The sequence below is a fragment of the Panthera tigris genome, chromosome B2, assembly GCF_018350195.1.
Source record: "Panthera tigris isolate Pti1 chromosome B2, P.tigris_Pti1_mat1.1, whole genome shotgun sequence".
Lineage (NCBI taxonomy): Eukaryota > Metazoa > Chordata > Mammalia > Carnivora > Felidae > Panthera > Panthera tigris.
The window spans coordinates 114,020,506-114,136,770 of NC_056664.1; the positions used below are offsets into that span (position 1 = coordinate 114,020,506).

Consider the following 116,265-nt stretch of genomic DNA (forward strand, 5'->3'; position numbering starts at 1 on the left):
TGCCTCTGTGATCAAACCTGAATATTCTAAATCCCTGGGTTGTTAACATACTCTAAATGACCCAGATTTTAAAGAGAGATTTACCTTTTTAAAGCTATATTTACTGAATCTGCTATTTTTACTTGAATTAGCAAGATAATAATTCATATCAGTACTATGCTTACAGATATAGAATCTATCTGACAGACAATAAATCACAATCACGTTTCAATTCTAAGGGTATTTCTTCGAACTTTTAAGTCCTTGATTTCACAAGTTGCTCATTGACTCTTGTAAAACCTGAAATACAGGTTTTTTAATATGAAATTTATCATCAATTTGGTTTCCATGCAAAACCCAGTGCTCCTCCCAACAGGTGCCCTCCTCAATGCCCATCACCCATGAAATACAGTTTTATGGGAGGTGGTTTGGATGTGGTTCCTTTCCTCCTGTGACTTTAGAAAGCAATTCTTTTTTTTTAATATAATTTATTGTCAAATGGTTTCCATACAACACCCAGTGGTCCTCCCAACAGGTGCCTTCCTCAGTGCCCATCACCCACTTTCCCCTCTCCCCCCCCAACCCCCATTAACCCTCAGTTTGTTATCAATATTTAAGAGTCTTTTATGGTTTGCCTCCCTCCCTCTCTGTAACTTTTCCGCCCCTCCCCCTCCCCCTTGGTCTTCTGTTAAGTTAGAAAGCAATTCTTTCCAGGATCTCAAATTTCTGTGAGGAAGAAAGTGTTTCTGGGTAAGGTTTTCTGGGGCTCGGTCATGCCATGTTCAGGTGCTGTGGCCTCTTCCTGTTCACAGAGCCAATGTTGATTCAGATTCCTCCCCACCTCCCATTTACACAGTCTAAAAATCAAGCTCATGGTAACTGAGAGGGAGAAATCATGGCACAGCAAGCAAAAGGTGGACTTTGACTCACCTAACCCTCCTGATCATCAGCCAGGATCGTCTTGACCTCTAGGCTCATTCTTCTTATGTCTGTTCAAGAAAAAGTTTGAAGGAGCAATGATCCCTAAGAATGTTCTATTATCTGTCCTGCTGCAGAAATAAAATGAAAAGCGGTTGTCCCATATTAGCTTTAGACTAGCTAGTACCCAGGTTTATCTGAAACCTGTGAAAGTAAATGGGAGCTATATATATTTTTTAAATTTCAGTACTGTTTTACTTAATCCAATATATATTATAATATCAATAAGTAATCAGTGCCAACATGATTAATGAGATATTTAACATTCTTTTTTTGGTAACAAATCTTCAAATTCTGGGTGTATTCTGTGTGCACATTAGTGGTTTTGTCAAAATGAAGGCAAGAAAAGTACGTGTAATGGAATCTATGATAATTTATTAATTGTGTTTGTCTGTATTTGTAATTATTTTTATTTTTAATTTCTTAAAGTTTATATATCTATTTTTGAGAGACAGGGAGCAAGCAAGAGAGAGTGTGAGTGGGGGAGGGGCAGAGAGAGAGAGAGAGAGCCAGAGAGTCCCAAAGGCTCCCTGCACTTGGGGCCTGATCTCTTGCCCCCAAGCCCCATAAATGTTAGGGTTAGGTTTGATTACTCTCACCCTATGACCAGAATCCATGAGTATCATAGACTCCTTCTGTGATAGCACTTCCCACTGCGCTTCTCATTGCTAACTACCTTCCCACATTCCCCCTTTTCTCCCTAACCTTTCCCTTGCAATGAAAGAAGTACTTACTATGTAAATTGATGTGGTGTTTTTATATCTGCAATCTATAAGGACTTTCACATGCATCATCTAGGTGATACATAACATACTCTGGGAGGTAGGTAATAGCAGATAAAGAAATGGGCTGAGTAAGTTTAAGTGACATGACCAAAGTTTAGCAACGTTTTGATTTTTCTACTTCATTCTGTTGCTTCATTTTGAATATCTTTAAGGAAACAGGAGAAAGGGGAATTCTGGAAGCATTTTAGGCAGAGCAAACAGCATAAGCAAACAACAGCTGCTCAGTTTGGCTAAAGTTCACTGTCCATGTTCAGGAAAAATAGAAAATGTGGTAAAGAACAGTGCTGTGTGGATGAAGCATTAGATGTCAGGTTTGGGAGTTTGCATTTTACTCTGATGAGGATGTGCTGTATATTTTTGTAAAGTACATTCTACACCCAATGTGGGGCTTGAACTTATAACCCCAAGATCAAGAGTCACTTAGTATGTGCTATATTTTTTAAAGAAAGTAATTGAAGTAAAGAAGTCTTACTTTTTATTAATAAATTCACTGTTTATTTGCTGTTGAGAGCAAATTGACTTTCATCTTAGCAGGAGCAGGAGGAGAAATAAGAAATGCAATTTGCATGTGCCAGTAATAAGTTCCTGAGGCCCACATCTTCCTTTCATTCCCCAGTGTGGGCAGGAAGCACATAATCTGCCAGCTGGCTCCTTGGTGTGCACAACCGGTCACAAGGGTGGCAAAGTTAGAGAGGGTGGATGGACCAGTTCCAACTTCACCACCATTTTTTAGCCATATACTTAAATGAGGATGAATCAGCCACATCTTTGTACAAAAGACACGACATTTTCCTTTTCAATTCATGTATAATACTTTTATGGATTCTCTATTTCCAAGGCAAAGGAGAATTACATGTTTAGACTTGTAATTCTCAGCACAGCAGTGAGAGAAACCCCTTTAAAACATGTGTAATATCATGTTGTTCTTTTGCTTAAAACTCTATAATAGCTCTCTGTTCTACTTGGAGTGAAAGCATAATTTTTTTAAAACATCTCAGAGGGTTTACACAACCCTTATTCATTACCCTCCTAGTCTCTTCTCTCTCCCTCTCTCTCTCTCTCACACACACACACACTCTCACTCTTCTCTAGACACATTGGACTTTTTCCTGTGCCTCCAACACACTAGACACACTGCTGTCTCAGGACATTTGCACGTGCTGTTCCCTTTGCCTAGACAATTCTTCCAAATGCCTATAAGCTCACCTCCAAACCTCCTTATGATCTTTGCTCAAGTATCTTCTTCTCAAAGAGGCCTCAATGGTCACTCTATTCTAATAGAATCGCCTTTCCTCTTCCCGTTTCATTTTTCAATATACTACTCATCACCACATAGCATCTTATGTCTTTTATGTATATGTTTCTTTTTGGTCTCTCTTCAGCCACTAGACTGTTAGTACCAAGGGAAGAGACTTCATCACTTGTGCTTATGGTTATATTTTACAGGACCTATAACAGTGCCTGATACATACATGTGCCCAACAAATATTTGTTGAGTGAAAAAAATGAAGTCTTTTATTCTCCGGTGATTGAGCATAGAATTTCTTTGGATGTTTTCATTTGTTAAAGAAATTATAATCTTCTGATTAATCTCTATAAATCTCGATAAATTTCTTCATTCCCTTGAGCATTTTGGGTTGCAATACTAGAGCTTCACTTATTTATTTATTTTTTTCCTTTTCAGGACTGGCAATATCAACAGGGTTTTAGTCTGACTAAATAAAAATGACTTATTACTTCTAGGTCATAGAATGGGCTTGTCAAAGCCTAAGGCTTTGAAAATAATTTCCATCTGCTGAATGAGACATAGATACTGTCTGCAGTCAGAAATATTATTCCCCAATCTGTCTAGTTTGTTATTTCTGCTCTGATTCTATTTTATGTGTGTGTATTGAATTTGTGCTATTGAATATTGAATATTGTTTTATGCTCACTGACTGCTAACTTTGGAAATGCTTCAAAGCATGTATGTTTTTGTTTATAACTAAGTTTTAATATTTGAGGATCAAAGATCAGGTTTCTATGATGTCTAAAATGGTGGTGTGCATAGAGGTTCAGTAAATATAGGTTGACTTGGTACAGTAATGATAGTCTTTTAACTACGAGAGTCAAATAACACCATAGAAATTATAACCATCATCCATGAGTATCAATTATAGCAAGCTTTTCAAGATCTGTATAACAAATACATCCTGTATGTCCTTAAAGTATCATGATATGTGACATCAGAGAATGGAAAGAAAGGAATAAACAAAAAGATAACTTTCTATTTTATTGCTTCAATGTTTATCTTCAATTTATTAATTATCTTCAATAATTTATCTTCAATTATTTAAACATTGAGAGCATTTTGAAAATGCTCACTAATTTTATTCATCCTGGTATGTCATGCTTCCATATATTGTTATAAAATTGATTGGTATAATGCTCATAAGAACAATTTTAGTGAATCCTCCAAACCCATAGATTCCATGCTTCACCAACAAAGAATTTTGTAAGAAGGGCAAAGTTCTATTAGAGAAAGTACCAGTGGTGAAGGCCTTTATTCTGTTGCCTCAGCAAAATGTAAGCTAACTGTTCAGCTCTGATCTGGAAGGGAAAGACATAGAAGCAATGTTCCCTACTCTAAATCTGAATCTACCCTTAGGTTTTAAAACCTCACTGCATGGACTCCACACCAGTGTCACTGTGATGTCATTCACTCCCTTTCTGCCATGCCTTTCCTGTTTCTAGAAAATCTCAAGTCTTTTAAGAAACAACATTGTGCCTGAAAAAATGTTCTAAGTCCTTGAATCAAAGGCTATTTATTAGAGATGATAATGGCCCCAGTTTTCTCTTCAAAAAAATGATACTTAGAATATCTGGGCATTGTTACAAAGAAACAGTTGGCCTACATGGGCATCTTTTAGCTAGTATCAAACAGAGTGAAAGTATCTGTGAAGGGATTTTGACAGCCCAATGATATCTGTACAATTTTTGCCAAGATTAAGTGGTCTGAAAATTTATTCTGTCATAGTATGGCAGTCCTGAGTTCCTAGAAATAATTCAATTAAAAAAAAGGAAAAACCTTTAAACTCATGTACCTTATTGATGCCTATTGTCATTTTCTTCAAAGATAAAAGTCAATACCTTATTCTAAAATTTTCATTTTCATTAGTTACCCATTGGTATACCTAATAAAGCATAGCCTTTATTTATAATAAAGTTTATAATAACTTTAGCCTTACCACTCCAGCCTCACCTGAAGCATCCCTCCAGCCAAGCTGTTTTACTCACTTTTCTCCAAATTCCAATGTACGCCTCTAGAATTCCCATTGCCAGACCTTTGCAACAAACTTGTTTTGGACTTAACACGACCTATGTGCTTAGGTCCAGCCAAATCCAGCATCCATCATAAATGTTCCCCTGATAGGGCCATGCTCCAGTTTTGATCTTGTAGATATATAATTGCCTTCAGAATCATGAATTATCTTTTATTGAAGTGGAATGATGGGCATGTCTCCCTAAATCCCATTTCTTCATCTGTTGAATGGCATAATAATACCAAACACACAGAGTTGTTGTGAAGGTTAAAGTTTCTAAACCCTACGAAGTTATAAAAATATTAGGTCTACCATAATTTCTGTTCAGTATCATATATCATTTTTAGTTATCATTCTATGTGTAATTATCTTATTTATCCATCTAAAGCCTAAAATCTTTGAGAGTGCTGTATAGTTCTCATACTTTGTGTCCCTAACATGTCTGGCCAGGTATCCTTTTTGCTCTACATGAACATAAACATTTGTCAACTGGTGGCCTGGATTTGATACGGTGATGAAATGCTGCCAGAGTAGCTCACATGTGGTATCTTATTCATTATATAGGGCTTAATTCATTTTTGTAATTGTTAATTACAGTGGATTTGGGATAATTTAAAACAATCATTGTGACAAAGAAAAGCTATGTTGTATACATTAGTAAAAATATTACATTCCCCTCCTTTTCATTTCTACTAGAAAACCAGGGCTGAATTTTATCAAATGTCACCTGTTGTTCACTGTTTTAGTTTTTTTTTTTTTAATGTTTTTATTTATTTTTGAGACAGGGAGAGACAGAGCATGAATAGGGGAGGGTCAGAGAGAGGGAGACACAGAATCCGAAACAGGCTCCAGGCTCCGAGCTGTCAGCACAGAGCCCGACGCGGGGCTCGAACTCATGGACCACTAGATCATGACCTGAGCCGAAGTCAGCCGCCTAACCGACTGAGCCACCCAGGCGCCCCAACTGTTTTAGTTTTTAAAAGCCAGGACCCAGCCTTGAGTGTCTGTAGAATGACTTGTAATTCAGTCTTTTAGGGGCTGGCTATGTATAAAAACACAATGGCTTTAATTAGAGCTTTTAAGCAGCTGATAAAAGTAGAAAAGCTTGGGGTGCCTGGGTGGCTCAGTTGGTTAAGTGTCTGACTTGCTTTTGGTTCAGGTCATGATCTCATGGTTCATGGGTTAGTGTGGAGGAGCCTGTTTGGGATTTTTTTTTTCTCTCTCTCTCCCTCTCTCCCCCTCCCTCCCTCTCTGCCCCTCCCCCACTCTCTCACTCAAAGTAAATAAATAAACATTAAAAAAAAAGTGGAAAAGCTTGAGATGGGGTAGAGAAAAAGAGAAAAGATACTTTGTTTTAGGGATCTATTTTTCTTTTAATTTTTTTAAATGTTTATTTTTGAGAGAAAGAGAGACTGAGTGCTATCAAGCAGGGAAGGGGTAGAGAAAGAGAGGGAGACACAGAATCTGAAGCAGGCTCGAGGCTCCAAGCTGTCAGCACAGAAGCCTACTCCGGGTTCAGGGTTCAAAGTTACAAACAGCAAGATCATGACCTGAGACAAAGTCAGATGCTTATGATATGCCCCGATTCAAGAGACCCCCCGAAAACAAACCACCAGAGTCCAGAGTCAAAGCCAAGCGGCAAGGGTCGTTTATTGCAGGTTTGAACCCGGTCCTCCGAGCACTCGTTGCCGGTAACGCTAAGAGGCCCCGAGCAAGGATCTTACAGCTTCTTTTATAGACAGGCATAAACAAGTTAGGGATTTTTTTAGAGGTTACAGAGCTGTTATAGGTTGACATTTAAATTTGAATGCTCAGCGGAACTTGATTGGTTCCCACCTTTATTTCAAACCATTCAGCAGAACTTGATTGGTTCCCGCCTTTATGTCAGACTATGACCGGGCTCGCCCTGGCTGGTTTCAGAAAGGCGGTGGGGGGGGGGGGGGGGGTAAGGGAAAGATCATTTCTTTGCAGTTGTGAGTACACCTGGTAATTTTTCTCTTAGCCTCTCACTTAACTGATTGAGCCACCCAGGCGCCCCCGTATTTTTTTTTTTTTAATCCATTGCTTACAGGATATCAGTGGCTGCTTCAGAGACTCAGGTTAGTGGAGTTGCCAGGATTTAATTTAGCAGGTCTCTAGGGGAAATGTGACAGTCTGGAGCAGAGCAAGAAAAATATGTAACACAGCCAATATATTACTTAAGAGGCTACCTTTTGGTTATTAATACAAAGTTGAACAATCTGTTTCTCTATACATTATCACAGGTGTCCATTAAGGCTTTAAATTTGAAGGCAGCCACAGATTCACCAAGTATTCCTTCTCCTCTTATGTTTGATGGCTTCTATTGGGTCATTGGTGATGGCTCACTGTGCTTCCAATGATGGCAAAGAGGGTTGGGCTCTCCCTAAAAGGAGGGGAAAAATAACAGGGACATTCTTATCCATGACTCCCAATGATTTTGAATGTTTCAGACTATTTAATCGAACAAGAAGAAGGAATTTTAAAAAATTACTTAAAAAAAATCATAGGAACCTACAATTGCTTGAGGAACAAGGAGAAGACAAACTATTGAATGAGACCATTTTGTGCTACTTAGAAAACTAACTTTTAGCAATTCAGCAACATCAAAACTTTTAAAATATGTATTTGTATTTACTTAGAAATCCAATTCTTCATAATCTTTCCAAAGGAAATAATAAGAATTAGAGGTTTATTCACCAAGATATTACCTAACATAAATGAACTATAATGTGGCTCTTATAATACTGACATTAAATGTGATATTTATAATAACATGTGATAATGTTAAGAGGAAAAGAAGACATAAAATTATGTTTATATTGTATGATTAAAGCTCTAAAATATAAACAAAATGATATATACAATATCATAAGAAAATATACCAAAATGCTGATTGGGTTATATCTAGGTATAGACAGTATCAAGTTAGCTCCTTAACTTTCCTGTGTATCATATCAGGACAAATACAATTTTAAAACGAGAGGCCTAATTATTCCTGTTGAAATTAAGGGAAGAAATTTCCCTCCCCTCCTTTTTCTCAGAACATTTCCTTTAGAAAATTTGTAATTGTAAATACTTTGTCTTCTCTTTGAAAGGCCTTTTGTCAGCTCTGTGACCCTGGAACATCTCTCTCAGGGATCTGAGAACCATCACTTTGAAATGTAAACATCAAACATTCCTACCAAGTGAGGACACAGTGGGGATGAACCTGGTTGTCTATGAACATGCAAGTGGGTTGTCAACAGACTGGGAATCTGCCAGGCGACTTGATTTTGGACTTCCCAATCTCTATACTCTTGAACTGTGAGAAATACATGATTGTTTTTAAACCACACCTCCCTTCCCCCTTCACCCACCCCCATCCGTGCAGGCAGGCGAAAGAAAATGTAAACATCAAAGAAGATAGCACCCCAGTGGGAAGGCAGGAAACTCACTTTTAGTGGGCACCTTGTTCCAAGTTGCAAGAATACCTTCTGTTATAAAAATATAAGAGGTTTGCTTTTGCTCTGGATAAGGCTGGTTAACTAGTACATATGGCCACTCCATTACCAGGTGAATTTAGGACAAAATAACGTGTGACAAATGGTGCTATCCAGTTCTCTTACTAAGGACTAGTTATTGTCACCTTGATAACTACTGTTGTTTTACATAACTTCTATGAAATGACTTGAATCAGCTTTGCTATAGAAGGGAGTGAGATTCCTTTCTGTTTCTGCAGTCTCTTAGCAGATTACCTCTGATGTGCATTGCATTCTGGTTTAAGACCTATTCAGTAATAAAAGTGCTTTCTTTCTCTGTTAGTGTTTTGGGTTGGGAAAACATCGTGTTTTAAATTATATTTCTTCAACAATATCAATTTTTTTTTTTTTTTTTGTAGGCTTCACACCTAGCTCGGAGCCCAATCTGGGGCTTGAACTCGTGACCCTGAGATCAAGATCTGAGCTGAGATTAAGAGCCAGATACTTAACCTGAGCTACCCAGGTGTCCCAACAATGTCAAATTTTATGTAATGAGCTTTATTATGCTTGCAATGGAAAAATATTTTATTTTATTTTATAATTAGCTTTCATTTTCCTAAAGGATGATTTCTTTATCTTTTTGTTCTTAGTTTGTAACTACTTTGATGATTTACCCTACTCTAAGCTATAAGCTCCTCTCTGCTCAAAATCTTTTGACTTGGACACTGTTCCATTTTTTCTGAGCTGCAGATTGTAGAATTTTTAGCCTGCAAAATATATATCAGTACCATCTTGCTACAAGTAGGAGCTCCATTAGTCTCCCATGGAGATCAACTTTTCAAACTATCCAATGTCCACTCTTATCATTCCCATTCACTATTATACTGGATGATTTCCAAGTCAATTAGTGAAGAAAAGGAAAGAAAAGACACCCAGATAAGAAAAGAAAGTAGAACTATGTCTATTTGCAGATGCTATGATCTTGTATGTAGAAAATCCTACCTCCCCCCACATACAAACACTAGCACTAACAAATGGATTCAGCAAGATTACAGAATAAAAGAAAAATATACACAAATAAATTACATTTCTGTGCATTAATAATGAAAAATTTGAAGATGAAAACAATCCCATGCACAACAGCATCAAAAAGAATAAAATACTTAGAACTGGTTTTAACATAAGAAGTACAAGACTTATACACTGAAAACTATAAAAAATTATTGAAAGAAATTAAATAAATTGAAAGACATCACATGTTTATGGATTAGAAGATGTAATATTGTTAAGATGGCAATAATCTCCAAATTGATTTAGTACAGATTTAGTACAATCCTTACCAAAAACCCAGCTGCATTCTTCTGCAGAAATTGCTAAGGTGATCTTAAAATTAATCTGGAAATGTAAGGGACTCAAAAGCTTACTATATAAAGCTACAGTAATCAAGGGAGTGTGGTACTGACACAAAGAAATACAGATCAGTGGAATAAAATTGATAATCCAGAAATTAATTAATGTTTACCAGGGATACTGGGGAAATTGTGTATTCTCATGCAAAATCATGTACTTCTTCACCCCATCTCACATCATATGCAAAAATTAACTAAAAATCAATAATCAACCTAAATGTAAGAGCTAAAACAACATGTGTATAAGGAAATATAGAATTAAATCTTTATGACCTTGCATTAGGCAATCATTTTTTAGATATGACACCAGGCACAAGTGTTAAAAGACAATAATCTCTTAATGGACATTTGCATCAAAATTAAGAACTTTTGTGTTTCAAAGTGAAGAGGGAGCATAAGGCAAGCTGACACCCCGAAAACCACTGCCCCTCGATGGGATACCTATGACATTCCTCAGGCACTCCTGGCTGCAGAAGAACAAAGGAAAGGGAAAAACCTGTGGTTAACTGATAGAGATCACAGTCACACAGGACTTGAGTCTCCGTCAGTTTAATACTGTAAATTACAAGAAAAAGTCACTCTTATCAATAGCCTAGCCTCCAGAAACCCATAGATTCAGTTTCCTGGGGCCCTGGAAACTGTGGCCTGGGGGCCACTCCATGGTGATGTGGGAAACAAAGGCAAGAAGGCAATGGTAGATAGAATTAAATTTCTTATAACCTGCAGTCCATTGACAGATACCTAAGATGGAGGAGTATAACTCCCTACTGTCTTAACGGTAATGCTTTGCTAGACAGAAAAACCACCTTAGCTTGACAATAGCTAGGCCTCTATCTTTTGAGTCTGCTTTAGCATATGAAAGTCCTTTTGAAAAGTTCCCTTTTGCCTTTATCTCCCCCAACTCCATAGCATATAATCAGCCATTCCTCACAACACCAGTGCAGCTCTTTCAGCCCACTATCCTGTCCCCGTGCTTTAGTAAAATCACCTTTTGCACCAAAGATGTCTCAAGAATTCTTGGCCGTCAGCTCCGGGCTTCCACCACCACTCCAAAACCACATCAAAAGGACACCATTAAGAAAATAAAAAGGCAACACACAGAATAAGAGAAAATATTTGCAAATCATATATCTAATGAGGCACTTATATCCAGCCTATTTAAAGAATTCTTAGACGTCAACAATAAAAGACAGCACAATTATAAACTGGGAGAAATTTGAATAGACAGGTCTCCAAAGAAGACATACCAATAGCCAATAAGCATATGAAAAATGCTCAAATTTTTTGGTCATTAGAAACATAAAAATCAAAACCACAATGAGATACCACTTCACATCCAGTCATGTGAATTCAAAAACGAATTGCTAAAATAAAAAAGCCTGATAATCTCTAGTGTTTGCCAAAGATGTGAAGAAATTTTAGCCTTTGCACATTGTTGGAGGGATCGTTTTACAATGATGAAGCCACTTTGGAAAAATATCGGGCAGCTCCACAGAATGTTAAACAGATTTACCTATGACCCAGAAACTCCACTCCTAGGTATCTATTCAAGAGACATGAAGCACATATTTTCATGAAATCTTGTTTCTGAATGATCTTAGCAACATTCTTCATAATAACCCTCAAATAGAAACAACCCAAAAGTCTATCAACTAATAAATGGAAAAAAGATATATCCATATAATGAAATATTATTTGGCAGTAAAAGAAGTGAAGTACTGATGTGTGCTACAATGTGAATGAACTTTGAAAACATTATGCAAAGTAAAAAAAAAAAAAAGCCAGTTACAAAAAGCCACATAGCATATAACTCCATGTCTATGGAACCTCCAGAATAGCCAAATCTATGAAGACAGAAAGTAGATTAGAGTTGCTGAGGCATGTATGTTTGTGTGTGTTGGGGGTGAGGTGTAGACTAACTGCTATTAGCCTATGATTTCTTTTGGGGATGATGAAAATGTTCTAAAACTAGATAGTAGTTATGGTGGTACGACTCTGTTAATAAACTAAAAACCATTGAACTTTACATTTTACAATAATGAATTGTCTGGCATATGAATTACATCTCAATAAAGCTATTATAAAAAAGAAATCATTTGGGGAAGACTGCTTGTTCTGGCCAAGATGAAATAGCCCAATTCTTTCCAGGTCTTTCTTCTTTAAAAACCCTGGACATAATACTATAAACAAATATCTGAAGTCTCTGAAAACTGGGATGAAGACAGAAAAGTGACCGGTTACTGGGACTTGAGACACAATACAGGGTTGAGTTCCCTGGATTTTCTTTCTGCCTTCCATACATCCCAGACAGGGCACTGGGGAAGCCTGCAACCTGAACCATCAATCGGCATGAACCAAAATAACTGCAAGGAAAGACTATTTACCCTGGTCAAAGAACCAGGAAAAAAACCCAACAGAACAGAAAACCTTTTCGACAATACCTACTGCACTCAAGCAAAAAATCAACATTCAATACTCTGTCCACCTCACCCACAGCACACACTCCATGGTTTTGGCAGCGATGAGTGGGGAGCCAATTCTACCTCCTACTCAATGGATACAGGTGGCAATGATCTGCTAGTCCTGCCACAGTAGTGTTATTGGGGTCCAGCTGACAGGAGGCCTCCATCCTAACCTGGCATCAGTGAAGTAGAATGAGGAAGAGCCAGCTGGGCTGGTCTTTACTCTGTATTTCCACTCACCCTGTGGTCATCAGGACCCAGTGGGAGCCGAGCCTCCACCCTCACCTGACATCAAGGTAGGCCAAGGTGGTATAAGGTGGGCTGGATGCCACTCTGGTTTCCTCAATTCTGGTGCAGCAAGGAAATGCAAACTAGAACCACAATAAGATATCGTTGCATACCTATTAGACCACCTAAAGTAAAAAACATTAATAATAAATATTGGTGAGAATGTGGAGAAACTGGAATTCTCATACATTGCTGTTGGGAATATAAAATGGCACAGCCACTCTGGAAAATAGTCTTCCAGATTTTACAAAACTAAATATGCACTTACCATACGACCCCACCAATTGTACTCTTTTGGGGCATTTACCCCAGAGAAAACCTATGTTCACACAAAAACTTGTACATGAATGGGCAGGGTGGTTTATATAGTAAAATACTGGCAACTATTGAAATGTCTTTAAGTGGCTGTATGTCTTTAAGTGGCGGTGTGTATCCACACAATGGAATACCATTCAGCAATAACAAGTAATGAAATAATGATATATGCAACAAACTGGGTGGGTCTCAAAGACATGGTGTTTAGTGAAAAAAGTTAATTTCACAATGTTACATATCGATGATTCCATTCATATAACATACTGGAAATGACACAACTACAGAGATGAACAGTTTAGCAGTTGCTAGCACACAGGGACAGGTGTAGTGTGGGAGGTAGATACAAATACAAAGAGGTAACACAGGGAGTTCTTTGGTGATAATAGAAAAAAAAATCTGTATTTTGACTGTGATGACAATTACACAAATTTATACATGGAAAATGCATGCAGTTATACACACAAACACACACAAATGAATGCAGATTTTAAGGCAGTAATATATCAATGTCAATGACTATGCTACAGCTTTATTATATAAGATGTCATCATCGAGGGCACTGGATAAAGCACGCGTGGGACTCATTCTATTTTCTCAACTTCCCATAAGTCTATTATTATTTCAAAATAAAAAATATAAAAAAACTGTGTTTTCTACTTGCCAAAAAAATGAAAATAAGAAAATCTACACTTTTTTTTTTTGTTGGTGAATATTTCGTCAATTGTATGTAAGCCCAGAAAGCATAACATTTTTATGCACAATTATTGACTGAAAAATGTGATACCTCTGTGCTTGGGGAAAAAAAGTAATGTCAATATTGCAGCTCCAATAAACTGGTCCGGACCCGCTACTTGAACAGAACGTGCTAAGGTTGCTCATGGCACTAGCTGCTAGATTGAAAAAGCTGAAAAGTGTGATTTCCCCATATGTCCTCAGAGACCTGCACAGGCAATTGCAGGAATCAGTGTTTGGTTTTTAAACTTTAGATTATACCACCACACCCCACAACCCCAGCCCGGAAAGTCACTCATTCCAAAATGTAGTTTAAGGATTTGTAACCATTACTCTCATTATATATTTTGTTTTACAAGTGCTTGATTTCTTTTAGTTCTTCTTCCTGCCAATAGCAAATAAGTACCCCAAAGGTCTGTACTATGTGTGTGATGTTACCATTTTTTTCACTGATACATTTAAAGTGTAATGATTTTAAAATTAGATTTCCAACAAGAAATATATGATTTAATACAGGAAGTTTGGACCACAAGCTGGATATTGGGTAAAATAGGAAAGGTTATTTAAAATTTTTAGTACAGCCAGAAGTCAGCAGTCAGCCTTACCAGTGACATTGATGGTAAAAAAGATCATAGACCACTAGTGAATGGGTAGTAGGTAGCTGTCAACTAAAAATAGTAGGATACATTTAGAATCATATTTAAAATATGAGCTGTGATATTGTAGCACTGCCAAAGAGTCTAATCCTTTATATCTTTCAGTGGATACAATCCTGAGAATAATTGCAATAAGCCATCATTGCTCTTTTAGGTAACATTAAAAATGAACTATTCAAACAACCAGAAAATGTTGCACCAATAAAGGAAACAACAATATTGGCTAGGTATGGAAAGCACAACTAAAAAGACAAAAGTGCTTGATGATCAATTTAGAGTCTATTTAAAGAAAAAAGAAAAAACTTGCTAAAACTCCATGTTATAGTTATGGTCAAATCTGTTGGGAGCTTAAAAAGAGATGGAAAAGATGCCCTTACTGGCTGTTGCTCAATAGGTTTGTTTTGTTTTTGTTTTTGTTTTTAAAGGTTTTATTTTTTAAGTAATCTCTACCCAACGTGGGGCTCAAACCCACAACCCCAAGATGAAGAGTCCAGACTCCACTGACTGAGCCAGGGCAGGTGCCCCAAAGTCTATTTAAGTAAAAAAAAAAAAAAAATCTTCATTAGACTCCATGCCATAGTTATGGTCAAATCTATTGGGAGCTTAAAAAGAGGTGAAAATGATACCCTTATTGACTGGTGCTCAATAGTTCTAACACTTCAGAAGGATATGTTAGAATGTACTGGTTGAGAGATGAATGCTAACTTTGCTCTTTATCTTAAGTTGGAAAGATGGACACTAATAATTTAGCAATTTGATCAGCTATTGACTTTTTCCCCTAATTTTAAAAGGATACTTTATAGTATAATAGCCAGTACAAATAATTTTTAAAAGATATAGGATATTTACTTTTAATGAAGGTAAAAACACATATTGATCGATGCATGCAGAGAAAAAAAAACCTATGATGCCGACATTGGTGGAGAAGTCACCATTTTGTATTTTGCATGAGTCATCAGCCCTGGACCAGCCCATCAATAATATCTCCTTTCAAAGAGTTTGTTTCTTGATTTTCCTTGTGTATTAATGGGTTGCCCCCCCCCCAAAATGCTGGTTTTTGTTGTAAATTTGCAGAAATAATTATTTAGATGCTTATATTTTTAGATAAATTTGTAAAGAAATGGGAAGTGAGTTTGAAAACTTGCTCTTTGACATATATATGTGCTGATTTAGACAGAGAAAAATGCTGATTGAATTTTCAATTTAGTGAAATTATACTTTTCTTAGTGGAGAATTAAAAACGTTGTAACAGGGGTTAAAACATGGGTTAAAAGGACTAATTACATTTTTGCCTAATTATAAACAATTCTCAGAGTTGGCTTGCTCAGCAAAAACACTTCAAAGGTAAATTGTTTGTAGATGGGAAATCACGTTGTCACTGGGTGTGACAAGACACAGCAGAATTAAAGTGTGAGAGCGATAATGAGTTGATTTTATTGACAATGAAATTTTGGAAACTTAATTCAATTACATTGATAAAAGTTATTTTGTTTTTCCTTTGAAAAGGGCCTTCAGGATGTGTGGGTGACATCCATTACCCCATGGATCACCAGGGTTTGTTTGGCTCATCTGGCTGGTTAGGCAGCTGTCCCCTTCCACCCTCAGCACTCCTGGGTGTCCCTCCCAAGGCAGCATGCTGGGTCAAAGAGGAGGAACTTCCATGATAGAGGAGGATGGGTCTTCCATAAATGGGATAGAAGTAGTTGTGCTCCCCTGTTGAAACCTTCCAGCAAGCTCTCAAGGTCCATTTGTAGGAGAATGTAGGGTAGTCAAGCTTCCAAGACTCCAGACACATGCAAATGAGGCACGGCATGAAGCAGTCGGCTTTTCCCAGAAAAAATAAAAAGAAATAAAGAAAAAAAGAAAAGAAAAAAGAGGCCTTTCAACTATTCTTCCTTTAAGACAAGAAAAGAGACATCCTTACAATATTTTCTATGACATGAGTCGCTTGACTTTTCAGTTAAAAGATACTTAAATTATTCATCAGTAATCATGTCAAATATTCCAGTGTACTATCACTTTAATAGTGTTCTGGTCATCATACTTATTATGCTTATAAAGTTTGCAAAACAGCGAAAAGAATTATTCTTTTTTTTTTTTTTTTTTTTTTTTTTTTTTTTGAGAGAGTGTGCACTCATGCGCATGTGTGAGGTTAGGGGCAGAGCGAAAGGAAAGAGAATCCACCACCAGCACAGAACCCCCCCAGGGGGCTTGATCCCACCACCATGAGATCATGACTTAAGCCTAAAACCAGAGTTGGATCCTTAACCGAGTAACCCAGGTGCCCTAAACTATTTTGATTTGTGTGTACATTTTTTAAACGCGTTCATGGTCTCAAAAGACAATGACACTATGACAGGAAAAGAAGTTACTATACAATGTAAATTCAGATTGGCTCAATTTTATAAAATAAGTATATTACCAGCTGTGATTAAATAGGGAGCAGAGAGGAAAACCTTTTTTTTTTTTCCTGATAGCAAACTATATAGTGTTTAAAATTTGTATTAATGTAGTCAACAAATATTTACGAGCCTACTATTTGCTGACACTTTTCTAAGTGTTTGGCACAGTCAATGGAAAAAGCAGAAAAAAGTCCCTGTTTAAGAGCTAAAAAATGTGGGGGATAGGAACCAAATGTGGACAAGTAGGGCGATCCAAAGTTCCCTTGGACAGGGGAACAGAAAAAACAGAGAAAGACCAATTTTTAACTTGCAAACGATCCAGGGTTGTGGGACTTTGTCTGGACTGGGGCAGGCCATCCTGCATGTGTGCCTGGTGGGGAGGAGGGATAGCCCAAGCCTCCAGAGCGAGCTGAGAGGCACAGTTGGAGAAAGTAATCCCCTCCCTTGAGTGCTGTGGGAAGAAGGTATATAGGCCCCTCCAAAGACTAAAGACCCTGCAGGTGCCTTCCAGCCAGAGGTGCTTTGTCAGCTGGCTAGGCAGAGTGGCACTATGCCAGAACCAGGGGGAACAGAGCAGGATCCTTTAAGACATCAGGGCTTGAATTCCAGCCAAGCACCTGGGAGGCACAGGAGGTAGTGGAGCAGAACAGAACCAGCCTGCTTGTGCTTGCATTGCACTGTGAGGATGGCCTGAACAGAGTGGTCTGGGACACCCGGTCCAGGGAGGAGAGACTGCAGTGTCGCCATGTTTCTTCCCATTGGCAACAAGGTGGGGCCTCAGGGAACAGGATAGGGGGCCCACAGTGGAGGTGGACTCACCTACACCAAACCCCACCTCTCCAAGTTTGGAAACTGCGTCTCTACCAGAATGAGACTGACACTGACTGAACCAGACAGCACCTCCTCCAAACCACCGCAGTCACAGTTCCAAGGCACCATCAAATATCTGTCCAGTTGTTTTGCATTTTCTGATTTGATTCTTGGTCAATTCCTATTTTATGTAGACATATATATTTTTTTTCATTTTTCTTCCTCTTCTTTCTCTTATTTCTTCCCTTCTCTATTCTGGTTGTTGGTTTGTTTAAGCAGACATTTTATATCTATTCTTATTACATCTCTTCTGTAGCTCCTTCTTTATTTTCCTCTCTCTCTCTCTGGACTAAGCTGTATAGTTTCTCTGATTCTCTGCCTAATCAATTTTTTTTTCTTTTCTTTTTCCCACACCTGTCATTTCTCTTTTTGTATGAGATAAGGCTTCTTCCACCACCGTCCTCTTTCTAAATTTTTTCCAGGGTTACTTCAATGAACAAATTAAAGCACACTTGGTGGAAGATCCAAACCACCACTATGAGTAGGGAAATTAAAGAAACCAGAGTCAAAACAACAGAAAGCACACAACATACTCCAAAAATACCTTCTGAAGGGACAGGCCTGGACAGAGTATATCCCCTTTCTTTTTAATATAGTAGCACTCACAGATGCAAGACACATAACAAGCTATTAAAATACGTAAAGGACAGAGAACTACCCAAAATGATGAAACAGAAAAATTCTCCTCAAAAGTAATTCCAGGGAGAAATGACAGAGAATTGCTCAAAACAGATATAAACAATATACCTGATCAAGAATTTAGAATAATAGTCATAAGATTAATCACTGGGCTTGAAAAAAAGCATAGAAGACAGTAGAGAATCTATTGCTGCAGAGATCAAGGAACTAAGAAATAATCATGACAAATTAAGAAATGTTGTAAGTGAGATGCAAAATAAAATAGGTGCAGTGACAGCAAGAATGGAGGAAGCAGAGGGGAGAATAAGTGAAAGAGAAGATAAAATTATGGGAAAAGATGAAGCCAAGAAAAAGATAAGAAAATACTAGACCACGAGCGGAGAATTAGAGAAGTGATTCAATGAAATGTAATAATATCCAAATCATAGGAGTTCCAGAAGAGGAAGAAGAGAGAGAAAGGGACAGAGGTTTATTTAAACAAATGATAACTGAGAACTTCCCTAATCTGGGAAAGGAAGTAGATATCCAAATTCAGGAGGTACAGAGAACGACCTTCAGATTCAACAAGAATAGGTCTTCACCATGGCATACCACAGGGAAACTGGCAAAATATAAAGATAAAGAGAGAGTTCTGAAAGCAGCTAGGGACAAACGGATCTTAACCTACGAGGGTAGACACATAAGGGTAATAACAGACCTGTGAACTGAAATTTGGCAGTTCAGAAGGGAGTGACAGGAAATATTCAATGTGCTGAATAGGAATCCTTTATCCAACAAGGCTGCCATTCAGAATATAAGGAGAGATAAAAGCTTTCCCAGACAAAAACTGAAGGAGTTCATGACCATGAAACGAGCCCTGCAAGAGATTCTAAGGAGCACTTTGTGAGTGGAACACTGCAAAGACTACAAAGGACCAGAGACATCACCACAAGCATGAAACTTACAGATAACACAATGATACTAAATCCATATCTTTCAATCATAACTCTGAATGTAAATGGACTAAAAGCCCCAATCAAAAGACACAGGATATCAGAATGGATAAAAAACCAAGATCCATCTATATGCTGTCTACAAGAGACTCATTTTAGACCTGAGGACACCTTCAGATTGGAAGTGAGGGGATGGAGAACCATCTATCATGCTACTGGAAGTCAAAAGGAAGCTGGAGTAGTCATACTTATATCAGACAAACTAGATTTTAAACTAACAACTGTAATAAGAGATGAAAAAGGGCATTATATCATAATTACAGGGTCTATCCATCAAGAAGAGCTAACAATTATAAATGTTTATACCTCCAACTTGAAAGCACCCAAATATATAAATCAATTAATCACAAACATAAGCAATCTTATTGATAAGAATATGGTAATTGCAGGTGACTTTAATACTCCACTTACAACAATGGACAGATCATCTAAGCAGAAAATCAATTAAGAACAATGGCCCTGAATGATACACTGGACCAGATGGACTTGACACATATATTCAGAACTTTTTATCCAAAAGCAGCAGAATACACATTCTACTTGAGTGCACATGGAACAATCTCCAAGATAGATCACATACTGGGTCACATAACAGCCCTCAATAAATATAAAAGAATTGAGATTATACCATGCATATTTTCAGATCACAATGCTATGAAACTTGAAATCAACCACAAGAAAGCCTCCAAAAGCATGGAGGTTAAAGAACATTCTACTAAAGAATGAATGGGGTCATCAGGCAATTAAAGGAGAAATTTAAAAATCTATGGAAGCAAATGAAAATGAAAACACGACAGTCCAAACCTTTTGGGATGCAGCAAAGGCAGTCCTGAGAGGAAAATACATTGCAATCCAGGCCTATCTCAAGAAACAAGAAAAAAACCCAAATACAAAACCTAAAGGAACTAGAAGCAGAACACCTAAAGGAACTAGAAGCAGAATAGCAAAGAAACCCCAAAGCCAGGAGAAGAAGAGAAATAATAAACATCAGAGCAGAAATAAACAATATAAAGTCCAAAAAAACCCAGTAGAACAGATCAATGAATCTAAGAGCTGGTTTTTTGAAGAATAAACAAAGTTGATAAACCCCTGGCCAGACTTCTCAAAAAGAAAAGAGAAGACCCAAATAGATAAAATCACAAATGAAAGAGAATAGATTACAACCAACACCACAGAACTACAAATAATTATCAGAGAGTACTATGAGAAATTATATGCCAACAAACTGGACAACCTGGAGGAAATGGACAAATTTAGACACCCATACACTACCAAAGCTCAAATGGGAAGAAACAGAAAATTTGGATACAGCCATAACCACTGAAGAAATTGAATCAGTTATCAAAAATCTCCCAACAAATAAGAGTCCTGGGCCAAATTGCTTACCAGGAGAATTCTACCAGACATTTAAAGCAGAGTTAACACCTATCCTTCTCAAGCTGTTCCAAAAAATAGAAATGGAAGGAAAGCTTCCAGACTCATTCTATGAAGCCAGCATTACCTTGATTCCCAAACCAGAAGAGACCCCACAAAAAAAGGAGAATTACAGGCCAATATCTCTGATGAACATGGATGCAAATTTCTCAACAAGGTACTAGCAAATCAAATTCAACAGTATATTAAAAGAATTATTCACTATGATCAAGTGGGATTCATTCCTGGGCTGCAGGGTTGGTTTAATATTTGCAAATCAATCAATGTGATACATCACATTAATAGAAGAAAGGATAAGAACTATATGATCCTGTCAATAGATGGAGAAAAAGCATTCGACAAAATACAGCATCCTTTCTTAATAAAACCCCCCGAGAAAGTCAGGATAGAAGGAACATAACATCATAAAAGCCAAATATGTAAATCCCACAGGTAACATCATCCTCAATGGGGAAAAACTGAGAGCTTTCCCCCCAAGATCAGGAACACGACAGGAATGTCCACTTTCACCACTGTTGTTTAACATAGTGTTGGAAGTCCTAGCCTCAGCAGTCAGACAACAAAATGAAATAAAAATAAAAGGCATCCAAATTAGTAAAGAAGAAGTCAAACTTTCACATTTGCAGATGACATAATACTCTGCATGTAAAATCCAAAAGACTCCACCAAAAGTCTGCTAGAACTGATACATGAATTCAGCAAAGTCACAGGATATAAAATCAATGTACAGAAACCAGTTGCATTTCTATACACCAATAATGAAGCAACAGAGAGAGAAACCAAGAAATTGATCCTATTTACAATTGCACCAAGAATGATAAAATAACTAGGAATCAACCTAACCAAAAATGTAAAAGATCTGTATGCTGAAAACTATAGAAAACTTATGAAAGGAATTGAAGAAGTCACAAAGAAATTGAAAAATATTCCATGCTCATGGATTGGAAGAATAATGTTGTTAATTGTCAATACTAACCAAAGAAATCTACACATTCAATGCAATCCCAATAAAAACTGCACCGGCATTCTTCTCAGAGCTAGAACAAACAATCCTAAAATTTGTATGAAACCACAAAAGACACCAAATAGCCAAAGTAATGTTGAAAAAGAGAACCAAAGCAGGAGACATCATAATCCCGGACTTTAGCCTCTACTACAAACCTGTAATCATCAAGACAGCATGGTATTGACACAAAATCAGATACACAGACCAATAGAATAAAATAGAGAACCCAGAATTGGGCCCACAAATGTATGGGCAACTAATCTTTGACAAAGCAGGAAAGAGTATCCAATGGAAAAAAGACAGTCACTTTAGCAAATGGTGTTAAGAGAACTGGACAGCAACATGCAGAAGAATGAAATTGGACCACTTTCTTACACCATACACAAAAATAAACTCAAAATGGATGAAGGACCTAAATGTGAGACAGAAAACCATCAATACCCTAGAGGAGAAAACAAGCAACAACCTCTTTGACCTCAGCTGCAGCAACTTCTTACTCAACATGTCCCCAAAGGCAAGAGAAATAAAATAAAAGAAATAAAAGTGAACTATTGGGACCTCATCAAGATAAAAAGCTTCTGAATTGTAATAGAAACAATCAACAAAACTAAAAGGCAACTGACAGAATGGGAGAAGATATTTGCAAATGACATATTGGATAAAGGGTTAGTATCCAAACTATATAAAGAGCTTATCAAACTCAAACACCCAAGAAACAGAAGCAAATAATGCAGTGAAGAAATGGGCAGAAGACATGAATAGACACTTTTCTAAAGAAGACATCCAGATGGCCAACAGACACATGAAAAGACTCAACATCACTCATCATCCGGGAAACACAAATCAAAACCACAATGAGAGACCACCTCACACTGGTTGGAGTGGCTAAAATTAACAAGTCAGGAAACAACAGATCCTGGCGAGGATGTGGAGAAATGACAACCCACTTGCACTGTTGGTGGGAATGCAAACTGGTGCAGCCACTCTGGAAAATAGTGTGGAAGTTCCTCAAAAAATTAAAAATAGAATTACCCTATGACCCAGCAATATCACTACTAGGAATTTATCCAAAGGATACAGGAGTGCTGACTCACAGGGCACATGTACCCCAATGTTTATAGTGCTATAGTGCACAGTGTTTAAGTGCTATCAACAGTAGTCAAATTATGGAAAGAGCCTAAATGTCCATCAACTGATGAATGGATAAAGAAGATGTGGTTTATATATACAGTGGAATACTACTTGGCAATGAGAAGGAATGAAATCTTGCCATTTTCAACAACATGGTTGGAACTGGAGGGTATTATACTAAGTGAAATAAGTCAGTCAGAGAAAGACTGATGTATGTTTTCACTCATATGTGGAATTTAAGAAACTTAACAGAAGACCATGGGGGTAGGGAAGGGGAAAAAGTAGTTTCAAACAGAGAGGGAGGCAAAGCATAAGAGACTCTTAAGTACATACAACAAACTGAGGGTTGATTGGAAGCGTGGGGGAGAGGGGAAAATGGGTGATGGGCTTCGAGGAGGGCACTTGTTGGGTTGAGCACTGGGTGTTGTATGTCAGCAATGAATCATGGGAATCTACTCCCAAAGCCAAGAGCACACTGTATACCCTGTATGTTAGCTAACTTGACAATACAGTATATTAAAAAAAGAAAAGAGAAGCAAAAGGGTTGGAGGCTAAAAATAAATAAATAAGTAAAATTGATGAGAATGGAAAAAAATAAGTAAATAAAAATAAAGTTATTAGAAAGTCAAGCAGCTAAAAAATAAAAATAAAAAGATAAGAGCTGAATAATGCTCAGGTTATAACCACTCCCCCCATCCCCTCATTTCAAGAATTGTAGAAACCATCCCAGACCTTTGGGTACCTATTTCCTTTCTCTGCTATTATAGCATTTTCTGAAACATTCAAGAAACACTGGTCTAGGTGCTCTTTTACTTCCTTGAATACCTAGATAGTTAATTTGAGACTCTGACACTCCTTGAGTGTGAGTGGGAAAAGTGAGTTCCGGGTATTGGGGGACCTTGAAGGATATCTGTGTGGCACAGATCATTCTGGGGGAACCTATTGCTCCCATGACCAGAATAGAATTGGCCATGGCCAGGAATTTCATCTTTTCAGACCCGGGCCTTTTCCACTGGAGGGCAGTGGAACAATACTAAATATTCTTCTCTAGGGCTACCTTTTCTTTGGCTCCATGAAGCCCATGTCTTTCCCATTCAGACAGAGCTTAGAGTAGGTAATTTTTTTTTAATGTTTATTTTTGACACACACACACACACACACACACACACAGCACGCAAGTAGGGGAGGGGCAGAGAGAGACACACATACACAGAATCCAAGGCAGGCTCCAGGCTCTGAGCTGTTAGCACAGAGCCTGACAATGGGCTCAAACCCACGAACTGTGAGATCATGACCTGAGCTGATGTCAGACTTTCAATCAACTGATCCACCCAGGCGCCCCTGGAGTAGTTAAGTTTTATCTTTAGTTTTAATTGCATTGTATTTCTTTTTCTTTGAGACAATATTCTATTCTCAGATGCAATTTGGGTGTTCCCTATGCTTACCCCCATCATGTATACAGACAATTTTTAGTGATTTAAAAAAAGGTCTTACTCTTTGATTACATGCCTGTTTTATATTACTATTGGAGAATAATACCGCTTCCAATTTCTGGGATACCTATTTTGCTCTTATGGTCTATTATATGAAGGTATAAGTGGCTTATTTTATCCGATTGTCTGGGTAAAATTTTTAGATTTTGCCGATACAGTCACAACAATAAAGCAAAGGTGGAGAGAAAAGAGTATCAGTCCACACGTAATCATCTTTACCTGTCTTTTTAAATTCCTCATAGTGAGGTCTTCTGATGCCCTCCTATCAATTCTAGTTCCTAAAAATATTCCGGATGAGAGCTCAAGATGCACTGAAGCTCCATTTATTTCAGTTCTGCAGCGATTACACTGCTAGTTGTCTGCTAGCAATTACTGGGTCCTTAACTTGTTATCCAAGTCTCCTTGACTCCCAACTTCAGTAAAGATTTGGTGTGCTGATGAAGACCTCTCCATTCCTATTTCCAATGGAAATACCCCTCCCTACCTCTAGCAGCATCTCTTCAATTTCTTACATGTTGGTCCCTAGGACAACACTCTTTGATCTAGAGTCCTGCCTTTGACAGTTTCCTTCCAGAGTCAATTCATTCCTACCTTGGCCCAAGCATCAGTTTTGGGTCTTAGCTGCTTTATGAAGAATCTCCTTGTAGATGACCACTTGCCTGAATCCTAAGCATGGATTAAGCATTGGAGTCTTTGATGTTGAGCTTTCCCCAGACCCTTGATTTGTCTGGGAAAGTCTAGTGCTTGCTTTTGCTGAGTTGAGAATTCATATAGTTTTTGCTCCCTGTGCTGCACCATGACCAGCTTCCTTTTTAACAAGGTGACATGCTTAGTCTCAGCTCCTCTCTCCTTGCCTGGGATCTCCTAGGAAGAATCTTTATTCCCAACAATTTACCTCTTGAATTTTAGCAGGTAGAGACTATATTGCCCACTTTTACTCCAACATGTGACTTCTTTTAAAAAATATTATAAATGGTTCTCTGGCCTTCATTGCATATTGAATATTTCACTCCAGGTATCAATTCAGAGAATTTTTTACTGGGTTAACTTTAACACAAAATTTTGTGCAAAGATTAAAAAATGTATATAATTCAGGTTAGATAATTTGGCATTATTTTGAGGCTGAACGGCATTATATAGGAAAAAAATCTACAGATCCCAAATAGCTGGATTGAATTTGTTTAATGATTTTTATAAAATTACATAAGTAATTAGAGGATAAAGCCTCAAAATGAAATTGGCAGATACAATTTATTTCAGAGTAAGATTATAAATTGGAAATAACTGCAAGCTTCAAGGGAAAGTTCTCATTTATTTTGGAGTACATTTAAGTCCTATAGTATGAAAATTTTTCTATGATTCTTTTGAAGGTTGAGGAGATCAGGATTCACTTGGTACGATAGACAAGGATTGCTTTGGCTACTTATTAGTTTACCTTCAACATTTTGGCCCACATACAAAATGTATACAATATTAGAGGATAGGCATCAAAAAATGAAAAAAATATATTTTGATAAAGTGAGCCTTCTTCATGACTTCTTTAATACTAACTCTTGAAACCATTGAAACCATATAAATCATGAATGATGAACCTTGATTAAGAAAATTGAAAGGCAAAATTAAGAGAAACTCTCAATGAAAGCAAAATACACAACTTGTTTCATGCATAAAACATAAGTGGAAAAGAACTGCTCTTCCTCTTCCTCTTTTTTTGGGAAAGAGCTTGCATTAGGAGTCTGGGCAACCACCTATATATTTCTCAGTATTATCTTGGGAAATATTTATTCTATTATCTTCATTACTTAATTTCTCCAACTGTAATGAGAAATCACAGAGGCCAGCCTGAAGTTTGTTGTAAGTAAACAAGTCAAGGAATATAAATGTGCTTTGTGAACCACCAAGTCATAGATGCACATAGGTGTACAAGGAAGGCAGGACACTGGTGTTGGAGGCCAGGTTGCTGCCCATCCTTATAACCTTGGCAAGCACACAGACCTCTCTGAGTTTCAAGTTTCTCCCATCTCCACGAGATTGTTCTGCATGACTTTTATGGTCCTTCCCATTCTCGACTCTTCCTTCATTTCTAGATTAAATCACAGCTTCATATAAGCATACTATTTTTTTTCAGAATTTGCCAAATTGTACATTTTGGATTAATAAGATCATTGCAGTATGTATCATATTTTAAATTTTTTGGTTTTTTCCCTCACTGGAACAAAAATTATTTTCTATGAGAAGAAAAATTCCTACAGTTGAGTAGACACTTGCATGAAAAATGTTGAGTAGACACCTGCATGAAAGCTGCCCCCCAACTTTTTTTTGTTTTAATTTTTTTACTTTATGAAGCCAATTTTTTTGAAAGACCATATTATGTGCTATATTAAGCATGTCATAGTTGTAAATTCTAATAATGATACTTGCTACTGAAGAAGAAACATGCAGAGTTGGAAGCAAAATAGTACTATAATAGAAATCTGAATCTATCTAAAAATAATTAAACTAATTCCTCATGTAAAGGCAAGTTTCAAAGGAGTAATATTTTTCAAACAAAAATTCAATAAGTGGTTAAATGGGCAGAGTGGCTGTCCGGTATAAGAAATCATATGGGGTTTTGTGTGGCCAGGTGCAGGAATTCATACAGACGTGGCTTTTAGATTTTATTATGTAGAGATATTTTAAGAGAAGCTAGGCTTAAGTGTGATTTTAGACTTCATAAAACTTTCGGCTTTACTGGAGATCACTATAGAAAAGGAGGAAAATCAAAATGTTCTCAATGTATGTACATGCCACAGCAGGTGTTTCCATATCTATTTTATTTGATAACTTCCAATCACTGAAGGAGATTTTAATGTCAAGTAGTTGTTTGTCAATAAATGTGCCTATGCCTGGAAATAATTTTAAAAATCTTTGTAAGGAAGCAGATTCTTTTTTTAGGTCCAGATATTTTCTCAGAATGACATGGAGTCTGGCTAAATCCTCTATGTAGAGGTAAATCATGCATGATAATATCTGGTCATCTTCATTGTCTACGTAAAAACAAATGAAAGTTAAGGTTAATTTTTGATAAAGTGAATTATTCAAACATAATGTACATATTTATATTTGGCTTTGGTGATAAGGCAATATAGAGAACTCGTGCAAGGATTGTGTGCACACACACACATGCACAAAAACTCAAGCACTTTGTCTGCCTTGTTCTTATTCCTTTCTGAGAGCAGACTCCTCAGTTGAAATAATGTAAGTTTTCTCCCCAATAGTCTGCTCAGGAAAACTTCTATTAACACAAGTGTTTCTAAGCAAATATTTCTGAAATGTTGACAAATGTCTTAAATCCAGCAATGACAGCATAATGAAGGGTATGTTGTTGGGAAGAACATGCTCATCCAAAGTAGAAAAACTACCAGTTAAAAATCACAATACATAAAAAAATATTTTTCAAGGATAATTGCCATTTACCTGATAGGTTTTTCATAAAAAATTATAAAATATTTTAAAAGAGAAAACAGAATATCTCAATAACTTTTGTTTTAGTTTATCGTTACAATCAAGGAGTTGGACTATATACTAAGTTTTTTGTTTTAAACTCTACCATGCTATGATTTTAGTCAACATAGGAAGGTGTTAAAATATGTCCCACTGTTTCATTCAAATGGTAATAGAAAAGGTGGTTTAAAATTGTATGCCTGATAATATAATCCTTTTCTTTTATAGGTAACAAAAGCAAGTCCCAGGGAAGCAATGTGACTACCCAATGGTACCCATCTATTGGGGCATCAATGTCACTGCTTCCAAATCTCTCTAATCATTAGATATTTTGCTTTCTTGTTGCTGTTGTTATTGTTTTATTAAAGACTCCAGATTCCCACCCTGCATCCTTGGAAATTCTGCTCTAGTAAATATGAAATGAGGTCAGGAATCTAATTTTTTTTTTTAAAGAAATCCTCAATATTCTGACTTGTAGTTAAAGATAGGAACTACAGATCCACATCAGACTACCTGGGATACAGTGATGGAGGGGAGCAGGGATGTTGCCCAGTTCTCGGGCAGTCTTTCCACTGTGGCATAGCAGCACCTTCCAAGCGGGTCTATTATTGTATGCCAAAAACTACCATTGTCCTAGTGTTTCCCCACTTCTAGATGAAAAGCATAAAACATAAATGACATCAGTTGGCATCTAGGTTACTTGTCTCTGATAGGTTTCCTATGGAAAAGGATATTCCTGAAAGAAACAAGAATTAAATGAGTGTATCTATACACCAACCACAGAAATATAAACAATTATAAGAGAATATTATGAGAAACTATATTCCAACAAATTGGACAACCTAGAAGAGAGGGATAGATTCCTAGAAACATATAACCTACCAAACCTGAAACAGGGAAGAAATGGAAAATTTGAACAGACCAATTACCAACAAAGAAATTGAATTAGTAACCAATAACTCTCAACAAACAAAAGTCCAGGGCCAGATGGTTTCACAGGCGAATTTTACCAAAATCTAAAGAAAAGTTTATACCTGTTCTTCTCAAACTATTCCAAAAAAGAATGGATCTATAGCCTTTACTTACCATCTGCTCCATCCTCACATTCTAGAAGTTTAATTCAGCTCAACTCCTATAAACTCTCCTTATTGGAAAGTACAAATCTGTCCATCATCAAGCAACAGTCTTGAGCATTTTAAGGCAGTCTGGGATTTGGAAATTATTTACTTTACCTCAAGTCATGATGTATAATGAAATGAATTACTCTTAATTGTTAGAATATATCATAAGAAGAAGGTCATGGGTGCTTATGTCACAGGAATTTCTTAACCTTTCTGGTAGTAAAAGAAAAGCTTACATAGAAGTATCTACTAACGAAGTTGGTTTTATAGAGAGACCAGAGAGAGCAAAGGTGCTTCTAAGATCGTCCATGTAGAATTCCAAACACCTCAGCATTCATACTTCTTTCAGTTCTCAACATAGATCTTACATGTTCACTGTGTGTAAACTGTGGCCAAAATACACATTTCTGTTCCTTATCCTACTCATGGATGCCAAAGTTTACTTTAAGGCTTTTTTTTTTTTTTTTAATGTAGCACACTATAAGAAATATATTATAATTTGGCTCTCAATGAAATATCATTTCTAATCTTCCCTGTTAATAAAAAGATGAATTAGCTTTTTACTACTAATTTTAGAGAAAATTAGAAAAAAAAAAAAAGGAAATGACTTACCTCTAAATATGACTTCAAATGAAGGAGCTTAACTAACAGCTTACTACAATTTAACAAAAAAGTAGAATTCAACATAACTGAATTTATTTTCATATCCTATTTAAGGATTATTTGTTACTGAAGTTGACAAAATAAGTTCATTTTTAAGTTCTGTTGTTTCTAAGGCAGTCTCATGATGTGGCTCTGGGGATCAAGTACACGGTTAAAGCCATAATAGACTACCAAATGATATACAAAAGATTTTGTGAACATTTTACGTTTGCTTTGGAAGTCTGATCTATTAAACCTGTGACAATTTTATTTATTAAAAGAATAAACAAGGAGATCAATGGCATTAGTCCATCCTTACATTGGTTAAGAAACTATGAGTTGTATATAGAAATCTACCAAGTGTTATTAATGTGTATAATTCTTATTTTTCAATGTAGTTGGGACCAAGAAAGTGGTTAGTTAATATATGTACCTCAAATACCTTAAGTGGATACCTATTAAAAGGTATACAAAATAGAAATAGTACTGTATATTTTCAAAAATTTTAAATAAACACAAAGAATATATAGGTATACATATTATAATTTCAAAGTCAACACTAGCACAGAAGTTTTTCTTATCTAAGTACATACTAGGATACTTCCTGTTTCAACACATGCACCTACAAACACATGGCCATGCACATAACCTTGCTTTCTGCCACTTGCAAGAAAGATAGAATATACAATATAGTACATTGTTTTGACTTAAATCATATTGGCAAATTAATGAAGATGGCATTAAAAAATTCTGATCTAAGAAATCAAAATACAGGAAGATAATTATTCCATAGATTAAAAACACTGAAGACTGATGGGAAGTTAAGATTTAAACTGTCTGTCCCAGTGATCTTGAAAGACAGAGAAGAGACCGGATTGGCTGTAAACACTCAGAATGCTCTGTTTGGCAATTAGGACTTTTGTCATCTAGCAATCCAGGCCAGAGACTCAGACCATCGATGCTGCAGATTGCAGAGAAATGGTATAGCTGGGGGTAGTTCTCTGCAAGGCGGGGGGCGCCGATGGAGATCTCGAGGCCCATCTGGATGGGAGACGGCGATTTGCTGGTCTAGCAGGTCGGGAAAATCCTTTTCCAGGTGAAGATTTCACTGCCATGGATTCCTAGGAGACAAAGGAAGACATTTATCTCACTATACAAGCACAAAAAATGGGCTTAATATGTTATGGATCCCAACTACAGGGTTAATGTATTAGCATATTTATAAGCAAGTAAAAGCATCAATAACTAAAGAGGGTAATTGTCTAATATTTGTGGTCTTAAATGTTTTAATCAAAGCAGTTCATTTTTAATATGGAATATGACATTTGATAATCTTGTAGATCTTTTCACATTGCCAAATTTTAATACAACTGTTTTAAAACAACAATTTTTTAAAACGATGAGTTCAGGATTCAAAAGTTTATGTTAGATAAACTTGATGATGGAGCTCTAAATGTTTCTTAGAAGGATATTAGGATATTTTAGTGTTATTAAAAACAAAAAGATAATAATTTACAGGAGAAACTGTGCTCATTTATGTCAAGTTTTTGGAACTTTCAGAAATCATAAGCAAAATTGCACACAGATCACCAAATGATTTATCTGATGCTATCTTTTTTTCCAAGAGCTGTTGTTACTATTTCTCAAGTTTCAAAGTTATCATGAACATATTTTAAAATATAGTTTTATTATAAATGCTAATAAAGAATCACTATATTGGTCATTATCTGAAGACTTAAACCATTTCCTTCCTTTCCCTTTCTTTTCTTTCATTTCTTCCTTGTTTTCTCTCTTTCTATTTTAATGGAAGAAAAACATTCTTAGACCCTTGCAATTAAAAAAATTCAAGTGCCTGGGTGCCTCAGTTGGTTAAGCGTCTGACATTGGCTGAGGTCATGATCTCAAGGGTCCTGGTTTTGAGCCCCACTTGGGACTCTGGGCTGACAGCTCAGAGCCTGGATCCTGCTTTGGATTCGGTGTCTCCCCCTCTCTCTGACCCTCTCCCACTCACGCTCTGTCTCTCTCTCTCTCAAAAATAAATGAACATTAAAAAATATTAAAAAAATATTTAAAAAATTCAAAAGGGGCACCTGGATGGCTCAAAGTGTCCAGCTGACATCAGCTCAGATCATGATCTCTCAGTTTGTGAGTTTTAGCCCTGCACTGGGCTTGCTGCTGTCAGTGCAGAGCCCGCTTGGGATCCTCTGTCCCTCTCTCTCTCTGCTCTTCCCCCACTTGCACTCTCTAAAATGAACAAACATTAAAAAAACATTTTTTTAAAGCTTCCATGACACATATTATACCAGAGTATTATTACTGACCTTCTTAACAAAGCCTGTGCTCTTTCAGCTGAGATGGGTAGTGAGGATGGTCTCTATTCTTATGACAATAATCTGCATTTTCTTTTTCTCTCTTTGGAATCTTATTTTTTAAAAATTTCCACCAGCAGCAGGGTGAGGGAGGGGATGAAGAACTACTCTTAAGAATCTACACTATAGGACCCCTCCCAAATTCTCGACCAGTGCAAAAATGTAGCGGATCAATATTTGGCTGGTTATTTTACAACACGTTTCCTTTTGCCGTCTGAAGCTATAGGGCTTTCCAGGTATTTATGGGCTCAACTGAAACACAGAGAAATACAAAAGCAGGGTAATTATTTGTACCTTGTACAAACAGGCAAGGTTTCTGATAAAATAGATAAAAACTGATGTTTTTATTTATTTTAACTTTATTTCTTAAGTGGGCTTCACACCCAGCATGAAAGGAGGGCTTGAGCTCACCACCCTGAGATCAAGATCTGAGGTGAGATCAAGGGTCAGATGCTTAACGGACTGAACCACTCAGGCACCCCCAAACTGATATTTTTATGGAGTCTGAAAGCCATATAAAAATAATTTTTTTACACCAGAAGAAGGCAACCTGCATAGCTTAAAACTATGCTGCACACACACTGCACTTTGCAAAACTAGGATTTTTTGAAGCATTAGCAAATGATAACAATATGTCACCATGTAACTTTTTGTAAATTATGCATAAAAAGGGACTGTTGGAGAGCTCTTTTTTGTAAACACCAATCTCTTCAACCTCTTTTTCTCCCATAACTAACAAAGAATATATTCTTTTGCGAACAAATTGGAACAAAGAAAGAATAACTGTTTATTTAAATACTTATTTTGGGGGAGCAGTATTCATGCTAAGGATTTACACAAATAAGAATGGCCTTACAAAATTTTAAGCTATAACATAATTTTATTTCCATGTACTGCCTTTCTGCTCCACAAATAAGAGAACTCTATGAGGCACTATTTTATGATGTGTTATACCCATAGTCACATTCATGTGACTAATCCCATGAGAAGGAAAATGAATCAAATGCTGGGAATGACTGCAGTAATCATGGCCAAGAAGTGAAAAGTTATTTTAAAAATATTTCCAATACTCTTTTCTTAAAAATATAAAAACTTTAGAAGAATAAAATTCTATAAACCAATCCATGCATTTTTGGAATGTTTTTTCAAGAAAGAAACTTAAAACAAACATTTGATCTTCTTGAGGTTCTTAAGCCCATTTATTTTACTTATGTTGTCCCATTTCAGAATGTTAAAAGAGTTGTCATGTACTATTCCCAGTCTTAAAAACTGTATTTTAAGAAGTTCATGTTGAGTTACAGTCCTAAGGTTTATGCTTATTCAGAAATAAAGGGTTGAAAAGTTAAGAAGATGCCAAAATATGTGCCTACATTTTATTTATAGAAATGGGCAATTGACTGAACTCTGAGCCACTGCTAACTATGGACACAGTTCTACCAACATATGTTAATTGTTTTCTCACCTCTGTTATCTTTTTCCAATCTACTCGTCGTTTAACTTGCTGTGCTCCATACATAGCTGTGTTTTGCTGAAGCTCTTGTTCTAATTGAAGTATTTGTAAATGCTGACTTAATGTGGACCCACCACTGACATCAGAATTACATCTGGTCCAATTATCCTGGAAGCATTTAGAATTTTGCAATGCAGGCCCTGTTGACTTCTCATAGGTTTTCAGCAGCTTTTCCACAACACCATAATTTGACTTAGGATCAGCTGATCTTGGCCGGCCAGACAAATTACTTGGTCTCCAGTCATGCTCTTGGAGCATACTCCGATAACTGCTAGGACTCATGTGTTCCTGCATTTGTCTGACGAGGCCTGTTGTGAATTTTTTGGTGGGATTGTCAGGCACATTTTCTTTGGGCACAGGCACGGGCACGTGGACACTGGTTTTCAGAATATCAGACACATCATCATTTTCTGATATGTTACCTATATGAGTAATTAAGGTATCACAGGGCTTAGGATCTTCAGATGATTCTGAGTAGCTTTGATTTTGCTGTATTGCCTGACAATTTCTATCTGTTCTAAATACAATTCTGTTAAATTCATCAGTCTTTGCTGCCAGCTTTTCATTCCTAGTTGTCCTCTTAAAGTCACAATTGAAACTTCTAAGTGACCCACTGCTCTCTGTCACTGAAGAGCTACAGTCACTACTTATATGAAGATCAGGATGAGATTTAGCAGAATGATCTGGAATCATCTTTTCACATTTTGGCTTATTGGGAGTAGAGCAGATTTTCTGATACCACAATGTAGAGGGACTATTTTTTGCACTGATCCCTGTGTCATATGACCACATGCCAAGTCCAACACTTTCATCACATGGATGCTGGTTATCTATTTTGGTTTTGGGTGACAACAAAGGGAACATGATACCATCTTTCAAAGTCTTCCCTTCATTTAGACACAGCTTCAAAAGGAAATCAGGACTGTAGTTCCTTTCACCTTGACCCTCTTGGGCCACGTGGCTGTTGTGGTCTAAACTGTCCTTCAAACTTTCATGAGCTTGTTCAGAAAATGAGCTGGGAAAATTTCGAGATGTGCTTCTTGGAGGAGGAAGTGGTGGAATTTCATTTCTTTGCAGATCAATTGTATCAAATTCATATTTTTTCATAGAATTGCTTTGGAGCGCATTGGAACAGCTCAGATTCTTTCTATTTTTCTGCTTTTCTTTTTCTAAATCAATTGGAAGAATGCCCTGGCCATCGTTGATCATGTGGTCTCTGTGACGCATATGAATTACATTGGGCATTTCCTGAAGAAAAGAATCTGACTTCATTCTAAACAATTATAAAACAAGATATATTAGTGATAACTTTATTTAGGACAAGTTCTCAAAAGAAACCATGGCATAAGCAATGAATTTCTGCTACAAGGACTCACAACTTCCCAAACAGCATTTTCATATAAATTCTCTAGTCAAAACCCCCAAGTCCTTTTACTGTAGGATCAAGTCCACCTCTCAGTACTGCCCTCACAGCCTACATGGTCTGACCCAAACTATCTTTCCATTACATTCTCAAATTGTCTCTTACACTTAGACTATACTGTGTAGTCTCTTGAGTGTCTGCTACTGGGATTTCCATTTCTATGGGTTCTCTCCAGCCATTTCCTTACCTCTGCTCTACCTGCTCAATTCCTATTCATTATGTCACGTGAGCTCAAGTTCCTTCTCTTGACTTTGAAATGACATTCTAAGCTAAGAAGTATGACAGAAATCTGAATAAAAGTTCAGTGAAACATAAGTATTACCAAATGGAAGATGTCATTTGGGCATCATGTGGGCAAAGTGAGCCACAATAAAAATAGGGTGGCTCTTCAAGGTATAGGGAGCACTTTGGTATGGATGGATCATAAAGCAGAGGGTGGAGGATGAAAGAAACATTAAGTTACATTGTAATGTATTTGAATTACATACTAAGGATTTTGAACTTTTTTCTAAAGTTTATGGAGTAGCAAGGAGAACTTGTATACCAGGTGTGGTTTGTAAAAGAAAATTGACAGGTGAGTCTTTTCTAAGTTTAATCAAAACAAAAAACCTAAATATAGCAACAATATAAATTCAACAATATCAATTAAAGTTAATTGATCATACTGATAAATATAGATAGTATTTATATTTCTTCAACTTGTAAAGTATTATGAAACAGATTACAATAAAGTATAAATAAATACTCATTAGTAGAGAATGGTAGGCAAAAGTGAAATGGGCAGGTAGAGGGCAAAATTATGTATAAAACATGGTTATATGAGAAAATCTATTGAGGTCAATACAAAAATTCTTCCTGAGCTTGTTTTTTTTTTTTTTTTTTTTTTTTTTTTAACGTTTTATTTATTTTTGAGACAGAGAGAGAGCATGAACGGGGAAGGGGCAGAGAGAGAGGGAGACACAGAATCTGAAGCAGGCTCCAGGCTCTGAGCCATCAGCCCAGAGCCCGATGCGGGTCTTGAACTCACGGACCGCAAGATCGTGACCTGAGCTGAAGTCGGACGCTTAACTGACTGAGCCACCCAGGCACCCCTCTTTCTGAGCTTCTTAACAGCTAAAGAAAAATATGGGTATACATTGCTGTTGCTTTTTAAGAAAAGCACATTCCCTCACTATGAGATAAATATTGATCCTAGAACAATCTCTCTTTACTTACCTTGTAGAGCATACCAATTTATTTTTCAATTTGGTGAAAACTTACAATTATATAGGTGCTTCTAAATTGAAACGGCTTTTTAAAATATCATTATACGTGTGTGTACACATATTTACAATATGTTGTGTTGAGAATTATGTATGCTTCCATTATATACCAAATAAATGTAGAGAAATAAACGACTCTTAGGTATAAAAGACTGCAGTAGAACATCATTATATAATTAAAATTCCACATTGTTAAGTCTGACATGTTTTACAGGTGTATTTAACTGGATTAGCCCAGCTATAGGCTCTTCCACTGGCCAAACACTCAAAATGAAAAAGAACTACATTAGAATATAGTTGTTAATGTATTATGCATAGTATATCTTAACCAAATACCAAAAGAGTACAATATTCTTAACAGTCAAATTACAAAGAATGAGAAGATTTGGTTTAAAAATCAAAAACAGAGATATATTCAATTAAGGTTTTTATTTCCTATCTAAGATAACAGACTTTAATAACTCATTGTTAATTCTCACTTAACAAAGTGTAAGGAAAAGGCAGTTGGGATTCCTTAACTGAAAACAGTATTTCTCTTGATTTTCTGATATGAAATAATCATAGATGTACCAGCATACCTTCTGTGGTTAGACTGCTTTCGGATTTCCTCTTGAAAGCTGTATAATTCTTCACTAACTTTCGCAAGTTCTTCCAGAGCCTTTATACATATAAGCAATAGCATGTTAGCACTTTGAAATGTAAGTATTTCTTCAGAAACAGTTCTAAGCTAATCACAGTCCTACTTACTGTGTTGAGGGCGCCAGAACAGCTCCTGTCCTCTACCCTGGAAGGCCTCAGGCCAGGGCACACTCCACATTGTTTTTGGTTATCTGTGGCCAAAGGATCCATAATCCCTACTTTTGACTTTTTTGTTGCTTTTTGTTCCTTACACATTTGATTTCCTTCACAGAGTAAGCTCTGCTCTGTTTTATTTTCTTTTTCCAGATCATCCCCATGATTCATCCCTGTAAATTCGCATTGTCCTGAATTGGGGTAATTTGGAGAAGATTCCACCACTTTATCTTGAATCGCTTTTTCATTATCATGATCAAGGATCTTAGCACGTTCATTCATGTTGATTTTCCTCCGAAGCTTTACTTCATGGCAAAGCTGTAAGGAAAGCAAAGATAAAACTTTTTCTCCCCCTAGTTTACTTTGTCAATTTTTTTTGATACTAAGCACACCATTCTGAGTTCTCTTTGCCATTTCATGATATACTGCTCTGGGGTATTAATGTTCATGCCTCTGAGTAGTGCTTCTCAAATGTGATTAGCCAGAACAACTTGGATGAACCATAAAGACTAATTTTAGTAGGTCAAGGTATGGATGGTAATTTTTGTATCTTTGTGTAGAAATCAACTCTGCAAAAATTAAAAACAAACAAACAACTTGTATCTATATAAATGTATATAGAGGTACATCATGATGATGTAGAAGCACTGTTACCAAGTTGAAATGTCCTGAATCAATTACTGGTCATGCTCTCTAACTGCTTTCAGAGAAAAGCAAGAGTTTAACTGATATTAAAATGATGTTTTAAAAATACATGATTCCACTTGTATGCCTAATAGTTGACAATATCATGTGGATATCATGAAATCAAAAGAAGTTTCCTTTGCAAGTTGTGTTGGTGCTACTGAAGTATTACTAGGAATTACTGAGATTTTTTTTAATAGCAACCCTATACACATTCAAAAAGGATTTCTCATCCTGATTAAAACAAATGTGACCCTGTTCTATGTGATATTAGAATTCTAAGGCTTTGATCATCTATTAATCTATGTTAGAGTGGATCCCACATTATTTCCCTTTTTTTCCTTTTTTTAAAATTTTTAAATTTTATTTAAATCCAAGTAAGTTAACACATAGTGTAATCATGATCTCAGGAGTAGTATTTCTTTTTTCTTTTTTCTTTTTTCTTTTTAATGTTTATTTATTTTGGAGAGAGAGAGCATACAAGTCATGCTCTCTAACTGCTTTTGGAGAAAAGCAAGAGTTTAACTGATATTAATGCTTAAAAAATGCATGATTGCACTTGTATGCCAACATTCCAGTGTCTAAATAGTTGACAATATCATATAGTATGTCAGTTCATTTCATTGCCTAAGTAGATATTGTGAAATCAAAAGATGTTTCCTTTGGAAGTTATGTTGGTGTTACTGAGGTATTTACCAAGTGAAAGGGTGGGCCTACGCCAGCTGACTCCATCTTGTTCTGTGTCCTTCACCTTGACCACGCGTCCTCCCCTTGAGTAACCTCCTGCTCACCTGCCTAACAGACTCTGACCCTTCCCCAGCCAATCGGCTGAGGCCACAGCCATTACCTCACCAACTGCCCCTAGGTCCCAATAAAACCTTTGTCCTTTTGAAACTCGCTCTCTCTCCCAGGTATCTCACCTCTGCGTCGGTGCAGGTAGGGGATTGAGCTCGAGCTAGCTCGAATAAAGGCTCTTTGCTTTTGCATCGGACTCAGCTCCCCGGTGGTCTTTGGGGATCACGAATTCTGGGCATAACACTAGGTATTACTAAGATTTTTTTAATGGCAGGCCTATACACATTCAAAAAAGATTTCTTACCTTGATTAAAACAAATGTGACCCTGTGCTATGTGATATTAGAATTCCAAGGCTTTATTATCTTTCAGTCTATGTTAGAGTGGATCCCAAATTCGTTTTTTTTTTCTTTCTTTCTTTTTTTTTAATGTTTCTTTATTTTTGAGAGAGAGAGAGTGCTAGCAGGGCAGGAGCAGAGAGAGAGAGGGGGTCACAGGATCCGAAGTGGGCTCTATGTTGACAGCAGGGTGCCTGACGTGGGGCTTGGACTCACGAACCGTGAGATCATGACCTGAGCCAAAGTCGGACACTCAACCGACTGAGTCACCCAGGTGCCCCCATCCCAAATTATTTCTTGATGAAAGTTTAGTTTAATCTGCAGGCATGCACTCAGCTTACCCCTAAATAGAAGAAGTGGCTTTCTCCTCAGGCTTGAGTTGTGGGAAAGCTTGGCAAATTTCAAAGGCTTCTGTCAGATAACTATTGAAGCAAATGACTACATTTTATAGCCACAACCTATATCTACAGACATCTTTTAGTCAAGGAGTATAACAAAAGATTTATTGCTGCTCAATATTTACCCAAATCTCAGATGAAGGAAGCACTAAACATAATTGGTGTCTGAAGGATATACAATATATTTATTTCCATGGATACTTACATATCTATCATTGGATAATCTCAGGATAACATCAAATTACAGCCATGATTCAATTGTTTTAGCCCTCATAAACTTACTTGTTCTGAGCTATTGTGAGCATTATGATTTGGGCTGATCTTGAGAGATATCATAAGAAGCAACCCACAAAAGTTGGGAATCCTTAGTTGTTGAATCTAAGGATGCTTATCATGACATTGTTGACATTGTTCTTTTTTTTTTTGAGGAGCTATGGGTGAAAAACAAAATTGCTTTAGTTTCAAAATCAGGAACAAAAGTGCTATTTCTGGGAAATAAGTTTGCTTGTTCTGAATATTGGGAAATATGTTTCTGACAATTTTTCTGTTAGTTACTAGAAAGGCTAGCTGCATGCATTTCACATAAAATCCTCCTGTCTTCATCTCTTTTTTTTTTTATTTTGAAATACTTTACCTTATATAACATTTTATATCCCACCTTAAATTCTCTTGAGATTTAAGTGAGGTATGGAGAAGCAAATAATATCATGCTATTGATGAAAAACAAATTTATTTTGTATAAGGAAATCTGTGTTATTTCATACCCAAAAAATTGTCAATGGTTATCTGATTATTTGAAACAAGGCAACAAATAGGAAAAATTGCAACATGATTAAAAAAAAAAAAATCCCAGGTATATAAGAACTCTATCTAGGGCTTCTATTTGGATTAGTCCAGGTTTCAAATGATCCAAGTACGTACATGTTGGTTCTGCAATAGCAAATGCAATGATTGTGGATAGTGGCTGAGCAAAGAATCATTAGCATCTTAATACACAACACTGGGTCCTCTCACTAGAAGATATCACTTGGAATCACTATGGTTACATGTGCACATTAGGGAATCTAAAATTCTCTAGTACTTGGCTTAAAAACTTGTGTCTGAATTAATACACAGAACCTAGTGATATATGCTAAACAAATACAGTCTGTTATGCTTGTGGCATGTTATATAATTTTTTCAAGTGTTGATGTTTTGTTTTTTTTTTAATTTTTTTTCAACGTTTATTTATTTTTGAGGCAGAGAGAGACAGAGCATGAACAGGGGAGGAGCAGAGAGAGAGGGAGACACAGAATGTGAAACAGGCTCCAGGCTCTGAGCTGTCAGCACAGAGCCCGATGCGGGGCTCGAACTCACGGACCGTGAGATCATGACCTGAGCCGAAGTCGGACACTTAACCGACCAAGCCACCCAGGCGCCCCTCAAGTGTTGATTAATTTTAGTTTTAAAAAATGTCTTGATTCTCTGTGACATGTGAAAATACTTTCCTCCTGTCTTCATCAAAATTATTTTACCCCCATTTGTAGCCTGTAAGATGAGTATATATTTTTTTGAGTAGGCTGCACTCCTAGCGCAGAGCCCAATGTGGGGCTCAAACTCATGACCCTGAGATCAAGACCTGAGCCGAGATCAAGAGCTGACTGCCCAACCGACAGAGCCACCCAGGTATTCCAAGATGGTTGTATTAAAAGTACATTCTCACAGGCTACAAAGTTGGAAGTAGAAAAATATATATTAGAATGATAAGGGGAGCATAATGTTAGTATTCAGGTATTAGAAAGCATTGTCTATCAGTATTCTGGGGTAAGCACATTATCCAAACATATTCTCAGTAATGGAGCTATATATTTCACACTGTAAGACATAAATAGCTTACAGTTACTATCCAAGATGAAGAAAAAAATATTACAGCCTTCTATCTCCTTGATGCAGAAAGGAATAGTATTTCTACAAACCATCATCCTATTTTTAAAATATGTTTAATGCCTACTAATCAAAAGGGTAATATTTACCATAGATAGAATTTACAGAGTTTTCAGAATAATTATTTGACCTTAAAATATATAACCAGACAGCAGATTATTTTAGCTACATGGCTTAAACAATAGGCTAGACTAATCCTGACTCCTTTAAATTTTTTTGCTTTGATGCTAGACTTATCTGAGTTACTAACTGACTTTCCAAGCCTTTGGGAACTAATGACCCATGACTTCAGGTTTCTGTTTGGAATTTTGGATTCTTATTTGACTTAGACATCTCCTTGTTGATGCAATCTCAGTCTTTGGGTAAACGAGTTAAGAGAGTAAGCAAAACACATTTTCTAAACTATAGAGGTATGAGCAGTGGAGTCTCCTTTTAATATAATCATGCACTACATACCTGCCTTCTCAGTTCTATGTTACAGAAACAGTTTAATAGCTACCCCTTTTAATTTTTCCTTGCAGTGTGCCAATTTATATTTTATTCACAACCAATTACATGGCTGTTAATGAAAAAAATATTTGTGCTATAAACACATAAAGCACCAGCTTTGATTGCTTGTGAATAAAGGCCAAAGAGTCTGTTAAAAATAATCACTTAGGCAATGTGCACAAACCATATAATACCATGGATGTCACTAGAAGAAAGCAAGTTTAAGTATAAATAATTTTCAGTTGAAACAAGCTTAAAAAATACATCAATGTAAACACTTAGAGGGAATATTCCAGGGCCAACAAGCTGAGGGATGGTTAATGGGGATAAAATGGCTGTTTGTATCAGAGTCACGGCACATCGTATTTCATAACCCTTTCCTCACAAACGTGCCAATAAATCCGGCACATTTTGCCAGATTAAATATCACGCCCGCTGCCATTTTCTGTTTGATATATGGCACTCCTTTTGACTATACTGACTTATCTAATATGTAATTTCCTTTAGTAGATATCATCCATAAATCATCTCAAGAAAGATCTGTATTTTAATGCCCAATTTGTAATATATGTTCCACCAATTATGCCTTTCTTAGATTTTCCTCCTGGACCCTGTGTTTGAAAACTCATGCAAAATACATACTTCACTTTTGATACCAAGGCACTTCAGTCAGAAAATAATAAATTGATATACTTTAGATTGACATTTTAAGTCCTTAATTTTCATGCAGGGCTATAAAAAAGCATAGTCCTTTGGATACCACTGGATAAGGTTCTGCTATTTTTGATCTAGCAAATATCACTGAGACATGCATCTCTTAGGCGGCGGAATAAGGAAAAGAGAAATAGTTTCCAATACAACACAAATTTGAAACAGAATTTTCATTCTGAGCTTTAAGCTTCAATGTATTCAAAACAAATCAACTTGTACCTCTTCTATCTTCTTCTGCATGATTTTCCATTGACTCTCCCATTCCTTCCTTTCATTGTCAAACTGGTCCAGTAACTCCATCTTTTCCTTGTGCCAGTTAGTCTCTGTGTTCTCCCACTGCTTATGCAGGTCCATGGCAACCGTGTGAGTGTTAGTGAAGGGGTATTTCTGCTTGTCTCTGCCTTCTTAACTGTTTCTTGGAAGCTTGGAGTTGTTTTATTTGAAGCAGTCCCACTTGCCTTTAAAATAAAGCCTAATATAAACATAACAAGAAAGAGTTCCAAATCCATTTGCTTTTTGAAAACACATTATCATTTTATTAAGAGCCATGACATAAACAAACCATAGGAACACTGCCCTTAAAAGAAGAGAGGAGATGATTAACAATCTGCTTAAGAAGGACTAGCACAGTCAAAAAGTAAGTATTGTCCAAAGACTTTTTTTCCCCCTTTCTGAAATCAGACAGCAAAATTAAATACATACGTGATATGTAAGCATTCTTTTTAACTATCTAATCTAAAGATGGAATTTTTTCTGTGACTAAGAGTGGTAGTATGAAATTCAACTGTATGGCCATGTATCTACACAACCGTGGTAAATTCTACTGCAACAGAATTACTCCTTTTCTGTTGCAACCAGAATACATGTTTCTATGAATTAAAGTCCTGAAACAGTGTTGGACTACAGTTTCAATTTTATATTCAGAGTTAAAGCCCATGCCAAATGGGATTATTGTATTAATAAGAAACCTGAGTTGGCAGTTGATCTGGGACTGATGTATCAGCAAAAAAAAGGACAAACTAAATCATAAAAATATCTTCATTATTTTACTTCATCAAGGAAAATGTAAAAACAACAAAGTTATCCTGGGAGCCACATGTTAAAACTTTTCTCTCATTTTCTTCTAATGGACCATATATTCAAATCTGTTTAGGCTACTGAATACAGAGCACTGAAGAAAATGGTTTGCTCATTTTGCAAGGATATCCTTGATCACATTAGGCTGTGACTGAAATAGATTTCTAGCTTTTAGGGTATGCGTGTTTAGGGTTTGAAGATGAAATTTAAAATACCACATTGGTAACTTTGTTATAAGTCATCTAAAATTTCTGAGATTTAGTTTATTTATGTTAAAATGGAAGATACTTACAGGGTTGTTATAAAGATTAAATGGCATATGGCATGCAAGATAGTTTGAAAATTTTAAACATTTTCCCTATTTTTTGCTTTAAAAGATATTGGTCTGACTTCTACTAAAAATAATTTTTATTAAGAAAGTCATATAGGGTGCCAGGCTGGCTGGGTCATTGGAGCAGACGACTCTTAATGTTGGGGTCATTAGTTCAAGTTGGGTGTAGAGCGTACTTAAAAAGAAAGACATAGACATTTATTAGTGGGTAGAAAAGCATATTTAAAATGTTTAAACCATCATCTAAGATAATCATGTCTATTAAAAGTCTGTATCTTCAGGTTTCTAGGCCATGACCGAAATGTGTTAATTTACCAGGTAGTGGCTTATGCTAATTATGAGCAAAGTGCCCCCAGGGTCTATAGCTGCTTGGATGTTGGTGCTGTGGAATGAAGCCAACATAACCAGGCAGCAAGCCCCATTTTGTAGTTGCAGAAGATGGCTGCATATTTCGTGTCCCAAATATAAGATAAACATTGAAGATTAATTTTATTTTTATCAGACTGTTCTGAGCATGCATATCCAAGTGGTAAACTGTTCCAAACATAGTTTGAGCTGCAATCTATCAGTGAATTATAACAGACTAATAAGGATAAAAAAATGTCAGTGCTATATGAGGGTTCCACCTTCAAAAACAGCTTAAAAACATTGAGATCTACATTGTTATTCTTCTCTTAAACTATTTCCCACAGACACTTTGGTCATTTTTACCTACTTCTTGACACTCCCAATACTATGACTAACCCAGTCAAGAAAAAGAAGTAATTTCAGATTTAGCCACTTGAGATGTTATCATGTCTCATTTTATCCACTTAGCCATGCTCTTTTTCTAATCCCATTTTCCATCTTCTCTGTCATCCTTCCTTCCTTTGACTACCTCCCACACCAATGAGCCAGGGACCACATGTACCTGCCATTACCAATGCTAGTTGCCCAAAATAAATACGTCAGTGAAGACCTAACAAAATGAAGATAGTAAAGAATATACATGATTTTGTTTTCTGTTTGTTTTGGAGACTCTGTCATTAATCTTGATTACCTAGTAATCTTTTAAGTTCATCTAATAATTATTCCACAGGAAATGCAGACAGTGCTTATTTTTAGACTGGTAGACTGCTTTAAAACCATATGTAATTAACTGTGAGCTGAAACTATCTTGCTCACTAGCAGGTAGTTAACACTAGGACTTCTTAGGAAGAGTGGAATGAGTGGTTTAAGACCTCAAGAGATAGTTGGAAACGAACCAAGGAAATTATAGAAAAAAAACATACTTCTTTCAGGCTAGCTGGAAAAGAGGTGCTATGACCACCCATGATTCATCCTGTCTTTAAGCACTGTAAATGTTCAGAAATCATCATAAAGTGTCTCCTATAGTTATGTACAAATGGCCGCAATTTTTCTTTCTATTGCTAACTCTTCTAGAACCACTCCAGACCAGGGTTAAAAGGTTAAAAGATGCCAGACCCTTCCTCTTTTTTTCTTTTCTTTTCTTTTTTTCTTTTTCCTTTCCTTTCCTTTTTTCTTTTTTCTCTTTTCTTCTTTTCTTTTCCTTTCTTTTCTTTTTTCTTTTCTTTACAGTCTAACTCAGTCTAACTCAGGCTTGCCCCTTGTAAAACAGCACTATATATGAACCCAGGTAATGTTCCCAAAGCAGACAGAATCCTGCACTTAACTGCAAAGACCACTCATCATTTACTATGGACAAGGGCCAATCCACACAGCTTCCCCTCTCCAGGGCCAGACCCCCATCTAGTGCCAGGAAATGTAATGGTTATGGATCAAAACCAAGCCTTTGAAAGAAAATTCCTATAGAGCAATATCTGTGCCAATTTTTGTGGGAGGATTTATTTTGCCTTCCTAGAATCTATGTCTCGTTATAAATGTCAAATATAGTATGACTGAATTTATTGCTTTCTCCTCCAAAAGTAAAATGGGGTCCATAGAGTCACTGCAGGGATTACATGAACATAAGAGAGAGAATGCTTAATAAAAGTCTCTCACATCATTCTGAACCATAGTGGTTGCTCAATAAATGCCTGTTCCTTGGTTTCTTCCTTCTGTCCTTCCCTCTTTTTCTTTCTTCCCTCCCTCCTTCCTTGCCTTCAATTATCCTTCTTTATGTTTTCTTTCTCCAGAATAAAACTGAAGATTTTCACGTTTTTTTAAGTTAGAAAATTAATAGAAGCAAATCTAATTGTGTGAACTCTCATGTTTTCCTTGTTTGCCCTCATTATTTTTCAAGTATTTTAGGATACTTGAAAGTGGCAAGTTGAATATTCAGAAAATTTTGTATTGTTAGCAAAGATTTGGATAGATAAATCTTATATAAAACTGTTTTTATTATAATTCTCCTTAAATATTAAAAAAATCAACTAATGGGGGCAACTTTGGAGGGACTTAATGTTCTATGATGAGAAGTTATGGGGTAAAGTGGTTCAGCAGATTCTAAAACTCATTTTCACTGCTCTCTACTGATGCAAATACAAAAGTTCTCTGTTTCTAGTTGTCACTCTTTTTCGCCCACAGACATTGGCATCTATGTGGGAGAGAAGGAAGGATTACTGCTATCTGCATCCCTCCCTGTGTCTCTATCAATTCACTCCGTGCACAATTTCATTCAGAATAAAAATTTATTAGAGCAACTGTAAAAGGGTAGAGTGAGCTGCATTACTCAGTCATGCACACGTTCTTTTCTCAACAACTCCAAGGTAGCACTATACAATCCGTGTAACCTACTTCCGAGTCCCTGAGGCCGAGACTGGAGGTCAGAATTGTTGGGTTGTGAGTGGGTTGCATGAGTATGGTGATGGGAGGAAAATAGTTCTGCTTACTTAGGCCCCACTAGCAGGCAACATTTAAGAGCAACTTAGGAGTCTCACAATAAATTATTTTAATTTCTCAAATTAGCCTCAGTGTGGTCACAGGAACACTTCTTTGAGGAGTGTTCCATTCTCACTACACCTGGGTCAGTACCATTTTACCCACCATCTCCCCAACTGGAAACTGGACATTAGCCAAACAAATCAGCATTACGGGAGCTGACTCTCTCGGTACTTCTCTCTTCTGAGATTTTGGTTCAAAGTATTGTTTTTTGCTCTCCCATCTCCTTTTTCTAAACATACTTTTCCTATCATCAAAGATTTTTCATTTGTAGGAGGTTACAAATGAATGTTGGCATGCTACGCACCGTGCTACTCAAAATTCCTAGAAAAATCATTGGTCCTAGAGATGCTTTGCTTCTAACTTTGAGGGATTTAGAATTCCCATGCCTATACCCATCAGAGTTATGCATCAAGATTCTCTAGCTCTTCCTCCAGGCTATCAATCATTTGCATCATTTCAGCTAATTAACAGACCTTATTCCTCTCCTATTGTTTTACTAGCAAATGCATCTTTCCAAAGACAACGATGATTTGATTTGATTGCAGGGCAAAAAGGAATATTTTTTTTATTGCTATTTCTTGCTATTTCAACATGTTCCTCGTGTTCCAAAAGGGTCAAAGAGACACTACTACATGCAAGTCTGAAGAAATACTTTTGTCTTCTCACTTTATTACCTTCTTCTTCCTTGTTTTTCCCCCAGTTAGACACTCAAACTAGAAAACACCCAAAATATAGGTGTACTGATTTTACTTCTCTTAAAAAATAAAAGCTTTGAAAGAGACTTTAAGTATCTAAAATTAATTCGCTTAAACAATAGAAGATGTAGTGGTAAGGTCCCTTTCTAATTACAGATTAGTCGGTTATGCATGGCACACACTTCCACTAAAATTACAGAAACACTACTCCTGTAGTGAGCAAATGCCATCATCTTGAATGAACTACGTTTATTTTTCTTTGTAATTTTCAAATACCAATAACCTCATGGGTTTTGAATTTTACTTGCAAATGTAAGAAGTCTTCATCCTAATGAAAAACAACATTCTAATAAATACATTTAGTGAAATCCTACAGTAGGCAAAGTGCTGTTCAAAGTACTGAGAAGCAGTGTTTTAAAAACAGTTTCAGAGGGCGGATGTCATTGTCAGTCCAGAGTTGAGAAATCCACTCACAGCAGCTGGACCTTCTCATCCCTGGGCGTCAGTAAAATCCGTTATGCACCCCGCCCCACTGTTTTTACAGCCCAGACGCAGACACTGGAACAGGCAGATGTTGAAATAATCTTGCACTTAAACAGTGCCCATAGTTTAAAACACATCAGCAGTAGCCCCTCTATATTTTGCCAGAATGAATCACTTGATTTCAAACGGTTAGGAAGAAACATACCTTTTAGCTCTGGGGAGAAATCCTATGGATGTTCCATTTGGTCAATCTAGCAATGGAAGGATAGCTAGGTTTTTTTTTTAAAGACAAAAGTCTCAGCTCGGTGAATTTTGCTTCTTTGCAGAAAATGGGAATGCAAAATACGTCCAACCATGCAAGAGAGCAGTACTGGCAAATCCCTTTTAAACCTTCACTCCTTTCACAAATCAAGAAGCCGCTCAGGTCAGTGTCACAGCAGCAGCTGAGACTCCTGTGACGTCAGATACTTGGAGGCGGCCTTCAAGCCACTCTTCCAACCAGAGCTCTGTAACTTTAGAGCAGCTCATACTCTGGGTAAACAACTCCAGGTCCAGGACATTTTTAGCTTTTATAATGGAGCCCACTATTTTCAAACTTGCCAAAAGGGCTGGTGTTAATATCACACAATGACAATGGCCAATTTTAGAGGTTATTTGAAAAAGTCACCTCCTTCTTTATAGTCAAGAATTATTTCCTTGCATACTTCTCTCTTTCCCTTTTTCAGTGAGAATCAGAATGTACTCTTCAGTGCCCTGAGAAGTTGGTGTCTGGATGTGGCATAACAACATGTGCAACAATTTTATAGATGTATATATATACACACACACACACACACACACACATACACATATATATAATGTAATATATTTAATATATATATATATGTATGTAATATGTTTAATCTCCAAAGATTTGTGAAAACGTATCAAACTTCTGTCTTTAAATAAAGTAGGAGTGGGACATATATACAGACCAGCCTCATACTCTTTGTGTTTCTATGACAGCTTGCTGTCTCTATCTACAATAGTGATGTCTTTCTGCTAGAGGAAGCCAGAGACCATAGAAAAGAATAACACTTATTATGGGAGGGAAAAAAACCAATGAGATGCCCATGTGTTTGTTTTCAGTTGAGGTGTACCACAGCCCAAGTATATGGAGAGGCTCCCTAAACCATGGCCAAATTGATCTCTCCTGGAAATGCCAGGGAAGATGCCTCTCTCCAGCAACATTTGCAGGTTGCATGTGAACTTGTACATGCATCCATCTGCTCATGTTTGGTTTAACTGAGTTAAAGAAAGTGTCTAACACAATTCTGTGTCTATTTTAGCAAATAAGCCATTTAAGGGTTTAAATACTAAGATCTTATCCTCAAGTCTGAAGAATTTCCTCTGTGTGGTCATTAAAATGTTACATATTCACTTTCACGTTATTTTTGCCTGCTTCCATATGAATATTTCATGGGGACCTCAAAAGTTTAATTATAGTAACCTGCCCATGGTAACGCGTTAGTACATATAGTACAATTGAAGGAAATCATGCTCTGTGTTTTGAAAGCCTGGCATCATAATTTCAAAAGCAATAACAGTAATAATAGTTATAGCAATAATAGTGATTACTCATAGAGAGACAGCTCTCTGCAAAGCTCTGGGCTAAGTACTTAGAATATATCTTTATCCTAGTTCACCCTCATAGCAAATATATCTGTAGATATTATTACCCTGATCTTACTGATAAAACCATGGCTGAGAGATGGCAAGTATCTTGCTGAAGTTTGTAGAAAAACATCATGTGGAGGAATAGAGCTTGGAACTGGTTTTTCTTTTCTTTTCTTTTTAAATTTTTAAAAATTAATTTATTTATTTTGAGAGAGAGCAAGCACAAGCAGCAGAAGGGCAGAGAGAAGGAGAGACAGAATTCCAAGCATGCTCTGCACGATCAACACAGAGCCCAATGCAGGGCTTGAACTCATGAACTGTGAGATCATGACCCGAGCTGAGATCGAGAGTGAGATGCCTACAGATTGAGCCACCCAGGCTCCCCAGAACTGGTTTTTCTAACTGGAGATGCGAGAATTTTGCCACAGAGGTCTTGGTTTCAATTCTATTGCCACCACTTATCTGTGTGAATTTTCAAGTGTGTTTCATCTGTAAAGGGATAATTATATTTACTTCATGAGGTTGTTGTAAGAGTATGAGGGGACACTTTTAGTGCCAAGCACACAAAAAAAGTTGGTTTATTTCTGCCTCTAACCTTACCAGGACAGGAGGATAATCATGGGGTGGGGCAAGGGATTGCCCCAAAGGACCTCTACAGAATTATCTAATAACATTGTTCCCCCTACACTCTCTTCCATTCCAAACCTCTTAATTTCCATGAGTCCTTTGTGAATTGAATCAAGACTTTTCTAAATCCTATCAGAACTTCAGATAATATGCAGCTAAGTATGGGAGAAATGATGTTGGGCTATACTCTATAGTATCACTCAATAGTACCTATTTGAATGCCCCCCTTCCATGGAAGCCCCAATAATTATTTATTGCAGGTGCTTCTATCTACTTCTTTTCATGGTAAAACCGACCTTAAATTACACAGAATCAAAAACTAGGGAGAGACACTGACAAGAATTTCACTCCAGGTATATCACTTATTCTAGTATTTAGCAACCCTTTTGTTGAATAATTTTTTTGTATGTAGTAGCTTCAATTTCCATGCTGTATTATATACCCAGAAGATGAAAGCATACAAAGGCAATAAATATTCAGTGCAGATGCTTTTGAATCTTTCCACTAAAAACTTTTAAGAAAACTTTGAGAAACATTCCTACTGGTATGTATGTAAAACGAATGGATTAAAAAGACCGATGCTGGTATATTCAGCCCTTTAATGATATTCAGATATCTTGAAGTGCCTGACATTTTCAAGCAGCTATCAGAATGGTTGAAAACATTATGGCAAAAATGCAATTTGTTGTATACTCTAGATTACTTTAAACCATTTCAATATTTACACCTTCAAATATGAAATTGGCCCAAATAATTGCTCTGTATATTGAAGAGAATTTGGAAGAATCATGCATATCTGGTGACATACTGATCCTAATTCAAAGTATAGCTAAGGGATAAGGACATGTATAACATAATATTTAATGTAAAGTAAATGCAGCAACATGAGCTGCTTCAAGAAACATAAAAGAGAATCCTGAAAAGGATTTGAAAAGGTCTACATGCATAATGATATTAGGCCACAAACTAAAACATTTTGGAAAGGGTGAAAAAGGAATATTGAGTACATAAATGTTTCTAGTTGAAGGTGTTTCTAGATTTAGAGAATTCTAGAGCCAGAAAGAACCTCTGAAATCATCTAGTCAACCCTCTCATTTTATAGCTGAGGAAAGAGGCCCTGATGTTAGGTCATCTGCTTAAGGTCACAGAGCCACTTACTAGCAAAGCCAGGAATAGAATTCTGGTCTTCTCATTCTTGGTGGAGTGCCTTGAAGTTTAAAATTCCATGGAGTTCAAGGGAAGGGAATAGAACCCAGGGATAGGGGGTTGGGGCATGAGAGGTTGAATTCTGGCCTTGTCAACTTTTAAGTGCAGTTTTCTGTTAAGTCCATATGAGGGAGATGACATTCCATCTTCCAAGTACAGCACAGGAATCAAATAGCAGAGTATTTACCTTGATGACAGCTTGTCTAAAGAGGCTGTGTCTTGAGATAATATAAATCTTGGGTCAAAATGCAAAGACAAATGGATTTTCATTTAGTGGTTGAAGGAAATCTGGAAATAGATGCTCCAATTTTGCCTTTAGCAGGCCAGTACACATTTAATTTATAGTTTGCATCTAAGTGATGATTTTGAAGCATCACAAAGTAGTTATTTATTTAGTCTCTTTATGCTGTGACAACTATGGTTGTGTATGAGGCTGGGTGGCTTCTGACTTCTTGCTTGTATAGTTTTTCTGTTCTTTTTCTTTTCTTCTTGAACCATATCTACCAGTTGAAAGGGTACTGTGTTTCTACTTTCCTTGGCAAGGAGATGGAAAAAATTGGAAAAGTGGTGACTTTGAGAAACTGAACTCGGGGCGCCTGGGTAGCTCAGTCGGTTGAGCGTCCGACTTTGGCTCAGGTCATGATGTTGCAGTCTGTGAGTTCGAGCCCCACGTTGGGCTTTGTGCTGACAGCTCGGAGCCTGGAGCCTGCTTTGGATTCTGTGTTTCCCTCTCTCTCTGCCCCTCCCCCCATATGCTTTGTTTCTCTGTCAAAAATAAACATTAAAAAAAAAAACTGAACCCATTCTAATGCATATTAAAATTTAGATGCTCTTACAGATGTCATATTTAAAATAATCCTTTCCTTTAGAATAATGCATGTTTTGCAATTTTCATAATACTTTATGATATAGGGTCTCAGTTGCTTAGCAGGACTCTCTTGACTCTTAAATTATCTTCCATTTCTAGGGAGAGGTCTTGGGCACTCCAATTAGCATTCCGTGTAACAAATATCTGTGAGCACCAACTCTGTGCCAGGTATACTGTCGGACCCTAAGGCCCAGAAGAAGAATCAGATAAATCCTTGTTTGCAGCAAGCTTGGTCAACTCTGAAGATTCCTGAAATGTAACCTGTGGCATTGACTGTCCACATTCTGAGCAGCCCACGACCTTGAAATAAACTTACAAATGAAAGCAAAGAGCCTCTCCTGGTGGTCCCCATTCCATCAAGGTGACCACAAACTTGTGGCACTTCCAGACTTACTGGACACTGCAATCACTCAGAGAATTATATATAAAAAAAAATTATGAAAGCTGGAACTTGCCCTCAGATTTTTGGAATCAGGTCATCCAGTGATGAGGCCAAGGTTTCTTAATTTTTTAAAGTTCCACAGCTAATTCTGTCAAATTTGGTCCTGTGTTATTTTAGTCCTAGAATGACAGAGTTTGGATTTTGTGTTAGTGATAGAAATATAATTTTGATACTTATACAAGAGTCTGTTTTGGTTTATAAAATTATGAGAGTCACACACAGAGTATTTATTACCCATGAAAGTTACATATTTAGATTGTTGTGTTTCAGTGAATGTGCTTATTTCCCCAGTGCTGGATGTCTTCCCTCTGGAATCATGGGATGCTGGCTCTCTCTTCTTTCTGAGGGCTGGTGGCATGTCAACAGCGTTTTTAGCCAAGCAGATCTGTCATGGGGCTTATGTACAGGCATTTCCAGATGACAGAAATATTTAAAAAAAAAAAACAGTTTTAAACTATCTGTTCTTTTTAAGTACTGGTCTGTATTCTGAAGAAACAAAACACAAAAACATTTTAGAAGTATGGGCTATTTAAAACTAGAGATAGATCTTGCTTACTGTTCTCAAATTAGTTTTTAGCATCTCATTATATTATTTCCAGATTCTTGAGCTAGGAGATTTTGATAATGATGACAACAAAATCTAAATAATAAAAGTACTACTTCTTATTCTAGGGCTACCTCTTATTCTAGAAAAGAACCTTGGGAACATTGGTCCACCACAAGAGGGCTGCCCTGAGTCACTTCTCTCTGAAAGGAAGTTCTAGCAATACTGTGGGGCTGAGAGGCCATTTAGCCAGTATAATTTGAAGATACAGCAATAAGTCCCCCGCCTTCTCCGAGAGTTGTTAGCCCACATATATCTTCTACCACAAATGTTCAATGTATCATCATTAGGTGGTAGCACTATATCTCCCGTTTGTGACTAATAAAATTTCATTGACAGAAGAAGCAGTTACATCTTGGCTAGTCACATCTTGGCACATAAAAGAAGAGCTAGAACACAGAAGCGACTGGAAGGAACAAATAAATATAGGTAAGCTTTGACTGCAGCCTGGGAAAAGAATCCGTTTCACAAGACATGGAGTGGGGAGACAGAGGGAAGATCAGAACAGGATGCTGTATGGGTGGGTGCCCAGGTGGAAAGAAATGTGACATCATGGTGTGGGAAGGCTACAGTAAAAAAATCTAAAGATAAGGGTATAGACAGGCCATAAGCCCCAGTTCAGCGCAGCCCTGCCCCCTACTCAATCAGAGCACTCTCTGGAGCCCCCAGACCCATGGTCCACACCAAGGCCTCTCAATAAGTCCACATGAGACAAAAACACAGTACCCACAAGGCTGTGCTTGCCCTGACGCTATATTCTTTTGTTGATGTTGTTGCCACTGAAATATTTTGCACAGGAAAACTCCCATGACTTCATTCTTATCTATTCTGAGTTTACCCTGCTTGTCTGAATCTATCCACTTTCTACAAATATCAGTACTTCAAACAAATAGCTACTTATGAGCAAATTATATTCCCTCTAAGGTGAGGACATGAGTTTGTTCTCTTGAAAAGCTTTCTCACCTCAAGATTTGTGACATCCAAGGCTGAGGGATTCCTAATTTCCGTCAATACCTCCTTTGGCTGCTTCACTGTGGCTTTTCTCCCTACATGGAATCTAAGCAGTTAGAGTAATGCTAACACCCTCCATGCAGTGGCCCTGGTGCCTCAGCAGATATGCAATTCCTTTCAGGTATAGGAGCTCAGATTCCTGGGAGTCACCTATAATCCAGAGTAAATTAATTTTGCTGATTTTGTTAACTTTGTTAACTTCTCCCTCTGAAGTTCTAAATGACTGACTGAAGCTGACACCTAAGTTGTTCTATTTAAAAAGTTGAGGTATGTGAGGGCGCCTGGGTGGCTCAGTCAGTTAAGCGCCTGACTTCAGCTCAGGTCATGATCTCACAGTTTGTGAGTTCGAGCCCTGCATCAGGCTCTGTGATGACAGCTCAGAGCCCGGAGCCTGCTTTGGATTGTGTCTCCCTCTTTCTCTGCCCTCCCCTGACTCATGCTCTCTCTGTCTCTCTCTCAAAAATAAATAAACATTAACAAAAATTTAAAAAGTTGAGGTCTGTTTTCCCTATCCGGGAGTTAATGATACAGAGGAAATGAGATGGATTGTGCAAAAGTTGCACATGTTCATGAAAAACAAGAAAGGGAATTATGAAGTAGATGCTAAGTGGAGTTTTCTGACTTTAAGAAATAATAGACTCTATCAGGTATATTTCAAAAAACAAACTCTTAAATTCCCTTTCCTTACGAAATCATTTGAGGCCAGTAGGCAAACTGATACGCTTCTTTCTGCCCCTCACACCCTCTTAATTTTCAACGCATAGGTTAAGGCAAGTACTTTCGACATGAACTTAAAAGAGCTGACTTGTGGACTTTCAAGGTACATTATGTTGGATAACCTCAGAGAGGAACAAATGCTATTTGCCAGCCTTTGATAGTCACTTAATACGTCTTGTTTGTTAATGTACATATTTAAGCAACTCAACTCAAAGCACTCAGAAGGGACTACAGAAAATAAAGAACACACTTTTTTCAGAATCAATCATTTCCAGAGCTCCATCTCTGGCATATGCAGTATAAAAATTCCTGAAATAGTTGCATCATTTCTTCTCTCTCTCTCTCTTTTTTTAAGTTTATTTATTTTGGGAGAGAGAGAGCAAGAGCAGGGGAGGGGCAGAGAGAGGGAGGGAGAAAGAATCCCAAGCAGGCTCTGAACATCAGCGCAGAGCCCTACACGGGCCTCAAACTCATGAACCATGAGATTACGACCTGAGCAGAAACCAGGAATGAAACGCTTAATTGACTGAGCCACCCCAGCGCCCTGCTGCACCTTTTCTTAATACTGCCAGGACATTTGCATTTTAGGAAGTGAATTAGGGCTCTAAACTTTTCTAAAAGGTTCTAATTTTTAAATTTGTGCTATCCTCCATATTTAATATTTAATATTTATTTTCGTATAAGATAAAAACTCTTATTTATTTAATATATCTGAGAATATACTAATAACTTAAAAGAAAAATAATCAAAACAAAAGCAAAATATTATGAACTGAGCTTGAATTTTGGTTTAGAACATTCTAAAACACAACATGAATACTTTTTAAAAGGCTGAATAACTGCTAAAATTCACTACATATTCTTATATCACAGTAAAGTTTATATTTATAAAATTTTGTGATTTTATTTTCAGATATTGAGTTTTGATGGTACCCTATTTTGAAAAATAGCTATAGAAAAACTTATACAACTATGAACTAAAAGCGTTTTGTAATTTTAACAATGAAACTGAATAATCAGAAAATGTCAGCATATTTAAGTTTATTAAATATAAACATCTGAGATATACAATGAAGCTCTTTAGAATGATATAGCCTGGCTTAACAATGGGCAGTGAAAAGTAGAAATTTCTGAAATTTCTCCTCTTTTTTTAAAGAGGTGGATGTCACCCCTACTGCTCCTATTCTCTGATCAAGTGAAGTTATAACAGTACTTGAAAGTTGCTCCTGGAAATGTTTAAAAATTAACTCACAACTTCACTAGGAAAGCCACAGAGTTATTTTAAAACTGAGAGTGAGTAGTGTAGAGTGAGTGAGTCTCTAAGCAGAGAAGGCATGGATTGAAATGTATTTATTAAGTTCTATGGAAAGGATCTTAAAAGATTCTATGATTCTGAACAGACTGTCGGAAGGACCAACATTTAAAACAGCTACCATCACTTCCCCTCGTCCCAACTGATCACACAAAAGCACTACTGAGAAGCATTTGGTATGTTATCACATTCATTATTGCCTCTATAAAGGATTTCCTGTCATGTCCAGGCCATAAAGCTTTCTTACTCTGTATGAGTTTCCCTTTGGAATCCCACAAGCTATTGAGAATACCAGGACGTACTCAAAGGTTAATCTAATCAAAATATGGATGCAATCACTTCCCCTACCAAAGCTAGTTCAAAACTACAGAGAATCAAAATGATCTCTCATTAGGCCTGACTGGTTTATAACTAGAGTTTAAGCAGTAGTGTCTTCGTGAATACTATTTTTGAGTTGTACCAAATTCCAGCAGTTTAACGAGCAGCCAACTTTTCTCACTTTGTGATATCATCCTCCACTACGTTCTCCCCAATCCTTACATTCAATGAGCGCATCTGACCTGAAGCATGACTCCGAGACGGAAGCGGGCTGTAGTTCTACTGGAAGACAGCTGCGAATGCTGCACCAATATGTGGAGTTCAGACTTAGTTACCAAGCTGACATTCTCTGGCAGCCGATTAAATAACCATATCCCACTCTACCACACGAATTGAAGTGAAGGTTGGAGAATGCAGGCCAATACACATTCCAGGCTCAGCACTGAATTTTCCTTTGTTTTATGAGTTTGAGTAGCTCTGCTTAAAAATAGCCAACTAAATTTTTTTCTTAAATCCAGGCCAAATTACCAAAGACACTCCTTCCTACGCCCAAGAATGTGCATGCAAGGGAATTTTCTGCAACAAGGTTTACTTGTTTGAATTATCTTCAGGTCTAAGGATGAGGCTGGTGTTTTGATCAGCCCAGACCTGTCTTGGTAAGCCTCTCCTTTCTTATTCAGGCCACAAGACATGTTGAGGTATATGTAGCACCCCTGTATTTGTTTATTTACGGTATCATTCCATCCAAGAAAGCCTCAGGATTTTATTGTTTTCTTGGGGAAATCTAACATGCTGTCAAGTGTCCAAAATAAATTGCAACCACGAGCCTTTTTGTTTTTACACTGGTTTTACACTTAAACAATTAGCTGTTTACATATCTGTCCTGGTCAGGCAACCAATAAAAAGTGCTAAAAGAGTAAAAACCAAATTTTACTTTGTACCTAACAGCCATCACTTTACAATGTTTGTTGAACAGACAAAGGATCTATGTAATCTGCTGCATTGTCACATCTCTTGTGTATGCTTTCTCATCTTGGTTTGGATGGTAGAGTCCGTTGGCACTCATCATTCCTGGAGCGTTTGTAGTGCACCACATGGGAAGCTTTGTGGCAGAGATAACTGCATAAAAATCCCCAAAATGGTAGATTGTCAGGGTGTATGTGTGGGGTCATCTTGAGGCTTTAATGGAGCGCATGCATGTGCCTATATCGCCAGGTGTGTGCATGACCCTGCACATACACACTGCCCATGTTCATTTTCCTTTCTGTCATATATTATTCCTATTTGTCTACTCTGATTATGTATGTTGATTTTGAGAACCTGTATTAAGAGTTTCTAACACTGCACCACTGTGGAATTAGAACCGCTTTGTCATAGTGGCAAGGGCAAATGATGAAACTTTAAGGGCTACTGAAACCTAGACAACTTTTGATTGTATATAGTGGGTATCACATAGCTTACCCTAGCTTTGGTTTAGGCTGTGTGTACATATTTTAGATAACTCAAACATCTCAAGAAATGATTCTTCAGGGTTTAAGAAAATACAAATACCTGGACTCAAAAATTCACTTTCAGTTAGTGAGGTAGGGCCTCAATTTTAGAAACATACCAGGAATGCTGATGTGCAGACAGGATTGAAAACCACTGATCTAGATACTTAGTTCTTGATCCTTCTTCTCACCATAAAGAAAGTTAAAATTCTCAAGCCTGTTTCTTAAAGCCACACAGTGTAGTTAATATCCATGATACTTCTGAATTGAACATATGCACTGCATATCATGCTTCATCAGAGGGACAATATTTACAATTTGGGTGGGACAATTATTTGAGATTATGACTCCTTTCCTCTTACTGCCAACGGAGCTTCTCCATCATTGTCACAACTTATAACACCTCCATTAACCACCAAATGTTCCATAAGTACCTGAGAATCATTGCTTTGGTGGATGTATCTGGCTTCAAAGGCAATAAACATTTCAGATACATTTCAGCCATTGAATATTTACTTTCAGTTCTGTTGACAAAATGGTCTCGCTGAGATGGCAGACTTGAGGCTTATCAAGGATCTAACACACAGACTTTGATTTTTAAAGTGGTTGTTTCCACTGAGATTTTTTGTAAAGTAAACTTGATTTGATTGAATCAGTGATTGAATGATTGATTAAATATAGTATTTACCTTATTTCATTTCTTTTTGTCATTAAGTTCTTTTTTTTTTTTTTAAGTTTATCCATTTATTTTGAGAGAGAGTGCATATGAGCAGGGGAGGGGCAGAGAGAGAGAGAGAAAAAGAACTCCAAGCAGACTCCATGCTGTCAGTAAAGAGCCATACACAGAGCTTGATCTCGCGTCTGTGAGATCTGAGTTAAGATCAAGAGTCAGATGCTTAACTGACTGAGCCACCCAAGTGGCTCGTGACGTTCTACCTAGCCTTTTGAAATTTGTTTTGTTTAATGTTTATCTATTTTTGAGAGAGACAAGACAGAGAGTGAGTGGAGGAGGCACAGAGAGAGAGAGGGAGACACAGAATCTGAAGCAGGCTCCAGGCTCCCAGCTTTCAGCACAGAGCCTGATGCGGGGCTCAAACTCATGAACCATGAGATCATGACCTGAGCCAAAGTCAGGCGCTTAATTGACTGAGCCACCAGGCGTCCCATCTACCTAGCCTTTTGAATCTCTAAGATGAAAAGTCAGAAGTACATAGTGACAGATTCTGTTGACTAACTACTCCTCACTCCAGATCTCTCTTCCTTCCAGAATAAAACAAAATAAAAACCAAAAAGAAATTTAAAAACCTGGAGATTAAGAGAAGTTATTTTTAGTATAATTCTGTGCTTTATAGAATTAAATGAAATTTAACATACAATTTTCAGTTCTCAATAAATGTTAGCTATCATTTATTATCATCATCTAGTTATTTGATTGTTAAACTAAGATGTATTTATGTTCTTTTTCAGCATCATATAGAAAAAGGGTTAGGAGCAGGCTCTGACCAGATCTGGCAAAGCTATTTCATGTAAATGGATTACCTTCACTGTTAGAAAGCTCTCTAGAGGAGGTTATTAGTAATTTATACATATTGAGATTTCCCTTGTAAGTTTAAATATATATATATATATATATATATATATATATATATCCATGTATTTTTAAAAGGATGTGATGTGGTTTTTCACTTATTTTTTCTTTTTTTTCCCTTTTTTTTCTTATTTTTTCTTTTCAAACTTTTATTTAAATCCCAGTGAGTTAACATACAGGGCAATATTGGTTTAGGGAGTAGAATTCAGTGGTTCATCACTTTCATACAACACCCAGTGCTCATCATCACAAGTGTCCTCCTGAATACCTATTACCTATCTAGACCATCCCCCACTCACCTCCCTTCCTCAACTCTCAGTTTGTTTTCTATCTGTAAGAGTCTCTTATGGTTTATTTCCCTCTTTCTTCCCCCACCCCCCATATGCTCATCTATTCTGTTTCTTAAATTCCACATATGAGTGAAATCATTTGGTATTTGCCTTTCTCTGACAGACTTATTTCACTTAGCATAATACACTCTAGTTCCATCCGTGTCATTGCAAATGGCAAGATTTCGTCTTTTTGATGGCTAAGTAATATTCCATTCCATCTTCTTTACCCATTTATCAGTCAGTGGACACTTGCACCCCAAAGTTCAAAAGCAACATTATAAATAATAGCCAAACTATGGAAAGAACCCAGGTGTTCATCAACTGATGACTGAATAAGAGCAGTTATTTTAAACTGAATTGTCAACTATTGTGAAGTTTTTTCCCTTCTTCTTCCTCTTCCTCTTCTTCTTTTTAATTAATACTCAAAGGGAAATGGAGGTACTGGGGGATGAGGATTCAGGAGATTGTTACTAGAACCAATTTTTGTAGTAGAGCAAAAATTTTCCAATGTTATTCTTGATGCTGAAGTGCAAGATACCTCACTTTACCACAGATTTTCGTATTCACCAACCAACCTGCAAACATTTCTGAGTACATAACTTCCACGAATGTTGGTATTTCTGAATCTTGGTGGCAGTGGTGCATTCCAGCTTTCTATTGGGTAAATAGTCAATAAGATGGACAGAATAGGACACTTCAGATATATGGAACCTATCTGGGCCATTTTAAGGATGAGGAGAAAGGGGGATGTTCAGTTTCACCTGAGTTTATACTAGAGATCCACTCCCGCTGGAACTCTGCTACTGGCCTTGGATTGCGATTTAATGAAATTCTAGAGAATGACCATATTTTCCTTACTCAACTGTCTGCTATGGAGGCAGTTCTGTGTGGTAATCTATTTATTATAGAGGACAGAACTCCAGACAACACATCTAATCAGCAATGAATGTCCAAGTATAATAGGTAAAGGCAGAAATGGCTGTTTTGACTGGAACTGGTTAAATGCAGTAGGAGGGCTATAACCATTTTCTCAATGAACTAAGGCCTAATTCACTCTCATGCTTCTGAACACATCTTTTTAGACAGAATACCACCAGCATTGCAATAAATTATTGAGTTTCTGTGATGGTCACATTTCATTTGTTCACCATAGTTTTCATTGCCATTTACTGGATATCAAAACTAGTTAGTCTGATAGAATCTAGCAAAGTTACTTTCTAAATCTGTCTATATTTTGAAATGTGACACCAACTCGTGAATGTCTAGGTTTTCAGTTATCATAATAGTCAACTACTGAGAAATAACTGACAGACTTAGTCAATTTTTACAACCATTCTTACGATTATTTATCAAGAAGAGTACAGCTTAATATGCAAAAGAAAAATATTACAATGACTTATATAAAAAAAATCACAATTACATCCTTACCTGAAATACTTTAATGCTTGGGCTTCTTATTGAATTTGGTAGTGGTAAGAGGTGTCTTTTTAAAGAAATAAGCAGTCTTCAGTGTTTTTATAGCATTGATTACTACAGAAATTATACTTCTTTTACTTCTTGTCTTGAAGGGTGAACAAAATAAACAAACTGAAAATACTACAATGAATGGTAAATGATGAAAGATTTACAGTACAAAAAACAGTGTAAAAAGGAAGACAAGTTTAAATATTGTTGTGTAAGAAAGTGATGAAAATAATACAAGAATGAGAATAAGTAAAATGATAGGCTGGAACATCTGGGAAGGTAAATGCAGAGACAAAGAGAAGAGTTAATTAATAATAAAATTTTTAAAACTTAAATTTATATTAACTAATCTAAGCATTCATCCAATTTAAGATGAAGAACCCTCCCTTAAGCCTAGACTTACAAAATCTGAAACCTCTTATTATTATACACAGTGCTTTCTCCCACTCTGATCTCTATTTTTTCCCCCTGAAGGTATAATTGAAAACCCACATGCTCAACGTGTTCAAAAATCTGCTACAAGGAAACTAAAAACCAACTATTTGACATAATTAGAGAAAAAAAAAAATAAGCTTTAACATTTCAAAATCCAACAAGTTGTATCATAAAACTTTTTTTTCCATAGCAAAGCAGAGCAACATGCAAGGTAAATAAGCAATAGGGTTGCAATTTTTCTAGTTGTGACTAACAGGCAGTTAATTTAATGTCATGCTTCTGTGTAGTGACTGATTTTTGAGTGTAAATCTCTTGCGTGTCTTAAAAGCCATGCATGCTCTTGTACTTCCGTGGCTTCTCCAATGGATACTGGACAGGAGGCTTGCCAGAGAGGTAGCAGTGCCTATGTTTTACAAATTCCCTTTTATGTGGTTAATTCTGACAAAATGCATGGGTCTTTGGCCACCATACCTGGCTAGAGCAGCTCAGTCCAATTCATCAGTTGTGCCTCTACAAATTAGGATGAAGGAAAAATGCTGGTTTTCCCTGTTCGGGAATAGTTATTACTATTTCTTTGAATTAGCGTTGCGTTAAAGCTAACGTAAAACACTCCTTCCCCAGTCCTGAGATTCTCAGCTAGAGAGCTGGCAGTGATGTGTTTCTAGAAATAATGATCATGTTACCACCATTCGTGGCAAAGGAGAGGCTTCCAGTTTTTCCTCTTGGTGGGGCTCTAGACACAATATCACCTCTCTTTATTGCGGGTTTGTACATCTGTCAGTAGTTATACGATACTCCTGGATATTTAGTAATGAAAAAAAAAATTACTTTAAACCCAACTTGAATCTTGGGTTTAATCTTGAACCTGCAAATCTACAACTGAAGATTCCCATTTGGGATCTTCTTGCAGGTTGATCAGTTAGAATCAGTAGAGTAGTACCGAACATGCTGACAAATAATGATGTATCTTCAACATCCTTTAATCTTGACACAAAAACTGAGGGTGTGTGTGCACATTTCCTTTTTAAACACAACAGCGGGGAGGTCGTTACTAAGTGACTGGGTTATGGAGACCTGAGGCCTGAAGAAGGACAGTGTGAGAAAACAGTGTGCTGTGGGGCCACCAAGCCCAGTGAGGCTCTGAGCGGGGGGAAGGGGGGGGGTCCCTAAAGCGGGGCGTGGAGGTCGGTGCGCGGAGACGCCCCGCCAGGGACCACGAATCCGCGGACCTGCCTCGCCATCGCCGTGGCTCGCAATAGGCAGAACTGTACCTGACTCACGGATATGGGCTCCTCGGCGCCGCGGTCTTCCGCAGACTTGGGCACCTCCAGGCGGTCGATGAAGGTCTGCAGCTCCTTGCGGAAGGCTTTCATCTGCGCGTTGATGCGGTAGAGCAGCTCGTGCTCGCGGATGCGGCTGCCGTCGTCCTCCTCATCCATCAGTCCGAACAGGTCCCCGTTGGCCACGTAGATGCGGGCCTCGGTGATGATGGTGCTGGTGTCGGCGATGAGCCGGTCGATGGTCTTGCCCAGGCGCTCGGCCTCCGAGCGGATGTCCTTCATCTGCTGCCGGTCGGAGAAGCTCTTGGGCCAGGGCCCGGGCGCCGGGTAGAAGGAGCGGGTGGGCGTCAGGCAGCGGATGTTGCGCACCTCCTCCGAGTCGCTCTCGCCGCCGATGGGCCCTTCGCGCTTGCGGTGCGGCGGCCGCGAGTCGTCGTCGCTCTCCTTCTTGCCCGCGTCGCTCTCGGCGTCGCTGTCGCGGGGGCTGCCGCGGATGCCCAGGTGCGAGGCCAGGTCGTAGCGCTGCATGTTGGACATAAGCACGCGGTTCTCGTACTGCAGCTGCATGACCTTGCCGCTGAGCTCGTTGATCTGCAGGCGTGCCGCCTTCAGCTCCTCCTGCAGAGCCTCGGTCTTGGCGCTGTCGTGGTGCCGCGCGCTCTCGTGGCCGCCGGACTTGTACTTGTACTTGTTGAGCTCCGCCGTGATGCGCTTGTTCTGCTCCTCCAGGTCGGCCACGTTCCGCCGCAGCAGCTCCGTCTCGTCTTCCACCAGCTGCAGGTGCTGCCGCAGCTCCGACAGGGATTCGCTCTGCTCCCTCATGAGGGGGTTGGCCGAGCCGTTGAAGTCGTCCCCCCTCAGGTCGTCCAGTTCGGCCTTCAGGCCTCTGTTCTCCACCTCCAGTTCGACGATTTTCCTGCCCAGGATGTTGGCTTCTTCCTCCACCAGTCGCAGCCGCAGCTTGAGTTCAGCCTCCCTGGTGCTGGGAGGGCCCCCCGCTTCTCCTTTGGGCAGAGGACTGTCCAGATCCCCATAAAAGGATCTGTACTTCTGAAGCTCGTGTTCGAATCTGTCCTTTTCTTTATCAATCTTGGCCATCTTCTTTCTCATCAAAGCGGCTTCTTCCTTCACGAACTGCAGCTGGCATTTTAGATCTTCATTGTCCTCCTCATTTGAGGAAAAGAAGGGAAGAGGAATACATCATTTTATGTAAATCGAGAAAACAAAGAGGACACCTGCAAAAATAATGGCTTTTTCTTGTAATTAAGATTCAACGAGAGAGACAAAGCGCGAGAGAAAAGTAGATGACGTATACTTTCTACAAATCATTTAAGATTATTTGGCAAAGCATTAGAGACTGTTAAAAACTGAGAACAAACTGAGGGTTGATGGGGGGTGGGAGGGAGGGCAGGGTGAGAGGGAGGGCAGGGTGGGTGATGGGTATTGAGGAGGGCACCTTTTGGGATGAGCACTGGGTGTTGTATGGAAACCAATTTGACAGTAAATTTCATATATTAAAAAATAAAAAAAAAAATAAACTTCCATATGCTCATCTTGAAAAAATAAATAAATAAATAAATAAACGTTAAAAAAATCATATAAAAAAAAAAAGATTATTTGGCAGATAAAAAATTAGGACAATAGCACATCCTGGAAACAAAAAGAGAAACACTGTGGTCATCACTATTCAGCGATTATCATATGTTGTAACTGCACACAACTGTTGGGATGTCATTTCAATAACGTTTGTTTTGTATGTTTTACATGATATGAATTCCCCTGTCTATAAATAAATGTGAAACCTATTCCCTGGAAGGAACGTGGACTTAACATGCACTCACTGCCATTTACTGAGCACTGACTCTCAGCCATTTTCTGTAAAGTTCTTTATACATGTGACCTAATTTAACGTTAGTAAACTTACTAAGTAGTATACATTGAAATACTTGGTTTAAAGATGTTCAATAACTTGTTCAAGGTTACAGAGCTGGTAAGTGGCAAAAGACAAAGGTGAAATTTGAATTCATTTCTGCCTGACTCTCAAGCTTATGATCACTCTAAATGGTCAAAGAGGGTAATCTCTTCTTCCATCTTTATTCAAAGCAGAATTGCCTTTTAAAGGCGTTAAAGTAAGGGAATTTTAACACCGGCCTGGCACGTCCAAGGAGAAACTGGACAGTGTTTCATCCAGATCACTTGAAAAGTAAAATGTATTCCCCATCAGCCTGAAATGGATAAAGTTGGCTCTGTCTGGTAAATGGACGGTAGCACAGGCTCAGAGCTAATATGAAAGCACATTTGTCCAGGGACACATCTCCCGGAGACAGTTTCCCAAAACTCTCTTCTAAGTACATACTTTGGGTCACTTATGTAACTTCTGTGGGTTTTGTTTTCCTCATGTTTAAGTGGAAATAAAAATGCCTTCCTTTCCCAGCCATGAGTCAGCGGTGCTTGAGATGAGTTGTGCTAAAGTAGCAGCAACCACTGGTGGTGAAGGTGAGAATAATAAGTTTCTGCCAGAGATGCTCATTAAATATGAGATGAAAGAGATGAAAAGATGGAGAGAGATGAAAGAGATGGAGAGAGCAGGGCACAGGTCTCCTGTCCTCCCATCTGCTAATGAGAATTAGTACGGAAGGGTTGAGAGCTGCTGAGTGTGCAGAGCCTGACCATCCCATTCTTTATATTATTATGCCCTGACATTAGCCCTGTGAGGAAGGTGATCTAGGTCTACTTTATAGAAAAGGAGATGAGCTTCAGAGAGGTTAGTAAACCAGTAGAGCACAAGTTAATAAGTGACAGAGCACATCTGTATTCTGACTGATTCCAAAACTCTTATTCTTTCCACTGTACATGTTGCCTCTAGAAAAGCAGCCCAAGAAAAGAAAATTAGGATATTGGGGAAAAATAAAAAAAAAAAAAATTAGATGTGTTGGCCTGTATGCTTTCCTCTAGAAGAGGTTTAGAAGAAAGGACAGAAGCACAGAGAAAAGACAAGAGAGAACCTCAGGAGCACAGCAAGAGAGAAGAATGAGAATGTATGTCCCACGTCATGTAGAGCTGACATGAGAATCCATTTCACAAGGGAAGAGAGAAGGTGCTTTGCAAGAGACTGTGTGTTGGGCCCTCACACTAATTCAGTGAGGATAAAAGCAAGGACACATTACAATGTTTAATAGCACAGCAACAGGAGGAGCAAAGAGAACCCTGATGTTTCCAGCTTAGGTGTCTTGATGGATGAGGCCGCTAATAACAGGGATAGAGAATGAGCCAAGAGGAGCAGGTATGAACACAATAGATCTAAGTGTATTAAACTACTGCCTTTGAGGGCTGTCAGTGGAGGGCCATCTAGTGGAAACATCTATCAACAGGCAAGTGGAATTTCAGGCCCAAGATGACAAAGATTATATACTCTGACCCTGCAGAGACTTCAGGTCCAAAGGGGAGAACATGAGAATGCGTAGAGGTGATGGTTGAAGCTATGACAATGGCTTTGAAAGCAACCAAAAAGAGGAGGGAAAGAAAGAGAGACCCAGAAGAAATGATTAAAGGGTTGGTGGGCGCAGGAGTCAAATATCATGTAAGAATTTGAAACGATGTTTGAATAGAAACGTGATGCAGCAGTATGCTTATCAAATATGCTTTTATATAGACTAGGCTTTGTTGGGAAGTAAGAGTAGGGGAGACTGGGGGGTTAGGTTGAGCTACACGTATGATAGAACTCCTTGATTGCAAGGCAAGGCATTTATTTGCTAGTAAAAAAAAAAAAAAAAAAAAAAAAAGTAAAATGCTGCAGTTTGAATCTAACCCAAACAGCAGTGGATGTGATATAAGCCACAGATTGGAGCAGAGTAACACCTTACTAGGCTATGTTAAGCAAGTATAAAAAAGAAGGATATCTGATTTGTGTATATGTAAGCTCTCCTGCCCAAAGGAATGAAAACATAAATATTATTTTAAGACTTGGACATATACTACATGTAACAAAGTCACTATGAGGGAAGGAGAATGATGGGCACGATAGTCACTATTTTTTATTTGTTTTAAAGAAATCTTCTCAAGATACAAAATGATAGTTTCTGCAGTGCTGAGAACTTAAGAACCCTGTACGCTAATGTGCCCTGCAGGCTCAGCCTGTCACCTAACTACTGTAGCTGCATTTGCAACTGAGCAGGGAAATACTGTATGTAAATGCTGAAAATGTTAAATCAGAGATGGTAGGGAAAGTGTCTGGTTGACAGCAACTGAGCAGTACATGCTTGCTCTTATTTTCCACAGTGAATGCTAGGCAAGAAACATTGTAATGCTTTGAAATGAGAAGCACGTTGTCTCTTATTTTTGTGTATGTTAAAGACATACTCTTTTTTTTTTAAGTTTATTTATTTATTTTGAGGCAGGGGGAGGGGCAGAGAGAGAGGGAGAGAGAAACCCGGAGTTTGCTCTGTCAGCATGGTGCCTGATGCAGGGCTCTATGTCACGAACCATGAGATCATGACATGAGCCGAAATCAAGAATTGGATGCTTAACCAACTGAGCCACCCCAGCACCCAAAGACTCACTCTTAAGAAAGCACAAATGACCTGTGAAGAAGGGGAGCATAAAGATGATGAGGGGCCAAAAGAAGTGAGAGGAGTCTGGCTTTGACTCAGCCACTGCCAGAAGCTACATTACACTCTAAATGAATTACATGCATTAAACTCATTTAATTTGTACAAGAATGCTCTATTACGATCCCATTTTATAGATGAGGAAACAAAGGCATAGAAAGAATAAGTAACTTATCTAAGGCCATACAGCTGGCATGCTACTGTTCTTAATTGTCACGCAAAACCATTTCTCAGTAAAGTCACTGTGCTGCTGAAGGAGCATGTAAACAATTCATCAGAGAAGCTGAAGCAAATAAAAATGAAGTACAAAGCTGTACAAATAATAGGAGGTTGAACCATATGAAATTGCTTGGGTCAAAATCACAGCAGGTTGACAATTTCATTTGGCTTAACCTAGCAAAAGGGGACACAGGAGTATCCAAAAGTGCATATTGAACATGTTGCAGTGTCAGACACTAGACACTGACAAGTTAAAGATGAATAACATGACCCATGACTACAATCTCCCCTGGCTAAGTATGGGAGCTGAATATGTAAACAAGAATTACAATAGAATGGGATGCTTGCAGTAATCTAAGAATCAATGGTCCTCAACCCTGACTGAGCAATAGAATGATCTGTGACTACTTTATAATTGAAATCTCCCACCCGAGACAGTTCTGACCAATCTGCTGGGGTGGGTTTTTAAAAACCCTACAGGTAATGATCTCTGAAAATAAATGAACCGGAAACACTAGCAGGGACTTCAAAGGCCACAACAGCATACTTAGGAATTTCCCAGGCATTTGGGCCATGACATAACAACTGGTGGACTGCAATGTTTCTTGACTGCTGTAAGATCCCAGGTCCCACTAACAAACTGATGAAAGCTGTGGATGTCTTTTACAGAAAGGTACCCAAGTGCACATGGAGTGGGAGGGTCATAGAGTTAGAAACAAGTTAGAAACAAAAGAGTTGGAAACAGATAAGCATTCCTGGATTAGAGAGTATGGTTGAAAAAAATAAATAAACTTTAACACAGGAAGTATAACAATAGGCCACATGTGGGTTTTTAAAAAAGTAAACTGCTGATTAAAGCTGACTTAGGATTTTAGAACAGGGAGAATATAGCCCCTTCTCCTTCAATGAGGTGGAGAGAATTGATGGCAACATGTGAAATGATCCTTAGCAAAATACATGGAGACAGGTGGCTAAAGTTATGGCAAAGACAGAGTGAGAAAGTTGTAGTGACAGAGCATATTTGCATTTATTAAGGAAACCATGAGAAAGATAGAAAGTGGAGTAATGATCTTAATATGAGACTGTCTGGGATTTTTGAACTGCTAAAGTCTATCAATGTCCTTGTGCTAGAACCAGGAGAAATATTAACTAAGAACAGAGCAGGAAGAGAGAAGAAAAGGAAAGATAAACATTTATTATGCTGTGCTTTAAAAAAAATGGAGGCACACTTTTTCAAATTTTGGATATTTAAACATTGCTTCAGGTAAAATTATTATCTAACGAGAAAATGCCTTGTAAAAATTTTAAAAAAAGGTATGCTATAGTATGAGATTCCAACTTATGCAATTAAAAGTCCCTGACTAGCTAAGTGTTTTTAGAGAGCCATAATGTCACTTCTGTCCCCAAATATTTCCTCTTCTGTCTTAAAATCTCCTTCATTACATCCATTAGTACTTTCTGCTCACCCTGAAAGCCGAGCTTTCAGAGTCTTTTCAGAGTCTTTACTGTGGCTATATTTCTAAAGTTCTTAACAAGCCCATGTTGAATACATTTTTTAAAAGATTTTATTTTTAAGTAATCTCAGCACCCTATGTGGAGTTCAAACCCACAACCCCAAACCCCAAGATCAAGAATCTCATGCCCCACTGACTGAGTCAGCCAGACACCCCCGAATACATCTTTTAACTTTTATTTCTATTCCTTCGTTTCCTTTTTTTTTGCTTCTCTAATCACCGGCATAGATAATTACTTCCTTCTAGGGCTCTTATCACCAGCCTCTCTCTCCCCTCACCACCTCTTCCTACAACATTCCTTTCTTTACTCACTCCTAATGCTATAGGAACACCCATTCTATTGACTTTATTAATTATGAGTGAACAAGATTAGCCCCATGCGTACATTTCTCAAACATAGCGATACATAAGGTACAAATGGCATATTGCTATGTGCTTATTGCGTAAAAGCAATAACAGGGATGTTAGTTAGTGTTAACATTACAAGCCACGATACTGAATGCTTTATACTGCCTGTATGTATAGCACATAATGGATGTAAACTTTCCTTTGCATGAGTGTATCTGGCTACCATGTCCACTTACAGACGAAGATCGTTATTATGTACATTTGCATAATACTTGATGTACCAGTTGAAATTTTATCTCCACATACCTCTGTGGGAGTCTGTTGAGTCTTTTTTTCGGATTTTGGCAAATCTTTGCTTCCTCTTCTTTTTAAGGATAGCTGAAACAAAGCAGGGATGTATTTAGTTTGGTGAACTATCATTTTAACTCCATTTTATGTTTTTAAGTGTCTAATGTCATGTGACCACACCAAGCCAAATAAAAAGTGTTAGTTCAATAATCATAAAGGAGGAAAAAACACCAAACCACGTAGATTTTTTCTTCAGACTGGGAAATACTTCACAGTAGAAGAGTAAGTGGCAATCATCTAAATAATCTGAGGAAGGGCAGGAAATCTACCGTGGAGCTGCAGAGAACAACCTGGATAAAATTCAGACTGATGACCCAATATGCGATATATTCCAAATGAAAGCAAATCCTTGTTAGCATTCTACATCACCAAAGGGGGGGAAAAAAGAGGAATAGGGTATTTCCAGTCAAAGGCAGGTTTCTATAAGCTTGTAAAGACAAACTTTTACTGGGTTTGTGTAGAATTGGAACAATTTTACTCTTTCCTCACCACATATCTACGCAAACAAATACAATACACAGATACCCATACAAACGTGTAGTATGTAGGGGATGGTTACAGTGAAACGGAGAGGACATGTTCTTTCTAAAGGAGCAGGCTGACTGGGTGACTCACTCGGTTAGGTGTCTCACTTTGATTTTGGCTCAGGTCGGGATCTCGCGGTTTGTGAGATCAAGCCCTGCATTAGGCTCCACGTTGATGGCACGGAGCCTGCTTGGGATTCTCTGTCCCTCACTCTCTGCCCCTCGCTCTCATGCCCCACTTGCATGCTCTCTCCCTTCTCTCTCTCAAAATAAATACATAAAGTTAAAAAAATAAATAAAGGAGCAGGCTGAGTGGGAATTAGCTTCAGCTGATTGGTACAATACAGGAATGTGGGCTTTTCCTAGAGTAGCTAGGAATCTGGATTTTGTATTGGTTGGCCCTAACTGAAATTCAGACAAACAACACTTTGTAGGTCAAAAAATACATATCTAGTGCCAAATCCTTTCACGGAACAGCAATATACGATCCCTGGTACTCTGTTCCATTTCTCAGCACTAATATAATAAGAAGGGTCCTTCTGTATAAATAATAATCCATATGTATGAATACCTACCATATACCTAATATTGTACTGGATATCCAAATATCAATTAAATAGTACACTTATCATCAGGAAGCTCAGAATACACCATGGGAGACAGAGAAGCGAACAATTATACTGATTGGTAAATGCCATGCTTTAGGTTCTGTGAAGCAGGGGCTTTGTCTTAGCATGGCATCACCACTATTAGGATAGTACTTCATCACATGACAGATATTGGGAAAAATATTTGCTGAACTAATGAACAAATATAAAATAGGAGGTTGTGAGGTCAAAGAGGAAGATGGGGATATAGAGCGAATATAAAGGCAGGAAAGGCTTCTCAAAAGAGGAGGTTTCATGAAATTTGCAAAGAACTTCAAATTACATTTTTCCCATGTTCCTTTCTAACCCATATCCAGTGTTCAATGTAGGCATATGTTCAGGCCCAGAAGGCAGAGGCTGCATTGCTGCAACTGTTTGCATTCAGTATGAAATTTAAACTACAGATCCAAATGAATGGCCTGTGTGCTTATTTCCACTTCTTTACAGAAAGATGCTATGTTGCTTGTATAATCTTAGAAACAAAAGCTGTGGGGACTGATTCGCCATAACCAAAAGTGGTTTACAAACCAATCAGCCAAAACAGTCCCAAGAAAACCCAAGAATATAGCAAGCTGAACTAGGGAATCCTGGAACAGTCTGCGTAGGGGCTACCTACAAAGAAGCACTCAAATTCACTTTATTAAATATTTACTGAATACTTTTATTTTGAATATATTTTTATACATTTATTAGTGCTTACTAATGCACTTCATAAGGTACCTGTGATACAATAATAATAAAACCAGCGTGATCACTGCTTATTATGAGGTTCCTAATTTACCTGGTAAATGGTCTTTTCGGTCTGCAATTTACTACAGTGTGATGAAAGCAATGATAATGTAAAGATAATATTAACTGGCATTGATTGAGCACGAATTCATGTCAAACACTTTACATACATTATCTCAATTAATTCTTGAAACATCCCTTCAATTTAACAAGCTCTAGGTGATCCTGAGGCATGATAAAGTTTGAGAAGCACTGGTCTGAAATCATTGCTTGACAAGTAGCAGAATCAGGTTTTGACCCAAGTCATTTTGATCTTTATTATACTAGATCATAAGGAGAAAGTCTTAAGTCATTCTGGGGAGGAGATGGTGTGGGGAGCTAAGGATAATTTCCAGAAAGAAGTAATATCTTATCTTGAATCTGGAAGAAGAGGAGTAAGCCAGTCAAAGAGAAGAGCAGAAAGGGTAGAGCAAAGCCTTCCATGTGGAAAAACCATTTCTGGGAAACAATTCAGTATGTCTGTAACAAAATGTAAGGAGAATAAATGATGGTGATGGCATGAGTCAGATCTTGAAGGATACTGAATAGGGTTGTTTCAAGAAAAAAGCATCCATAATCAGACTGTCACAGAAGAAACATACACACAAAAGTAGAAGTTCCAATGGCCATGAGGTAAAGGGCCATCATACAAGGGAAATGAGGGGAGGTATGTTCTAATTCTGAGAGCTTTTTGGAGGGGGTCTTTATTTTTCATTCATTCCATAGATATTTGTTGGGTTCTGGCATATAAATGATACTATATAGTTATACAAATATGACTGAGCAATATTTTATTCTCCTCCCCACCAAAGAGCTAACTTTATGATGGTTAAAAGCATGCAGATAATTAACTGAAACAGTAGACAGAATTAACTAAGGGCAATAAATGAAGAACAAAAGATCGAGAGGACAAAGAAGCAGATATGATCCCAGATCTGGAGAAACCAGAGGAAATCATCTAAGATGGCTGATCTTTGAAGGATGTACAAAATGTCAACAAACATAAAACCAAATAAAAGAAGAAGCAAAGAGTCAGGAGAATGGGTGTGTCTTTATACATTCACTGCCTTTCTGACAAAAAGTAATGGAGGCAGAGGCACTACAGAGGTGAGGCAGAAGAAGGCACTTACAGGGCTGAGGTCAGCTTGTGGAGCTGAGAAATTTAGACTTTATCCTGTGGGCAATGTTAAAATGAGCCCTCTAAATTAATATAGGAGAAATGCTGAAACCAGGCCATCGTTTCCTAAGAGGCATTTTCTATTTTACTTTTATTTGAATAGCAATCAAGCAAGGTGTCAAACCCACAGCCCTGAAAAAAGATTTCTTCCTGAATAAAGGTACACAGCCTTTAAGGCGCCTCTAGTCCAAGTACCTTTAATAATCACATTTAAATGTTCAATAAATATTTCATCATCTTTTCATATTCCAGCAAGTTTTTATTAACTTTCTGACTCCAATAAAACAAAGATGAGGCTCATCTGGATAGGGAAAGTTGGAGAAATAATGTAAATCCAGTCTCTTTCTTGTGAGTATAAATTTTCATCATCTCCCCCTCGTCATCTGGGCACCTCTGCAGGGAAGCAGTTTGGGATGCTAGAACGAAATCTCACATTTCATCTTTGCTCTCGAAGTAGGCGCTTCCTACTAGATAAATATGTTGAAAACATGTCTTGCCCATGTCTTAATTCTTTGCATTCCCTGCCCCAACTAGCCCAAAAGAGACTGCTGTTCTTTTTATCCATGTGAAGGCCAGGAATTCAAGACTTTTTCCCAAAAAATATGTTTGCACAGCAATTATATAAAATGGGTTGTTTGTGTTCTAAACAAACAATTGTTTGTTTTGAGACTGCCCTTTTTCCTCAGTTGAAATTTGGTCCGCTTCTTAATAGGTAGCATCTTGATGTTCTCAGCGATTAAACAACCTGCCTGAAATGGCACCGAAAGACAGAGTATATATAAAAGTCTCCTATGTATTTGATAAAATTAAAGAGATCCATTTGTACAGTGATGAAATCAAGAAGGAAACCATAACTGTATTAATATCTAGGATTTATGAGCACTAAATGCCTGCTGTGCACATTTCTAATTGCTTAGTATGTAAGTACTCATTTGATCTTGCAACCGTCTTAGGAGTTTGGCACCATTATCTGAAGCACACCAAGGAAAAATCATCAGCTAGTAAGTGGTTGAATCCCGAGGTAAGTTATCCAGCTTCAGAGCTCTTGTTCTGAACAATGACGTTACAATGTTCCTCCAAAGGAAGAAAAGTACAGGATTATATTATTTCTGAGCATATTCTTCTCTATGCTATTCCACCACTGCTGCATGGGCTTGGGGCATAGTTTATATACATTACACACAATCAATGTATTTTTCTATTTTTAACATAGGAGTCACCAGAAGTGACATACACACTCATTGATTCTCACAGTTGTCCTATAAATATTGCGACTTAGGGCAACATTGGGAAGGAGAAATGGGGATTACCAATTTAAGACTGGGGGAAAACTGAAAGAAGCAGGAACTTGGCTTTGCTATGGTCTGAATGTTTACGTCCCCCCCCCCCCCGCCCCCATCCAAATTCTTATCTTGAAATCCTCATGTCCAATGTGATGGCATTTGGAGATGGGGCCTTTGGGAGGTGCTTAGGTCATAAGGGGATGGATGGGTCATGGATGGGATTATTGCCCTTACCAAAAGAGACTCAGAGAGCACCCCAGTCCTTTCTGTCCAGTGAGTAAACAAGTCTGCAACCTAGAAGAGGGCCCTCACCTGGCCATGCAGGCATCCTGATATCAGACTTCCAAGATCCAGAACTGTGAGAAATAAATTTCTGTTGTTTATAAGCCACCCAGTATGTGGTGCTTTGTTATAGCAGCTGAAATGGACTAAAACAGGCTTCATCCCGTTTTGAAGGGGAACAGGAGAGGCTCTAGAAGTCTTCCCTCCTTCCATCCTATTATATCCTGGATGCCTACCAGAGAGTCTGGCAGAGGATAGGCTGGCAAGAGTGCCCAGAGATCTTGCTCACAAACATTCTCCACCACCTCCCTTAAAAGGGTGAAGCAGGATCCCAAGCTCTATATGAAGACAGGATCTTGGGGCCCAAAAAGAATGTGGGTGAAGGAAGCGAGCTAGGATTATCCCGTCGTGCCATTCTTTGTAAAATCTCCCAGCAGTTTTCCACCTCACTCAGTATCAGAGCCATGCTTTACTAAGGCACAGGAGACCTCAATTACACACTGGATTTGTCCCGGTAATGTTTTAAAAAGACTTCACCAGACTTCAACCAAGACCAATTAAAATATTTCACTGTTAGGCTCAGGCATTTTTTTTTTTCCCCAAAGTTCCCACGGTGAGTACAGTGTGCTCTGAGAATCACTGTTCTGCTCCACGCAGACCCTCCGTCACCTCCTCCAAACAAGCTCTTCGGCCTCATCTGCCGCCACTCTCCTCCCCTGCTTTCCTTGCTCTAGTGTCACCAACGTCCTTGCGGTTCCTCAGACATGCCAAGCATGCTCCAAAGAGGGGCCTTTCCTCTGCCTACAAGCACTCTTCCTTCCTACACTCCCATATCCACCCCAGCAACTCCTTCAGGGTCCCTAATCAGAGTCCTTCCCCAACGATTGCATACAAAACAACAAATAACTCCATACAAAATACCTCCTCTAGTCTCTTGCTCCATGCACTGCTTGTCGTCTTAACCTCGCTTTATTTTTCTTCATAGCTCCTTTCACCATCTGACTTGTGTATTCGATTCATGCCTATCTCCTCATCCTGCAACATGAGCTCCACCCACGCAGGAACTATGTGTTGTTCCTTACAGCTCCGGCTCTTAGAAATATACCTGGAATGAAGTAGTTGCTCAGACAGTATCAACTGAATGCAGAGACCACCACTTAGACCTGGTTTCTTACACATTTGTTTTTGAAGCATTCGAATCCAAGAAGTTGGTAGAAGGTTAAAACAAAGAAATAAAAGTCCAAAGTTCCATTTAAAGTTTATAAAAATAAAACTTTTCAATAGAAAAAACCTAAAGAGCAAAAATGATGAGCTGAAAAGTATTTAAAATGGGACATACGATATACCTTCACGGCGCTCTAATATTTTTCTTGATTTTTACCAATCCCACTTTCCCCAGTGTCAAAAATTAAGATTTTGGCTCTCAAATTCATTTGTAAAGGATACCTGATACCAACATTCTTTGGTTTTGTGGCCGATTTTGTGGTTTCTACTCAGCAGCTCCTCTCACACAGTTTGTGTTCTGGTGCTGAACTTCAAAGTCTCCAGAGCCTTGGCTTCAAGCCCAGGTCACAGAGACTCTTCTCCAAGTTGCTTTCTAAAGTTCCTTCTCTTTGCTCTCACTCATGGAAGGACCAAGTCAATGACTCTCCCACTCTTTCCCTTTTCCTCACCTTGGAGAAACACCAAGGTGAATATTCACCAATATTCACCAATATTCACCAATGTGAATATTCTGATGTGAACTAAGTTATTTTCCGTGTTATCTAACTCACCAAGGGTTTACAAAAAATAGTCAGGAAATTATCGGCATAAAGGCACCTAACCTTTGGGTTCCAACCACTGTCTATTATACGTTAGACTTAAGACTTACATTAGTGATTAGGTTTTCCACAGTAAGACTGTTCACAAAACTAGTTGTATTTCTCCCTTTCCAGTAGGCAGTCCATTTGCAATGTGCCCCATTAAGAGGCAGAGACTCTTTCCGCGGCTCTTCAAACAGGGCTGGACTTGGGACTTGTTTGGAGTAATAAAATATGGCGGGAGTAAAATGTGGTAGGAGAGGTGACGCTGACGCTACCCTCAAGAGACGCTTGCACACTCTGCTCACTGTGTCTTGGACACACGCTGCCCCATGTGATAAGCCTGGGTGGAATAGTTTGCTGGACGGAAAGAGTCACATGGCTTAGTTATTCCCTCTGACCTGGACGATAGTCAGCAAACTTCCAGATGCAGAGCCTCTGAGCTGACAGCTGGCCAAAAGTAAATGCCAGGACCCAACTGAGACCACAATAATCCATATAGAGGACCATAGAATTATGTAAATAAATGACTGTTGTTTTAAGCCACTAAATGGTTACAAAGCAAAAGTGGATACGTTTTTCAACCATGTTTCACCATTGGAATTGAAAAAGTCCCAGTTGATATTTATGAAAGAAAAAAAAAATCCCTTATTCAAATTCCAGAAAAGCAAATGGCCCATGTAAAAAGTCAAGAAAAAGAGTAGAAGTGGGTTATCAAACACAGGAACTAATAAAGCTCAATGTACTTTCCTTGTTTTTATTTTTCCCCTGCCTTTGACAATATTTTGATTCCATAAAGTATTTTTTAATAAAACTGAGCTTTAAATAAATTGTTATAAAAGGCCACCTTTCAGTTCTATACTGCAGATGCTTCTTTTAATAAAAGTAGGTGTTCAATTAGCACCAAAGGTGTGATAGGAGTTAAAAGCTAATAAAGTTCATCCTAACAGTCAAGTTTATTACACAGTCTGGCTCGGCACATTTTTGAAGTATTTTTTCCATTTGAACTTAGCTTTTTTCTTCCTTTTAAGGAAGAAGTGATGTATAACATTTACAGTGCTTCCCTAGATCTAGGTTTCTTAAATATATCTGTCAATTCCACTAAAACTAAAGTTTTATCAAATTGTTTGTTCTTTTGTTTGTATAGCTTTCCCAGGCATGGGAAGAAAAATAACTTTAATTTTAAAAGACTTTCTACTTAAGCCAATTTACAGAATAGAAACATAAAGCATTTAAAGGAAGCTGTACCCAGACAATCCTTAATTGTAACGTAAGGATTAGATTTTGCAAATTTCTAATGCTTGTTAGTTAAGAAGACCAGAATTCAGAAAAGAACAGAATGGAGAAGAGAGTAAAAGAAAGAAACCAGTAATTCATTTATTCCAAGAAACAACCTTGGAAGATTCAGAAAAGGAAACTGATCAACAGTTCAAATCCGGAATTTGTTCCTAGAAGATACTAATAAATTTAAAAAGCTGTGCACTTTTCATTCTTAGGAAAGATAGTGATCCCCTTCTGCATGTTGACACAGAGGTACGTGTCACAGAGGTGGAGAGATAGATCTGGCATACAGAAGTGTATATCATGGAGGCGGAGCCCCAGTTCTGCAGGAATAAATCAACCTTCTTCTGCCAGGAGGTCATCTCCTTTTCTATCCTACAAGCCCATTCCTATCTTCCGAGTTATGAAGCTTCCAAACCTTGTGTGTTTTTTTTGTTGTTGTTGCTGTTGTTCATTTTTTTTTTTACCTCCAGTGAATGCCTAATGAACACTTTTAAAAGCTGGAAAAGCTCCTTTTCTTGCTGTAAAACCTTAAACCAGTGCCAGATTTGTCTTAGTTATTTTATTTTTAAGTAAAAGAATCCACTAAGTTTTCCTTTCCTTGACTCCTTCACCTTTCTCCCTTTGTGCTAAGGTAGATATCTACAGCAAGGTCAGGTTGACTAGAGAGTTGTATAAATTCTTTATTGCTAGGGAATACTAATGAGTGAACTTTGTAGAGCATGCTAGGAAGCCAGGATACCAATGAAAGAGAAACATTTGAATCTTTTTGTCTTTTTAAGAATCAGGATTATCTCGGGGCCACATGGCTTTGAATGGCTCTAGAGCTGCACAGTATCTTTCTTTCATGAAAGTCATTGTTTGGTACGAATAATTACTTTGGAACTCTTCTGCTTTTTTCCTAGCATATTGCTTGCTAATAATGCTTCAATGTTTTTACATTGGAACTCACTTTCCATGATTAGTAAGTACAGTGAAATTCAGGTAAGCCAGTAACTTGAAGAGCAAAATATTGAATTTAATCCCAGAAAATTAATTTTGAATTTAATCCCAGAAATATTAGGGAGAGAGAGAGAGAGAGAGAGAGAGAAATGGAGGTTCATTATTTAATGGGATGTGGTTACTATAGAACCAGAGGAAGTGAACTTGGAAGGAAGCTGGAGTTCATATTGTAATAGTTGGGTCTTATAAAAAACTTTTTTTTGAAAAATATCCCTTTTAAAAGTTAGGTTTGGACCCAGTAAGGGCACCTAGCTGGTTCAGTCGGTAGAGCACGCAACCTTTAATCTCAGGGTCGTGAGTTCAAGCCCACGTTGGACATAGAACCAATAACTGCTTGTTATCCATTGTGTGCTTCATACCATATGATCAAAACAACTCCTGGATCCTTAGAAAGACTTAGTCTTTGTATTCTCTGAGCTACTGTAGGACCCCCAAGGGGCTCAAGGCTACTGTTGAGAGTTTTTTTTTTTTTTAACGTTTATTTATTTTTGAGACAGAGAGAGACAGAGCATGAACGGGGGAGGGTCAGAGAGAGAGGGAGACACAGAATCTGAAACAGGCTCCAGGCTCTGAGCAGTCAGCACAGAGCCCGACGCGGGGCTTGAACTCACGGACCGCGAGATCATGACCTGAGCCGAAGTCGGACGCTCAACCAACTGAGCCACCCAGGCGCCCGGAGAGAGTTTCTAATATAAGAAACTCTCACATCATTGTAGAAACCCTCTTTTGGAGCAGGGTATAGGTTGTTAGTGGGTCTTCCAAATTATGATAGTAAACTGATCCCAAAGTAAGACCAGCTTGCTTTTAAAAAGCAGACAACATAATAATCAATGCTTCTCTGCTATTCGTATCATATATTACACTTGGATAGGAGCCATGCAAATGCCTCAGAAAGTCTCACACAAGCAATAGATTTAGGACACAAAGCTTTCCAGGTTGAGTTTATTTTTTTAAATCTGAAAGCCTGGTTAATCACTTTTGAAATAATACTTGTTAAAAAATTATTTTATGCCTTGAACCCTTAATCCACAATATAGTACACTTACTTAGTATACTTACTAAGCTATGAATATCTTCAGCAAATACAAAGCTTTATATTCACTTCTAATTTGCTATAGCTCATGAATTGATTTCTAAGCACCATTGCATTTGGCAGCTAAAATGCATTTAGAAAATTATGGCTCTGTAGTGGTAGCAGGTCTTTATGGCCTTTTCTATAATGACCCGAAGGGGGGAAACCTGCAGCCAGCATTTATAAGTTGAAATGATGATTTGTCCTCTCTTTTTTATATGGTGTCTCAATAGCTTCTACCTTATTAATACAGAAGATTTTGTTCAGAATCTTGTGAGAAATATGCAGAAAGTGCATTACAATTGCCACTGAAGTGGCAGGATGCTAAGGGGTGAGTACATAGGTACTTTAAAATGATTCTTTCTACACATTTAAGATATTCTATGATGAAATTTTAAAGGTCAGAATTCTCCATCATTCCTGAAATGTACTGAAAAGGAGCAGATATAAATTTATGGAATAATTCCTACAGTAGGTTAAAAGGTGACAGCCCATAGTTGTGCCTTAAAAATTTTGGAATTAGTTGCCAATTTTTAAAATGTGGACAATTTACATTTTAAAAATCAAGATCTCCAGTTGTGCTTGAAAAATCTGAAGGTCTGGTAAAGTTAGGTCTGATTATGGCATGACATCCTCGGGTTGGAACTAAATACTAAGACATACAATATCCAGTTTGCTCCATCACTCTTAACAAAGCAGCTTCCCTCATTTATATAACCTGTTTGGCCCTCCAGTGGCAGTGGACCTGGACCACTAACGTCACATATGTGAAAGGTGACTAAGAAAAGCAATCTTCCATTCAGCATCCTACAGGAATCCTTTATATACCACCTAGTCTTTTCTTGTGCTTTTTGCAGGAGCTGGGCTTCTACATGTGGTAAGTCACCCAATCCCTTTACAAATGGCTCTGATGGATAAAATGCCTGTATTTTGATCCCAAATCTACTTAAATTAAAAATCACTTAAAGTGATTCAAAGAATAAATCTACCTTTCCTTCTATATTAAATCCCTTCAAACATTAGAAGAGAGTGATCACATGTCAAGTATTTTCTTCTTCAGGTTATACATATTCAGTAAAACCTTGGTGTGCGAGCATAATTCATTCCAGAAACATGATTGTAATCCAAAGCACTTGTATATCAAAGTGAATTTCAAGAACCATTGGTTCAGTTGTGATCATGTGATGTTTGGCCTCATGTACTACTTGTATTGAAAGACATGGCTCGTTTATCAAGTTAAAATTTATTAGAAATGTTTGCTAGTTGCAGAACACTCGCAGAACAAGTTACTTGCAATCCAAGATTTTACTCTATGTGTGTCTGTGTGTGTGTATGTGTCTATGTATGTGTATATATATATACATACATAAATACCGCATGTATATACATATATATACACACACATATATACATGTATATATATATATATACATGTATATATATATACATATACATATATAAACACACTCTCCAGTTCTTTTTTTTTTTATGTTTCTTTTTTTTTTTTTTGAGAGAGAGACAGAGTGTGAGCGGGGGAGGGGCAGAGAGAGAGGGAGTCACAGAATCTAAAGTAGGCTCCTGACTCTGAGCTGTCAGCACAGAGCCCCATGTGGGGCTCAAACCCACAAACCACGAGATCATGACCTGAGCCAAAGTTGGACGCTTAATCGACTGAGCCACCCAGGCGCCCACTCCTCAGTTCTTTTAAGCATTCATCATATGACATGGTCTCATACATAGCTTTTGGTCAATGAAACTCCCTTCGCCTCTTTTTGTGTAAATAGCTATATTTCTATCCTTTTGTATTTGTGTAAATTAAAAAAAAATCACATTATAGGACCTCCACATTTATTCATATAAATTTCATCTTATTAATGTGCACTCTCTTATGTCGACATCATTCTGATTGTCTTTGCCTGTATCTTTTTTTTTAAATTTTTTTAACGTTTATTTATTTTTGAGACACAGAGAGACAGAGCATGAATGGGGGAGGGTCAGAGAGAGGAAGACACAGAATCTGAAACAGGCTCCAGGCTCTGAGCTGTCAGCACAGAGCCTGACCCGGGGCTCGAACTCACGGACCGCGAGATCATGACGTGAGCCGAAGTCGGCTGCTTAACCAACTGAGCCACCCAGGCGCCCCTGCCTGTATCTTTCTTGATTGCTACTAAGGAGGATTCCACTTAGATATGTTTTAGAGTATAATAGGTATTTATGACATAGTTGAAATAATGTGAAAACAAATGGCATAAGAAGAAAGACTAAGTTTAAAAAAAAGAAGACTGAGTTAATTTCTTTTAACGAATTTATGAAAACATGAAAATATTTATGACTAAAGCATGACAATCACAGTCTTTATAGTCTCTCTGATGTGCCAAGAAAATAAAAATCATGAATAAAGTATGATTACAAGAGTTTTGTCTGCAACTCTTAAATTGATTAAAAGAAAAATCTTGTTTCCATGGTTTAATTCAGTGACAATGAACTATTTCTTGGAACTGGCCCTTTTCCATTTTTAAGGACAGAGAAAGTAAGGGCAGAAGTAATTGGTTTAATAAAAAAAAACACAGAGTATGTTTTAAAAAGCTTCATCCGAAGCCAGACATAATAGACATATATTGTAAGATTCCATTTATATGAAATGCCTAGAAAAGGCAAATCAATAGATATAAGGAAAAAACTGAACCCAAGCTCTTAAAATCAAATAATACATCCATGGAGTGTGTTTTGTGTTTATGTGTATGTTCACATTCATAGAGCAAACGAGTATGAGTATGTGTGCATATCTATGTGCATATGTGAATATATGTATATATGTGTTGGAACATACATGTGTATATACGTATGTGTTTTAGGCCCTGGAAGGAATTTCAGCATATCTTAAACACTGCTCAGTGGATTATAAAACACAGGGACAAACAGAATCTCTGCAACTTCTATCTATATACCATACAATTTGAAACCTATTATAGACATCACTAAAGAACACATACTCATTGAAATGTTACAATCTGCTTTTACTTCATATTAAGAGGTACTGTAATATCCTTTGGAACTGTATTGTATTTGACCAAATTAGTTCATTTTAAAGTAATTTTGGAATAAATGGACAATCATTAGATTTCTGAAATTTGAATTTGAACAAAAATAAGGACCATATTCTAGGCTAAGTAAATCTACTTAGTCCCTTGATATAATCCTAAAGGATATACACATGTGGACATGCATCTTTTTTAGACATGAGAACAACTTAACAGCTACACACATAGTAGTGCCTTTATAAATAATAAATAAGTACCTACCTAAGGGGAATACACACATGAATATAAGAGCATGAGATATAAATGGAATAAAAATAAAATATTCCATATATTAAGGAAGTTATGGATAGGAATCACAGATGAACCAGATTCATTTCTTAAGGTATTATTATTTTTTAACTCTCTTTTTTCTCATGTTTATTTCTTTAGTTTTGAGAGAGAGAGAGAGAGAGGCAGCACAAGTGGGGGAGGGGCAGAGAGAGAGAGGGAGACACAGAATCCAAAGCAGGCTCCAGGCTCCGAGCTGTCAGCACAGAGCCCGATGCGGGGCTTGAACCCACGAACTGTGAGATCATGATCTGAGCCACAGGCGGATGCTTAACAGACTAAGTGCTCCCTTAGGTATTATTTTTTAAAGAAAACTTACCATTTACATTGCTGGTCAATTAGAAAGAATTTAGGGTGAATATAAGGGTGCCTGGGTGGCTCAGTTGGTTAAGTGGCTGACTTTGGCTCAGTTCATGATCTTGGGGTTCATGGGTTCAAGCCCATGGGTTTGAGCCCCACATCGTGCTATCTGCTGTCAGCATGGGGCCTACTTCAGACCCTCCTCTTCCCTCTCTCTTTCTCTCTCTCTCAAAAATAAATAAAACATTAAAAAAAAGAATTTTGGCCAAATATAACACAAATTTATCACTTTCTCTCTACTAAGATATACTTGAACACAAAGATAAAAATATAGATGCAGTAACACTGGTAACTGAGGTTAACAGTCAAGCATTTTCCAGAATCTGAGAAAAATTTCCTTCAACAGTAGCATCAGTGGAATTCAACAAAGAAACATAATGTATCTATGTGTAACCTTTACTGTCTGAAACAGAACTGGAAATGCAGACCAATCAAAACCAAACATCCCTGTTTCTTAAAAGGTTAAACACAAGTTTGCCATATGACTCAGCAATTCCACTTTCAGGTATATACCCAAGAGGAATGAAAACGTGTCTTCACATAAGGATTTACACAAGAATATTCTAGAAGCATTATTCATAATAGCTCAACCCAAATGTGCACCTACTGGTGAATGGATAAATAAAATATGGTGTCCATACAATACAATACAATACTATTCAGCAAATTTTTTAAAAAAGGAATGGTACGTCTGGGTGGCTCAGTCAGTTAAGCGTCTGACTCTTGGTTTCTGCTCAGGTCATGTTCTCACAGTTTCGAGTTCGAGCCCCGCATCAGGCTCTGTGCTGATAGTGCGGAGGCTGCTTGTGATTCTCTGTCTCCCTCTCCCTCTGCCCTTACCTTTCTCTCTGTCTCACACCCTCTGTCTCTCCCTCAAAGTAAGTAAACAAACTTTAAAAAGTAAAGAGGAATGAACTACTGATACATGATATGACATGGATGAATCTCAAAAACATTACGTGAAGTGAAAGCCGGATGTAATAGGCATATATTGTATGATTCCATTTATATGAAATGTCTAGAAGGGGCAAATCAATAGATATAGGAAGCAGATTCATGGTTGTCTGGAGTCGCAAGAGGGAGGGAAGGATGGGGTTTAACAGTAAGTGGGTATGAGAGATATTATGAGGTAATGAAAATGTTCTAAAACTAATTTATTGTAGTAATTGCATGCCTTGGAAAATTTACTTAAAGATCACTGAATTGCATAGTTGGAATGGGTTGATTATATGACATGTAAAAAACATGATTATATGACATGTAACAAACATGCCTCAAAAAGTTATTAAAAAACAGACAACTAGCCAGCCAGCACTTCTACATCCCAACCCTACTTGCCCCAGCACATGCATAGATATTGCACAGGTACTGCTTTATCATGTATCTGGAGAAAGAGCTCGGCTCATTTGCAATCAGCAGCTCTCAGGCTGTTAAAACTGCAATACTCCAATACTCTAGCAGGGAAAGAGCTAGATGATTAATTGGGCAATGAATCATTAGATATATTCTTTTCTTTTTTTAAAAAAAAATAATGTGTTGTTTTTTTTTTTTTGAGAGAGAGACAGAGTGCGAGTGGGGGAGGTGCAGAGAGACAGGGAGACACAGAACCTGAAGCAGGCTCCAGGCTCCAAGCTGTCAGCACAGAGCCCAACTCGGGGCTCCAATTCACCGACCGAGAGGTCATGACCTGAGCTGAGGTCAGCCACCCAACCAACTGAGCCACCCAGGCGCCCCAGATATATTCTTTTCTTACTCAGGGCTTCACGGGTAGAAACACAGGCAGAAAAGCCTTGGGAACACCCAAATTGGGGTTTGTTATTTTTCACATACTAAAGGTAAGAAAACAACTACAAGATGCTTCAAATTTTTCTAAGATTCAAATTTTCCTCATAACATGCCTGAGTGCTACAGTAGTAGAGTTTCTCATATTCCTTCAGAAAAGGCCAGAACTAGATAGATGTCTACCAGCCATCAGACGTTGGGTTAGGGCTGTGCATATCAAGTTGTGCTATAACTCTGGGTCTGAAAGCGAGCAGTGAGAGGAACAAAGCAAAAATTGCACAGTGAGTAGCTGGAGCCAACACTGAATTTAAAAAGAATGTTTGAGGGGCACCTGAGTGGCTCCGACAGTTAAGCGGCCGACTTCGGCTCAGGTCATGATCTCACGGTCCGTGAGTTCGAGCCTCGCGTCGGGCTCTGTGCTGACAGCTCAGAGCCTGGAGCCTGTTTCGGATTCTGTGTCTCCCTCTCTCTGCCCCTCCCCCGTTCATGCTCTGTCTCTCTCGGTCTCAAAAATAAATAAACGTTAAAAAAAAAAATTAAAAAAAAAAAGAAAGTTTGACATTCAACGATATTTTCTAAAAGGAAAAAGAAGTGGAAAAAGAGATAAAAGTGCATTGGACAAAGGCATTTCAGTGGAGAAAGGATCTTTCAACAAACGGTGCTGGGGCAATTGGAGATCCGCATGCAAAAAGATGAATTCAGATGCCTAACTCACACCATACACAAGAGTTAACTCAAAATGGATCATAGGCTGAATGTAATAGCCAAAAGTAGTAAAACTCTTAGAAAAACAGTAGTCATTTTCCTGCAGGTTAGACAGAGATTTCTTAGATATAACATGAAAAGCATAAATGATATAAGAAAAACATTCATAAGTTGGACTTCATCAAAATAAAAACCTTTTGCACTGCAGATGGCATCATAAAGAAAGTGAAAAGACAAGCGACACAGAAAACATTGCAAATCACACATCTGATACAAGACTTGTACCCAGAATATATGAAGTTTATATTAAAACTCAAGAATAAGTAGACAAACAATCCAATTAAAATGAACCAAAAATTGAATGGATATTACACAAAAGATGATACATGAATGGAACATAAGCACAGGAAAAGATGTTCAACATTATTAGAGAAACACAAATTTAAGCCACAAAGACATGGCACGTAAATAAACCTCAAAAGAAGAGCTGTAACAAAAAAGATAGACAGTAAGAGTTGGCCAGGGTGTTGCCAAATTGAACCCTCCTCCTTTGCAGGTAAGAATGTAAAATGATGCAGCCACTTTGGAAAACAGTTTGGCAGTTTCTTTAAAAAGTTTAGTGTAACTGCATCGTATGACCCATAAATTCTCTTAGATACCTACCCAAGAGAAACCAAAACACAGGTCCACACAAAAACTTTTATGTGAATGTTCACAGTAGCATTATTCATAAAAATGGGGGGAAAAAACTAATGTCCCTCGACTGATGAATGGATAAACAAAATGTGGTGTATGTATATATGCATATTCAAATATTATTTGGAAGTAAAAAAGGAATAAAGTACTGATATACATTACAAGGTATGTGTAAGCCTAAAAAACATTAGGCTAAGTGAAAGAAGCCAGATACAAAGGGCCAAAACTTGTATGATTACAGTTGTATGAAATATTCAGAGAATACAAGGCTATAGATTTAGAAAACAGATTAGTGCTTGATTGCGGTTAGAAGTGAGAACAGGAGGTGACTGCAAGTGAGCACTATAGATCTTTTTGGGAGCAATAGAAATGTTCTAAAATTGTCTTATGGAGATGGTTCCACAACCCTGCACATTTGCTAAAAAGCATTAAATTCTATACCTAAAATGAATTTATGGTATGTAAATTACATTTCAATAAAGCTGTATACAATAAAATATACTGGGGAAGCTAAGAGAAAGGTATTCAGTTAAAGAGAAAGGGGGGAAAACCCAAAAAGTATATGTCTAAAAACTACTCTGGAAAACAGAAGATAGCTTTAGGAATATTGTATCCTTGATAAGATAATGAACATGGCCTCTATAAACTAAAAATAGAAGATGATAGGGGAGATTAAGATCTGAAAAATAGGAAGGTGTTGGGAATAAGAAACCTCACAGAGAACACTCAGCTTCAATGCAAGAATCAAATTTTGCACTGGAGTCTTCAAACAGCACGACTGACATACCAGAAAATTAACTCCCTGATACTGAGAACAAACTTGAGAAATTGTCCAAGGACACAGGTTAAAAGGACAAAGAGAAGGTGAATGAATGAGAAGATAGTCATAAGGGGCACAAAGTGAAGAAAATGTGAAGGAGAGAAAATAGAGTATGTGTGATTGACAAGCCTATACTACACGAACGCTCCTCTGAGATAATTAATAAATGTCAATTTTCAGATTAAAGAGTCCACAAAGACCATCACCTAGATATGTCCCGGCAATAATTTTGAACTGGTTATTCTCCTTAGCTATCCAGACTCATTCTTGCCCCTTCTCTGTCCTGCTCTGTGCTTCAGGAGGCTGCCCTCTGCATATATTTCTGCCCAGGTTCTCTTCCCTGCCACATGCCTTCTGGTTGAGTTTGGCCAATAGAAGGCACTGGCAGAAATGCTGAGCAATGAGGGTAGGAGGAGAGATAGTTCACAGTATCTCTCCTCACTCCCTCACTTTGTCAACACCATATCTTGCTGAGAACCCTCCAGAGGACAACTCCCACCGGGTAGCCCCTCCTCCACAGTTCCAGCTTACACAAGCCCCTGTAACATCATTTCCTTGGCAGCATTTTTATATCTAGAGGTGGTGATGATTTCTATGTGTTGCCAGTCTTCTCTGAATGCCTCACCAGCCCAAATTAAGAGCATGTTCCCTTAATCCTGCCCACACCACTGTGAGTAATCTTATTTACATGATCCATCTACCGGAGGATCCTGATTGATAGAAAGGGTAAAGACAAAATATCCATAAATATGTAGAGAGAAAACAATCTGACCCACAAAGGAATCAAAGTCAGACTAGTCTCATATTTCTTCACTCCAAAACAAATGCCAGAAGATAATGGAGCAGAGCATATGATGTGAAAAGAAAAAAATTTGACTCAGTAATGCCATCTTGTCATTCCTGTGTGAGGTCAAAAGCACAAAGGCTCTTTTCAAAAGTACAAAAACTCAGAAAAAGTATAACCTCTACAAACTTTTCCTGTTTTAAAAAAAATTCAAGGTCATTACCTAATCAATTAAAGATTATTTAAAACTGAGGTTTCAGAAATTTAGTTGTAGTTTAAAATCATTGATAGTTAAGTATTGAAACTGAATGTATATTGTTTGAATTACATATGAAGCAAAAGACATTCTTTAAATTCAAACTATATACTGTAACAATAAATAATAGTAACGATCTTATCTTATAATCTTATGCTAACAAAGATCAGACAGTAATCCAAGGGGTTGGGCTAACTGAAATAACTCTTAATTCCTTATTTTATTCTTGATTTTAGTAGTTGAGAAAATTGAGAATCATACATGTATTACCAAAAAAAAAAAAAAAAAAAAAACCAACCTCAAAAAACCCTTAGGGTTAATACTAGTGGAAGTAAAAACAGAATAACTACCTTCCAAATCATTGTAGAACATAATTATTCTATTTTAAATGTAGCCATGTCTCTAAAGAAATGAACCTGAAAGCTGTATTTTATCCTTGAAAAACAATACTTTACATAAAACAGATCGTCTTGAATACACACAGGTGGCTACCATTTGATAAAGTTCAATGAAAATCTTTTCTTCTATATGCGAGGGCGTGGTGGATACAACCACATACCAACATATTAGCCACTCATTATGCACTTGAATACAGTAATCAATTGGGCTGTCTAGTTATTTCTGCTATTATTCAAGGTTGCTGGCCAATGTAATGGTAAGAACGCTTACTTTGTGAAGGAAAGAAAAAATAATGTAGTTAATTTTATTAACCACTTACCACCATGATTAATTGGCTAGACAAATTGGAAATAACTGAGCTAGCCAGCAGATGAATATAGAATACTTTGAATTTTTAATTTTAAGCAGTTCTGAGTTGAATCACGCTGAATATAAATGACCCCATTAAGTGAAATATATAAGTATAAAATGGAAAATGTCAGGAGAGAAGCTAAATGACATCTTTAAATGTCATCTTCAAATGTCATTTACCATCTGGATAAAGATCAGTTTAACTGACCCTGAAATGTAAAAATGGAATTAGAATGGAGACATCAAATAAGTGATTGTATTTCCATTAAAATGCAATGAAGTCTAAAATCTTCAAGATATAACTGAATTTTCAATTTGGAAAATACTTCCTAATATACAGCAAAATTGCATGGTATATTTACTCCAATGTAACACAAGTATTGGAAAACAAAGGAACCGAGTAAATTCTAATTTAAGAGCTAAAGACGAGCTCCTCGACAGCAATCATATCTTCCTAAACACCTCTTCTCTTGGCCAAGCATTTACAGTTTTTCTATCTATAACAGTCTTTGTGTGTGAATTAAATAGAAATACAGTTCTTAAATTCAGAGAGCATAGAATTTAGCTGTTGGAGTCACTAAAACACACAAAGCAATCTAAAGTATCTTGAACCTGAATACAATAGCCCTCCTCTCTCTGCTAAGATGTTTCTCTGTAAGAAAAATATTTATAGAGCAGCAAAGGTAGGAGAGGCATTTATCCAGACAAATCAGTGGTCAGTCCCGTTGGCGAGTGCAGGGGCAGACAGTGTAACTGCATTGTTTGCACCTCCCTTGAGACCCCTGCAAATGTAAGGTCCTGGATGGTGAAGCAGTAAGGACTAAGGACATGTTTTGTGGAAGACAGAACAGGATACATAGAAGTTAGAATGGCTCTACAGTGAAGTGACCTATAAAGGGGAACTTCACGGTCATACACATTCATGGGGAAAGAGAAAGGAAAAGTGTTTCTAAGCCCACTGTAAAAGAATTAGACTCTTGGGTAAATCCAAAATTTCACTCTCATGGATTTAAACATTCTCTCGCAGAGTTAAGTTTTAATCGGCTCATCTAGAACTATGTGATAACAAGAACATCTGATGTCCACACGACCTTACGGTTTATAAAGCACGCCACACATATTATCTTCTGTTGTCCTTGTGAATGGGTTGCCTAGGGAAAAAATTTATTTCCCTTTAAGAGGTGATTAAATTGAGAGTCAGCTATTAAGTGACTTATCTGAAATAACACATGTATTAAGTCTATAAAAAGAAGAGACAGCATCAACAGACCTGAAAACACATTTTTTAGACCTATGGTCCCAGTTTCTTTGTTCTCTCCAAAGACTTCCTTTCTTTCGGATAAAATAGAGTTTCCCTTTAGATACCTTGGAAGTCCTTGCTCCATGCATTTTCTAAATGTGTGCTAGAGATTCAGGACTTAGAGATTCTAGGAGAATTGAGGTCTCTAAAGAAGGCATGTCATTTGTGGGTCAGGACGATAGAAGTGGCTATGCGGAGGGGACTCTGAGTCCCAATAGTGCAGTTGTGCAGCACTAGCCGATGGAGACCATGGGCTTGGAGGCAGGGGGATCAGTATGGACCGTGCCAGCTTACTAGTGCTATTAGCCTTGTTGAGCTTTGAGTGTTTATCTCTAAAATGAAACTATTAGCAACATAACTATACCTACAATATCTGGCACAGTGATTGGCACTCATCAATGGTAGCGGCGGCCCTGGGGTAATTTTCCTTAGTTCTCCAGTCAAATTAACTGCTAAATTGACTATCCCAACACTGAAGATTTAAAGCAAATAGTTTGGGAATGACAAGACCTGCAGCCTTCTCTTACTCTCTAAAGCGGCATTTCATATTGTCTCACCAAAGGATACAGAAGTCAGATGCAGAGCTGAGGTCTAGGGTGTCAGAGTTGTACCGTCGTTTTTGAGCCCCTGTAATCATCCCCCATCCTGAGAAACCTATAAGACCTTGTTTTAGGGAAGACTTGTTGTTTCTGGGGAATTACTGGGGTTTGGGAGAAGCATGGTAGAGGACTAGAAGTTTCTAAGAGATACCAGTATCAAGAGATCTCTAGTTATGGAAGCAGGGTGAGGCTGGAGCTCCTTTGTAGCGTGTTTGTATTATACTAAGCCCCACAAAAAAAGCCTTGTTTCTGAGCCATAGTTCTTGTTCAACATTTATGAAAAAAGAAACCGAAGCCTATAAATTTCAAGATATTTGCTCAAAGTCACAGGGTATGGGAAGTGGGCTTCAAAGTCAGTTTCTAGACTTCATGACATATGTGCTTTCTAACAAGCCACACTCAAATTCACAGCTAATGACAAGATGTCTAAATTTTATTTTCTGCAAAACTATAATTCTTAGTTTATTGATTCTATAAATGAAAATTGACAGTTGTTATGAAGGCTCAGCCATCCACTGGTTGTCCTGTGAGGTCTGTTTATGATTAATTTTGTTCATGATTGCTCTGAAGACCTGCTATGAAACTTGGTATTGCCTCCATATCCAGTCACAGTTAGGAAAGAATTACTTTCAATATCTCTCTCCCTGCCTTGATTGCTCTTAAACTCAGAGCTGTTTCCCAGCAATGCATACCTCTTGGAGTAAGAGTTTCCTCATCTTCCCAGAATTCTTACTTGAGCAAAATTTTAAACCCTGATTGCAACAGTTATGATTTTTTGAGAACCATTTCAAATTCCTTTTTAAGGTAGGTGGGGGAAAGAAGTCAGAGAGGTAAACAACTCTTTAATACCTGTGTAGGTAAAGTAGCCCCATGGAGATATTTAAACATACATAAGCTGCTCATCTCTTACATGCAGATCACTCAAAGTCCAGCCTAGAGCCCCAGGACCCCTGTTAAACTGGCAGAGTCCACGGCTGGAGACTTAGCTCTCATCAATATGGTTTATCAGCAAATGCAACAAACATTTCAACATGCATTTATTGAACATTTTCTGTGAAGCCATGCCATTGCAAACATTGAAATTAATAGATATTTGAAATGGGAACCTAATACGTAACCAAAAGGAGATGCCTAATTAGGTAAGATTTATATTCATACAGTGCCCTACTGTTTCAAGAATATGAAGTGCAAAATTCTAGCCAACACACAAACTCGCTGTAGGAAGAACCTTTACTTTCCAAGCTTTGAAGCCCTTGTGCTCTTCACATAAATATACAGAAATTTGAAGTTTACAATAAAAGTTCTGTATGTTTCACAAAATACTCCACCAACATTGATTTTCTTATCTGTGTATACTACTTTGCTTTTGCTGGGAGCCTGGCATCTGGGTGAGAGAAAAGAGCCATTTACATAGGACCGAGTCCTGGGAATCACTTCACTGTGCATACAGCTGCATATGCAATTTCATGAAAAAAAAATCCAACGGAGTTTATGATTCCTAAATAAATACGACTTTGAAAATACAGTCACGACATACAGTAACCTGGAAAACGAACTTTCCTCTGTTTACCTGGCATATTATTTTTTGCTTTTAAGTTAGTCTGTATTATTCATTCCTGTGTTATTCAACAAACTACCACCTCTGAAAAGATGTGACTAAAGTAATAGTGTTTAATTGACACATTTAAAAATATTTATGGTAATTTCATTTAAAAAGGTCAATGACTGTTCTTCTATTTTTCAAATTATAACTCACAGAACCAGGGGAAAAATATTTGAATGCCAAAGAAATTCCCCCTTAAAGGGCTGCATCTTTGCTGATTTATCACCCAGGTTTTTTTTTTTTTTTGCACTTTATAACTTAGATAAACATGCCCTATCAAAACCAAGTAAAGTTATACTCAATTCATTATTTTATATAAGAAAATAAATAGGCAATGGTAAATGTGCAAGACAAGCATTTGTTTATTAAAGTGTTCTGTCCGTAAAGAGAGTCTGAGCAGACATATTCTTTTCAAAAAGAGAGAGAGAGAGAGAGGCTACTGTTGAAATTTATGGTACCAATTATTTTTGTGTTCTAGAATGAGAGTTCATTGTAATAGATAGGATATATTAACCAAGTGCACAGAAAATAAACGTCCCAAGATAGATAGTGCTATTGCAGTAGGCAAGTTAAGAGCCCTCTAGAGCAAAGACCAGGAAAAGTTAAGAAGATTATTTTAAGACTTGCATGAGGTTAAGGGACAAAACATTACAAAGAGTATAGATTCTTAAAGTAAAAAGATCAAATAAACATTTGTCATCATTATCTCAGTTAGTCTTCCTTCCTTTCCATCTTCAAAGGTCTCTACTGGTTATTTTTTCCCTCAAATGTCTGTCATCAATGCTTTTCCAAGTGTCAGATCTTAAAGGTGACGTGAGAAGACCCCTCCCTTCTGAAGAGAACAGTGTTTCAAAGCTCTCAAAGCAAAGTTTCTTCCTACAGCAGAAGGACTTCATGAAGGACAGTGACCTCCCATTAACTGTAGCAGAGACCCATGCCACACAGAGCTTTCTCCATATCCTTCCTCACTTTATGCTATTTGTACATTAACCTGTCCAGGAATTCAAACTGCAAGCTATTCATAGTTTCCATGAAAAAACTTTTGCAAAAACCAGTCTCTGAGTGTTTGTGATGCTGAAAGACCATCATTTTTGCCAGGTTATATAAAAAAAAGGCATTTTTCTACTGCAAGAAAGCATAGAGCTAGTAGCAATCAATGTTTTGTAATCGGATGAAAATACCATTAAGATTCTAAGGCAGCATCCTAAGAGGTCCCTCTTGTTTGCAGTTGGCAGACAACCAACTGTTTCAATGCAAGCAATGAGTTGCAGTAGACTCAACTAATTATGTCTATCCTGCCTCTACACAACTCTTCTTACCCCCCAGTGCCTACTCCATACTCTCAGAGGAAGAAGATAAGCAGATGGATGTGAGCAGGTGCACAGGACCTTGTGCAACCACTAGCCTTGAGAGCAATTGGTCAAAACCCTTGAAGCCAATTAAACTCTTAGTAAATGGTTTCCAAACTCCAGCAGATGGCCTATTGGTCCCAATTGCGCAGTTCAACATCTATATGACTCCATATAAGAAACTAAAAACTGGGAGTTAGAGGATTGCTTCTCTTAAGTATATCCTACTTACCATTTTATAATTTACTCCATAACTTTTGTCTTTTCTTCATAATGCAAAGCTTGGCCTGATTCTATTCTCTCCACTGATTAGAATGCCACAAAGGGATGACAGTTGTGTGGTTAACCCTATCCAAGGACTTGAATATGTTTTCATTTTACAACCAAGGAAGCAGATGATTAACTGAAGCTGTCACAGTTATACAAGGCCAAGTTAGGCTTCAAACTCACACCTCCTACCCCACAAAGTGAGCCACTTATTACTGAAACTCAGTTTCAATATTCATCTTCTTGGCAGATAACAAAGTTACCGTTACAAACATCTCATTTTAATGAAACATTTTTGATATCCAAATAAAACTACCTTTTCTTTCCTGACACTTTTCTAGACACTATGAATGTCAACCTCAGATAAATGATTACAGAACTTTCCTGCCAGGATACTTTCCATTTTTCCTTTATTACATTTAGAATCCCCCAGATATTTATCTTCCACTCTCTTGTCCTTCCTCTCTGTTTCTATGTTTTCCTGACTGCCACCCACCTTCTCAAACTGGGAATGCTAGTTTAGAGCCCATCTTTTTTTTTTTTTAATTAATTAATTAATTAATTTATTTTTTTAATGTATGAAATTTACTGTCAAATTATTTCCATACAACACCCAGTGCTCATCCCAAAAGGTGTCCTCCTCAATACCCATCACCCACCCTCCCCTCCCTCCCACCCCCCATCAACCCTCAGTTTGTTCTCAGTTTTCAATAGTCTCTTATGCTTTGGTAGAGCCCATTTTTTTAATAAAAGGTTACTTTAAATGCTGATATCCCGAATATATGTTCCTACATTCCTTATACTTTTATTGTTGTAGTTTCCAATTAGGGATTGGAGTTTGGCTTTTATGACTCCAAGAGAATGTGAGTTTCCTTTTTGGCATGAACTTATACCCACATTGCTTGGTGCTGTAAGACTGTTTTCCCAAATCGGAGTTAGAGCCCTGAAGGAGGAAATAGTTATAGGGAAGAGCGTAGGGAACAGAATCAAGGAAATGTATTTTTATAATGATTTTCCTGAGGACATTCTCAGGTTCCAGTCCTTCTCCTTGGTAGCCAGATTATTTTGGCTTTATTTACAATGGAAGAGGTCCCATCTGTCTGGCTAATGGACAGCAGTCTATAGGCATTTCCCCCTTTTCTGGAAGCGGAATAAAATCAGAAAGCTCTTATACCATTCTTAAATCCAACTTTCCAGATCTTCACTAAAAACCATTTACATGATATCAAATCACAAAGTATTTCTCTTTTATACTTAGTAATCAAATGAAGTTTGTTCTGACTTGAAGCCTAATGGAACTGACAATGAACTTTCTCGTTGCTTTCCTATAAGAAGAAAGAATTTTCTCTTTCCTTTGTTTAATTGCTGTGGTTGAATTGTATCTCCTCAATTCACATGCTGAAGCTGTAACCCTAAGTATATCAGAATGTGACCTTATTTGGAGACAGAGTTTTACAGAAGCAATCAATCTACAATGTACAACCTAAAATTAGGTAGGCCATAATCTACAACGACTGGCGTCCAGAAAAGGGAAATTTGGACATAGATATAGGGAGAATGCAGTGTGAACATAAAGATGACCATCTACAAGGAGACAGGCCTGGAACAGATCCTTTCCACACAGCCTTCAGAAGGAGTAAACCCTACCTACACCTTGATTTTGGACTTTCAGCTTCCAAAACAGTGAGGAAAACAAATTTCTATTGTTTATACCACACAACGTGTCGTGGTGTTTTGTTACAGTAGCCCTAGCAAACTCACATAGTCACCTACTTCATTTTTTTTCCTGCAAATTAAACTTTCATTTTTTGACACACTTCAACTCTACATTATTGTTTAAGAAACATATACTTGTACATATATAATTTCATATTTGATCTCTTAACTTCAGGAAAAAAAAATCTATGCTACGCTTTAAAGATAATGTCCTGGATTTGATGATAAAAGTCATGATAGCTTCAGGAGATGTTGAGAATCATTAAAACAACATTTTACAACTGAATAAACTGAGGCAAGTTAGAAACCTTTTAAAATCGCCCCATTGGTTATTGGTGAAGATAGTCACATGGCTCCCAGTGTCCATACTGGAGCATACAGCCATCCTTAGGCATTAACCAAGAATTATATATCATTAAAATAGTTTTCCCTTAATTTGTCATGTTAAAAAATGTTTAAAATCAGGATAATATAACAAGTAGAAACTTAGATCGTAAAATAGTTTACCCCACTGAAACCATCTTCTACAAATTCCTGACATATTTTATTTAAGTTTATGTCTTTAGAGAGAGAGATGGGGAAAGAAGGGGCAGTGAGAGAGGGAGAGAGAGAATCTCAAGCAGGCTTCTCACTGTCAGCACAGAGTCTGACTCAGGACTCGATCCCACAAACCCGTGAGATCATGGCTTTAGCCAAGATGATCAAGAGTATGTCATTTAACCGACTGAGCCACGCAGGCGTGCCCTTGACACCTTAAGCAGACTTATTTTCACTGTTACATGGTAAATATATATTTATACCATTTTGACATAAGCATAACAATGAAAGGTGCAATATCTCATTTAGTCCATGGAAAGATTCGGATTTTCATTTAAATTCTGCACAGTTAAGCAGAGGAAAATGTCCAGAGGACCACATGTGTATCAGCTAATGCTCAATAATAGCTTCCACAAATGCACTGCATTCTCAGATGGTTTTCAAATAATATTATTTTAATTCAAATTGCTACTAATCACAAAGCTAATTACTTCTTGATAAATCTTTTCTGTGTCTTTTCTCCTCCGATTTATTTCCTTTGATACTAGTTTTGTTCTTTGAGAAGATCTAGGAGAAACATGGTAGAAACTTCAAATACCTAATGTGGAAGAGAACTCTTGACTCTTCTATACCAAAGAGAAAGAACTAAGATGAATTGGCTAAGGTTACAATGAAATAGATTTCAACTCAAAACAGAAAACCTTTAAACAGAGATACGCTGTGACAGAATTGGATACTGCAAAAGATCTTAAAGGTTAGTCGCAAGAGATGTTTTAAGCATTAGATCATTTGGGGGCTTTGTTATAAAGAGGATGGAAGCAATGATTTGACTCAATTTGATTCAATGGTTTTTTATGGTCTTTTTACCCCAAAAGTCTGTGGTTCTATGAACTCATTAATAATCACAGGACCAGTTCTTCCTCTCAACTGCCACAAGGCTTAGTCCTTCATACTTTTGACATCCTGTGTGTCTGGTATAGCTGTGTAATTTCTTTAACACAAATTTGGATGACAGGATGAAACCACAGTCAGAGCTCATATATTTCACACAAAAGGCAGGCCTGAGGTCAGTTTTCCTTTGCTAATTATTAATTAGTATGAAATCATGTATCTGTTAGCATATTGGGTGAGAACAATGAACTGTTCTATAATCATTAAAAAACAGAATTATTTTAACAGTCATTTTAGTCCTGGGGATTCTTTTGTAAAGAACTACATATATATGGGGGCACCTGGGTGGCTCAGTTGGTTAGGCGTCCCACTCTTGATTTTGGGTCAGGTCATGATCTCATGGATCCTTCCCCCTCCCCTGCTCACATTTTCTCTCTCCCCCTCTCAAAATTAAATAAACTTAAAAAAAAAAAGAGCTAAATATATATGTTGCATACCATGAGATAATCAAATACTAACCTCCTTCATTTTTTCCAGTTCATTCTGTAAAGCTTGTTTTGCAATCTCAACTTCTATAAGCTGTTGCCTCAGTTTTTCGTTTTCATCTTCTGTTGTGGTTCGCTTTTCTTCTACATTTTCCAATTCATGGTGAAGTCTCACAGATACATCCTTTGCAACCTAAATTGAAGAGTTTTAACAATAAAATATAGTTAAAGACAGTACAATAAGTGAGCTAAACTTATACTCACATTAAAAGTACTAAAAGCCAATACACAAATAGTTTCTATGCTATACCAGGCATCTTTCCAGATGCTTTACATATAAGTCATTCACATATATAAATTATTTAACCCTCACAACAATCCCATGAGATAAGTACTATTATTATTCCTATTTCACAGGTGAGGAAAGTGAGTCTCAGAGACGTGAAGTAATACGCTCAAGGTCACACAGCTAACAAGTGGTCAAGTAGTCTGGCTCTCCACTCTGTTTCCTCAACCTCTACACTACACCATGGTAATAGATGTTCAATCATGCTTTATCATGTGTATAGAAATTTCACATATCTCCTCTAATTCTACAACAAAACAAGATGTTTCCATTATCACTCATTTTAAATACTGGAAAACGGGGGTGCCTGGGTGGTTTAGTCAGTTAAGTGTCTGACTTCAGCTCAAGTCATGATCTCGCAGTCCCTGAGTTTGAGCCCCGAGTGGGGGGCTCTGGGCTGACAGCTCAGAGTCTGGAGCCTGCTTTGGATTCTGTGTATTCCTCTCTCTCTGCACCTCCCCTGCTCTTTCTCTCTCTCTCAAAAATGAGTAAACATTAAGGAGTTTTTTTAAAAAACTAGAAAACAAAGTTTTCTAGTAGGAGTGGGGCCTGAATTTTAATCCTATAATGTCAGGTGCTTACTTTTAAGAAATATGTCAGTCCTTGAGATTAAGTTTTTGTTTTTGTTTTTTGATTACAGTGTACATTTTTGCCTTTTGTTTTGAGATTATCTTGGAAATTTAGGGTTTGGAACAAAACCCTATGGTGTAGTATGATGTAGTGGCTCAGGACATAGACTGTGGTTTTATACTGGGTGAGGAGACAGCTTGGCCACCTACTAGCCTATATCCATGGGTAAGGACTGGGCACTTATAACCTCTGTAAAAGGTTCAGCTACCATATAAGATGATGATAGGATTACTAATCCTAACCTCATGGGTGCTTTTTTTTTTTTTTAAATCTTGAGCTAACATTTAGATAGATAACTAAATGTTAATGTATATAACAATGCTTCCCACCCTGCTTGGGACATAGTGAGCACTCAACAAATGATAGGAGAAGAAAAAGAAAAAACAAAAAGAAATAATACAATGACTTTCATTAAATGTTTTCTCACATCTTTCTTTAAAACATAGGAAAATTACACTTGATTTTTATATATTGATGAGGTTAACATAATTAAAATTATGTTTGGTGGTCCAAGGTTATGAAGATAACATTGGGTTTGCATTGTCAATGGATCTGCCTACAGTCAAACTGAACTGAACAGACCTCATCTACTTACAAAACTTATTTCAAGGTTAAAATTTCTCCACTGGGGGAAATTCTAAAGGAACAACTTCACATTAAAAACGAGGTTCTTTCACTTACTGCACTCTTTACTTCTCCAAAAGGGGCAGCAAGTGGGACAGATTTCTTTTCAGGGAGTTAGCAAAGTGGTGAGTACAGAAAGGAAGGAGGTTAGGGAGACTTTGCGGAGAGAAACCTTAACTCCGATATCGTCCCAATGCTGTTCCTATTCTGGGCTTTAATTCCTCTCTCCGCAGGAGTCTACATCTCGCTGCTCTCGATTTCAACTGGCCTTTACTTGGAAGACAGCCTCTGGAGGCCAGGTCGACGCCAGAGCCTGCGCTCTGCCACACCCGCGTTTCTGCTGGGGGCGGAGGGGAGACGCCCTCTGCCACCGTCTCTGGAAGAGTCGCCGGGACTCCCTAGAAAGCTCCCAGGGCTCGCTCTCCGCGAGGCACTCCACACACCCTAGACCCCTCAGACCCACTGGTCTGTTCTTTCCCTTCCCCTGCCCGGAACCTGATACTTTGTGGTCAGCGCTGCGAAACTCCGTGTCTTTGCCAATGACCACTGAAGGCCTTTCATAGCAAAGAGGTCCCCACTTGCTGCCCCTACCCCGCGCCTCCCAGCCCCAGCGCTGCAGACCTTGAGGTCCTGCTCCAGGCTGCGCAACAGCTCCCCGTCGATTTCCCCTGTCTGTGCGTAGCGGAGTCTTTTGCGCTCGGCTTTGCGGAGGCGGTACTGCAGGATCCGGCAGTTTTTGTTGGCTCTCTCCAACTCGTGGCGCATTTCCTGCAGTTGACAGGCATCCTCCTCGAAGAAAGTGTCCCTCATCTCGTCCATCTCGGTCCTCAGCTCATCAATCTCGTTCTGAAGCGGTGACAGGCCGCGGGTCAAAATTAACCTCGCCCCCCGGCACTCGGACATGTAAAGTGTACACCCCATGCCAACTCCAAATTCTCCGTTTTATTGCCCCCTCTCCATAAGACAGGAGTGACAGAGCTGCATGAAGAAGAAACTATAAAAACGGGCCTTCTTTGGGCCTTCCCCAGCTCTCCTACTCAACCTCTCTCCATGAAAAAGTGGGACAACCCATGATAATTAGAGAAACGAAGGACCACATTTGGATTTAAATTAAACCTAAGGCTACTGATCTTAGGCTGCTTTAAATCTGGAAAAGGCCTAGGAACCCCCTCCTCTCATTTCCTGTTCCCTTCCCTCTTTAAGGCTCCCTAACATGTTAACAGCCTCTCACCCTCGCGAGACACGCCCTAATCCTCCAAAGCCCACACCTCCCCTCCCCCAACCGGGTTCCCCCACCCTTCTCACCTTGAGAGTCTCGTTTTCCTCTCGGAGCTTCTCCATTTCCTCTTGCATTTCTTCCTGCTCCTGGAGCTGCTGCGGGTGCGGCTGCGACGAAGGAGGCGCCGCCGCCTGCATGCCCCCTCCAGTTGCGCTGCCCTCTGCGCTCTGCTGGGGGCCCTCCGCTGCCGCCGCCATTGGGGAGACGGAAGGGACTGCAAGAGGCTCGCAAATGGCAGGGGCGCCAGAGACCGGGGAGCTGCGGGTGCTGCTGCCGCCGTTCTTAGTGTGCATCTGAGCCGCGGCTGCCGCCGCTGCCGCCCGCTCTTTCTTGAGGTGGAACTGGATGAGCTCAGACTGCAGACATCCTTCCTTCCAGTAGCTCCCTCCGCCACCGCTGCCACCCCCCACAACACCGCTTCCGGAGTTTCTGCTGCCGGGGCCTAGGGTTTTGCCCGCAGAGGAGGATGGTGAAGGGGAGGCCCCCTCCCCGCCGCTGCCGCCCCTCTGCTGAGCTCGTACGCCTTTCCCTCGCCAGCCCCTGGGCGGCGGCGGCGGCGGCGGCTGCGGAGCGCCCCCCTCCCTTTCCCCGGAGCCGCTGCCGGCTCCTCCTCCTTCCCCACCCCCTCCTCCTCCTTCCCCTAGCGGAGGGGGTTCCCCGAGTTTAGCAGACACGGGCTCTAGCTCCCGGGGAGGCTCCTCCGTCGGGCCAGGCCTCCTGCCGCCCACCGGGGCCAGGGTCGCCGCGGGGGCCGCTTCAGCACCAGCCGCGAGATGGACAGCTCCCGGCACGGCCCCTTTGGGCGCCAGGGGCGCAGCCTTCTCCGCCCCGCCTCCGCCTCCGCGGGCGCTGGCCGGAGGCACCGAGCGGCTCCCGGTCTTGTTGCCTTGCTGCTGCTGCAGCTGCTGCAGTCGAACAGAATTGAGTTTAGTGCCGGTCCCCACGGGGGACCGGGTGGTCGTAGTTGTCTGCCGGACCGAATTGTCCCTTAGTCTAGCAGGTGATTGTGCACGCTGCTGCTTTCTGCTGCTGCCCTCTGGGTGCAGGCGAGCCTCAGTGGCAGAGGTGGCGGCAGAAGCTGTAGCTGTGGCAGGGGCAGCGCCCCCCGTCGGTGGCTGACTCATGGCGGTCTAGGAAGAATCTATCAGATGAGATTTAGAATGGTCCATCACCAAATCATTCTCATTCTCTTCCCTCCTCAAGTCCTCCAACCTTCCTTTCTAATCTGGGGTAGAAACAAAAGAAGGGAAGCACACAACATGTCTGCATTGTTACAGAGCAAAGGGTGATTTCCCTAGAAAAGAGAAGTCCTAGAAAATAATGAGATTTTAAAAGCACTTAATAGAAACCCCGACTTCAGAAACAGGTGCAAGAATTGTCAATTCTCATTTTGCCCAGGGAAGCGCCATCTCCATTTAATTCCATCTCAGTAAAATGGTGATGATCTGAAAGCAGCTTAATGTAACATTCTCATGGTTGCAGGTTCTGGCAACGCTGAGATATGGATCAGAAAGGAATTGGTAGGAAGAGATTTAGGGGAGAAAAAGGTTAGGGGATAAAGTCAGGCAAAAGCTTCAGAAGGAAAAGGAGGTGTCCACATGTTAAAGGTGAATCCCCTTTTTTAACTTTGGATTTCCTCCTTATTCAATCTGTATTTTAAAGCCTAGTTTAGTAGAAAATGTTTTACTTAATTATTATTCTCAATTAGAGGAAAAGGGTCATGATGTAGGCTTCTAGAGAAAATTTTCCGTGGATATGTGGTACTTTTCTCAGACACCTTTAACTCTTCATGTTGTTCTTGGTTAGAGAAATGCACCCATTTTCCTTTAGACTAGAGCTAAAATAAAAGTAATGAATGACTTTAACTCAACTTCAGTTTCAAGAAAGTAATGGCATTGAGAATCACCTATATGGTGTAGTTATTAGTACCCCTAAAGGTATTCTTCTTTAAGCTTTGGCAAATAATTTAAAAATATATATACTTTTGGAAAGGTTCATTGGTGGCTCTGCACAATTTCTTAAATTATAGGTGATGACATCTATATTTATCCGAATTTTATAGTTTTTGTGAGTCATTTTGGTTTTAAGTGTAATTGCTAAATAGAAAATATTTTCATTCTTAAGCATCTTATTACATGTTATATATCATAGATAAAGTTGTACTTTTAAAGTGCCCAGTTCCTTCTATGGAGACAAATTCTTAGACAGAATGACCCTGCACCCCAGAAACCTGGTGCATCCTCACTCATGGTGGTAAGATAAACCCTTATTGTATATTTTTTTTACAAGATCAATCCATCACTGGCTTTTAAAATCCGGGAAATAGCAAGCCATTGCTTTATGAGGTTCTTCTCCCTAGTGATCATCTACCTAGTTAGTCAATTTGGTGCTTTTTCCTTAGAAATATCGTCTCTCTCTAACACACTGAAAAGAGTATGACTAGGCAGAAAGTTCTGCTTTAAAAAATTCCTCCGATGAGGAGAGGAGATGCTTGCCAGTTACTTTACTAGCATTATTCCTGTTATGGCCTATTTTAAGTATCATAACTTAGTCAACATGCATCAGCTCCTCATTTTATGAAGAAATATTACTGGAAGTTTCCTTCTCCACCTGTCTTTCTTTTTCAGGATCTCCTTCCAACTCAATTTGAAAAATAATAGTGAATAAAGAAGATATTAGGGGGAGAAAAGTTATCCACCAACTTATTTTCTATATGTTCTCTGGAGCCTCATGCTCCTAGAATATCTGGCTTAGTTCATGGTCATGGGTCACACTAATATGGACCACCTAAACAAGTTACATTGCCAAAGCAACCTTATTTTTGTTTTATATTAGGCATAATCACTCCGGAGCTGAGAGCCACCAGACAACGTTTAAACTCGGTTCTCAGACAGCTTTAACCCAGGAGAAAGCTCAGGTTCCAGGAACTCGTCTCCCACAATCAAAGGTACCACGCTGTCACGTGGTTCTCACAAAGTGACAAGATGCTGTGCCCCTTCAAGGCTTCCCCCGTGGAAATAGCCGACCACGCAACCCCGGATGAGCACAAACCAACAATTTTAATCTCAAATTTTATCTGCCCACCGACCCACCCCATCTCTCATCCCCACCCTTTTAGAAATCCAGAAGAACTGCTCACTTCTCAGCAGACGCGATGTTTCGAAGTTGATGCAAATGAACAGCGGTTTCCTTCTGTTCTTCCGGCGACCTCAGGGTTTATTTTTATGCCTTTTAAAGACAAGGAAAGTTTAACTTCGTGGTATTATATGCGACTTTCTGGCTGAGCACGACTTTGGGCTGTCTCGCCTCAGTTCCACACCCAATTCTCCAAACAATGGCGTTAACGTGCAGACTCGGCGGCCCCCAGAGCCGGTTACTTCCCGCGGCCCGTGACTCGGTTGGAGCTGCGGCTCCGAGCAGGCGAACACGAGAGGTACCAAGCCGTGCCAGACGCTCCCCAGGAAGTGCACTGATATTCATGAGCTGACCTCACCGGACTGGGCAGGAGAGAGGGCGGGATTGCAAGGGAGGATAGCTTAGAAGTAACCAAAGAGAGGCTACTTTCAAGAGGAAAGAGAAGAAGGCGGGGACGGGCCGGGGGCGGAGGATGGTAGGGGAGGTGGCAGGAAGACAAGAAGGCCGGAGCCACACCCGAGATGGAAGATCCGTGGCTGCGCTCAAAGTCCGTGCTGCGCTCTCATATCCCGTACTTGGCAGAAGATTCCAAAACCGCTCGAAATCGGATGCACTGGTTTTCTGCAAAGCTTTGTCCTGGACCGATCAATCTCCATCAATTATTTACTTGAGCTCTTTTCTCAGGGAGGCGTATTCGAACAGCCTTCCTGGCGTGACTGACGTCTCCTGATGCAGCTGCGAGGAGCTGGCGGACGGCTGCTGGGAGTTCTCTTTGTTCGCTCACTTTAATTCCGGTAGAGCTCTCCACGCGGTGCACCCTCCCCACCCCCACCCCGGGCGGAGTCATCACACATCGCTTTCCCCAGTAGATAATGGTTGCCAGACCCACCGTCCCACAGACAAAGGGCTCTTGTGATGCCTCGACCAATTTAGTACAAACCGACTAAATATCCCTTTACAGAGATCGTTTACAGACGGGTTTGTCCTCGGTACATTTCCTTCTCTCCTTTATTGAGTTCTAATTTCAACTGTGAATACAAGGCGTAATTGCTAGCATCCATAATCTTTACCGTAGTGCATGTGATTAACGGGAATCATCCAATGTGTTTATAAAATGTGAGATTAAAGGCAATTCATGGGGAAAGGAGGTAATTCAGAATATATGTCTTTACAATGTACACTAATCCATACTGTTCCACAGTAATATTTTTTAAAGTCCGAATAGAAATTCTTTTCCTGTTTTTTTTTTGGGGGGGGGAAGGTTGGCATGAAGGTCTCCCTCCTACCTCAAAGGATTCCATCGTGAACTTGGTGATTCACATCTTCAAGGAGAATAAAAGTAAGCACTGCTTTAGAAAGGGTATTTTTTGTTTTAAAATTTTCCCATATTCATATGTGATTTTGTAGGTATCAGGAGCTCAATATATTGAACTAATAATTTTTTATGCTAACATGAATTTTAGTATAAGACATTTTATTTTCTGAGCATAACATCTAGCACTAAAAATAAAATAAAAACAATTTAGGAGTAGTTTGCATACAAGTAACATAATTACAGCAAAATAAAAAGATGTTCAAGTCCTGGTGATTAGTATCTCCAGCCATCTATAAGACAAATGTAGTATCAGGACAAAAACACTCATGTAGAGAAGTGCTTAGTTTGTGCTGGGCACTGTCCAAGGTGCTAAGTATGCAAAGATTAAAACAAGAAACGAGGCTCCAGCATATTGAAAAGAATTAGGATAATTTCCATATAATCCTTTGAGTACTTTTTGAAAGTGGAAATGCAGTATCTGTGACATCTATAATGAATAGTTCAGACCTCAACTAGGGTACTAAATATAAAGGGAAAAAAAGCAAAGTAAAATACAATCACAATTTATTCGGAATTTATAGTAGACAATTTGTCATTATGTACCCAAACTTGAGTTGTAATTTCCTTAAGCAATACCAAGATCCACAGGTATCATTCAACCAAACTGGATAAATTGGATAAAAATATTTTTTCACATTAATCTTTACAAATAAAATAATATCATTAAAATTTTTTTAATGTTTATTTTTGACAGAGAGAGATGGAGCATGAGTGGGGAGGGGGCAGAGAAAGAGGGGGACATAGAATCCAAATCTGAGCTGTCAGCACAGAGCCTGACAAAGGGCTTGAACTCATGGACCATGAGATCATGACCTGAGCCGAAGTCGCATGCTTAACTGACTGAGCCACCCAGGCGTCCTGGTGAAGGTAATTATTATCACAATGCATGGGACATGTACTAATTCTAACAAATTATAAGTGATAACTACTATGTGCCTGGCGCTGTAAGCTCTCATTAAATGTTAACTATTATTGTTGTTCATATTTTCAGGATATTATTGCATTAGTTTACACAAATTCTCCCATTCTTGAATTTCTTAAGGACACTTGGTTAGTCTTGGGTTATATTATAATTGTCCATCCAAGGTAATGTAATATTATATGTTAACTATAATTATACTAAAAATTAATTGTAAATGTAGTAAATGTTTTCAAATAATACTCTTGTTTCTCTCATTATCTCTAGCACATAGTTAGTACAGGGGCTGGATTTTTATTCATAGGCTTCAAGTGACAGAAGAAAGGTGATATTTTCAGATCCATCCTCTGTTTTTAGAAAGTACTTTACCTTGGAGATGTGCTATTGTCTTGACCTTTACTGACATATGTATGCAGTCACAAGTCACATTTGTTCTCTGGACTACATTTCAGATAATGATTTATGAATCCTAGACTCCTTGCATTGTAAACATCATGATTCACATTTTTCTGTCTAAACAGATTATCCACCATATTATATATTGTGTTTAGTCTAATTTCTAGCCTACAATTTCTCAAAGTAAATATATGCTTGTTGTAACTTAACATTGTGACCAAAAACTAGTAGTTTAATTCATATTTCAGTAGTTTAATTCATAATTCAGGCTGCTTTGTGAGTGGCAGAAATTGCTACTCTACAATAATGCTTTAGTTACTCATGCATTTGCTGTTGTGTAAGTTTGCAGTTAGGTATTGCATACTCAAAATTCCATTGCATTACTTCTATAAATGCTCATGAATATTCACCCTTGGTAATTCAAACCAGTGTCTAGGCACTCATCATAGCCAAAATGCTGTCAGATGTCTGATTTCAACATAGCCACATTGTCAATCTTAATCTCAGTGGAAAATTTTAAGAAGTCTGCTAGTTATTATGCAAATGCTATACATATTTAAAATCACCATTAAATTTCCCCTAATATCAAAATCATTCATTTTTATAACAATGTCTTAATAACTCTTTACCTCACCCCTAAATCCTTCTTCATCAATAATTAAACTGACCTAATATAAATATGGTAGGCTAATTCTCATTACGCCAAACCAACAAGAATGGCATCCTAAACTACCTTACACTTCTTAGGAAATTTTAGTTCAAGTTTTTCTTTTCTACTTCCTACCTTCCCCCATGCTGTCTAAAAAAAGTATCTAAGTGTCTTCCTCTGCATAGACATAATAGAGAAAAGATTCTACTAATGGTAAATGGATTTGCTCTTTTTTTATGTTATTATATGCTGACTATTTGTTAAATAAGCTGCAAAAGTAATATTTTAACATTTATTTGATCCAGTTATAGAAAAATAAGGAAAATCCCACCTATATTTTATGTTCTAGTATCCAGTTTTTTGTTGTTCTTAAATGTCAGTGAGGTTTTTATTCAATGTCTAGTCACTAAAGTTTTGGATATTATAATATGCTATGCAAAAATCAGGGCATTCTTTTATCTGATGAGCCTAGATTGCTTTGACTTGATTTATTCTTCACTCAATGGGGTTTATTTAAATGAGATTATTTATAAGATGTAGATTGGATATAGGGGAAACCATAATGGATACTTCAGTAACTTGGGGTTGAATACCAGGGTGGAGCTATCCACACACTTTGTAAAAAAAATCAAGTTACCATTGACAATAGTATTAAAAAGATAAGAGAACAGAGTGATCATTGGAACCCAGAAAAAAAGAAGTTTGTGTAGAGCATGCCACTTGAGAACAGTGATTTTCTTTTTCTTTTTCTTTTTCTTTTTTTTTCTTTTCTTTCTTTTTCTTTTTTTTCTTTTCTTTTTCTTTTTTGTTTTGAGAGAGAGAGAGCATGAGCTGGGGGGACAGGCAGAGGGAGAGAGAGAATCTTAAGCAGGTTCCACACTCAACATGGAGCCTGACACCACAGGGCCCAATCCCACAACACTAGGATTATGACCAGAGCTGAAATCAAGAGTCGATGCTCAACCAACTGAGCCGCCCAGGTGCTCCTCCCACCCCTCCCCCCCTTTTTTTTAAGAGGAGAACAGTGATTTTTCTATTGGGTGACATAGTCAGCTCATGATGACCTGACTCTCCTCTGTGCCTCCGGTCTTCTGCTGGGGCTCTCCTTGGTTAAACCAATTAAATCCAGAGGACTATGGAAGTATTTGATGTGATCCACTCATGCCTGCTTCTCCTGGTTGGAGAGCAAATTCAAAGTAGTCAAATATAAGATTCAGCACAGAGTAAAATAAGTCAGACAGAGCAAGAAAAATACCATATGATTTCATTTGTACATGGAATCTAAAAAACAAAACAAATGAAACAGAAATTGAGTCATAAATAGAACAAACTGTTGGTTGAAGGAGGGGGTAAAATGGGGAAATAGGCAAAATAGGTGAAGGGGATTGGGAGGTATAAACTTCTAGATATAAAATAAATAAGTCACCAGAATGAAAAGTACAATATTGAGAATATAGTCAATGATATTGTAAAAGTTTTGTATGGTACAGATGGTAACTACACTTTATCATAGTGAGCACTTTGTCATGTATGTAATTGTCAAATTACTAATCCTATACACCTGAAACTAATCAAATGTCATATGCCAGCTATACTTCAATTAAAATAAAAGGGATATGCTGGGAATGCAAGCTGGTGCAGCCACTCTGGAAAACAGTATGGAGGTGCCTCAAAAAACTAAAAATAGAACTACCCTACGACCCCGCAATTGCACTACTAGGCATTTATCCAAGGGATACAGGTGTGCTGTTTCGAAGGGACACATGCACCCCCATATTTATAGCAGCACTATCAACAATAGCCAAAGTATGGGAAGAGTCCAGATGTCCATCGATGGATGAATGGGTAAAGAAGATGTGGTATATGTATACAATGGAGTATTATTCGGCAATCCAAAAGAATGAAATCTTGCCATTTGCAACTATGTGGATGGAACTGGAGGGTACTATGCTAAGTGAAATTAGTCAGTCAGAGAAAGACAAAAATCATATGACTTCACTCATATGAGGACTTTAAGAGACCAAACAGATGAACATAAGGGAAGGGAATCAAAAATGATATAAAAACAGGGAGGGGGACAAAACAAAAGAGACTCATAAATATGGAGAGCAAACTGAGTGTTGCTGGAGGGGTTTTGGGAGGGGGGATGGGCTAAATGGGTAAGGGGCACTAAGGAATCTACTCCTGAAGTCATTGCTTCACTATATGCTAACTATTTTGGATGTAAATTTTTAAAAATAAAAAATAAAGTTAAAAAAATAAATAAAAAATAAAAAATAAAATAGCATACAGTAACATAGGAATAGAGCAACAAAGTAAGTGGATAGTACAGAAAAGACATCTATTATTATTGGAATCTAAAATATTATAGGGGTGTCTGGGTGGTTCAGTTGGTTAAGGGTTTGACTCTTGATCTCTGCTCAGGTCCTGATCTCAGGGTCATGAGTTCAAGCCCAGCATTGAGCTCCACGCTGGGTGTGAAAATAAAAGAATATTATAAACATAGTATGATAACTAACAGCATGCATTCCTGAGCCACCTTGCCTAGGTTCAAATCTGATGCTGACATTCATTGTGTCACCTTGGGAAAATTACATAATCTCACTGAACATTGATTTCCTAATGTGTAAAAATAGGTACTGTTATTATTATTATTATTATTATGACATCATTTTCCAACACAAAGGCGATCATTTCTGACAGTTTAGCGTGTATACTTAACTAGCGTTTCTCATGAATATTTATTATATATTTTTTATTTCCGGTATAATTAACATACAATGTTAATTACAGAACTCTCTCTCTCTCACTCAAAAATGGATGAACATTAAAAAATAAAGTCTAAATATCAATATCTCATAAGAGATGTTAACTCACTTTGAATCATGGTTATTCTTTTTTTTTTAATGTTTATTTATTTTTGAGGGAGTGCACACATTGGGAAGGGGCAGAGAGAGAGGGAGATACAGAATCCGAAGCAGGCTCCAGGCTCTGAGCTGTCAGCACAGAGCCGGAAGTGGGGCTTGAACTCATGGACCATGAGATCAAGACCTGAGCTGAAGTTGGATGCTTAACCAATGGAGCCACCCAGGCGCCCCTGTATCATGGTTATTCTTGACCCTCACACTTCACATACAAAAATCAAACTGCTATAATTCAAAAAGCAAATTGTGGGATTTTGATTGGCATTCTCTGAACTATTAATTCTCTATTAATTCATTAGAAAAATGTTTAAGATACTGAGCCCTCCTATTAACATTTGTGAATATCAATCTATTAGTTGACATAGGCCTAATATAATTTTTCTGAATAAGAGTTCATCATTTTCTTTAAAAAGGTATGCATTTCTTATTTGGTGTATTGAGATACATATTACCTATTTTGTAGGTATAATGATACATATCTTTTTAAATAATATTTTCTATTGGGGCACCTGGGTGGCTCAGTCATTTAAGTTTCCAACTTCGGCTCAGGTCATGATCTCACCATTCGTGAGATAATTTTTTGTGGATACACTATATCAAGATGAGAATGTTCTCATTTATTCCAAATTTAGTAATATTCCATCATCACTATTTTTATTCAATATTGTACCAGAAGTCCTAACCAGTATAATAAGATGAAAAAAAAAATAAATTTAAGGCAAAAGGATTGGAAAGAAGAAAATTGTATTCATTATTTTTACATAATATAATCATCTAATAAAAAATGGAAATGATAGAAGAATACAGCAAGACGTGTGCATATAAGGTTATTATACAAAAGTCTATTGCTATTCTATACACTAACAACACACAATTTGAAAATGTGCTTATAGATGGAGCTAGGGAGTATTATGTTAAGTGAAATAAGTTGGTCAGAGAAAGACAAATACCATAAGATTTCACTCATGTGAAATTTAAGAAACAAAACATATTAGCAAAAGGCGGGAGGCGGGGGAAGGAGAGAGTGGCAAATCAAGAAATAGACTCTTAACTAGACAGAATAAACTGATTGCTACCAGAAAGGAGGTAGATGGAGGGTTGGGTTAAATGGGTCATAGGCATTAAGGAGCGCACCTGTGATGAGCACTGAGTGTTGTATGGAAGTGCTGAATCACTATTATATACACCAGAAACTAAAATTACACGGTACACTAACTGGAATTTAAGTAAAAACGTTTTTAAAATGTGCTTAAAAAGAAGATACTTTTAAAAATAGCATAAAAATATCAAATACTTAGGAACAAATCTAATAAAGCATGTATAAGCTTTTTGGGAAAACAAAAAATTATTCATATTTAAAAAGACAATCTAATTAAATAAAAAGATGTACTAAGTTAATGTAAAGGTAAAATTAATATCATAAAAATTATAATCTTTTCAATTGATTAATGTGCAATTCCAATGAAAATGACAATAGAGAAAATTCATTACCAGTGTTGAAAGTAGTATCTCAAAATGTATGCTTTTTCTGAAAATGGAAATTTTAAGATTTCTATCACATATGAAAAATATGAGTTTGTGAGAAACAGTAATTTTAAAATCTTTGAGTTCTTGATCATATTGTTGCTTATTTGCTGCATATCTTTTTTATTTATTTATTTATTTATTTATTTATTTATTTATTTATTTTTTAATTTTAACTTGTTTTGTTTTTTATTTTTAAAAATTTACATCCAAATTAGCATATAGTGAAGCAATGACTTCAGGAGTAGATTCCTTAGTGCCCCTTACCCATTTAGCCCATCCCCCCTCCCAAAACCCCTCCAGCAACCCTCAGTTTGTTCTCCATATTTATGAGTCTCTTTTGTTTTGTCCCCCTCCCTGTTTTTATATTATTTTTGATTCCCTTCCCTTATGTTCATCTGTTTGGTCTCTTAAAGTCCTCATATGAGTGAAGTCATATGATTTTTGTCTTTCTCTGACTGACTAATTTCACTTAGCATAGTACCCTCCAGTTCCATCCACGTAGTTGCAAATGGCAAGATTTCATTCTTTTGGATTGCCGAGTAATACTCCATTGTATACATATACCACATCTTCTTTACCCATTCATCCATCGATGGACATCTGGACTCTTTCCATACTTTGGCTATTGTTGATAGTGCTGCTATAAATATGGGGGTGCATGTGTCCCTTCGAAACAGCACACCTGTATCCCTTGGAAAAATGCCTAGTAGTGCAATTGCGGGGTCGTAGGGTAGTTCTATTTTTAGTTTTTTGAGGCACCTCCATACTGTTTTCCAGAGTGGCTGCACCAGTCTGCATTCCCACCAACAATGCAAAAGAGATCTTCTTTCTCCACATCCTCGCCAACATCTGTTGTTGCCTGAATTGTTAATGTTAGCCATTCTGACAGGTGTGAGGTGGTATCTCATTGTGGTCTTGATTTGTATTTCCCTGATGATGAGTGATGTTGAGCATTTTTCCATGGGTCGGTTGGCCATCTGGATGTCTTCTTTGGAGAAGTGTCTATTCATGTCTTTTGCTGATTTCTTCACTGGATTATTTGTTTTTTGGGTGTTGAGTTTGGTAAGTTCTTTATAGATTTTGGATACTAACCCTTTATCTGATATGTCGTTTGCAAATATCTTCTCCCATTCTGTCAGTTACCTTTTAGTTTTGTTGATTGTTTCCTTCACTGTGCAGAAGATTTTATTTTGATGATGTCCCATGTCCCAGTAGTTCATTTTTGATTTTGTTTCCCTTGCCTCTGGAGACATGTTGAGTAAGAAGTTGCTGTGGCCAAGACCAAAGTGGTTTTTGCCTGTTTTCTCCTCAAGGATTTTGAAGGCTTCCTCTCTTACATTGTGGTCTTTCATCCATTTTGAGTTTATTTTTGTGTATGGTGTAAGAAAGTGGCCCAGTTTCATTCTTCTGCATGTCGCTGTCCAGTTTTCCCAGCACCACTTGCTGAAGAGACTGTCTTTATTCCATTGGATATTCTTTCCTGCTTTGTCAAAGATTAATTGGCCATACATTTGTGGGTTCATTTCTGGGTTCTCTATTCTGTTCCATTTATCTGAATGTCTGTTCTTGTGCCAGTACCATACTGTCTTGATGATGACAGCTTTGCAATATAGCTTGAAGTCTGGGATTGTGATGCCTCCAGCTTTGGTTTTCTTTTTCCAAATTGCTTTGGTTATTCCAGGCCTTTTCTGGTTCCATAAAAATTTTAGGATTGTTTGTTCCAGCTCCGTAAAGAATGCTGGTGTTATTTTATAGGTAGTGCATAGAATATGTAGATTGCCTTGGGTAGTATTGACATTTTAACAATATTTGTTCTTCCTACCCAGGGACATGGAATCTTTTTCCATTTCTTTGTGTCTTCTTCAATTTCTTTCATAAGCTTTCTATAGTTTTCAGTGTATAGATTTTTCACCTCGTTGGTTACATTTATTCCTAGGTATTTTATGGTTTTTGGTGCAACTGAAAATGGATCGATTCCTTGATTTCTCTTTCTCTTGCTTCATTGTTGGTGTATAGGAATGAAACCGATTTCTGTGCATTGATTTTATATCCTGCAACTTTGCTGAATTCATGAATCAGTTCCAACAGATTTTTGGTGGAATCTTTTGGGTTTTCCATATAGAGTATCATGTCATCTATGAAGAGTGAAAGTTTGACCTCCCTCTGGCCGATTTGAATGCCTTTTATTTTTTTGTGTTGTCTGATTGCAGAGGCTAAAACTTCCAATACTATGTTGAATAACAGTGGCAAGCACGGACATCCCTGTCTTGTTCCTGACCTTAGGGGGAAAGCTTTCAGTTTTTCCCCATTGAGGATGATATTAGCATTGGGTCGTTCATATATGGCTTTTATGATCTCGAAGCATGATCCTTCTATCCCTACTTTCTTGTGGGTTTTTATCAAGAAAGAATGCTGTATGTTATCAAATGCTTTTTCTGCATCTATTGAGAGGATCATATGGTTCTTGTCCTTTCTTTTATTGATGTGATGAATCTCGTTAATTGTTTTGTGGATATCGAACCAGCCCTGCATCCCAGGTATAAATCCCACTTGGTAGTGGTGAATAACTTTTTTAATGTATTGTTGGATCTGTTGGCTAATATCTTGTTGAGGATTTTTGCATCCATGTTCATCAGGGAAATTGGTCTATACTTCTCCTTTTTAGTGGGGTCTCTGTCTGGTTTTGGAATCAAGGTAATGCTGGCTTCATAGAAAGACTTTGGAAGTTTTCTTTTCATTTCTATTTTTTGGAACAGCTTCAAGAGAATAGGTGTTAACTCTTCCTTAAATGTTTGGTAGAATTCCCCTGGAAAGCCATCTGGTCCTGGGCTCTTGTTTTTTGGCAGATTTTTGATTACTAGTTCAATTTCCTTACTGGTTATGGGCCTGTTCAAATTTTCTACTTCTTCCTGTTTCAGTTTTGGTAGTGTGTATGTTTCTAGGAATTCGTCCATTTCTTCCAGATTGCCCATTTTATTGGCATATAATTGCTCATAATATTCTCTTATTATTGTTTTTATTTCTGTTGTGTTGGTTGTGATCTCTCCTCTCTCATTCTTGATTTTAATTATTTGGGTCCTTTCCTTTTTCTTCTTGGTCAGACTGGCTAGTGGTTTATCAATTTTGTTAATTCTTTCAAAGAACCAGCTTCTGGTTTCATTGATTTGTTCTGTATTTTTTGGTTTTGATAGCTTAATTTCTGCTCTAATCTTTATTATTTCCTGTCTTCTGCTGGTTTTGGGTTTTATTTGCTGTTCTTTTTCCAGCTCCTTAAGGCGTAAGGTTAGGTTGTGTATCTGAGGTCTTTTTTCCTTCTTTAGGAAGGCATGGATTGCTATATACTTTCTTCTTATGACCGTCTTTGCTGCGTCCCAGAATTTTGGGGTGTGGTGTTATCATTTTCATTGACTTCCATACACTTTTTAATTTCCTCTTTAACTGCTTGGTTAGCCCATTCATTCTTTAGTAGGATGTTCTTCAGTCTCCAAGTATGTGTTACCTTTCCAAATTTTTTCTTGTGGTTGATTTCGAGTTTCATAGCGTTGTGGTCTGAAAATATGCACGGTATGATCTTGATCTTTTTGTACTTACTTAGGGCTGATTTGTGTCCCAGTATATGGTCTCTTCTGGATAACGTTCCATGTGCATTGGAGAAGAATGTATATTCTGCTGCTTTAGGATGAAATGTTCTGAATATATCTGTTCAGTCCATCTGGTCCAATGTGTCATTCAAAGCCATTGTTTCCTTGTTGATTTTTTGATTAGATGATCTGTCCATTGCTGTCAGTGGGGTGTTGAAGTCTCTTACTATTAAGGTATTTACTATTGATGAGTTTCTTTATGTTTGTGATTAATTGATTAATATATTTGGGTACTCCCAAATTTGGCACATAAATGTTTACAATTGTTAGGTCTTCTTGGTTTATAGACCCCTTAATTATGATATAATGCCCTTCTGCATCTCTTGATACAGTCTTTATTTTTAAAGTCTAGATTGTCTGGTATAAGTATGGGTACTCTGGCTTTCATTTTTTGACCATTAGCATGATAGATGGTTCTCCATCCCCTTATTTTCAATCTGAAGGTGTCTTTAGGTCTAAAGTGGGTCTCTTGTAAACATCATATAGATGGATCTTGTTTTCTTATCCATTCTGTCACACTATGTCTTTTGATTGGTGCATTTAATCCATTGATGTTTAGAGTGAGTACT

At 38.0% G+C, this 116,265-nt stretch overlaps 2 protein-coding genes across 4 annotated transcripts; both read right to left on the reverse strand.

Moving 5' to 3' along the window:
* Window positions 1-29,698: 29,698 nt before the first annotated feature.
* KIAA0408 (KIAA0408 ortholog) lies at window positions 29,699-42,645 on the reverse strand. Its single transcript, XM_015535995.2, has 5 exons — window positions 42,511-42,645; window positions 36,910-37,272; window positions 36,741-36,820; window positions 33,430-34,750; window positions 29,699-30,719 (listed from the first exon to the last, which is right to left on the reverse strand). The coding sequence occupies exons 1-5, from the start codon at window positions 42,643-42,645 to the stop codon at window positions 30,546-30,548; spliced, it is 2,073 nt and encodes a 690-aa protein (XP_015391481.2). The 3' UTR covers window positions 29,699-30,545.
* A 35-nt stretch (window positions 42,646-42,680) lies between these two features.
* Window positions 42,681-105,068, reverse strand: SOGA3 (SOGA family member 3). 3 transcript variants are annotated; one of them, XM_042987138.1, is made up of 8 exons: window positions 104,270-105,068; window positions 101,157-102,355; window positions 100,473-100,697; window positions 98,286-98,444; window positions 70,104-70,175; window positions 63,101-64,276; window positions 61,359-61,665; window positions 42,681-42,749 (listed from the first exon to the last, which is right to left on the reverse strand). In XM_042987138.1, exons 2-7 carry the CDS (start codon window positions 102,252-102,254, stop codon window positions 61,555-61,557), a joined length of 2,841 nt encoding a protein of 946 aa, XP_042843072.1. In that variant the 5' UTR covers window positions 102,255-102,355; window positions 104,270-105,068; the 3' UTR covers window positions 42,681-42,749; window positions 61,359-61,554. The 3 variants fall into 3 exon arrangements, with proteins under 3 accessions (XP_042843072.1, XP_042843073.1, XP_042843071.1); XM_042987139.1 differs by lacking the exon at window positions 42,681-42,749 and adding an exon at window positions 52,858-53,045; XM_042987137.1 differs by lacking the exon at window positions 42,681-42,749 and adding an exon at window positions 54,176-54,324.
* Between the last annotated feature and the right edge of the window lie 11,197 nt (window positions 105,069-116,265).

What these genes read in the sequence shown, in the direction of transcription:
- KIAA0408 (XM_015535995.2), bottom strand. Translation starts at nt 42,645, where the DNA reads ATGGACCTGCATAAGCAGTGGGAGAACACAGAGACTAACTGGCACAAG. An exon ending in GTTCTGGCGCCCTCAACACA is followed by an intron (nt 36,821 to 36,909) that starts GTAAGTAGGACT and finishes ATATGTATAAAG; the next exon opens with GCTCTGGAAGAACTTGCGAA. An exon ending in ATTGGAAAAAGATAACAGAG is followed by an intron (nt 30,720 to 33,429) that starts GTGAGAAAACAA and finishes TTTGTCTCCTAG; the next exon opens with GAATCCATGGCAGTGAAATC.
- SOGA3 (XM_042987138.1), bottom strand. Translation starts at nt 102,254, where the DNA reads ATGAGTCAGCCACCGACGGGGGGCGCTGCCCCTGCCACAGCTACAGCT. An exon ending in GCCTGGAGCAGGACCTCAAG is followed by an intron (nt 98,445 to 100,472) that starts GTCTGCAGCGCT and finishes TCTTCAATTTAG; the next exon opens with GTTGCAAAGGATGTATCTGT. An exon ending in CTCAACAGACTCCCACAGAG is followed by an intron (nt 64,277 to 70,103) that starts GTATGTGGAGAT and finishes TCCTCAAATGAG; the next exon opens with GAGGACAATGAAGATCTAAA.